This window comes from Mauremys reevesii, linkage group 7, assembly GCF_016161935.1.
Source record: "Mauremys reevesii isolate NIE-2019 linkage group 7, ASM1616193v1, whole genome shotgun sequence".
In the NCBI taxonomy this organism is placed as follows: Eukaryota; Metazoa; Chordata; order Testudines; family Geoemydidae; genus Mauremys; species Mauremys reevesii.
Window position 1 is genome coordinate 74,815,170 of NC_052629.1, and position 144,179 is coordinate 74,959,348.

General features: G+C 48.6%; 1 protein-coding gene across 4 annotated transcripts; it reads right to left on the minus strand.

Moving 5' to 3' along the window:
* Window positions 1-353: 353 nt before the first annotated feature.
* On the minus strand, window positions 354-119,345 carry IP6K1 (inositol hexakisphosphate kinase 1). 4 transcript variants are annotated; one of them, XM_039482319.1, is made up of 7 exons: window positions 119,168-119,345; window positions 33,466-33,545; window positions 22,579-22,922; window positions 9,936-10,146; window positions 9,067-9,251; window positions 8,329-8,504; window positions 354-6,707 (listed from the first exon to the last, which is right to left on the minus strand). In XM_039482319.1, exons 3-7 carry the CDS (start codon window positions 22,799-22,801, stop codon window positions 6,198-6,200), a joined length of 1,305 nt encoding a protein of 434 aa, XP_039338253.1. In that variant the 5' UTR covers window positions 22,802-22,922; window positions 33,466-33,545; window positions 119,168-119,345; the 3' UTR covers window positions 354-6,197. The 4 variants fall into 4 exon arrangements, with proteins under 4 accessions (XP_039338253.1, XP_039338254.1, XP_039338252.1 ...); XM_039482320.1 differs by lacking the exon at window positions 33,466-33,545 and adding an exon at window positions 63,895-64,021; XM_039482318.1 differs by lacking the exon at window positions 33,466-33,545.
* Window positions 119,346-144,179: the final 24,834 nt, after the last annotated feature.

Sequence of the window (144,179 nt, forward strand, 5' to 3'; positions counted from 1 at the left end):
GGGTGTGGAGATCTTTTCCCAGGCAGTGTCTGAGATCGCACAGCAGTTAGAGGAAGCGTAGGCTGATGTGTTCTCATAGCAGTCCCTGGATTCCTCTCTGGTCAATTTTTCCACCATACCCAGTGCAGTGTACTCAGATCAAAGATGGCAAAGCCACACTATCACTACCCCGACTGATTGGCATGTATGTTATACCCCCTTCCCCCACCAATTCAGCTGTGTCTTTTCAGATCATTCCCTATTTGTGGTAAGGAAGTGCCTGGTGGGCACTCCTGCAGCCTAGCTGATACCAGGAGTTCGGGAAATGTTTGGTGGGAGAAGACAACAGCACAGAGAGATTTGCATATCACTGCTAAATTTCTAACAGCTTTTATTTGTATATACATGACTTTAGAGACAGCAGGAGAGGTAACGTTGCAGCGTCTGGAGTACAGGTACTGGTACTTTTCATGCCCATAAGCTTGACTTGGCCCAGTAAAGTGGGGCTGAAAGAGAATTCTAAAAATATGCAGGAAATGCTTGAAGACAATATGATGCTGCATACCTCCCAGACAAGCCAAATGGATGCAGGGCAGGAGAGGGTTAAAGCTCTCTGTTTCAGATGGCCCCTTCCCCTCCCCCAGTAACAAGTCCTCCTACACTTGCCACAGATCCCTCCACACCTGGACCTTTCAAGTACACAAGCATTTTGCTCCTGAGATAAACATGCAATAACAGTACAAATACAAACACCGAAGTCTGAACTTCTGGTTTGGGTGACTCTGTTTTGGGCAGAGTCTAGGAGTGGGAAACAAGGAGATGGGGCCCCATCATAAAAATGAGGAAGTCGCAGGACTGGAGTCTCAACAATTGCCCCTTCAGGAGGCCAGAATGTCATTGCTCTCCACTTTAACATGGAGGTTTGGCCTATAGAGCAAGCAGTACAACCAGGCTAATTGCATCACAATGGAGCAGTGCATGCTGGGGAGCTGCCACATCCACAGACTGCATCCTCCATGTTATCTTGAACATCAGCTTTATGTGATGAGTTAGGTGACATAGCTCTGGGTTGGGCAAACATCCTCGAGCAGCTACTACTCCTCCATTGGCCCCGTAACACAACACACCCAAGAGAAGTAGGCATGCAAGCGGGCCCTGAGTCAGGGTTTGGTCCTCTGTGGGGACAGGGCTGTTTGGCACAAGCCTGAGGTCACACAGGCTAGGGTGCAGGAATGAGCAAGTTACAGCTGATGAGTCCTTCCTGCCCTTCTCCAGCTCTGGGGGAAACTGGCTCCCTGCAGCTTTTGCTCTAGCACAAGAGTTGAGAGAAGCCACTACACGTAAGGGGCCAAATTCACAGAAACTGCACAGAATGTGCTACCCACTTTGGAGCCAGGTGTTCTTTATGCAGATTTCAACATCTCCATAGGAAGGCTTCAAAGCCTTAGATCTGCTAATTCTTATACAGAGATTACACTTACCAGCCCAACTCAAATATCAAAGCTGCTAGCTAGGGAAACCGGTGTCCACTCCCACTGACAGCAAGAAGAGCCACCAATGACAAGATATGGGGCAGGAATAACCGCCAGGCCAGGAAAGGAGGACGACAGCCCAACATCTTCCCCAAGACAGCAGCAACCCATCCAAATCCCCATGGTTTTAGGCAACAAAACAAGCCCCTGCTGCCCTCCCAACCACAGAGTGTTTATCTGAAGAACAGTCTTGTTCTCTTTTGTCCATGTTTGTAAGACCAGGGACCTAGATACAGATAACTTGCACTGATAATAGACCTATACATGCTCTCAATGCTAGCAGATCATACTATTGCTAGAGATTGACTGGCTATGTATTCCAAAAGGCTGAAAGCAGGTCCATCTTTCTACATGAAGGCAACTACAGAGTGTGTATATTCTGCTACAGAAGTTCACGCTGCTGGGCGTGAAATGTTCGCAAATTCTGAATGGAGGCAAACAGGTTATGCTGCTTGACAGGACTGAAGGACTATTTATCTGCACACACCTGAAGTGGATTTGACTGTGTACAATGCATGCAAAATAGTTTTTTAGGAAAGGGCTGAACAAAAAGCACCCCCATAACCTTGGACTCCAACACCAAGCAGCTGCATTTATGGCCTGGTCAGCCAGTCCTCTGCATTTAAACGTAAGGGTGCACTCACTTGGGAAACTCTTAGGTCAGGGTTACATTACATCAACTCACTCCTACCTCCTTGTGGTAACTACAACACTGCTTCCGAGGATAGAGGAGAAGAGCACCTTTTCTTTTGTTCTTCAAAGTCAAACCAATGAAATACTGAATCATTTGGCTTTGGAGAATGTCTGGGGAGTTCCGCAATGAAAAATACAGAACCCATTTTTAAATAGGATCGGCTCTACGAGGATTCTGCTAACTGCATAATTATCTAATGTGAGGATTTGCCTAGACAGAGGTAGTAGCCAGGGGCTGGCACATTGCTCAAGAAGGGGCTATCTAGAGACTCCTGGTTCCTGGTCCCAGAAGGGGAAGGACACTTGCTACAGTGTTAACAGCAAATGCTCTGACCTTGGCCATGCTTGAGGCTATAGTTCCTAAGAGTAACTTTTTGTTTCACCCAAACTAGTAAAGTAACAATCTCTGCAAACCAGCAACAAAGCCCATCCACATAACAGAGAAGGAGCTGAGAACATCCTGTATGAGCCCTGGGCAGAAGCAGACCCCTAGGGGTACATTCCCTTCATTCCCTTCTCTGCAAGGCAGGGCAAGCTGCGAGGTTACCAGGAGCCAATGGATCTGCAAGTCTCACTTTTGGGACCTCACCTTGGAAACATCAAGGAGAGCTGCTTGCAGAGCCAGCATCCAACTCTATGCTGTATCTCCGAGAGCAAGAGGGCGATAAATCCAGCAACGGCTCCATGTTCATCCAGAGCAATTATCTAGAAGTCTTACCGCAAAGAGCAGCTGAGGAAACAACTTTCTTCATGTGTTGCTGACCTGGCCACCTCCCCCTTGAAGCCTTTCTATTGTCACTTCCACTGCCCCATGTTGCTCTGGGTTCAAGGAAGTGCCAAGATGCAGGGGCTGCCCATGCAGCATGCCCACTGGGCTACCTTCGAGTTACTAACTCGCCCTGGATTGACAGCCAGATGTGAAAGTGCCTCACTTCCATCATGTATGCCCTGGGGGAATGTCCCACAGCTGGCAATGCCTATGCACCTCAATTCCAGCTATGCCTGTATTAAGGAGGCGAGGGTGACACGGAGTGTGTTGATGGTGCCTAGGAGGGATTAGCAGGAAAACAGCCATTCCATTTGTGCTCTAAGCCAGATAAGCAACTCGAGCCTCCAGAAGTCCAAGGCACTTGCATTCATCTCCTGCCCAGCCCGAGGCTCATCCGACGCCATGTCCTGCATGTCACTGCACTCCGATGGGATGGGAAGGGTTATTGCTACTGAGCAAGGCTGTGCATTGTGATCATGCTGTGTAGAAATGTAACACTGCAGCACTGGCAAAACGAAACCTTTCATTTCTTTTGGTTATTTATGAAGCACAAACAGAATAAAAACCCCTCCAACAAGCAGAACAATTCCGTTGTCAAGGCTATTTACAAGTTCTGAACATTTTATTGGGATGGTCCAAAGGTACTTGGCAAGGGGAATCACACGGAGTCAAACAGGAAATGCACCATGCTGCTAGTGATCTGTGTATACACCTCTCACTATGACTGAGGAGACTGGTGTAGAGATGGGCGCTCCTGTACAGGCCAGCTACGTTGGTGTGACCCTGGAACCAGGATCTAATACAGGGCTGGTACTGGACCAAAGCCAACATACAAGCCTTGCCACACTCAGCATTAGGACTTCAGTGCAGGATCCAAGGGGAGAAACAAGAGAGAGCTGTGACACATATCCCCGCTTCCCTCAACAATACCCAGAATAGGGGACAATGAGAATGCTGAAAGACCAAGCAACCACATGTGGAGGAGTCCCCTTCCCGGTGTGAAATGCCCCTCCTTAGCGCTACCTGCCATAGCAGGGCCAGTGAGGAAGGCAGGCCACTAGACTAGGATCTGATTGGTCACAATGCCCAAGGACCTCAATGCATTTTTGCCCAGCTAACTTGGACTTCTTTGCTTCAACCACGGAAACAACTGCATTGCCTCCAGCAGCCCATCTTCGGCTGCTGTGTCCTGGCCACTGAGAAAATCCCGTTAGCAGCTGCTTGTGGAGGAAGAACTCATGGACGCGGAGGGAGGAATAACCTAATAAATGTAATAATGCCTTGGCCAAGAGCCCAGCCCCCATCTGCAAGGCTTGAGGGGGGCATGGGCTTTAACCAAGCTCAGCAGAGCAGTCAAGAGACAGTCTTAAGCTTTAGCACAAATTTGAGCATTGTTCCCCTCTTCCCCTCCCCCGCCAACTAGCAGTAACAGGATTGAGACCCCACGGCCCCAAATCCTGCACTCTCTGCAGCAATCGCAGATGGCAATGCCCCTGCACATATGCTCCCCAGGCAAAGTGCAGAGTCAAAGGGCCTAGTGCATCTGCAATGCGCAGGGCCAACCCCCCCCACCCCCAGATGACAGTTTGGGTTAGAAGAGCTAGTCTCAGGGCCATGGAAATGACACATCTAGGTGGAGAATCCCTCTGACACAGAAAACCCTGAGCCACAGGCACCGTGTCCATCCTCAGCTTGGAGACTAGACAGCTTTGCTCAGGCAGTGACCTGATGCTTTCACTTAGCTCTGAGAGGTCAGAGCACCTCTTTTCCCTGCTGTCACTCAAGTCCCCAGCACAGAAATCCACTTGTGGGAGTGAAGACTAGGGCCAGAGCATAGCCAAGCCATGTTCAGCCAGACAGCTGTATCCAACCCTAACACAAGCCAGCAGATATCAGTTCCCTGAGAGTAGGCCAGGTAGGGGGTCACCATGCCAGCCAGGCAGCTGTTTCCACCCACAGAATAGGCACTTCTGTGAATGAGCAACTCCAGCATGGGGCTCAACAGACAACATGATGGGGACAGCCTGAAGCCTTCTGTCAGTTCAGCTAAGACTCTTCTTCCTCATTAACTCAACTAGGATCCTTCCAAGGTAGGGCTGAAACCCCGTCCCCTCAGCCACTTCCCTTTTCCCACCCCAGGGAGTGTGACGGACTGTTCCAGAGTGTGAAATAGGTCAGCCCTGCCCCAGGAGGAGTCAAAGAAGACAACAGTCTCATGCTGCAGTGCCTGGTCTGGATGTGGCTAGGAAGATACTCCCATCCCAGCTGCTGTGCCTATGCTATACAAACACTGAGGCTGGGACTAGCTTGATATACCCTAGTGGAACAGCTAGGGTGTGAATTCACTTGCTGTTAACAATACTGCTGGCCAGTTAGCTGAACTCTCATTGGAACAATGCACTGAGGCAGGGTCAATCTCACAGGAACATTACGCTTATCCCTGGTGGAAGAGAAACTCTTTCAGGCCTGCCTGCCCTTCCAGCCCTGCACAAGTTTCTCTGCCAGCTGCAGGTGGTGGCGAGGGGTGGTAGCAAAGCCTTCCTGACTGACCCCACAGCAGCCTGTGAGGCAAGGCGATTTACCCATTGCAGCAGCTCTGCAATGGGTTTTGTTTGGTCATTTATTCCTGCCCATTTGGGATGATTTGTCACAATGCCCAAACTGGAGAAGATAAATGCGGTATCATAAACTAACTCCCCAATCAATCAATCACAACCCTGGGGCAGGGCTAGCTGTACCAACAGCTGGTACCATAGGAAACAGCATGAGTGTGCTGCACCCATCAGCCCCATAGATACTTCTGGCTCATTTGAATGAATGCCCTTTCCAAATGACAGAAGAGGTTCAAACCAAAGACTCTGCTGGGACTTCTGGGGCGCAGAGGCAGTGCAACCTCCATCTCCACCCTGAAGGGCTGGCTTACTCCTCTCTTCCCTGTGGCCAGGTCCTCCTTCCAGAATGCATACACAATGAAGAGATTGATGCACAACAGCAGCGAGCCTGTCACCCAGTGGGGCCTCTGGGAGCCTCCTCCAGAAGGTAAGGCCAGTGCAGTCAAAACCACACGGGCAGCAGGATGGCAGAGATCTTAACACTCCTCACACAGATCTTCCAGCCCAGGGGACAGTTATAAACAAGGGAGTGAGCGAACCATTGAATACCAAAGTTGTTTGCTTCTTCCTGCTCCCGCCACTAGGGTAGGAATGAACGGGCACAGCCCAGGCCTACTGGTTCTCCTCCCGCATCTGTTCCATTATGTTGATGAGGCTTTCCAGCCCAAATACATAGCCCATGTCGGGTCCATCATGCACAGTGGGGTCATCCCGAAACCCTTTGAATGTGCTGTGTGCAAAGTCAATCATGCGCACATCCACCTTGGGCAGGGCAGAAGGGCTGGGCTCTGTGCTGGTGTCATCCTGCAGGCTCTCTGGGAGAGAGGTGTCCACCCGCTTTAGGCGCATCTCTGCCCTGCGCTCCATGAACATGCCTGCCCTATTGTCCTTCCCGTCATAAATGATGAGGAGGGAGCTGGAGTAGAAGCGGTAGGATGCCTGCCTCTCTAGCACAGCCTTCAGGCTCCGGAGTTTGGCGAGTATGGGCTCAAAGAGGTCCTTGCGCAGCTCTAGGCCATTGTGGAGGTACTGGTAGAGGGCATTGCGGAACCCCTCAATGGAGAGACCACGGCCGTAGTACTTATTTCTGCATAAGTAATGTCCCGTGTCCAGCTGATAGACCTAGAACACCAGAGCTCAAGTTAGCTGGGAAGCATGAATGACATACAGTTACAGTGAAAGACTGGACTGCCCTGTGCCGTGACACTGAGGGGACATCCTGACACTCAACAGCAGGCAGGTCTGTCTAAAACCTTTGTGGTGCTCCTGGAAACCTTACAGGCAAGGTGGGACATTCCCTTCTCACACTGCCTGGGATACTGAAGGTTGCCCAGGCCGGGTTTCCAGGAGCAGAGAGCAGCACATCCGTTAGCACAGCAAAGTGTGTCCAAAGTAGGGGGACGGGGAGAAACTTCACACATGACCACATAGAATGGAGGGATTGCTAAGAGAGGTCTGCCCCTCAGCATGGCATATGACTAACCCGTGGCACACAACTAACCTGTGGCACTCACTGCTGTAGAACCAGATTCCAGAAAAGGACCAGGTCCTCCACTGTAAGCAGCATCTCCCCATCACACTAGCCAGAGGAGGAGTACAACGACACTCAATCCTTATGCTTCAGGGCATACCCAGAAGGGAAGAAAGGAACTCCCCTCTCCCCTAAGTATAGGAAGCCACAAGTGGTCTGTGACTGTATGAGAGATGCTACCGAGACAAGACCCCAGGCACCACTGACCTGGCTGGAATAGGCATCAATTGCTAGGCTCTTCACTAGAGTCATAGACTTTAAGGTCAGAAAGGACCATTATGATCATCTAGTCTGACCTCCTGCACAACGCAGGCCACAGAATCTCACCCACCAACTCCTGTAATAAACCCCTAACCTATGTCTGAGCTACTGAAGTCCTCAAATCATGGTTTAAAGACTTGAAGGTGCAGAGAATCCTCCAGCAGGTGACCCGTGCCCCACTCTGCAGAGGAAGGCAAAAAAACCTCCAGGGCCTCTGCCAATCTGCCCTGGAGGAAAATTCCTTCCCAACCCCAAATTTGGCAATCAGCTAAAACCTAAGCATGTGGGCAAGACTCACCAGTCATCACCCAGGAAAGAATTCTCTGTAGTAACTCAGATCCCATCCCAGCTAACATCCCATCACAGACCATTGGGTATATTTACCGCTAATAGTCAAACATCTAATTTTGGCAATTAATTGGCTATCCCATCATACCACCCCCTCCTTAAACTTATCAAGCTTAGTCTTGAAGCCAGATATCTTTTGCCCTCACTGATCCCCTTGGAAGGCTATTCCAGAACTTCACTCCTCTGATGGTTAGAAACCTTTGTCTAATTTCAGGTCTAAATTTCCTGATGGCCAGTTTATCTCCATTTGTTCTTGTGTCCACATTGTTACTGAGCTTGTTAATTAGGCTTGCTGGATTTTAGCACTTCTCTATGACACTCAGTACATTTGGTTACTGTGCAAAGTAGGCCATGGCCCATTCCACTCCATGAGAAGTTACAGACTCCTTCATTCCAGTGGAACGGAGAGGAAAGTGATGTGCAACAGCATGCGCTCTTTGGAACACATGACTAGTAGCAGGCTGTCAAGGGGCTGGGAAGGAAGAAGTGTCACAGGAACACTGCTCAGCGGAGAGCACTATCCTGCTGTGCTTTCCCCAGGTGGCTGGGGATGTTCGAGGAGGGGTGGGGAAGATGCCCCAGACAATCCCAGGGATACTGTACCTGCATTCCACAAACTCTCACACCCAGCGTGGCTGAGGTACTCTGTTCACACTTCTTCATCTGCCGCGCAGCCTTCTCTTCAGAAGCATCATCTCCATGCTGCCTGGTCCCCATCTTCAGGTCAAGCACACAGGGAAATCGGAAATGGTGCACCACATTCTCCAGCAAAAGGAACTCTAAGAAACATGTCAAGGAGATTTAATCTCTCAGAGCTGCCAACCACCAGGAACCAAGTGAGTTCTCTGGGGACTCCTGGATCTGTAACGCATGCTGAGGAGTGGGCACAAGGGGACAAAAAGGAGTCAGCGACAAAGCAGCCAAGAAGAGGGGAATACGACGAGCCCAGTAGGGAGAAAAGGAAAGAGCCCACAAGGCAGTAGTACTGGGCAGGAAAATATGAGCCCAGCCTCTGTCAGAGGGACCAGAAAGGGAAACATGACTTGGTGACACAGATGGCACCTAGCCAGCAGGCACTGCCAGTGTCCTTGGAAGAAACCTGACTCTCCTCCCAGGTGCCTGGACAGACACTGCTGCAGGGACAGATGGAAGGAGTAATGGAAAAGAGGCCCTAGACTTTGGCCCAGCTGGTTCTGCTTGTGTTGATGGCAAAAGGAACGTGTGCTCTGAGCATGAGCCAAGGGTAAGGTGCCGGCCACTCCTTGCAGAGGTGGGAGGCCTTTGCTGGCACCATTCTGGAAGACGCAGCCAGCTGCCCTGACTCTGCTTTCTGGAGGATACTGTAGAGCTTTCGGTCCTTGGACTCCGATCGCATGCGGCTCAGCTGCTGCTTATGGCAGCGCAGACTCCATGGGTTGTAGCTGATCTTTTCCGAGCTCAGGCCGCTGTTCCCATCCAGCATCTGAAACGGAACATCGGAATGGATGTGCAGCTCCACCTTGGGACTCTTTGTCTCTTGGATGCTGCTGGCACAAAGAAAAGAACACATGCATGCTACGGAGTCCTTCGCTAGACAGCTAACCTGTCACAGACAGGAGTTAGACTACAGCACTGGAACCCAATACCTTCTCCTGGCAAGGGATTATCTCCCCCATCCCCTCTCCTGTTATACGCCCTGACCTCCAACCCAGCAATGCCAGTCTCTGGTCTCAGTGAAAGCTGGCAATTCTTCCTGGGTGAGCCTGCGGCAGAGCCTCCATGCTGGGGGGGCCTATCTGCACAGAGCAGAAGCAGAATCGGTAGAGGGCACAGCCTTCTGAAAGTGGAACCTTCTCTTAAACCACCCCAGCTTGCAAAGGCAGAGAGCTTGCCCCAGGGACCTTCAAGAATGTACCACAGAGGCAGCAAGTCTCCAGAAGCCTCATAGCTCCAGTCTGATCATACTTCAAAGAAGGATGGACCAGGCCAGTCTCTGGGACAAGATGCTGCCTAGAAGTGGGCAGTGTGTGACAGCTAGGTGTGCGCACTGAGAAGTGAGCCAGGAACCACACACCAGCAAGCTCTGCACTACATCACTGCCTGGGGCCAATCAGTGTATGACATGGGGAGTGCAAGGGAGAGCTATTCTGCCAGGAAGCCCCAGAGCTGACCGAGGGATGAGGAAGTGGTGTGCTTGCAGACTGCACTGTTCCCAGCCCCAGTCCTTTTACCTCTCAGGGTTGTCACCGGCCAGGCCGAGTCTCTCCTCCTTGTGCTCACCGACACTGCTGGATCTGTGAAGGCTCCTGCGAGAGTGCTTGCGCCGAGGCTGGTCCCTCTCTGGCATGTCATCCTGCTCCAAAACCTCGCTCTCCACATAGGGATATGCTACCAGGTTAATGTAGCCATCACTGTCTCCCTCAAAGCAGACGGACACCACACCTGACAAAGAGAGGCAGCTTATCTCAATCCAAGCAGTCCCTCAAGGGGTAGCCGCACATGTCTGTGACTGGCAATGCAAGAGCTGTCAGCAGGGAAGAGAAAGCAGACAGTACCAGTACAAACCTAGAACTGCGGAACAGTTCTGCAGGAAGGGATCTGAGATGCTGCAACCTGCATGAGACTCTTGCAAAGGGAGTATCAGACAAACTACCCCACCCAGCCACTAGCCCCGCAGAGGAGGACACGGCAACGGCGGCTGAACGTCCGCAAGCAGGGCAGCATCAACAGTCATCATAGATCATAGAATATCAGGATTGGAAGGGACCTCAGGAGGTCATCTAGTCCAACCCCCTGCTCAAAGCAAGAAAACCCAAACTAAATCATCCCAGCCAGGGCTTTGTCAAGCCAGGCCTTAAAAACCTCTTAAGGCATTGGCCTGGGACCCAGGTGAGCTGGGTTCAAATGTGGGCCCTGACACAGACTTTCAACGTGATGCTGGGTAAGTCATTTAGACCAAAATGTTTGGAGGTGGCCTTGGTTTCTCTGGGCCTCAGGCCCTCTATACAGAGGGTAACAGCTCCTCACCTCTCCCAGGTGCTGGCAGGGTACAGCTGGAAGTGGCTGGGAGGCATTAAGATCCTGCAGTGAGAGGGAGGGCATAGATACAAGAACTACCTGCCTTGTGAGCTGCTGGGGCCACCCTCACCAGTAAGGGGCTCACTGGGGTTCCCACAGCTTTTTGGAGACTCATAAGGGCTGCCCAGGAGTTGAATTGGCTAGTTTGGCTGCTGGCCATAGGGCCTCCGAAGCCTATTCTGGCACCCTGTGCCAGTTTTGGTGGATTAGGACAGAGGAGCTTTCTAAGGTTTGTGGGGAGAGGAGCCACTGGGCTATACCTGGTCACACCAAGCCGATTACTGAGCCGGCATTCCTGGAGATGCGATCTTACTGTGGGTCATGGCACTCCTGCACCTGAGGCAGCCTCCATGCACAGGCCACCACAGTCCCCTGCCACCAAGCTCCAGGGGTGCTTTGGGGGTGTTAATAATGGGGCAGGCCGCAGCTAGAGCTGGGGTTGATGCAACAACTGTCCACAGCAATTGGCAAGGGTGTCTCCTTAAGAGCCATTGTGCACATAAGTTCTCCCTGGTGGTGCTGTGGCTTGAGCAGTCAAGCTCCCAGTGCCCACTGGGGCATTGGACTCCAAGCCCCCTGTCATAAACAGATAGTTAAGGGTTAATGTCTCTTTTACCTGTAAAGGGTTAACAAGCTCAGTGAACCTGACGGACACCAGACCAGCGGGCCAATCAGGGGACAAGAAATTGGGACGTGCCCAGTTCATCTCTACAATAGATTTAACCAAGGGGTACTGGCAAGTACCGCTAGATGAACCCGCCAAAGAAAAGTCAACCTTCATCACCCGTGCAGGGGTGTATGAATTTAATGTGCTTCCCTTCGGGCTCAAAAATGTACCCGCCACCTTCCAAAGGCTGGTAGATGGTCTACTAGCAGGATTGGGAGAATATGCAGTTGCCTACCTCGATGATGTGGCCATTTTTTCTGATTCATGGCCCGAACACCTAGAACACCTGGAAACGGTCTTTGAGCGCATCAGGCAGGCAGGACTAACTATTAAGGCCAAAAAGTGTCAAATAGGCCAAAACAGAGTGACTTACCTAGGGCACCAGGTGGGTCAAGGAACAATAAACCCCCTACAGGCCAAGGTGGAGGCTATCCAAAAGTGGCCTGTCCCAAAGTCAAAGAAACAGGTCCAATCCTTCTTAGGCTTGGCTGGCTATTACAGGCGATTTGTACCACACTACAGCCAAATCGCTGCCCCACTAACTGACCTAACCAAAAAGACCCAGCCGAATGCAGTTAAGTGGACTGATGAGTGTCAGAAAGCCTTTACCCAGCTTAAGGCGACGCTCATGTCTGACCCTGTGCTAAGGGCCCCAGATTTTGACAAACCCTTCCTAGTAACCACCGATGCATCTGAGAGTGGTGTGGGAGTAGTTTTAATGCAGGAAGGACCGGATCAAAAATTCCATCCTGTCGTGTTTCTCAGCAAGAAACTGTCTGAGAGGGAAAGCCACTGGTCCATCAGTGAAAAAGAATGCTACGCCATTGTGTATGCACTGGAAAAGCTATGCCCATACGTTTGGGGACAGTGCTTCCAGCTACAAACTGACCATGCTGCACTAAAATGGCTCCATACTGCCAAGGGAAACAACAAAAAACTGCTTCGATGGAGTTTAGCTCTCCAAGATTTTGATTTTGAAATTCAACACATTTCAGGAGCTTGCAACAAAGTAGCTGATGCACTCGTGAGAGTTTCCCAGAATCAAATGGTTAAACAGTGTTCTTAAAATGTGGAAAATCTTGTAGTTTTACATAATTAGTAGTATATGTAACGGTGCATGTGTTTTATTAATCTGTTTATTTTAAAGTTCTAGGAAGAAATCACCGCCAGTGTGGTTCCCCACTGTCTGTGATTTGGGGGGCGTGTCATAAACAGATAGTTAAGGGTTAACGTCTCTTTTACCTGTAAAGGGTTAACAAGCTCAGTGAACCTGACGGACACCTGACCAGAGGGCCAATCAGGGGACAAGATACTTTCAAACCTCGGTGGGGGGAAGCCTTTGTTTGGGTTCTTTGTTTTGGGGGGGGGGGTGATCTCTCTTGGGATTAAGAGAGGCCAGACGTACATCCAGGCTCTCCAAGCTTCCTGAAATATTCTCTTCTATTCAATATAGTGAGTATTAGAAAAGGCGGATTAGTCTTTTGATTGATTTCTGTATTTGCAAGTGTGTGTTTGCTGGAACAATATTTTACCTCTTTGCTGTACTTGTACTTATGCTAGAGTCCCTCTAATTTTTATAAGATGTATACCCTGTAAGCATTTCCATCCTGATTTTACAGAGATAGGTCTGGGTTCCCCCCGGGAAAGGTTTGGGGGAACAGAGAGAGTGTGCCAAAACACTATATTTTTGGCTGGTGGCAGTGTTACCAGATCTAAGCTAGGATTTAAGCTTAGAAGGATCCATGCAGGTCCCCAACTTTTGGACACTAAAGTTCAAAGTGGGGAACAAACCTATGACACCCCCATACTCAGGAATTAGAAAGTCAGGAGCTGCTCACTTCGGCACGTCTACCTGGGCAGTGACTGTGTGGCAAGCTGGGGTGTAAATCTAGTGCGCTCCAGTGTGCTGCACACTAACTGTCTGGGTGAACCTGCTGCTGTGTATTAAAAGGGCACTCTAATGTAATGCTGCTTCAGCCGGCTCTACAGCAAAGTACACGAGACAGCTGTTAGCACTGTGACGGCTGGGCCCACGCAGCCACTTGGCGCCGTGGCAGGCTGGAGTATGGCAGAGTTACAACCTAGCTTGCTGCACAGTATCACTTGCATGGAAATGCCCCTAGTCTCCCCACATGTCCCAGAGAGTGTGTTAGTGCAACACGGAGAAAACCATTAAACTTATAGACTCTGGAAATACCCAGTTAAGAACTGCCCCCCTCCCAATAGTAACTCCACCCTGCAGGGATGGCAACAGGAAGTGGGAATGCCATTGTACAGCTCCAACTCAGGGCTCCTCTTCAGACTGCCAAGCGGCACCCTGGCTGGAGCCTGTATAGAAGCCCTCATAGGGCAGTAATCGCTGCTGGCTAGGAGAGTTTGCACTCACACCTTGAGCCGTCTCTCCTTGTTTCCAGAGCTGGGTGAAATTTTCCAAAATTTGATTAAAAGGGGGGAAAATGGACACGTTTTTGGATTGCTGTTTGCATTTGTCAACTCTGCCTCGTTACCAAGTGCACAATCACAGAGAAGCCAGCCCAGTGTCCAGCATGTTAGATGAAGATTTCCTCATGGAGGCACGACTGTGAGAAGCAGCACCTGAGCTGGTATGCCCCACGTTTGTAAGTCTGCCTAATTCCCCTTAGCACACTAACACTCTCTGGGGGTACCTGGGCAGACTAAGGCAGCAACTCCCAGCTTTTAAGCATGCCAGCTTGGGGTTCTGGACTCCCACCCCCGAGGGGCATGAGGAGCAGGCAGCCTGTTGTGCAGCAGTCAATTGATGGAGTTACGGTAATAAGTGCGCAGGAAGGAAGGGGACAAGAGAAACCAAAGTCTACACGTGCCATGCAGAGCACGTGTGTCCCAAAGAGCCTGGGCCAGGCAGAGAACCAGAGTGGAGGTGGAAGGAGGAGAAAGGGGCAGTGAGGGAAACTAGGAGTTTTAGCTGGCAGGAGTCCTGCCCTTTGGATTGAGGGAGTAGCTTTGAGTGAGCTGTACTGACATGTGCCAATGGGGATGCTTTTCCTGCTGTAAACCTCCCTTCCCCACAGGTCTCGACTCAAGCTTCCACCTGAGGCTGGAAGAGGTGACCTGTAGTAACCTACCTCTAGGCGAGGAAGGAGCTGGTTTTTATGTTTCCCCTACACACACAAACCAATGAAAATATATTGCCATCCACAGTCGTAGACATTTACAGCTCAGCAACGTAAGAAACAGCTGCTTGAGAGCTTTGCATTTGATGTAAGGCTATTTCCTTTGGATAGGCTGACATCTGATATTGATAGTGCGTGTTCGAATCGTTATAAAGCGTTAATCTTTTGAACTTCAACGTCTACTGTCACTAAATAACGTTAGGTGTAAGGAAGGGGGGGGGGACGGATACTAGATCAACAGGTCATACTGGTAGTACTGTGTCCCTACCAAGTTGGGTGAAAAGGGTGAGAGGAGCCAAACAGCAAAAATTAGGATGTTTATTCACCAATGCGAGAAGCTTAGGTAACAAAATGGAGGAACTGGAGCTCCTGGTCCGGGAATTGAAACCGGATATCGTAGGAATAACTTGAAACATGGTGGAGCAGTAGCCATGACTGGAGTACAGGTATGGAAGGGTATGTGCTGTTTAGGAAAGACCGATGCAAAGGTAAAGGTGGGGGAGTAGCATTGTATGTCAATAATGAGGTGAAATGTAACGAAATAACTAGCAATGCAATGGATAATACGGAGTCTGTTTGGGCAATGGTCACATTGGGGAAGAAAACTACTAGAGCGTCCCCTGGGATAGTGATTGGGGTGTGCTATAGACCGCCGGGATCTAGCCTGGATATGGATAGAGAACTCTTTAATGTTTTTAAGGAGGTAAATACTGTTAAGGAACTGTTTGATCATGGGGGATTTTAACTTCCCGGATATAGATTGGGAAACAAATGCTAGTAATAATAATAGGGCTCAGCTTTTCCTAGACGTGATAGCTGATGAATTCCTTCATCAAGTAGTTGCTGAACCGACGAGGGGGGATGCCATTTTAGATCTGATTTTGGTGAGTAACGAGGACCTTGTTGAGGAAATAGTTGTAGGGGACAACCTTGGCTCGAGTGATCATGAGCTAATTCGTTTCCAAATAAATGGGAGGATAATCAATAGTGCATCTGAGACTAGGGTGTACGATTTCAAAAGGGCTAACTTTACTAAATTAAGACGACTAGTTAGGGAAGTGGATTGGACTAACATATTTAGGGATCTAAAGGCGGAAGATGCCTGGAGTTACTTCAGGTTGAAGTTGCAGGAGCTGTCAGAGGCCTGTATCCCGAGAAAGGGAAAACGGCTCGTAGGTAGCAGTTTTAGACCGAGCTGGATGAGCAAGTGTCTCAGAGGGGTGATTAAGAAAAAACAGAAAGAGTACAAGGACTGGAAAATGGGAGGGATCAGCAAAGAAACCTACCTTATTGAGGTCAGAGGGTGCAGGGAAGCTGTGAGAAAGGCAAAGCGACGAGTGGAGATGGACCTAGCGAAGGGGATTAAAACCAATAGCAAACGGTTTTTTAGCCATATAAATAGGAAGAAAACCAAGAAAGAAGAAGTGGGACCGCTTAAAACTTTAAACGGGGTGGAGATTAAGGATAATCTTGGAATGGCACAATATTTGAACGAATATTTTGCCTCGGTCTTTAATGAGGCTAATGAAGGGCTAAGGAATAGTGATAGAGGGACTGATGGGAATGAAGATATGGGGGTAGACATTACGGTATCTGAGGTAGAAGCCAAACTTGAACAGCTTAATGGAAGTAAATCGGGGGGCCCGGATAATCTTCATCCTAGAATATTAAGGGAATTGGCGAGGGATATTGCTATCCCGTTAGCGATAATCTTTAATAAATCCCTAAATTCGGGGATTGTACCGACTGACTGGAGATTAGCTAATGTAGTTCCTATATTCAAGAAGGGGAAAAAAAGTGACCCGGGGAACTATAGGCCTGTTAGTCTAACATCTGTAGTATGCAAAGTCATGGAAAAAATCTTAAAAGAGAGAGTGGTTCCGGAGCATGAGGCCGATGGCAACTGGGATAGATTACAGCATGGATTTACGAAAGGTAGATCGTGCCAAACCAACCTGATCTCCTTCTTTGAGAAAGTAACAGATTTTTTAGACAAGGGAAATGCGGTGGATCTAATATATCTGGATTTCAGTAAGGCGTTTGATACGGTACCGCATGAAGAATTACTGGTTAAATTGGAAAAGATGGGGATCGAAATGAAAATCCAGAGGTGGATAAGGAGCTGGTTAAAGGGGAGACTGCAGAGGGTAGTATTGAAGGGGGAACTGTCCGGTTGGAGGGGGGTTACCAGTGGAGTTCCTCAAGGCTCGGTTTTGGGTCCGATTTTATTCAATCTATTTATTGCTGACCTGGGAACCAAGAGTAGGAGTGGGCTGATAAAGTTTGCGGATGACACCAAGTTGGGGGGTATTGCCAATTCGGAAGAGGATCGGGATATTCTCCAGGGAGATTTAGATGACCTTATAAATTGGAGTATTAGTAACAGGATGAAATTCAATAGTGAGAAGTGTAAGGTTATGCATTTAGGGATGACTAACAAGAACTTTAGTTATAAGCTGGGGACGCACCAGTTGGAAGTAACGGAGGAGGAGAAGGACCTAGGAGTCCTGGTTGATCGTAGGATGACTATGAGTAGGCAATGTGATGTGGCCGTTAAAAAAGCTAATGTGGTCTTGGGTTGCATTAGGCGAGGTATTTCTAGTAGGGATAAGGAGGTGCTAGTCCCGTTATATAAGGCGTTGGTGAGACCTCATTTGGAGTATTGTGTGCAGTTTTGGTCTCCCATGTTTAAGAAGGATGAATTCAAACTAGAACGGGTACAAAGAAGGGCCACTAGAATGATCCGAGGAATGGAAGGCCTTTCGTATGAAAGGAGACTTGAGGAGCTCGGTTTGTTTTCCTTAACCAAAAGAAGGATAAGAGGAGATATGATCACACTCTTTAAATATATCAGAGGGATAAATACCAGGGAAGGAGAGGAATTATTTCAGCTCAGTGCTAATGTGGACATGAGGACAAACGGATATAAACTGTCAGTCAGGAAATTCAGGCTTGAAATTAGACGAAGGTTTCTAACCATCAGGGGAGTGCAATACTGGAACAGCCTACCGAGGGAAACAGTGGGGGCGAAGGACCTCCATGACTTTAAGATTAAGCTAGATAAGTTTATGGAGGGGATGGTATGATAGGATAATGGGCTTAGTCAATAGGTCAATTAAGTGCCACACTGGTAAATAGTACAATGGGTCAATGGTATGATATAACCTTTTCCAGAGGGTTTGGCTGGAGAGACTTGCCCGCATGCTCGGGGTTCAGCTGACCGCCATATTTGGGGTCGGGAAGGAATTTTCCTCCAGGGAAGATTGGCAATGGCCCTGGAGGTTTTTCGCCTTCCTCCGAAGCATGGGGCAGGGGTCGCTTGCTAAGGAGTGGGTGGATCGGCTTATGTGGCCTGCATCTTGCAGGAGGTCAGACTAGATGATCAAAATGGTCCCTTCTGATCTTGAATTCTATGATTCTATGATTCATCCTAGAATATTAAGGGAATTGGCGAGTGAAATTGCAAGCCCGTTAGCGATGATTTTTAATAAATCTCTAAACTCGGGGGTTGTACCGTTTGACTGGAGATTAGCTAATATAGTTCCTATATTCAAGAAGGGGAAAAAAAGTGACCCGGATAACTACAAGCCTGTTAGTTTAACATCTGTAGTATGCAAAGTCATGGAAAAATTTTTAAAGGAGAGAGTGGTTACGGAGCATGAGGCTGATGGCAACTGGGACAAATTACAGCATGGATTTACGAAGGGTAGATCGTGCCAAACCAACCTGATCTCCTTCTTTGAGAAAGTAACAGATTTTTTAGACAAGGGAAATGCGGTGGATCTAATATATCTTGATTTCAGTAAGGCGTTTGATACGGTACCGCATGAGGAATTACTGGTTAAATTGGAAAAGATGGGGATCGAAATGAAAATCCAGAGGTGGATAAGGAGCTGGTTAAAGGGGAGACTGCAGAGGGTCGTATTGAAGGGGGAACTGTCGGGTTGGAGGGGGGTTACCAGTGGAGTTCCTCAAGGTTCGGTTTTGGGTCCGATTTTATTCAATCTATTTATTGCTGACCTGGGAACCAAGAGCAGGAGTGGGCTGATAAAGTTTGCGGATGACACCAAGTTGGGAGGTATTGCAAATTCGGAAAAGGATTGGGATATCCTCCAGGGAGATTTGGATGACCTTGTAAACTGGGGTATTAGTAACAGGATGAAATTCAATAGTGAGAAGTGTAAGGTTATGCATTTAGGGATGACTAACAAGAACTTTAGTTATAAGCTGGGGACGCACCAGTTGGAAGTAACGGAGGAGGAGAAGGACCTAGGAGTCCTGGTTGATCGTAGGATGACTATGAGTAGGCAATGTGATGTGGCCGTTAAAAAAGCTAATGCGGTCTTGGGATGCATTAGGCGAGGTATTTCTAGTAGGGATAAGGAGGTGCTAGTCCCGTTATATAAGGCGTTGGTAAGACCTCATTTGGAGTATTGTGTGCAGTTTTGGTCTCCCATGTTTAAGAAGGATGAATTCAAACTGGAACGGGTACAAAGAAGGGCCACTAGAATGATCCGAGCAATGGAAAGCCTGTCGTATGAAAGGAGACTTGAGGAGCTCGGTTTGTTTTCCTTAACCAAAAGAAGGATAAGAGGAGATATGATTGCACTCTTTAAATATATCAGAGGGATAAATACCAGGGAAGGAGAGGAATTATTTCAGCTCAGTGCTAATGTGGACACGAGGACAAACGGATATAAATTGTCAGTCAGGAAATTTAGGCTTGAAATTAGACGAAGGTTTCTAACCATCAGAGGAGTGCAATTCTGGAACAGCCTACCAAAGGAAACAGTGGGGGCGACTTTAAGATTAAGCTAGATTAAGTTTATGGAGGGGATGGTATGATAGGATAACTGGCTTAGTCAATAGGTCAATAAAGTGCCACACTGGTAATTAGTACAATGGGTCAATGATAGGATATTGTTAGCCTTTTTCCAGAGGGTCTGGCTGGAGAGTCTTGCCTGCATGCTCGGGGTTCAGCTGACCGCCATATTTGGGGTCGGGAAGGAATTTTCCTCCAGGGTAGATTGGCAGTGGCCCTGGAGGTTTTTCGCCTTCCTCCGAAGCATGGGGCAGGGGTCGCTTGCTTAAGGAGTGGGTGGATCGGCTTATGTGGCCTGCATCTTGCAGGAGGTCAGACTAGATGATCATAATGGTCCCTTCTGATCTTGAATTCTATGATTCTATGATTCCCCCATAATTTCCCACAAATGGGAAAATTTAAACTGATTACAAATTTTAAAAATGCTTAAAAATAAACATCCTCCTCCACTGACATTACATACGTGCAAATCTAACTCTGCCAAGCCTATCCACAGGGAAGAGCAATTCCTCATGTCCCACGGGAGATGGAAGACTTTAAACCAGAGCTAGTTTTAGTTTTTGGTCACTTTGAAAGATTATTGTTGCTCCTGGTCAGTCCGGTGACTCCTAGAAGAGACTATTTGCATTTGGAGGGATAGAAAACTCAGTTCCAAGTGAACGTTTTCACACTGACACATCTGTGAATAGTTTTTCAGTGACAAATGTGGCACATACAGGAGGGGTAAAGATTTCACCAACTCTTTGGGATGACCAGCTAGACATCCATCAAGCTTTAACGTACTATCACGAATCACACACCAGCATACTCTGAACCTGGAGTGCACGGTGAATCTGTAAATCAGACCTAGTCCCTCACATCCAGACTAAGTGTTAGAGTGGTAATGCTGAGGAGCTGAGAAAGGCCAAGAGGAAACGGTCCTTCCTCAAGGGAGTGATCTAACTGCCTTACTCTGGCATAGACACAGCTCAGCCCACCCAAGACAGAGTCGCTTCATGTCTACAGGAAGGCAGGGTACCTGCAAAGCAGGCCAGGCGCACGCCTGAGGGGGTGACAGCTCAACATGCTTTGCTGCCACCGAATGCCCCCATTCCCCTGAATATCCACAAGCAGCAAGTGGGTCAGGAAAACCAGGAATGCACATTTTTAGCACCTGCTTCAGAACATTTGCCTTGGCAGTTTGCTCATATCATTTTCCACACAATGTCTGTTCCCATAGATGCACCCCATAAGAACCTGAGTACTGAAAAGAGCTGATACAGTCAAGCCCACAAAGCAAAGGGACAAGGTCCCTCACCAAAGGCTCTTACGTAAATTAAGCTGTCATGGGATAAAAGGAAAGGTCCTTGCATGGATTGAGAACTGGTTAAAGGACAGGGAACAAAGGGTAGGACTTAATGGTAAATTCTCAGAATGGAGAGGGGTAACTAGTGGTGTTCCCCAAGGGTCAGTCCTAGGACCAATCCTATTCAATTTATTCATAAATGATCTGGAGAAAGGGGTAAACAGTGAGGTGGCAAAGTTTGCAGATGATACTAAACTACTCAAGATAGTTAAGACCAAAGCAGATTGTGAAGAACTTCAAAAAGATCTCACAAAACTAAGTGATTGGGCAACAAAATGGCAAATGAAATTTAATGTGGATAAATGTAAAGTAATGCACATTGGAAAAAATAACCCCAACTATACATTCAACATGATGGGGGGTAATTTAGCTACAACGAGTCAGGAAAAAGATCTTGGAGTTATCGTGGATAGTTCTCTGAAGATGTCCACGCAGTGTGCAGAGGCGGTCAAAAAAGCAAACAGGATGTTAGGAATCATTAAAAAGGGGATAGAGAATAAGACTGAGACTATATTATTGCCCTTATATAAATCCATGGTACGCCCACATCTCGAATACTGTGTACAGATGTGGTCTCCTCACCTCAAAAAAGATATTCTAGCACTAGAAAAGGTTCAGAAAAGAGCAACTAAAATGATTAGGGGTTTAGAGAGGGTCCCATATGAGGAAAGACTAAAGAGGCTAGGACTCTTCAGTTTGGAAAAGAGAAGACTAAGGGGGGACATGATAGAGATATATAAAATCAGGAGTGATGTTGAGAAAGTGGATAAGGAAAAGTTATTTACTTATTCCCATAATACAAGAACTAGGGGTCACCAAATGAAATTAATAGGCAGCAGGTTTAAAACAAATAAAAGGAAGTTCTTCTTCACGCAGCGCACAGTCAACTAGTGGAACTCCTTACCTGAGGAGGTTGTGAAGGCTAGGACTATAACAATGTTTAAAAAGGGACTGGATAAATTCATGGTGGCTAAGTCCATAAATGGCTATTAGCCAGGATGGGTAAGAATGGTGTCCCTAGCCTCTGTTCGTCAGAGGATGGAGATGGATGGCAGGAGAGAAATCACTTGATCATTGCCTGTTAGGTTCACTCCCTCAGGGGCACCTGGCATTGGCCACTGTCGGTAGACAGATACTGGGCTAGATGGACCTTTGGTCTGACCCGGTACGGCCTTTCTTATGTTCTTATGTTCAAAGGCAACCACGTTACTGTTCTATTTGCACTCAATGCTGCATGCCACGGGGAGCAATGCTGCGTGCCACGGGGAGCAATGTTGAGCAGTGTGGGGAGCTTAGGGGAAACTCAGAGGAAGCAGCACTTTCAGTTCTTCTTTTGTCAGCCATTTGGAAGCAGGGTCTTCACCCTGGTGATAGCTCCATATTCATTTCTCCCCAATGAAAGCCAGAACCCAGCACACTCAGCACGCAGCTGCATAAAGAGGCACCCATTGCCTCCATTTAACAACTTTCTTGTTTAATGTGAAGAGTGGGAGGACGAGCCTTCTGAAACAACCCGGGCGGGTTCAAAACAGGACTTTGCCAGCTGATCCACATATGCTGAACATGGCTCAGTCAGGAGCTAATTCAGAACTCTTGTCAGACTGAGGCATGGCACTGAAATCATCCTTTGATCATCAGCCACACGCGCAGCCCTGTACACACACTCTGAGAACACCTCTATCCACCACACAGTTCACATCAAATCACTGGAGAGCAGCAGTAGCGAAGGAAATGACAAACAGAACCTGCCCCCAGCTGCAGGAGCCCCACAGAGTGGGAAACTACATTGTGCAGCAGCACTAGGGCTCACCTTTGTACTCAGGCGTGAACTCCTTCATTTCCGGGGGCAGGGACTCGTAGAAGCGCTGTTCTCGGGAAATGAGGGGCTTGCAAACAGTGTGGTCATCGTAGCGCATCATGCTGCTGTGGCCGCCCACCTGGTGAATGAAAGGCTCCAACAGGACCCCTCGCTCTCCGGCTCGACTGGCATTTTTGCCATACTTGCCCACTTCCATGGTTTGACAAACACACATTGCGTTCGGCACCAGTTGCACGCTCGGGGCATGGGAAGAGCCGCATGGGCTGGGAGGGGGCAGCTTCACGAGGGGCAGACAGCCACGGCTGAGAAATCCCAGGAATTAGTCTTGTTCCAATCTGAAAAACAATGGAGAATCCTATGAGAAAAGAGCTGTTCTCACTCACCTCACTGTCTGGCCTGTCTTTCTAGTAACTTTTACCACACTACTTCCTTACTAGAAAACTTGTTGGACTCTAAGGAGATCTGTCAACCATACCTGTAGCCCTGCCCGCATGGACAGGGATGCACACACTTGCTACTATTGGTGTTTGGATCCAAATGTCCAGCTTCCCACCCCACTTCCACCAGGCGCTCCAACTCTTTAGGGCTAAGCAGGACTTTCCCACAGACATTTGTCAAGTGATGGCTGGAAGAAATCTAGTATTTTGATTCCACTTAGAAAGTTATTTCCATGTGCTAATGGATCTTGCCATTAATAAAGTGATGTCACAACTGCAGTATATGTTATAAAAGAGACACACACCCCTCACCAACCCGCTCCCCCCCCCCACCGTATCTAGCACTAGGAGCAGCACAAATACACTGAAAAGTCCTACAGGAATCCAAATCCTGCTACTTCTGCCACCACATTTCTAGGACCCAACTTTATCTTTGATAAACTGCCACCATCCTAATTAGTCTCCAGTGAGGACTGCTGTAACCTCCTGCCCCTGCCCTTCCGATGGAACACACCGCCATCCAAAACACAACCTCTGGCCCTATCCTCCTGCCCCGATCCCTGCCTACATCACTCCCCATCCACTCTCTCCACTGGCTCCTCCAGCTCCACTAACCTTGGCTTCAGCTTCAAGCACAGCCCCTCCCATTCACCCTGCCTCACCTGACCAGGTGGCCAATGCTGAGCTGTTTGTGTGCCCTGCTCCCCAGCCTCACAGCTTTCTCTGTTCCCATGGATACCATCATTCTCACAGTCACTCAGGCCTGTAACCTCTCTGATTCGGCCTTCCCTCTTGACCCACAAATTCAGGCCATGTCCAAACCCTGCTGTGTAAGAAAAAGCAGCATCTCTGAAACTGGCCTTTCCTCTTCACCAACAGAACTGAACTCTCATTCCAGTCCTTGACGTGTCACACCATAGCCACTGCAGCCCCTCCTCACTGGCCCCCAACACCACACCTTGCTTGCCTCGGGTCCATTCTGAACGCAGCTGCTCAGGTTGCCTTGCTGGCTTGTCACTCTGACCACCTTAGTTTAAGTCCCCCAAATGCTCTGCTCACAACAAAATGGACGGTAGAGACAAGCCCATGGCCATTCCTAACTTAGCTTTGCCATACCTCAGTGATCTAGTAACTGACAGCAACATTAACCCCACCTTGCCAGCATTCTCAACCTCTACCGCCCAGCTGTAAGAGTCTCCCTTACATGCCTCCTGCTGCCCCTTATGCACGGCAGGATCTCCCCAGTAAAGCCCTTCCTCCTTCAAATCCCACCTTAGTGGCTTGGTTCATGAACATTTAGTTTGAGTGCGCCTAGTGTCCATGTGGACCCTTCTGCTACATGCTCCATTGGCTGGAAGTTGAAGCTAGACAAATTCAGACCAGAAATAAGGTGTAAATTTATAATGGTGAGAGTAATTAACCACTGGAAAAGACTGTTACTCACCGTTGTAACGGTTGTTCTTCGAGATGTGTTGCTCCTATCCATTCCAGTTAGATGTGCGCGCCGCGTGTGCACGGCTCTTCGGAAGATTTTTACCCTAGCAACTCCGGCGGCCTGGCTGGGCGCCCCCTGGAGTGGCGCTAGATATATACCCCAGCCGGCCCGTCCGCTCCTCAGTTCCTTCTTGCCGGCTACTCCGACAGTGGGGAAGGAGGGCGGGTCTGGAATGGATAGGAGCAACACATCTCGAAGAACCACCGTTACAACGGTGAGTAACCGTCTTTTCTTCTTCGAGTGATTGCTCCTATGCATTCCAGTTAGGTGATTCCCAAGCCTTACCTAGGCGGTGGGGTCAGAGTGAGACGTGGCAGAGTGTAAGACTGCTGAGCCGAAGGCTGCATCGTCTCTGGATTGTTGCACCAACGCGTAGTGGGAAGCGAAGGTGTGGACAGAAGACCAGGTGGCCGCTCTACAGATGTCCTGGATGGGGACATGGGCCAGGAAGGCGGCAGACGAGGCTTGCGCTCTTGTAGAGTGAGCGGTGAGGCAGCTAGCTGGCACACGAGCAAGCTCGTAACATGTCCGGATACAAGATGTTACCCAGGAGGAAATCCTCTGAGAGGAGACCGGCTTGCCTTTCATGCGATCAGCAACCGCTACGAATAGCTGGGGCGAACACCGGAAGGGCTTCGTCCGCTCTATGTAAAATGCGGGGGCCCTGCGGACGTCCAGGGTGTGAAGCTGTTGTTCACGACTTGAGGCGTGCGGCTTCAGGAAAAAGACCGGGAGGAAAATGTCCTGGTTCAAATGGAAGGCCGACACCACCTTAGGGAGGAAGGCCGGGTGTGGCCGAAGCTGCACCTTGTCTCCATGGAAGATGGTATACGGCGGACCAGCCGTTAGGGCACGAAGCTCGGAAACTCGTCGCGCTGAAGTTATAGCGATGAGAAAAGCCGTTTTCCATGATAAATAAAGCAGGGAACACGTGGCCAAGGGCTCGAAGGGGGCTCCCATGACCTGGCTAGATAACATCGCCGTCGTGTTGTCCGTAAACACCGCCACACAGCGCCCTTGGAGATGGGTGTGGAAAGCTTGACACGCGAGGCGGATCGCCCGCAGCTCCCTGACATTGATATGTAGGGAGAGCTCTCGGGGCGACCAGAGACCCTGGGTGTGTAGGTCGCCGAGGTGTGCCCCCCACCCCAACTCCGAGGCATCCGTGGTCAGGGTGACGGACGGGCGAGGAGGGCGGAATGGGACTCCGGCACACACGACCTCTGGGTCCAGCCACCAGTTAAGTAAAGCGAGGATCGGTTTCGTGACTGTAACTACCATGTCTATGGGGTCGCGGTGCGGCCGGTACACCAACGCAAGCCAAGTTTGAAACGGGCGAAGGTGCAGCCTCGCGTACGTAGTCACGAACGTGCACAACGCCATGTGGCCCAGGAGGCGGAGGCAGGATCGCACCGTTGTTGTGGGAAAGGATTGTAGGTCCCGGACTAAGGAAACCACAGTCTGATGCCGAGGTCGAGGGAGGCAGGCCCTGGCCAAATTGGAATCCAGGACCGCTCCGATGAACTCCACTCTCTGTGATGGAGCTAACGTGGACTTCTCGGCGTTTATCATAAGTCCTAGGCGCTGAAACAGGGCTAGGATCGTGGCCATTTGACTTGCTACCAGTTGGCGGGATGGTCCGCGGACCAGCCAGTCGTCGAGATACGGGTAGACATGTATACGACGATGGCGGAGGGCTGCGGCAACCACTGCCATGCACTTGGTGAAGACTCTCGGCACGGTGGAGAGGCCGAAGGGTAGCACCGCAAACTGGTAGTGCATGCTGTTGACGACGAAACGCAGGTAGCGTCGATGAGGAGGGTAAATTGCGATATGGAAATACGCGTCCTTCATGTCGAGGGCGGCAAACCAGTCTCCCGGATCCAGGGAGGGAATGATGGTCCCCAGGGTTACCATGCGAAACTTGAGCTTGAGCAGGTATCTGTTGAGCTCTCGGAGGTCTAGTATAGGTCGTAGACCTCCTTTCGCTTTGGGGATTAGGAAATATCGGGAATAGAATCCCCGGCCTCGCATGTCGCTCGGCACCTCCTCTATGGCACCCAAACTCAGCAGAGTCTCGACCTCTTGCGAGAGGAATTGCTTGTGAGAGGGGTCCCTGAAGAGGGACGGGGAGGGTGGGTGGCAGGGAGGGGGCAAAATAAACTGAAGGCGGTAACCAGACTCTACCGTGCGCAGTACCCAGTTGTCCGTTGTAATCTGGGACCACGCCGGGAGGAAGTGGGAAAGACGGTTGAAAAATAACAGGGAAGAATCCAGTGAAGAGACTGATGGGCCGTCCTCGGGCGTCCCATCAAAAGGCAGACTTAGGCCCCTGAGGGGCTTTGGAGGGCGCTTGGGACTGATTTCCCCGGTTGCCCGACGGTCTCCGGCGGTTCACCCTGCCTCTGCGCGGATTGTCAGGCCGTGGCCTGGCCTGATTAAACCGGCGGTACGACTGCTGCTGGAAGGACCTCCGCTGGGTAGCTGGCGTGTGCATGCCCAGGGTGCGGATGGCGACTCGGCCATCTTTAAGAGTCTGAATTCTGGAGTCTGTTTTCTCCGAGAAGAGGCCCTTGGTATCGAAGGGCAGGTCCTGTAGAGTGTGCTGGACTTCGGGCGGCAAGGTGGAAGACTGCAGCCAGGAGATTCTTCTCATGGTCACTCCCGATGCCAAAGTTCTGGCTCCGGAATCTGCGGAGTCCAGTGAGGCCTGGAGGGAGGACCAGAAGGCTTTCTTGCCCTCCTCAAGAAGGGCTGAGAATTCCGGTCTGGAGGTTGCTGGTATCAGCTCCGTAAATTTAGAAAGGGACACGAAGGCGTCGTAGGTGTAGCGACCAAGGAGAGCCAGCTGATTGGCAATCCGTAGCTGGAGGCCACCAGCCGAATAGACCTTCCGGCCCAACAGGTCCATCCTCCGCGCGTCCTTGGACTTTGGCGCCGGAGCGGGTTGCCCATGTCTCTCCCGCTCATTCATGGACTGTACTACGAGGGAGTCCGGAGTCGGGTGCGTGTAAAGATACTCGTACCCGCTGGGGGGAACCGAGTATTTCCGTTCCACCCCTCGAGCGGTGGGAGGGATGGACGCCGGCGACTGCCAGATCGTAGTGGCATTCTTTTGGATGGTCCGAATAAAGGGCAGGGCCACCCGCAGCGGGGCCTCAGCTCCAAGCACCCTGGTCACCGGATCCTCGTCTTCAGCGACCTCTTCGACCAGGAGGTCAATGGCCTGTGCCACCCGTCGAAGCAGGTCCTGGTGGGCCCGCAAGTCAATCGGTGGGGGTCCGATGTTGATGCCCCCGTCACCGCCTCATCCGGCGAGGAAGACGAGGATAGGCCCTGGCCCATGGCTTGTAGAAGTGGTTCGTCCATGGGGTGCGAAGCCTCTCCGTCTACGGGATGCTCTGCCGCTACAGGTGGCGGTGGAGCCTCAACCGGCAGTGATGGAGGGGGCCTGCTGACCGTGGCGTCCAGCACCCTGTGGTCGGAGGTCCTGGGTCGCTGAAGGGAGGGGATCCCTTGAGCCTCGTGATAGGCCCAGGGGGTCCAGAAGCCCCACTGCTGCGGACCGTGGTCCTGCCGTTGGGGATCGGCCCGGAGATCACCACCGCTGCCCGCTTGAGAGGCGACTGAAGGTTGGCGGGAAGGCCACGGGGGGGCAGAGGCGCTCAGGGACTGCGCCGTCGATGCCGACGGTCTGTCCCTGGACGGTGCCGGGGATCGGTGCCGGGAGCGAGAGCGGGACCATCGACCGTGCGGGTACCGGGAGGTCGACCGCGATCTCGACTGACGTCGGCGGGAGCGACTTCGTGATGATCGGTACCGGGAGTGGTACCGGGATCCGGACCTTCTTCGGTCCTGACGGTTGGGAGATCGGGACCGGGATCGTCTCCGGGAGTGCGACCGGTACCGCGACGTGGAGCGGTACCGGGACTGCGACCGGCGCCGAGAAGGAGAACGGTACCGGGATGGTGACCGGTGCCGGGATCTAGATTAGCGTGAAGGCGACCGTCTCCTGGATTGGGAGAGTGACCTGGAACACCTTCTATCCCGTCTGTCAGGGGAAGGCGGCCTCATGATGGCCGGTTTGCCCACTGACTGCACAGCCTGCACCGGCGGTGCCGGGGGCCGGAGGCTCGGTGCCTCTGTGAGCTCTATGAGCTCTCTCGCCGTCGAGAAAGTCTCGGGCGTCGACGGGAGAGGCAGCTCGACCACGGTTTGCACCGGGGAGCACGGAGGTACCGGACTCAACAGCCCTGTCGGTGCCGGTGTCGACGGTACTGCGCATGGTTTATGCGCTGTCGTAGCCGGTGCCGAGGGAGCCGGCGCTGGTGGCTGGACGAGCAGTCCCGACGCAGGTGTCTTGGTAGACTTCTGCTGCGGCTTGCGTTTCCCTGATGGTGAGAGGGAACAGTGCCGAGGTGTCGGTGCCGGCTGCTTCTTTTTAAGAGTCTCGGTACCGGACCGGTCGGGAACCGCTGGGGCGCTCCGCGCCGAAGACGATTGCGGAGCTGATGGTGTCGGCACCACAGGGGTAAGCGCCGACTCCATTAAGAGCTGCTTCAATCTAATGTCCCGCTCTTTCTTTGTTCTTGGTTTGAACGATTTGCAAATTGGGCACTTATCTGCTCTCCTAAGCAGCGCAGGCAGGAGTCGTGAGGGTCCCCAATCGGCATGTGCCGCTGGCAAGCCGCACAGGGCTTAAACCCCGGTGCCTTGGGCATAAGCCCGCACCGGTCGGGAAAAGAGGGGTTAAGCCCCCCTAATTCCCCTTAATCTACTTAATAAACTAACTTAACTATTTTAACTAACTATATACACTAAATACAACGAGAACCAGAGATAAGCTAGGGATGTGGAGGTCAAAGGAGCACTCCACTGTTCCAACGGCCGTCACGGGCGGGAAGAAGGAACTGAGGAGCGGACGGGCCGGCTGGGGTATATATCTAGCGCTATAGCGGCGCCACTCCAGGGGGCACCCAGCCGGCCCGCCGGAGTTGCTAGGGTAAAAATCTTCCAAAGAGCCATGCACGCACGGCGCGCACACCTAACTGGAATGCATAGGAGCAATCACTCGAAGAAGAACAATCCCTGACAATTTACAATTCAGGATGGGCTGTTTTTCTAAAAGCTCTGCTGTGGGAATTATTATGGGGCAGCTCTCTGGCCTGTGCTATACAAGGGGTCACACTACATCAGGGGTGGGCAAACTATGGCCTGCAAGCTGTTTTAAGCTGGTCCACGAGCTCCCACTGGGGAGCCTGGTCAGGAGCTGCACTACGTGGCTTGGCCCTGCTCCGGCGCTTCAGCTGGGGTGCCAGGTCGGGGGTCACACCACGGCCCCACGCCGAGGGTGGGTGGGGGGGCCTCTCCATGCCTAGGAGCTGGAGAAGGGACATGCCACTGCTTCCGGGAGCCGCTTAAGATAAGCACTGCTTGGAGCCTGCACCCCTGAGCCTCTCCCCATGCCCCAACCCCCTGCCCCAGCCCTGATGCCCATCCACTCTCCAAACCCCTCGATCCCAGGATGGAGCACACTCCTGCACCCCAAGCCTCTCTTCCCCAGTCCCACCCCAGAGCCCAAACTCCCAGGCGGAACCTGAATCCCTTCCCACACCCCTGCCCCAGCTCTGATCTCCCTCGGTCCCAGACCAGAGCACCCTCCTACACCCCAAACTCCTCATCTCCAGCCCCACCTCAGAGCCTGCACCCCCAGCCAGAGCCCTCACCCTCTCCCGCACCCCAACCCCACTTTTGTGAGCATTCATAGCCCGCCATACAATTTCTATTCCCCAATGTGGCCCTCAGGCCAAAAAGTTTGTCCACCCCTGCACTAGGTGATCACAGTGGTCACTCTTAGCCTTGGAATCTCTGAGATCAGAAGCTTTTTGCAGCAGGGACCTGCTCCTTTAATTTGTGAAGGGTCTAGCACGCCCATGGGTGCTGCAGAACTAAGGAAATCTCATGAAGAGATGCTGATGGGGCAGATTGGCTGGCCTGCCTGCCACTCTCTGTCTTCACTGCACAGTTAAGTTGGACTCTTTCCCAGGTCTTAGCCCAACCCCCCCTCTGTCTCTGCACAAGACCCTTGGAGCTGGGTTCAGAGGTGCTTTATACCCGGGCTAGCAGGCCCAGCTAGTGGGTCAGGTTAGAACCTGGGCTCCAATTCAACTCAGGCTGGAACCGTCCCCTTCATGGTGAGAATGCAGGCAAAAAAAACAAGCCAACCAACCAACCACCTCATTCACATGCTGATAGCCCTCCAATACTTTTCCCACAACTTCCCCCAAAGGACAGACAAGTTCTCCTGCAAATGACACAACTGACTCGGAAAGAATCCTAGAGTGTCTCAGTACAAAGAACTATGGGATATGCCCCCGGAGACACTTAGGTAAGCGCAGACACAGTGAGGGCACAGTAAAGTGGGTAGGTCTTTGCTATAGGGATGCTCCAACCTGAACGAGGCTAAGCAGGGTGCTCAGACCCAGGTGTCAATCACTGTGGAGTGCAGACAGACTCTGTGGTGTTTCTTGGAAGTGAGTCGGGGTTTGACCCACATAAGAAAGGGGAGTAGAATTTTCTAATGTTTCCATCCCCTGCCTTTTCACAAAGAGGAGACCGGCAGAGGTCAGCCACAAATTAGAGCAGAATGAGGCAGGAGTCATTTGGGGGCCTTTTCGTAAAGTCTCAATGGTGCCTGGAGAAGTTTATATTCCCAGCACTCTGCAGTGTGAGGTCCTGTCAGCACCTCTGTACCAGACCAAGCAAGGGGCGCTGGAACTAAGATGTGGCAGCAGCATCCGACTTGACATAATAGCACCCAAATGCCTGGCTATCATCATATACAGGGCTTAACAGCTTTCAGCACCCCCACTATACAAATGGTTTCATCGCCCCTCCAAGGTAGGACTTCGGTTCTGTCACAGTTCTGATGTGGGTTTCTTGTAATCAAGTCACAGACTGCAGTTCTTCCTCAGGAGACTGGATGGAGCACCTTAGCCTCCAGCTTGCTTTCCTACAGCACAGGTGTGTGAAGAGGGAAAGATGTTCCCTGAAGAAGGGCCAGCCAGGACATAATCAACCTTTTCAATAACAGATGTGATTTCCTCAGCACTGCCGGCTCTCGCAATCTGATTGGGACTATCATACCATTTGAAGTTTTAGTGACCCAGCTCTGGGGTTCATGTGATTCCAGAGGAATCTCAGCTGGAGGAGAAAAGGTTTACAAGTGTGCCAAGGATAGCTGAGGGGCTCAGATGCAAACAAAGCCCCCAGCATATCTGTAAAATCCTGATTTTTTAACCTAGCCTCATAATTCTGAGATGCCTGACCCAAGTTTTGGACACATGGGTGTGGTGATACGGTTTTCCTACAAATTTAACATACCAAATCTCCTCTCCTTATTTGTGAGTAATGGGGAAAGGCTGCCAAGCCCTGCTCCATGACCTGTAGAATGCAATGGCATGTCCCTGTTTCCAAATGGGTACAGCACCAAGTTCTGCTTCTAGGTCAGATGGGTCAGAGACATGTCAGGTGCCTGAGGTGGGCATGAGAGTCTAACTTATGTCAAGGAGGCCAAGAATCAACACTGATACTTTGAAGCAGATCCTTTGGCCCAGTCTATTCGCTCAATGCCCCTTGGGTCGTGCAAAGAGAGCAGAAGCCGCCTGGTGTTGGGAGTTTCCAGTGGGTGCAGAGCCAGAGTATTTAGCTCTTATGCTTTCCTATCCTTTGCCCCAGTGTAGCATTGTGTTAGGGTGGGGACAGGACAAAGGCATATTGAGAGTGGGAGGGGCTGTGTCTGGTGCCCTCCAGCTATCCTGAACTGGCAAGTGATCTCTTGGGACCACAGACAGCTAGCACATGAGCCTGGGCCAGGGCAGAGAATCAGGAAGCTTGTAATGGATGGCTGATTTTCCCCCTCTCCTTGGCTGTCTGGGGGGCTGCGTGCAGGAGGCTCCCCAGTCTTCGGCGCAGTTAGTTAAACTCCTCTCCCACTTGCTGAGGTTCCCACAGCCCAGCAGGGAGGTAACAATGAACAACCATAGGTACACTTTCATTGCTCCTGTAATGCAGCAGGAAGCCAGCAGGGGAGCTACTAAACAGCTACAGCAGGGGAAAGGACAACAGCTGCTCCAGTATTCTGGTTCAGAGCAAAGCTGCTCGAGGCAGGGATTGTAACTTGTGCTGCAGAGGGAGGCAGTGCCCGCCACAGTGACTGGAAGCTGATCCAAACCCTTCACTGTAAACATCATAGGGTGCAGCCCTGCACAGTCACATTGAGGGCCACAGGATGGACACCCTGACCTCAGAATCTGGGATGCATCTCCTGGGTCCTGCATGGGGAACAGAAATGAGGTTCTTCCTCAACTTGCCACAAGATCTCTCTGTTGCTGCACATATTTGAAAGGATCCAACGTATCTCTAGGATGGGGATATAACTGCTCTGTTCTTCTAATCCAGGGCTTCTCAAACTTCATTGCACCATGACCCCCTTCTGACAACAAAAATTACTACACAACCCCTGGAGTGGGGACCAATGCCTGAGTCCACCTGGGCCCTGCTACCCTAGGTGGAGGGTCCAAAGCCATAGCCCGAGCCCCACTGCTCCCGGGGGCGGGGGGCAAAGCCCCAAGTAGAAGGCCTGTAACCTGATCCCCACCACACAGGGCTGAAGCCCTCCTGCTTTGGCTCTGGGTCATGGGGCTCGGGTTTCAGTTCCAGACCCCAGCAAGTCTAATACGAGCCCTGGTGACCCCATTAAAACGGGGTCATGACCCACTTTGGGGTTCTGACCCAGAGTTTGAGAACCGCTGTTCTAATTCAATCCACTCCATCGGCAAGCACAACAGCTTAGAAGAAAGCGCAACACAGTGAGCAGGGGTTCCTGGACTTGTTCAGAGGATGGCAACTTTTGAAGAGTGTGTGTGCTGTGGACACCTCACCCACCTTTTTGCCAGCAGGCAGACCTCCTCCACTCCCACTATCGATCAAACACACCCCGCGCCACTTCAGCAGCAATGGCTTCCCTGGAAATTAATATTAGGAAAGGAATACATTTATACTTTCTTTTCATGGGAGTTAACATCTGGAAACAAGCAGCTGCTGCCAGAACCATGTGACCAGCCAGCTCTCCACAGCCCCCAGGCCACAACAATGATCACAGCACCCTTAAAAGTTTGTAATATCCTTATGGTGGAGTGAACTTCATCTTCAGTTCCATCCTGGGCAAAAATCCCTGCCGCCTGTGTTTATGCTACTTGTTAACCAGTAGAGCAGGAGTCTCCAAAGCAATGAATGCAATTAATGGGCACCAACTTCATTCACCATACCTTTAATTCTAAAATCCTAGCAATTAACCAGAATGGTTACAGCACCCACTGGCATTCAGGACTCCTCTCCATTTGATTTTCAGTTCTGCCACTGACTTCCTGTGAAGCCTGGGGCCAAGGCACTCAATTGCTTGGTGCCTCAGTTTCCCTTCTGAAAAACAGGACAATGATACTTCCCTACTTCACTGGTAGGTTATGAGAGTACAATAATTAATGTTCATGAGGAACTCTAACACTACCAAGTCACAAGTACCTAGGCAGACAGATCAATCAGCTCCCCCAAAGCTCAGTCTGGATTATTCCTACAGTGGATTTTCCAGTGCTTTGTGACTTACTCCTAAAGCATCAAGAAATGAGGTTTTCTCAAGGAAGGAGAGAGAGCTCAGATCTAGTCAGCAAACCTTCCTGATAACCTTGTCAGCTAGTAAGCATCCCAGGGCCGGCGCTAGGCACCAGCCCTCCAAGCATGTGCTTGGGGCAGCACTTTCTAAGGGGTGGCACTACCCCACCCCCACCTTTTTTTTTTTTTTTTTTTGCTTGGAGTGGCGAAAAGCCACTCGCCCTATCAGTGCTCGAGCCGGGATCCGCGCCCCCAGCCCAGCGCGGTGGCGCCCTGCACAACCCACTGGGGCGGGAAACACTGCGCCACCCTGGGGAGACTCAGAGCAGCAGCAGGACCCTTCTTCCCTCCCTGCATCCCAGGCCCTGCTTCCCTCCCTCCCTGGCTCCTCACACACTCCGGCAGCCCCTCTCACCGCCGCAGCCTGGGCCCTGGGGAGGGAGAGAAGCGGGGTCCCCTGGAGCCGAGTCTGGTCTGCGGCGGCAAGAGGGGCTCCCAGAGTGTGTGAGGTGGTGAGCGGCCGGCTGGGCTCGTCAGTGCTGAGCAGGCAGCCCTGCAGCCGGAGATCCTCACCTTCCCGCCCGCCGGGGCTGGGCCAGGCTGAAGAGCAGCAGGTCCGGGGGGCTCTCCAGGTCATCGGCCGCCAGCATGTCGGGAGTGAGGGCAGTGAGCACAAACTTATCCATCTCGGCCACCAGCAGTGCCGCAAAGCCCAGGGAGGAAGCCATGTTCTCCATGCCGCCCCGCAGCTGCACCGCCACCGGGAAGTACTCCCGCTCCGTGCCACCCAGCAGCTCCACCCGCATGGGGACGGAGTCGTGGCTGAGCCAGGGCTCGGACGCTGTGTGCTGGTAGCGGAGCCCATGTTTGGGGGTGGGGAGCCCAGTGCTGGGGTGGCAGGGGGAGAGCCCAGTGCTGGGGCAGCGGGGACCCCCGGGCTGGGGTGGGGGGCAGCCAAAAAGTGTTTTGCTTGGAGCAGCAAAAAACCTAGAGTCGGCCCTAAAGCATCCAATCAATTTCTAGTGGCCTAGAAGCTAGTCCGGGGATACAGTGCACACAGAGTAGCAGCACAGGGAAGTTTGTCCTTCTCAATTAGTAAGAAATTATACAAAAGGAGAGACAACATTGCAGGCTCCAGAACACCACATCTCAGGGCCTGTTTACACCTGCAAGTTTCTGCGCAGTAAAGCAGCTTTTTGCGCTCAAACTGCAGACGTGTACACACTGCCAAGCCACTTTGTGCGCAGAAACTCCTCAGTTGCAGCGCTGCAAAAAAGCCACCCCGAGGAGAGTCATAAGGCTATTTGCACAGAGGCTCTATTGCCAGTGACTTCATTGCTCTCTGCAGTGTAACTGGCCCCTGGAGCTGTCCCATAATGCCTCAAGTGACCGCTCTGCTCGTTTTGAACTTGGCTGCCTTGGAGACATGCGCCCCTCCCCTTTCAAAAAGAACAGGAGTACTTGTGGCACCTTAGAGACTAACAAATTTATTGTAGCATGAGCTTTCGTGAGCTACAGCTCACTTATTTGGATGCAAGCTCATGCTGAAATAAATTTGTTAGTCTCTAAGGTGCCACAAGTACTCCTGTTCTTTTTGCGGATACAGACTAACACGGCTGCTGCTCTGAAACCTCCCCTTTCAAAGCACCTTTTCTGACAGCCACTGTATGCTGTGCTGATCTGCTCCGGGACACATGCAAACCATTAATGTGGGGGGGGAGGGGGGAGAGAGAGAGAGAGTGTGTGTGTGTGTGAGAGAGAGAGAGAGATCCCCTCCCCCTGCCTCAGGACTGGTTGCTTCCTGCCACTGTCTGAACTTACAAGACAATGCTGATACACTCTTTCCCACAAAACACACTGTCTCTCTCCCCAGCTCCATATGCATGCACACACAGTTCCTGTCACACACTCTCCCCCGCCCCACTTCAGTTGAAGAGCAGCTGGAAATGTAGCAGGATGCCCATGGAACAATGGGATTGGGAAACCTGCATCATGTGACACTGTGCCTGCCCCATGAGGCATTGCAAACCCTTCCCAAAGCACTCGCAGCTGGTTGCACAGTGGGATAGCTACCACAATGTACTGCTGTCTTTGCCTTTGCAAGAGCTGCTAATTTGGATTCACTCCAGTGTCATAAGGAGCACAGTGTGGACATGCAACTGCAATTTAATTCCAGCATTTTAATAAAAGTGGTATAGTTTGTGGTGCAGAAACTTGCCAGTATAGTCATACCCTCAGTATGATCCTAAAACACTCAAGGTTAAGAGACTTAATCACAAAGAAAAGGTTTTATTCCCAGTGACATGACATAAGAGTCACCCACAAAACTGGGCTAAGAAAGGCTGCTGCATTTGCTCAGTTGTGCTCTCAGAAACAAAGTGAAGGCTGCAGCACTGAAAACCCATTTCAAGTACAGTTAGACAAATTATTTGTAGTGCCTTTGAGGTAGTCTAATGGAAAGCATGTACGGGTAAATGATTATTATTACACATGGACACTACACAGGCACTAAAACTGATCGATGGCTGCGTCAACCAGTTAAACTCTAGTTACTTGAAAGCTTAAGAATTACTCATCCTGGCTCTTGTTAATCAAGGCCACAGAACAGCTGTTTTAGCTAGCCCCTTGTCAAAATCACTGTACTTGCTGTGGTACTGCACAACACAACATACATAATGTCAGTCTATTGCTGAGAATGAATTGGAGAGGGATCTATTCACTCAAGCAGGCTCTTTGGCAGCTGTTCCGTGTTGCTGTGTTTGTTCCTGCTATATGTCAAACCAAGGAATGAGATTCTTATCAAAAGGCAACAGAACATTAAATCAATTTAACAAAAAACATTTCTGAAGCAGGATGGACTGATTTAAATCAGATTTTAATCATGATTTAAATCAGCAAGTAGAAAACCTTAATTTAAATAATAAATTTTAATCATTCTGCATTTGTACTTTTTAGTTAATCTAAAGAAAGGTTGATTCTCATTGGTTGGTAACCACTAAAACAGGTCCATTTGCAACTAATCATAGCCTTTACATGAAATTTAGTGTTTTTTGCTAACCAGGAGGGTACACTAGATCTATACACATTTATTTAAGCAATTATATAGCTTAACTTTTTACTAGATTAATGTTTTGCTTGTGATTGGTGTCAAGCTCTATCTGGATGGAAATTCAAAATCAATATGAAATGCACAAAACCAGCATTTAAAAAATTTAATATAAGTATAAGTAATTAAATATAAGTATACATAAGAAAAAAGTTTGTCAAAACACGTTTTGGATTTAAAACTGATTTATTAAACAAAGGAAGTATTATCTGTAGTTAGTGAATTGAACTGATAGTTTCTGGTCACCATGTCCATCCTTCAGGATTTTGGAACTAGTAGATATCCTTTCACATCTAGTTTTTATTCACGGATTGCAAAAAGAAAACAAGTATCAGAGAGGTAGCCGTGTTAGTCTGGATCTGTAAAAGCAACAAAGAATCCTGTGGCACCTTATAGACTAACAGACGTTCTGCAGCATGAGCTTTCGTGGGTGAATACCCACTTCTTCAGATGCAAGACAAACTTTCCTGCTTTTTCAACTACCAGTTGGTTTCTTAACTTTGAATGAACTAGTAAATGAACTGAACTAATTGAATAAACTGTAATCAAGAAAATACTCTCTACATCCACAGAAGAGGCTACTGCTGTCAAAAGCTAGTTTAGCACTTCAACAAACTCAGATTATGGGCTTGGCTACACTTGAGAGTTGCAGCGCTGGTGGACGCTTTCCAGCGCTGCAACTTAGTAACTGTCCACACCTGCAAGGCACATCCAGCACTGCAACTCCCTGGCTGCAGCACTGGCTGTACACCTGGTCTGCTTGAGGTGTAACGAGTGCAGTGCTGGTGATGCAGCGCTGCTCGTCAGGTGTGGCCACACACCAGCGCTGTTATTGGCCTCCAGGGTATTAAGAGATATCCCAGAATGCTTTTAACTAAATTACTCTCTTTGTTTTGTTATGCAGCCTCTCTTTGTTTTGTTATGAACTCGGGGCTTTGGGAGCTGCTTATCTAAAAAACAAACACAGCTCCTGTTTGCTGTGATCAATCTGTAACTGGACTGTGAACAATCAAATGAGATAACCCCTGTGAATGAGGCAGGCAGGGGGATGAGTGTTTGCTTTTGACAAGAGAAACAGCGGGGGCGGGGAGGAGAAAGGGAGTCCATTGGAGCAGCTGCTTATCTGGTCTGCAGGCTGTTTGCAGTTAAGAGTAAGGGGTCGGGAAAATTTTCTGATTTTGCAAGGCAGGGAGCTGATACACAGTGTCTGCTCCAAAAATCCACTCTCTCTCTCTCCCCCGCTCCCTGTCACACTACACCCCACCCCCCTCTTTTGAAAAGCACGTTGCTGCCACTTGAACACTGGGATAGCTGCCCATAATGTATCACTCCCAACAGCGCTGCACATGTGGCCATACTGCAGCGCTGGTAGCTGTGAGTGTGGCCACACACCAGCGCTTTCCCTACACAGCTGTACGACCAGCGCTGTAACTCCCAGCGCTGCAACTCCCAGCGCTGCAACTCTCAAGTGTAGCCAAGCCCTCAGATTCTAGGCGCTTAACTAGTGACTTCCACCAGTTCAGTGGTTTGACTCTCTTAAAACTTTGCAGAAATCATGTACTGCTTAATATTTTGTTTTGTATTTCATTTAAATGATTTTAAATATATTATAAGTTTAGGCATCAATATAGGTTTACAATTTCAAATTTAATTTAAAAAACCCTATGTAACATTATAGATCACTGTTAAAACCAGGGTCCTATGGTTGCACAAGGTCTTCTACAGAGGAGGTCAAGTGGGGTGTCTATGAAAAGGTTGTAGTTTGCTGGTTATGATTATGCTGTCTGTATGTGTGTATTATTTTTGTAGTTGAAGTTATCAATATTGGCTATGTACTTGTATCTCAATGTGTTTGATTCTAAGTAGCCTCAGAGAAGCATTTGGTCAGCTTCTTGAGAAAGGTCTATTCTCAGTAAGTGCCCAAATGAGAAACACTTAACCGACAATAGACTTTGGGAGACGCCAATGCACATCTGAGCCTTCCTGGGAACGTTCAAACTAATACATAAACAATGGCGTTGGCCTGCAAAAAGCTGAATCATTCATGGACACGTGACTCGCCTGGTGGCTACAAACTCCATCTTGTTGCTGTGACTTAGCACAGAAGAACGAAAGGGTTTCCACCCACAAGAGGAAGAATACAAAAGGCCCTGGAAGCCTCTCCATTTTGTCTTCAGCTGGCTTAAGAGATGGCCTCTCCACCCCAAAGAGATGCCTGAAAGAATCTGGAACAAAGGACAGTAACTACCGGGGTGTGAGTGATTGCTGGACCCAGAGTAGGAAGGAGTCCAGTCTGTGAAAGAAGCTTATTGGAACATCTCTGGGGGTGAGATTTCATCTGTAATCCGTTTCTTAACGTGGTAGGCTTAGACATGCGAGTTTTAAGAACATAAGAAAGGCCGTACCGGGTCAGACCAAAGGTCCACCTAGCCCAGTATCTGTCTACCGACAGTGGCCAATGCCAGGTGCCCCTGAGGGAGTGAACCTAACAGGCAATGATCAAGTGATCTCTCTCCTGCCATCCATCTCCATCCTCTGACGAACAGAGGCTAGGGACACCATTCTTACCCATCCTGGCTAATAGCCATTTATGGACTTAGCCACCATGAATTTATCCAGTCCCCTTTTAAACATTGTTATAGTCCTAGCCTTCACAACCTCCTCAGGTAAGGAGTTCCACAAGTTGACTGTGCGCTGCGTGAAGAAGAACTTCCTTTTATTTGTTTTAAACCTGCTGCCTATTAATTTCATTTGGTGACCCCTAGTTCTTGTATTATGGGAATAAGTAAATAACTTTTCCTTATCCACTTTCTCAACATCACTCATGATTTTATATACCTCTATCATGTCCCCCCTTAGTCTTCTCTTTTCCAAACTGAAGAGTCCTAGCCTCTTTAGTCTTTCCTCATATGGGACCCTCTCTAAACCCCTAATCATTTTAGTTGCTCTTTTCTGAACCTTTTCTAGTGCTAGAATATCTTTTTTGAGGTGAGGAGACCACATCTGTACACAGTATTCGAGATGTGGGCGTACCATGGATTTATATAAGGGCAATAATATATTCTCAGTCTTATTCTCTATCCCCTTTTTAATGATTCCTAACATCCTGTTTGCTTTTTTGACCGCCTCTGCACACGGCGTGGACATCTTCAGAGAACTATCCACGATAACTCCAAGATCTTTTTCCTGACTCGTTGTAGCTAAATTTGCCCCCATCATGTTGTATGTATAGTTGGGGTTATTTTTTCCAATGTGCATTACTTTACATTTATCCACATTAAATTTCATTTGCCATTTTGTTGCCCAATCACTTAGTTTTGTGAGATCTTTTTGAAGTTCTTCACAATCTGCTTTGGTCTTAACTATCTTGAGTAGTTTAGTATCATCTGCAAACTTTGCCACCTCACTGTTTACCCCTTTCTCCAGATCATTTATGAATAAATTGAATAGGATTGGTCCTAGGACTGACCCTTGGGGAACACCACTAGTTAGTCTGAGTTTTGTTTTGTTTTGCTTGGTAACTTACTTTGTTCTGTCTGTTATTACTTGGAACCACTTAAATCCTACTTATAACTTAACCCAGAGTAAGTAAGTAAATCCTGGGGGATCAAACAGCTGTGCATCTCTCTCTATCAATGTTATAGAGGGCAAACAATTTATGAGTTTACCCTGTATAAGCTTTATACAGAGTAAAATGGATTTATTTGGGGTTTGGATCCCATTGGGAGCTGGGTGTCTGGGTGCTAGAGACAGGAGCACTTCTTAAGCTGTTTTCAGTTAAGTCAGCAGCTTTTGTGGGATGTGGTTCAGTCCTGGGTCTGTGTTTGCAGCAGGCTAGTATGTCTGGCTCAACAAGACAGGGTACTGAAGTCCCAAGCTGGCAGGGAAAATGGGCTCAGAGGTAGTCTCAGCACATCAAGTGGCAGTCCCAAGGGTTTTCTTTGACCCAACCCGTCACACTCTATATTTAATTTAAATAAAAATATCTGATTTAAATAAAAAAATCCATTTTTAAAGATTTATTTTTTTAAAACATGTTTTTTATCCAGCTTGTTGGGAAGACATGTCTATTGAATCGGACTTACGGAAAACGGCCAAAGATTATACTATTGTCATTTACAAAGGGATTAAGGACCACATACATGGCTTCCCATTAAATTAACCATTCCTCTAGCTCAGAATTAAAAGTTTTCCAATAAAAAGAGATGGACTGGGAGCAAGTTGCCTCTCCTGTTTTTAAGATTAGGCTCCCGTCTGCCAATATGTCTGAGCTAGATAATTTATCAACTTCAGGTCTCATGGCCCAACACTTGTTTTTAAGCAAGATGGGTGTAAAGGTTTCTAAGGGCACTTATTTCTTTGCTGTTACATATACAAATCTTTCCAAGGGAAGATCAGGATAATCCAAATTAGGTAATAATTGGAGATATGCCAATATCCTAGAACTGGAAGGGACCTTGAAAGGTCATAGAGTCCAACCCCCTGCCTTCACTAGCAGGACCAATTTTTGCCCCAGATCCCTAAGTGGCCCCCTCAAGGATTGAACTTACAACCCTGGGTTTAGCAGGCCAATGCTCAAACCACTGAGCTATCCCTCCCCCCATTAAATAGAGGCAAAGTCACTTTCCTACTGCACTGTACAAACCCATTCCTGACTCTAGCCTTTAAGATCCACCTACACGAAGGGGTGTAAACTGGGGGAAGGAGAGGGCAGCAACCACAGTTCTGTTTGAAAGAAATGGAAGAATCCTTCTAAGAACACCCTAGTGCTTAGGCCTGCCAGTTTCTACAAAGCAAACAGCGGAATCTGATCAGATATGCACATGAATAGAGGTTGCACCACTTGTTTGCCAATGTAGGCCCAGCAGATTTTCCTCCAAGCTTCCTAACAGAGTCCAGGTCTTCCAGTATCAGCCTCAGGTCTTAAACAGAGGTGAGAATGTGCTGTGCACACAAGCTAGACAGCTCAGGGGAGATAAGATCTGGGGAGGTCACGCCGGCAGCTTCCCATATTTGGCTTCTCTTTACATTTTAAAAAAAAAATCTCCATTGGATACAGGTTATTTTTAAACTACTTAAAATATACACACACACACACTTACTTCTGTTTAGCACAGCTCCCAGATCCAAGCTACTCAAGGAGGGTTAGGACAGAATTTTTTTAAACAATCACGACATGCTGCAAGGAATCAAGATAGCCCATCTGGGAAGGACTGCATCACTCAAGATGACCGTGGGACAAAGTCACTGGCAGAATGCTGGCTGTGCTCATATTTACATGGAGTAGACATTAACTCAATCTCAGAAAGGAGACTCTGCTCAAAGACTGTGTACATGGAAGTGACCTACAGCCCACCTTCCACCCTGAACCATACACACATTAGCCTTTTCATCTCTTTCCCCAAAGAAACCTGGTTTAATGACAGGATGGATTTTCCTGTGTTCGAGGGAGAGAAATTATCTCCTTTCCTTTCCCTCTGTGTTGCAGCTACTAGCATTAGTCAGCGTTGCCAAAGGATAGCCTTGGATGGCATTTGTGGTGCTTTTGAATCAGAGTATGAGAGGGACCAAGAAACACATAGCACATGAAAAGTGAGAACAGCAAAAGTACCAATTACAGTTTCTCCAGTACACACAGACTGCAGATACTATACTATGGTGATGGGTACTCTTGAACTATCAGACAGGATCCAACATAACCCACTGTGTCCAGGCAGTGTGTCTCAGAGTGTGGGGGAGTCAGGGCCCTGCACCCCCCACTTCCTGCAATTCACTATGACTCTCAGCCAGCCAGTAAAACAGAAGGTTTATTAGACAACAGGAACACGGTCTAAAACAGAGCTTGTAGATACAGAAAACAGGACCCCTCCCCTCATCTCCCCAGCAAGTTCCAAACTGAAAACCCCTTCCTGCTGCCTCACCCAGCCACACCCCTGACCCCTCCTCCAGCCTTAGTCCAGTTTCCCAGGCAGAAGGTGTCACCTGGCACCAACCCCCTCCTGGGCTCAGGTCACAAAGGGCAGCTGCCATCATTTACATGCTGGCTGTCAAATATCATCCCTGGCTCTTGGGCATGTTTCATCTTAAAAAGAGGACGGGAGAGGATTGATAAATTCAAACAAAAACTACAGTCAAGGAGATTGTATTGTAAGCATGAAAACTCTTACAGTATGTAGATGACAGACCTATACTGGGAGGGGCGGAATGGAGTGGCTGGGGACTCATGAACCACTGCTAATGAAGTGATAGAGCTGAGACAGACACCTGGTATGGATCATGCATCATAGGCTCTATCCACATAAATGGGATGCTGTGTGGACACCGATTTTGGTTTAACAATGGCTTATTTTGGTCTAACCAAAACTTGTTCCTAATAGACTTTGGTTAAACACAAATAAACCTAGTTTAAACCAAAATCAATGTCCACCCAGCCTTTGGCACTGAATTAAGTAAATCAGGTTAAAAAGAAACCCCACACCTTTAGTTACATCTAAAGCCCTCAGAAAGCATGTTAAATGATCTGATCCAGTGAGTAAGAGCAGTTTGCAACAGAGAGAGGGGAAGACAGAAACAAGCAACACACAACTTCCCAGTCTGGGAAATAACAATCTGACCCACAGGAACTGCAGCTCTCTCTCTTTGTGTGATACAGTTCATCATCTCTACTCCAGCAAACCAAATAGCCAGTTCCAAGGAGGCACAGAAAGGAATTCTAGGTTAGACTAAATTCACTCTCAATCCAGATAACCAGGTACTGTTTCCTAACAAGCTAGCAGACTGAGAAGAAAACCTTAGAAAAGGGGAGTCAAGACAGCTGGTAGCTAACAGCACAATTCCCTGTCCCATGCTCACAGAGGAGCTGCTTGGGGATTCCACTTCCCCTCCAAAAACGGGAACACACAGACTAAACTGTCTCCCCTGCACCATGAAAGGATGTGCTGGGGATTCTAGCACCCTGAAAAACTTCAGAGGTTTGCACTGGTATTTTCACTGACTAGTTATTACAAAAGTGCATACATACTCCATCTCTGGCCTCAGCAACTTTTTTTGCCTCTTCCAAATATTCAGACATGGAACTCCCCCCCTTCTCTGGCTAGAAGTAAACACTGATTTATAATAAGCACTCCCACTAGCAAGTGTTCTTAAAGATCTTCGAGGGCAATAGTTTTGAAGTGTCCCCCTATGACTGACAGATTCTGGGGATTTGACAGTCCAGCCACCAGGGTCTCACTTCCCAGATGCAGAATTCTGACGAATTTGGCCTACCTGTTCCCCTTCAGGGGAAAACTCCTGCTGTTTTCTATTCTGACAGAAGCCAACAAAGCTGTCATCAGTAAAACTGGACATCCCTTATGACAGGTTGGAAAGGACACCAGGAGATGCCTAGTGTGGGGGAGGGATAGCTCAGTGGTTTGAGCATTAGCCTGCTAAAACCCAGGGTTGTGAGTTCAATCCTTGAGGGAGCCACTTAGGGATCTGGGGCAAAAATCAGTATTTGGTCCTGCTAGTGAAGGCAGGGGGCTGGACTCGATGACCTTTCAAGGTCCCTTCCAGTTCTAGGAGATAGGTATACCTCCAATTATTATCATTATCTACCAACCTTAATCTGATCCGGCTCTGACTAAGCATCTCTGAAATATGCATTACTTCTAAATCTGTTTCAACCCTTTCCAAGACCCCACTGTATCTGAAGGAAAACAGTTATAGCTGTAGCCATAAAGCAGGAGACACAGCCTATTGTAAACCATACTTGCCTTGAACACAGGCAGACAAGCACTCGGAGAAATAACTGGCATTTCTGCAGTATGAACTGGATGACCAATTCCAGCTACCATGGTAGACCCTCGTCCATGCTCAGTAGAAAATGCCTATATTGGAAATACTCTGAACATGTGTCATCCAGACAGGATTGCCCTGTTCTACAAAGTCTACGGCAACTAACACCTAGCAGCGGTAAAATGCATTCTGTATGGTAAGGCGCTCCGATAGAACTCCTGAATATAGAAGACATAGGAGGACAGTGTCAGAATCTCAGCATTGTTTATTCAGCAAGCACTGCATTTAAGAAGGAAACCTCAGGAGTTCGAGCCAGGCAGTGATGTCCGTCACTAATGCCCCCTAAAGAGATTCCAAGCCTACTAATCTGGTTCTAGTGCTACTTACTAACCATTCTAGTGCTACAGTGAAACCTCGCTATAACTGGGGTCCAAAAAATTGGATCAAGCTAAATGCGGGGTCTGCAGTATAGTGGGGTTTACCATTTCAAGCTGGTCAGTTTCAAGCCAGTCGATTTCTCTTGGGCAGAAAACTACTTTCATTTGCGAACTGCCCATAACAGTAACTGAAAGGGTGCAGCTCCAGCAGCGGGGGCTCTCAGCCATGCAGTGAGAGAGGGAAACACTTGGGGAGAGCAGGGGAGACGTGCAAGGGGCAGAGGAAGAGCGAGGAGCACCTGGGGAGGAGAACGGCTCTTGTCAAAAGGGGAAGCGGGGGTAGGGAGGAAGAGGCAGTGGGGAAGGAACATTCCATTTTGGGTTTTTTTTTCATCCCCCCCCCCTTCGGGGGCATTCCAGCCTCCCCCCCCCCTTTTTTTTGCGCTTCAGCGGCGCTCTGGTGGTTTTTTTCTGTTTTCTCTTTGTTTCCCCCCCCCCTCTTTTGCACTTCCGCGGCGCTCCGACTGCTTTATTTATTTATTTTTTTGTGCTTCAGTGGCGCTCTGGTGTGTTTTTTTTTCCCTTTTCTTTTTTGCGCTTCTGCGGCGCTCCAGCCGCTTTTTGTTTGTTTGTTTTTTGGCCTGGGGCGGCCGGAGCCACCTTACAATCGTGTTATAGCCAAATTCACGTTATTGTGGGCCGCATCATAGCAGGGTTTCCCTGTATTTACTAACTAGTATCTCCACAGAATGATCTGGTTATTAAATACAGTCAAGGGAGAGAAATTCTTAAACTAATGAATTTCTTGTGCCCATGAAGATTAACTGCAAATTAATGCAGAGATGGAGCCCCAGAAGAAGTGCTCTGATCCTGACTCCCATGTGCCAAACCTGGTAAACACAGGGGTGGCACTCAAGATTTAAAAAAGAGTCTGTTCCACCCCCTGCTCCGGAAAGAGACTCTCTGGCACAGACCAGCCAAGTGCAGCAGACTTTCTTCCGCTGTGCACACTTTATATAGCAGGTACGTCAACACCAGCAGAACAGGTAGAGGATATGAACTACGGAGTGTGGAAACTAACATCTTAGTTTCGCCGCACAAGAAAGCCTTAGGAGCAGCAAGGCCAAACTATTTAACCTCAATCCTGTGGCAATGTGAGAGAAATTGTAATTTAAAGATCATTTAAACATGCACCCTAGGATTGGGTGCCATGCTTTGCCCAACCAAGGGCTGTGCTGCTAACTTCCAGGCGCCAGAGGTCTACCCTTAATTCGCATAAGCTAGAGCAAATTGTGGCTATTCTTGTACTTAAATGTGTGGGCACATCTCACTGATACAACACATCCACCATGCAGTGCTCAGATGAATATGGGTGCTGTATAGTGGGACACAGAATCTTCAGGGAATCATCTACAAACTATAGATGAAGGGACCACAATTCACAGAGCTGAGCTCTCTAGATTGCATTTGGTCCATATATCCACCACTCACACAGCTCACCTGTAGGGGGACAGACCTACAGAATTATGAATATGCAGTGTATTTCTATGGCTTTGAAGCATCTTACAAAAATTAACCCACCCTAAGCACTCTGTGGAATATTATCCCCACCTTACTAATGGCTTGACAGGGCTTAAATAATTTATCCAAGGTCACCCAATGAGTCAGTGGCAGAGCCAGGACTACAGTTCCAGAAGTCCCAGCTGAGTCTAAGCCCACTAGACCACTCTCAACCATGTCTTGTTCAGTGAAAAGTTCTCTACTGCACTGGGCGTGATTAGCAAATGAGCCTGGGATCCGTGGCATCTCCAGCTAGCAGAGAGGAAGCTTGAGACATGGGGATAACTACCAGCAACTCTGACACATTCTACAGCCACAAGTGCAAAGTGAAGTAGGAATTAAACAATGCAAGAACTGGGTTCCAAAGTGACAGACTGGATTAAAAGCCCTCCAGTAGGTTTGATACGTACAAAAAGTTCTGGGAAAAGAATGTTACTGCTGGAAATGCCAGACTGAAGAATGACAGAGGTTACCCAGCGTCCCCCCGCAAACGTGCATTCTGCTACTGTTTTGCCTAGTGTCACCCAGGAGTCTGAGGCCGAACCAGGCACAAGCCCCAGCTCTCGCCAGTCCTGCCTCATGCTTTTAACACAAGAGAACATACTTCCCTTTTTTACCACCTGCAGCCTCCTTTGTGTGCCAGATAAGACAGGCTCTTTTAGAACAAGGAGTAGGTGATCAAACTATTAAAAGTCTGAATGTATACATTCAAGTGGTCCAAATTAAGTCTACACAAGTATCCTTAATTCTAGCATCTCCTAACTTCTGACTACTTGACTGAGCACCTAATGTTTTTACCTTTAAAAAAAAGTAATTTCCTGGATTTTTTCAGTTTTAAAAAGCTATCATGTGAAACCACCCTAACCCCACCTGAGATATCAGCAGGCTTTACTCACATGGCCTATACACCTACCTACAGCAAAGATCTCTGCTACATCAGCTAAGGACACTATCCTCTGTGTGAAAAAACACACTTGAGGGGACACAAAAGGACTTGGCCAGTTTGTATTTCTGGTACAAGATAAGATAAGATAATTGCCTGCCTCCTAAAACTGAGATGTGAGGCCTTGCTAAGGGTATGTTTACACTACCCATGTTACAGCATGGCCGTGGCAGCGCAGTGACGTGGGCAGTGTAGACACGTTTTATTGATGGGGGAGAACTCTCCCAGCGATAAAAAAAACAACACCCCAAATGAGTGGTGGTAGCTTTATTGCCGGGACGTGGCTCCCGGTGATAAAGCACTGTCTATGCTGGCGCTTTTCAGTGCTAAAACTTTTGTTGCTCAGGGGTGTTTTTTCACACCCCTGAATGATGCTAAAACTTTTGTCAAAGTGGCAGTGTAGACACAGCCTGACGGTTGGCTACACTGGACAGTTGCAGCGCTGGTGGTGGCTTTGCAGCACTGCAACTTAGTAACTGTCCACACCTGCAAGGCACATCCAGCGCTGCATCTCCCTGGCTGCAGCGCTGGCCGTACACCTGATCTGCCTCAGGTATAATGAGTGCAGCGCTGGTGATGCAGTGCTGGGGAGCAAGTGTAAACAGTGATTAATCTTACTACGCTGTGACTGACCTCCGGAACCTTCCCAAAATGCTTTAAGTACCAGATAACATTCTTTGTTTTGTTGTGATGCCTCTCTTTGTTTCGTTGTGAACTCCGGGCTCCCGGAGCTGCTTATCTAAAAAACAAACACAGCTCCTGTTTGCTGGAGCAGAGGCAGGCAGGGGAATTCCTTTGGAATGTGCACAGCTAGTGTTTGCTTGAGGAGAGAGATAATTTGCTTGAGGAGAGAAGCGGGGGAATGGGAGGGTCCGTTTTGAAACAGCTAATAAGAGAGGGGTGGGGGAAGGGGTCGAAAGTTTTAAAATGATTGAGGGTTGGTGCTGTGTATCTTCCAGTCCTTAGAACTTGCAAGGCAGGGAGCTCACACAGTGTCGGCTCCAAAAATCCACTCTCTCTGTCTCCCTCACGCTCCCTGTCACACTCCGCCCCATCCCGCTCTTTTGAAAAGCACGTTGCAGCCACTTGAACGCTAGGATAGCTGTCCATAATGCACCACTCCCAGCAGCGCTGCAAATGCGACCACACTGCAGCGCTGGTAGCTGTCAGTGTGGCCACACTGCAGCGCTTTCCCTACACAGCTGTACGAAGACAGCTGTAACTCCCAGCGCTGCACACCTGCAAGTGTAGCCATGGCCTAAGTAAAAAAAAGGTAAACTGGTTTATTAACATCAGTCAGGGGAAGGTCTCCTACTGGCTCTCATGCCAGCACACTCTTTACTTAGACAAAGTTGGAGAGGCTGGTGGAAGACTCTCTCTCATATAGAGCTTTAGCTCTGTGCCTACTACTGGGGGACTGTGTGGGGCTGGAGCATGCTCAGCGCAGTTGGCACACTGGAATTCTGTGGAGATGGAACATGCTCATTACAAGAACAATATCCAGAGATTTTAGCAGCCAGCAATCCTCTAATAAGCCTGGGGGGGTGGGGTGTGTGTGTGTGTGTGGGGGGGGGGGGGATATATATATAGATATAGATATTTGAACACAAATCTGACATCAGGAATCATAACACTCAAAAACCCGTAGGAGAACACTTTAACCTGTCTGGTCATTCAATGACAGACCTGTGGGTGGCAATTTTGCAACAGAAAAGCTTCAAAAACAGACTCCAACGAGAAACTAGTGAGCTGGATTAGATATGCAAACTAGATACAATCAATTTAGGCTTAAATAGGGACTGGGAATGGCTGAGCCATTACAAACACTGAATCTATCTCCCCTTGTAAGTATTCTCATACTTCTTATCAAACTATCTGTACTGGGCTATCTTGATTATCACTTCAAAAGTTTTTTTCCCTCTTACTTAATTGGCCTCTCAGAGTTGGTAAGCCAACTCACACCTTTTCATGTTCTCTGTGTGTGTGTGTGTGGATATATATATATCCTCAATATATGTTCCATTCTATGCATCCGAAGAAGTGGGCTGTAGCCCACAAAAGCTTATGCTCAAATACATTTGTTAGTCTCTAAGGTGCCACAAGTACTCCTGTTCTTTTTGCGGATACAGACTAACACAGCTGCTACTCTAAAACCATATATAAGTGTGGATTTTTGGACAAATCTATGTGGATTTTCATGGGGACAGCAAAAAAGCACATCTCTAACCCCAGGACAACCCCCTGCAAAATGCTGAGTTCCCAGCTTCAAACCCTGCAAACACTTTTCAAAGAAATGGTTAGAAAATTTTTAATGTTGGGAAAGTGACCATTTTTCCCTAACCTTAGTCACAAATAGTGTGACCAGATGCTCTGATTTTATTGGGACTGTACTGATATTAAGGGCTGTGTCTTCTATAGGATCCTATTATCACCTCCCCTCCAATCCTGATTTTTCACCCTTGCTATCTGGCCACCCTATTCTCAGAAACTGTTGCACTGTTTTTGCTCAAACTTTCCAAAGTTCTTCACGTTGATGCAGAGACCAAATGTGAAAAATGTCAATTTAAAGTTTGGCAAAGCTATAAATAATGAACTCAGAGGTTTAAATGACATGCAAAAAGCCTTAAAGGTGCAGTTATGGTTGCAGGCACCTTGCAAACAGTGTTTCATCGCTCCCAAATCCCCAACAGTGCACAACCAGGAAGCGTGGTGCTAAAGTTCCCTTCCACGCTCCTTATAAGAACATTAGTGTTGTTTTGGTATTTCTTTTAATGCCAATGCCCTTGGAAGGGGTGTTGAAGGCCATTGGGGGGACAGGCCTTGCTGGGTACAGGGAGCATCCTCCCCTAACAACTGGTCCTCAGTCATGCCCCCCTCATGCTGCAGCTATACACCTCAAGAGGAACTGGATGTGGTTATCAGATTTTATGGTCAGAAGCAATCGTTATGATCACTTTGAGCTCCAGACCACCACAGAACCTCACCCAGTAATGCATGCCTCAAGTCCATAACTTCTGGTTGAACTGTAATATATCTTAATAGTAAACATTCACTCTTGATTTAAAGACTCCAAGTGATGGAAACTCTACCATGTCCCCAGATAAGTTGTTGTAGTGATTCCTTTCAATATTAAGGAACTGCAACTTATTTCTAGTCTCAACTGGTCTTCAACTGCCTACCACTGGATCTTTCTGCCTTTGTCCAATAGGTTAAAGACCCCTCCAATATCAGAAACCTCTTCCCCAGGTAGGTACACATAGGCCATAACCAACCTTCTCATCAATCCACAGAACCCTTCTGGATGGCTAAGAGAAATTTGATCTCCTTCACTCTCATGATAAGTCAGGTTTTCCAGACTTTGACTAATTTCTTAGAGCTATCTTCTAGATTTTATTTAGATCAGTGGTCCCCAAACTTTTGAGGGTTGCAGCTCCCCTCCCCTTGACCATCCTGGAGCTGGGGCCAGGAGCAGGGCCACAGCTGGGAGATGGGGGCGGACAAGGATGGAGGGGCATAGGCTGGGGCCACAGCTGGAGGTGGGTCTGGGGCCAGGAGTGGGACTGAGGCTGGGGCAGAACTGCAGCCAGACTGCAGTAGGGGCCGGCAGCCAGGCCCGCGGCCAGGTGCAGCTCCATTCCCAGCCTTGGCCCCAGACCAGGAACAGAGCCCCAACCAGCATCCAGGGGCTGTCACAGGGCTGGGTGTGGAGCCGCACTGAGGCTAGGGACGGGGCCAGGCACAATGTTCCCTCTAATTTCCATCCATGTGTGGCATAAATTTTGTTACATGCACCGCACTATGTGCGGATGTGCGCAACCAGTAGAAACAAAAAACCTAGATACAATATATATATTTTTAAAGTTACCATAGGGATAATTACTCCAGCCAGGACAAGTTAGGCATTTTAGAACTCACTACTCAAAGAATTAAATTTAAATCGCACATCCCTTAGTCAATAAAGGCGCAGGAATATAGGGTCAGCTGAGAGAGCTTTAAGGAAGGGTAAGGGAGCAGACTAGTGATATACATCTGTGAGCTACAGGAAAGGGAAGTAGCGTCCCCACCCATGGCACCTTTTGCAGGCTGATAAAGTGACAAAGCAGTACTGGGTTGAATTTGGATCAGTACTAGTGTGGATGCAATTCGACGGTATTGACCTCCAGGGGCTATCCCAGAGTGCTCCATTGTGACCGCTCTGGACAGCGCTCTCAACTCAGTTGCACTGGCGAGGTAGACAGGAAAAAGCTCCAGGAATTTTTTAATTTTATTTCCTGTTTGGCCAGCACAGCGAGCTGATCAGCATGGGTGATCATGCAGTCCCAGAATCACAAAAGAGCTCCAGCATGGATCAAATGGGAGGTACTGGATCTGACTGCTGTTTGGGGAGACGAATCCATGCTAACAGAACTCCATTCCAAAAGACGAAATGCCAAAATATTTGAAAAAAATCTCTAAGGGTATGATGGACAGAGGCTACAACAGGGACCCGCAGCAGTGCAGCATGAAAATTAAGGCGCTCAGACAAGCCTGCCAAAGAGCCAAACAGCCGCTCCAGGTCAGAGCCCCAGACATGCCGCTTCTACAATGAGCTGCATGCAATTCTAGGGGAGCCCCCCACCACTACCCCACTCCTGTCCATGGACACCTGCAAGGGGGGAAGTCTCATACAACAGGGATAAGGATTTTGGGGATGAGGAAGATGAGGAGATGGAGGAGGAGGAGGAGGAGAGCACACAGCACGCAAGCGGAGAAACCATTCTCCCCAACAACCAGGAACTGTTTATCACCCAGGAGCTAATACCCTCCCAACCCGGGCTCAGGGACTATGAAGCCGGAGAAGGCACCTCTGGTGAGTGTACCTTTGTAAATATAATGCATGGTTTAAAAGCAAGCTTGTTTAATGATTAATTTGCTCTGAAGACTGCTGTTTGAAACCATTCCCACATGTTATAAAGTTTGAAGAAGCTGAAAGACTGTGGCTTACCATGGCTGCCCGCAAGCCAAATTCTGTTGCCCAGCCCTCTGTGTGTGATCTCTCACACCAAACGGGCAGCCCGTCAATATAAGAGGCAACATGCGACCTTGTACCAAAAGCATGTGTGCTCTGCAATGTTAACAGTTTGGTTCACCGTGAAAGAGTCTACCCATTGTTCTCTAAAATGTGTCCTTTTAAATACTACTCTCCCTGTTTCCCCCTCCTGCAGCTGCAAATGTTTCAACGCTCCCCCCCCATCATCTCCATCCCAGAGGCTAGCGCAGATAAGGCGGCAAAAAACAACGCACTTGTGATGAAATGTTCTCTGAGCTCATGCAGTCCTCCCGCACTGAAAGAGCTCAGCAGAATGCGGGGAGGCAAACAATGTCAAATTCCAGGAAAGCAGAAAATGAACGCAAGGACAGGAAGGACAAGCAAGAGGAAAGGTGGCGGCAGCGTGATGAGAGGAGACAGGATGCAATGCTGAGGCTACTGGGGGATCAAACTGATATGCTCCGGCATCTGGTGGAGCTGCAGGAAATGCAGCAGGAGCACAGACCTCCACTGCAGCCCCTGTGTAACCGCCTGCCCTCTCCCCCAAGTTCCATAGCCTCCTGACCCAGATGCCCAAGAACGCGGGGTGGGTGAGCTCCGGGCACTCAACCACTCCACCCCAGAGGACTGCCCAAGCAACAGAAGGCTGACATTCAATAAGTTTTGAAGTGCAGCGTGGCCTTGTCCTTCCCTCCTACCCTCCTCCCCCACCCGTCCTGGGCTACTTTGGCAGTTATCCCCCTATTTGTGTGATGAATTAAGAATGCATGATTTTGAAACAATGACGACTTTATTATCTCTGCAAGAGGTGATCGAAGGGGGGAGGCAGCTGGCTTACAGGGAAGTAGAGTGAACCAAGGGGGCGGGTTTTCATTAAGGAGAAAAACAGAATTCTCACACCGTAACCTGGCCAGTCATGAAACTGGTTTTCAAAGCTTCTCTGATGCGCAGCGTGCCCCGTTGTGCTCTTCTAATCGCCCTGGTATCTGGCTGCGTGTAATCAGCGGCCAGGCAATTTGCCTCAACCTTCCACCCCACCATAAATGTCTCCCCCTTACTCTCATACAGAGATATTGTGGAGCACACAGCAAGCGGCAATAAGAATTGGAATATTGGTTTCGCTGAGGTCTATCCGAGTCAGTAAACTGCGCCAGTGCACTTTTAAATGTCCAAATGCACATTGTCGGAGAAAAATGATTTCTCACTCTCAGGTTGGGTGCAGCAAGTCAGATACTTTATTCTCTAGCAATTGCATGGAGTGAGAGACTGGACTAGGAAATAGGGTTTCCCCCACCTAGGCAGGTCTCTCTAAAGGTAAACAATTACAGCAAGCATTTATACCTTTGATTACAAACAATAATAAGCAACAGCTGCATTTTGTTTATACATAGGTCATCCTGATATCTTATTTTTCTCACCTCTATTTAGACTATAATCTGCATTCCATACTTATTTAACACAAGGTCGCAACAACTTCTCACACAGTTCTTTCCCACTCACCTCACACAATCCTCGCTTCTACACATCATGTGTTGTTAGGATTACAGCTAGCCTGACTCTTGCTCACAGAGGGGACTGTTTGCATTGAAATCCCCTTCAAATCCCTATCAGTTCTTTCTCTACTTCCACAACATTCTACCACCATTCTGCACTTGCTCAGCCTATAGTTGAACAGCTCCTTACTGAGCCATGGCATTAAGGAGTAGGCTGGGTCCCCAAAGATAACTTTAGGCATTTCAACGTCCCCAACAGTTATTGTCTGGGAAGTCCCTTCCTGCAGCTGCTCAAACAGACCAGAGTTCCTGAAGATGTGAGTGTCATGTACCCTTCCCGGCCATCCCATGTTGATGTTGGTGAAATGTCCCTTGTGATCCACCAGTGCTTGCAGCACCATCGAAAAGTACCCCTTGTGGTTTATGTACTGGCTGCCAAGGCGGTCCAGTCCCAAGATAGGGATATGGGTTCCGTCTACCACCCCACCACAGTTAGTGGATGGCTTTGCTGTAATGGAATTCCCTATGAGCTGCACATTTCTCAGAGTCACTACCCTTGATAGCAGCAGCTCAGTGATTGCTTTGGCTCCTTGGACCACAGCAGCCCCCACAGTAGATTTACCCACTCCAAATTGCCACTTGCTTCTCAACTGTGAGGGCTGCTCTCACCCTGGTATTCTTGTGCTTCAGGGCAGGGGAAAGCAAGTCACAAAGTTCCATGAAAGTGCCCTTGCGCATGCGAAAGTTTCGCAGCCACTGGGAATCATCCCAGACCTGCAACACTATGCAGTCCCACCAGTCTGTGCTTGTTTCCCAGGACCAAAATTGGCATTCCATGGCATGAACTTGCCCCATTACAATCATGATGTCCAAACTGCCAGGGCCAGTGCTTTGAGAGAAGTCTGTGTCCATGTCCTCATCACTATTGTGATCGCGCTGTCGTCACCTCCTCGCCTGCTTTTGCAGGTTCTGGTTCTGCACATACTGCAGGATAATGTGGGAGGTGTTTACAATGCTCACAACAGCAGCAGTGAGCTGAGCGGGCTCCATGCTTCCATGTATGGGGTCTGAAGGAAGAGCAGGAAAGCAGAGTTGCAGCGGAATCGGTCGATGACAATGGATGCCATGAGAATAGATATTTATACTGAATGATGAGAGGACCTGCGAGGTGAATTCATGGCACCAGGAGAGCAGAGTTGCAGTGGAAGTGGTGGAGGATGACAGTCAGCACCGCGCACATTTCCTGAGGACCCGGGAGCCCATGACAGACAACATTGCCTCAACAGCAAATTTCTCCATATCAGCAGAGCAGAGTTGCAGCAGAAGCGGTGTATGACGATGATGATGGTTTGCAGTCCTACTGCATCGTCTGCTGCCAGCAGCACCCAGGACACAACAGCGGCGGTGTCGGTGAACTGAACTGAGCGGGCTGCATGCTTGCTGTGGTATGGCATCTGAAGGAGAGCAGGAAAGCAGAGTTGCAGCTGAAGTGGTGTATGACGACGATGATGGTTTGCAATCCTATTGCACTGTCTGCTGCCAGCAGCACCCAGGAAGCACCCAGGACACAACAGCAGTGGTGTCGTTGAGCTGAGCGAGCTGCATGCTTGCCGTGGTATGGCGTCTGTGCGGGGAAAAAAGGCGCGAAACGATTGTCTGCCGTTGGTTTCATGAAGGGAGGGGCTACTGATGACATGTATCCAAAACCACCTGCAAAAGACAGTTACTCACCGTAGTAACTGTTGTTCTTCGAGATGTGTTGCTCCTATCCATTCCAGTCAGGTGTGCGCGCCGCGCATGCACGGCTCTTCGGAACTTTTTTACCCTAGCAACTGCGGCGGGCCAGCTGGCGCCCCCTGGAGTGGCGCCGCTATGGCGCCTGTTATATACCCCAGCCAGCCCGTCCGCTCCTCAGTTCCTTCTTGCCGGCTACTCCGACAGTGGGGAAGGAGGGCGGGTCTGGAATGGATAGGAGCAACACATCTCGAAGAACAACAGTTACTACGGTGAGTAACCGTCTTTTCTTCTTCGAGTGATTGCTCCTATGCATTCCAGTCAGGTGATTCCCAAGCCTTACCTAGGCGGTGGGGTCTGAGTGAGACGTGGCGGAGTGTAATACCGCGGAGCCGAAGGTTGCATCGTCTCGAGACTGCTGCACCAACACGTAGTGGGAGGCGAAGGTGTGGACCGAAGACCAGGTGGCCGCCGCTCGACAGATGTCCTGGATGGGGACATGGGCCAGGAAGGCGGCTGACGAGGCGTGCGCTCTCGTCGAGTGAGCGGTGAGGCGGCATGGTGGCACGCGAGCAAGCTCGTAGCAGGTCCGGATACATGCTGTGACCCAGGAGGAAATCCGTTGGGAAGAGATCGGTTCGCCTTTCATGCGGTCAGCAACCGCTATGAACAGCTGGGGCGAACGCCGGAAGGGCTTCGTCCGCTCGATGTAAAAAGCGAGGGCCCTGCGGACGTCGAGGGTGTGAAGCTGTTGCTCCCTAGGCGAGGCATGCGGCTTCGGGAAGAAGACCGGGAGGAAGATCTCCTGGTTGAGGTGGAAGGCCGACACCATCTTGGGGAGGAAGGCCGGATGTGGTCGAAGCTGCACTTTGTCTCGATGGAAGATGGTGTACGGTGGACCAACCGTTAGAGCACGGAGCTCAGAGACTCATCTCGCTGATGTAATGGCGACGAGGAAGGCTGTCTTCCAGGAGAGGTAGAGCAGGGAGCACGTGGCCAAGGGCTCGAAGGGGGGACCCATCCGCTTGGCCAGCACGAGGTTCAAATCCCAGGTCGGGGCAGGACGCCGCACCGGCGGGTACAAGCAGTCCAGGCCTTTAAGGAAGCGGGAAACCATCTGGTTGGAAAAGATGGACCGACCCTCCACAGATGGACGAAAGGCGGACACTGCTGCCAGGTGAACCCTCAAGGAGGGGACCGCAAGACCTTGCTCCTTAAGGTACCAGAGGTAGTCCAGGATGGTAGGGACAGGGACTACGAAGGGATTGAGGCCTCGGTGGTCACACCAGAGCGCGAACCGCTTCCATTTCGCCAGATAGGTGGAGCGAGTGGAAGGCTTTCTGCTCTCTAGCAAGACATGCTGAACTGCCGCCGAACAGTCTCTCTCTGCGCGGGTCAACCACACAGGTACCAAGCTGTAAGATGGAGGGACTGCAGGTTCGGATGGCGGAGCCTGCCGAAGTCCTGTGTGATGAGGTCCGGCCACAACGGAAGGGGGATGGGATCCCGAATGGAGAGCTCTAGCAGCAGGGTGTACCAATGCTGCCTCGGCCAGGCCGGAGCTACGAGTATGACGCGGGCTCTGTCCCTCCGCAGCCTCTGTAGCACTCGGTTTACTCGGGAACGCGTAGAGGAGGTGATCCTTCCAGGAATACAGGAAGGCGTCCGACAGGGAGCCCGGCGAGTGACCCCGGAGCGAGCAAAACAGGTAGCACTTCCTGTTCTCCTTGGACGCACACCCACCTCTGGAAGATTGTGTGTACTACATCGGGACGGAGAGACCACTCGTGGGAGAGGAACGACCTGCTGAGATGGTCGGCCAGCGTGTTCTGCACTCCCGGAAGAAAGGACGCTTCCAGGTGAATGGAGTGGGTCACGCAGAAGTCCCACAGGAGCATCGCTTCCTTGCAGAGGAAGGAGGAGCGGGCTCCGCCCTGCTTGTTCACGTAGAACATTGCTGTTGTATTGTCCGTGAACACTGTCACACAGCAGCCTTGTAGGCGGGCGCGGAAGGTGCGACATGCCAAACGGATCGCTCGCAGCTCGCGGACATTGATGTGGAGAGCGAGCTCTTGGGGCGACCAAAGGCCTTGGGTGTGGAGGTCGCCGAGGTGAGCTCCCCAACCGAGCGCTAAGGCATCCGTGGTCAGAATGGCGGATGGGCAAGGAGGGTGGAACGGGACTCCGGCACACACGACCTCCGGGTCGAGCCACCAGCTGAGGGACTCGAGGGTCGGCCTGGTGACCATGACCACCATGTCGATGGTGCGGCCGGTACACCGACGCGAGCCAAGACTGGAACGGGCGGAGGTGGAGCCGCGCGTACGCGGTGATGTACGTGCATGATGCCATGTGGCCCAGGAGACGGAGGCAGGAGCGCACCGTCGTGGTCGGGAAGGTGACGAGGTCCCGGATGATGGAGACCATCGTCTGATGTCGAGATCGCGGTAGGCAGGCTCGGGCCAACAAGGAGTCGAGGACCGCTCCAATGAACTCCACCCGCTGTGACGGAATCAAAGTGGACTTCTCGGCGTTGATGAGAAGACCGAGTCGCTGAAAGAGGGACAGGATTTCTGTCATCTGGCCCATTACCAGTTGTCGAGACTGTCCGCGAACCAGCCAGTCGTCGAGATACGGGTAGACGTGTATCTGACGACGGCGGAGGGCTGCGGCAACCACTGCCATGCATTTGGTAAACACCCTCGGTGCGGTAGCGAGCCCGAATGGCAACACGGCGAACTGGTAGTGGGCATTGTTGACCACAAAATGGAGGTAACGTCGATGAGGATAGATTGTGACATGGAAGTAGGCGTCCTTCATGTCGAGGGCGGCAAACCAGTCTCCCGGATCCAGAGAGGGAATGATGGTCCCCACGGTGACCATGCGAAACTTGGGCTTGAGCAGGTATTTGTTCAGCTCTCGAAGGTCCAGGATAGGACGTAGCCCTCCTTTCGCTTTGGGGATGAGAAAATAACGGGAATAGAATCCCCTGCCCCGCCTGTCTTGAGGCACTGCCTCTATGGCACCCCCGCTCAACAGAGTCTGGACCTCTTGTAGGAGGAATTGCTCGGGAGAGGGGTCCCTGAAGAGGGACAGGGAGGGTGGGTGGGAAGGTGGGGGTGAAACAAATTGAAGGCGGTATCCCGACTGGACTGTTTGAAGCACCCAGTTGTCCGTTGTTATTTGGGACCACGCCGAAAAGAAATAGGAGAGGCGGTTGTGGAAGAGAAGGGTAGGATCCGGTAGGGAGAGTGATGGGCCGTCCTCGTGCGTCCCATCAAAAGGCCTGCTTGGACCCCTGAGGGGCCTTGGAAGAGGCCTGGCCCTGGTTACGCCTGTTGCCGGAAGGACGACGGCGAGTTGGGCCCAGTCGCCTGCTATTGTACGGGCGGTAGCGTTGCTGATGGAAGGACCGGGGGGGTTGCTGCCGGAAGGACCTGCGCTGTGGAGCCGGCGTGTGCATCCCGAGGGTGCGGATGGCAATGCGACCGTCCTTCAGGGTCTGGATCCGGGAATCAGTCTTCTCAGAGAAGAGACCCTGAGTGTCAAAAGTCAGGTCCTGTAACGTATACTGCACCTCCGGCGGCAGGGTGGAGGACTGCAGCCAGGAGATGCGCCGCATCGTCACGCCGGAGGCTAAGGTCCGAGCTCCTGAGTCCGCGGCGTCAAGGGCGGCCGTGATGGAGGACCTGGACGATTTCTTTCCCTCGTCCAACATTGCCGAGAACTCCTGGCGGGAGGCTGTTGGCAGGAACTCTGTAAACTTCACCAGGGACGTCATGATGTCAAAGACGTACCTGGCGAGGAGGACCATCTGGTTAGCTATGCGCATTTTCAGGCCGCCCGCCGAGTAGATTTTGCGGCCTAACAGGTCCATTCGCCACGCGTCCTTCGACTTAGGCGCAGGGGCAGGTTGACCATGCCTCTCCCTGTCGTTGACCGACTGAACGACCAACGAGTCCGGGGTTGGGTGAGTATAGACTATACTATAGAGATACTCGTAGCCCGTGAGGGGGGACTGAATATTTGCGCTTGACCCCACGAGCCCTAGGAGTGACGGACGCCGGTGTCTGCCAGAGTGTGGTGGCGTTCTTTTGTATTGTCCGTATGAACGGTAACGCCACTCGCACTGGAGCCTCCGCTCCGACCACATTTGTGATAGGGTCCTCGTCCTCCTGAACTTCCGCCACGAGAAGATCCATGGCCGTCGCCACGCGGCGAAGCAGGTCTTGGTGAGCCTTCAGGTCTATTGGCGGAGGCTCCTTGGTAGAAGCTCCGGCCACCGCCTCGTTCGGTGAGGACGACGATGACAAGCCCTGGACGATGACCTCAGTCGAAGGACCTGCGGACTGTTCGTCGGCTGGTTCGGGCTGCATGGTCCTCTCGCGGTCAGGCTCGCGTGGTGGTGAAGGGGGCGGTCGGCTAACAGTCGCCTCTGGTACCCTGCGCTCGGAGGCAGGGGCTCTTGGGGGCAACGGCACCCCCTGAGACTCATACTGGGCCCATGGCACCCAGAATCCCCACTGCTGTGCCCCCTGAGGTTGACCGTGTGGGGTAGGCGGTAGGAGTCCATTGCTGTCCGCCGCGGAGGCGACCGACGCAGGGCGGGATGGCCATGGCGGTGCCGAGGCGCTGATGGAATGCGCCGTTGACTGAGGCAGTCCGGCCCCGGACGGTGCCGAGGATCGGTACCGGTCTTCACGGTACCGGGATGGTGACCGAGACCAACGTCTGTCGCGGTGCCGGGAGCTCGACCGGTGCCGGGAGCTCGACTGGGATCCAGATCTGCGGTGCCAGGAGCGGCTGCGCGAGTCGCGGTGCCGGGACGGAGACCTCCGTCGGTGCCGACGCGACGGCGATCGGGATCTGGTGCGACGCCGGGAGTGCGACCGGTACCGTGATGACGAACGGTACCGGGACTGCGACTGACGTCGAGACGGCGACCGGTACCGCGATGGCGAGCGGTGCCGAGATCGCGAGCGACGGGACGGTGACCTGCGGTGGGACCGGGAACGTGACCGGGACCGGGAGCGTCGTCCGTGCCGTCTGTCCGGAGAGGGCGGCCGGGTCATCATGGCCGGCTTTCCTGCCGACACGACAGCCCGCGCCGGCGGAGCCGGGGGCCGGAGGCTCGGTGCCTCTATGAGCTATATAAGCTCGCGCGCCGAGGAGAATGTCTCAGGCGTAGATGGCAGCCGGGGCTCGACCACGGTCAGTGCCGGGGAGCGTGGCGGTGCCGGACTCGACGGCCCTTGCAATGCCGGAGTCAACGGTCCAGTGCACGTCTTGTGCATGGCTACCGTGGAGGCCGCAGGTAGCGCAATCGTCAGCGCTGCTGAGTCCTCCGCGTGGGACTTAGCAATCGCCTTCGCCAGCTTGCGCTTCTTAGAAGGCGAGAGCGAGCGGTGCCGAGTCTTCGGAGCCGCTGGCTGAGGCTGCGGAGCCGCGGTGCCGGAGCGGCTCGGGGCCGCTGGTGCGCTCTGCACCGATGAAGTTCTCGGTGCCGGCGCGGACGGTGCCGGGGGCTGGAGCGACGCCTCCATTAGGAGTTGTTTTAATCGCATGTCCCGCTCCTTAACGAGTTCGCGGCTTAAAGGCGGAACAGAAAGAACACTTATCTGTTTGGTGACCTTCGCCAAGGCAACGGAGGCAGGCGTCTTGCGGGTCCCCGATTGGCATAGGCCTCTGGCACGATGCGCAGGGCTTAAAGCCCGGTGCCTTGGGCATGAGCCCGCACTGGGGGAGGAAAGGGAGGGGATACCCCCCTTAACCTTATCCTAAAACCTAACTAACTTGACTATCTACACTAAGTACTAAACGAACTATATACAGAGAACAGTAGCGAGAGCTAGGGTGGTGGAGGACAGAGAGCACTCCACAGTTCCAACTGGCCGTCACGGGCGGTAAGAAGGAACTGAGGAGCGGACGGGGTATATAACAGGCGCCATAGCGGCGCCACTCTAGGGGCGCCAGCCGGCCCGCCGGAGTTGCTAGGGTAAAAAAGTTCCGAAGAGCCGTGCACGCACGGCGCGCACACCTGACTGGAATGCATAGGAGCAATCAGTCGAAGAAGAACAATGTTTCTGCCCCATCAGGCACTGGGAGCTTAACCCAGAATTCCAATGGGCGGTGGAGACTGCGGGAACTGTGGGATAGCTAGTGTGGACATACACAGTTGACTTCTATAAAATCGAACTAATTTCATAGCGTAGACATACCGTAACTCACTGCTACCAATTCCTTCCAACATGAATCATTTGTATCATCGTAGTGCCCTGAAAGCCCCAATCAGCATTGAGGCCTCCATAGAGGAAGGCCTCTTCCTAATTATTGTACACAGTGCTGTGCGTATCTTTCCTTTGTAATTTGTAGGGAATACAAATTGCATACGGCTGCCCTCAAAACTGTTCCAAGTAAGAAATGGGAAGCAGAGACCTCTGGAGTGATATCCTAATGAAGGTTCTAATGCCAGTGTGCTGCTGATAGTTGATCCATTTTAATCCTGATCGTAATGGCTTATGGATGGAATGTATTTCATTGACAACATTGTACCAGAAAGCACAAGCAGAAGAGCTGCTTGTAAAGGACTTCTCAGACATTTAAAGAGGGACACTGGCATGGCCAGGAGCCCTAAAACATGAAGTTAAAGTTGAGCTGAGAGCATGAAGTGGGCGGAGCAAGGAACTCTCAAATTCTAATCCTTCCTCCTGCTGACTCACTGGGTGGGCTTTGGAGAAGTCACAGCCAGAGTCTGTGAAATGGGAACACATCCTGCTCCTACTACTCTGATCTGTCTGTAGAGACCTCACAATGTTGTGCTTAATGCTTCAACGCTGTTTTACAGATGTGATTGTTTGTAATATATGATATACACAAATACACTACTGGCAGGCAACAGTCACAGGCATCCTAACTCCAAGCAGTCCGTGTGCACACAAGAGCAGGAATGTTGCCTTTTCTGGAAGCAGCCCATGTCCACTATTCCAAACAGGTCATTCTGAATGAAGGGTCAGTGTACGGGAAACCTCATGGTCTTTCAGTTTCTTCTACTCAGGAATAAGGCCAGTCAACAAGTTAAAGGGCTTAATCCAAATGCAAATCTGTCATTTCTGCTTCAGAAGACTTTTGCCATCAGGCAAGTTTAAAGTTCAAGCCTCAACAGCTGTCTGCAGCAAAACTGTGGGCCTCCCTGGTTAAGCAGACAGAGACTCTTCCCTGGGCCAAGGAGGGTGGGGTGGATGCTTCGGCAGTAATGGTTACGGAAGCTTATGCAGCTGCCAGTTATATCTCCATCTCTTCCCCTCCCCTGCTCACAGAGAAAAGAGCCCAGCTCCAGGGACTGATGTTGTTGAGGCAGTGATGCATCCTGATTTTCAAACAAAGGGGCCACACAGTCAACATCCCCTCAGCTACCCAGAAGCGTTGATGCCTCTCTCCACCTCAAAAAGTGAGGGTGTGCAGCAGGCAATCCCATGCTATCACTTCAGGGATGGGTCAAAAGCTTCCTACCACCAGCTTCAGGGAGCAGGAATCCCACTGTGATCCCTCTCCCCTAGTCACCACCAAAATAAATGCCACCCACTAAATATCTACTTTGCATTTAAAATGCTAGAGCGCATGCCCCAGAATGTATGGTCTCCCATCACCACACCAGCCCCCCACTGCAGACCATGCAGGGAGTCACTCACCATTCCTCCAGCCCTTGATTGTTCAGCCCACAGGAGCTCCTACAACTCCTGAACGGCCATGGGAATTGTGAAGAGACAAGACTCAAAGTCAGGATTGGCGCTCTCTCCTCACTCCAGTTGGCAGAATCTGTGTCATCATACATATACAAGACGTTCAGTCCTGCACAGCAGGCCAGCCTTGCTTTGAACAGCATCCCCCCTGGGAAGCTAGCATCTTCCCTTCATCAGGCCACGCAAACACAGAACCCTCTCCTGCTGTGTAGGGCCCTTTTTGTACAACAGTAGAACATAACCAGTGATGACAGAAGCTGAAACAGAGTAAGAAAATGGGTGCCATGGACACTGAAGTGAAAAAGGTTACTATTCACAGAGCACCTGAGGTGTACGTGATGCTCAGTAGACAAAGTCAAGGGGCCCTGCCTTGAAGAGCTTAAAAGCTAAACAAGATATAATCAATGGGAAAGGAAGAAAGCACACAATTACTGACTAGGCTGTTCAGGGCCGTCCTTAGGATTTATGGTGCCCTAGGCGGGATTATTAAACTGGTGCCCCTGTGCCTGTCTTGCTCTTAGCAACACAAACATAAGCTTACACTATTGGAAAACTTGCCACATGCATGTTATTAAAACCAGTTTAACTTAATTAAGCACACTGTAATGCTGATGAACTAGCACTAAAAAGTAGCACTATAGAAAAAATTCTGATTTGACAGAATGATGCAAATAATATATTTTTTTAAATTTGTCAACATTTTATTGGAAATTTATATGAAGAGGTATTGAAACAAGGATTAGTTTTTAATTAAAAGCAATCTTTCTGGCTTTTTTGGCTGCAAAATCAGTAAGAATGTCATTGTATGACAAAGATAAAGTGATGTCTTGTTCGATTGCAAGAATAGCAAGACCAGTCAAGTGTTCCTGACTCATTGTAGAGCAGAAATAGTTTTTAATGAGCATTAGTTTTGAGAAACTCCGTTCTCCTGGTGCTACTATTAGGAATAGTCAGTAGAATACGAGTGGCAATGTACACATTAGGATATATGCCAACAAGTTTTCTGGTATGAATAAACTGTACAATGTCCATCATCGATTTTTCATGTGGCAACAATTTAATTCTTAGTACAGTTCAAGTCCATTTTAATCAAAACGATCACCATGCTACAGGAGGCTCTCTAGGTCAGGGGTCTCCAACACGGTGCCCACGGGCGCCATGGCACCCACAGGGGCCTCTCAATGCACCTGCGTACTGGCTGGAGGACGAGCATCTGCCAAAATGCTGCCAAAATTCAGCGGCATTTCAGTGCCGCTGCCTCTGGATGACACTGCTTGCCGCCGACTGAATTGACACTGCTTGCCACTGAATTTTGGCGGCATTTTGACAGAAGTAGTATAAGGGCCCTACCATCAATCAAACCCTAACCCCGCCCCTTGACCCCTATAGCCCCTCCCACCTGTCACCGGAAGTCCCACCCTATGGGGTATTACTTCCGGGGACAAGATGGCCACATGACCGGAAGCAAAGGGGGTCATGTGACCCCTCTAAGAACTCCTCCCACCACCCTCTACCAATCAGGAGGGGTTTTGTCCCGGAAGGACCACCCCGAGAAGAGATTTTGCCCAATGAGGGTGGCTTCCGGGGCGGGTGACCGGAAGCGAGGGGGGTCATGTGACCCCTCTAAGAACTCCTCCCAAGGCCCACCGCCAATCCGAGTGCAGCACCATTACCCTATAAGTTCCAGCGCCGGACAGAGGAGGCCATTTCTTATCAAGGACACGGGGTATTTAGAAAAGCGCGGAAAGGCTGCTGAGAGGAAACATGGACTCCTTCAACACCCCCGTCAGAAATTCAGACTTTGTTTTAGACCCAAGCACCATACTTATGTGGCGCAGGCGCTACGTCAGTGACAGTTCTGAGGAGGGAGTGACCGAGGGGAGCCCAACTATACATACAACATGATGGGGGCTAATTTAGCTACAACGAGTCAGGAAAAAGATCTTGGAGTTATCGTGGATAGTTCTCTGAAGATGTCCACGCAGTGTGCAGAGGCGGTCAAAAAAGCAAACAGGATGTTAGGAATCATTAAAAAGGGGATAGAGAATAAGACTGAGAATATATTATTGCCCTTATATAAATCCATGGTACGCCCACATCTCGAATACTGTGTACAGATGTGGTCTCCTCACCTCAAAAAAGATATTCTAGCACTAGAAAAGGTTCAGAAAAGAGCAACTAAAATGATTAGGGGTTTAGAGAAGGTCCCATATGAGGAAAGATTAAAGAGGCTAGGACTCTTCAGTTTGGAAAAGAGAAGACTAAGGGGGGACATGATAGAGGTATATAAAATCATGAGTGATGTTGAGAAAGTGGATAAGGAAAAGTTATTTACTTATTCACATAATACAAGAACTAGGGGTCACCAAATGAAATTAATAGGCAGCAGGTTTAAAACAAATAAAAGGAAGTTCTTCTTCACGCAGCGCACAGTCAACTTGTGGAACTCCTTACCTGAGGAGGTTGTGAAGGCTAGGACTATAACAATGTTTAAAAGGGGACTGGATAAATTCATGGTGGCTAAGTCCATAAATGGCTATTAGCCAGGATGGGTAAGAATGGTGTCCCTAGCCTCTGTTCGTCAGAGGATGGAGATGGATGGCAGGAGAGAAATCACTTGATCATTGCCTGTTAGGTTCACTCCCTCAGGGGCACCTGGCATTGGCCACTGTCGGTAGACAGATACTGGGCTAGATGGACCTTTGGTCTGACCCGGTACGGCCTTTCTTATGTTCTTATGTTCTTATGAGCCCGAATGCCCATCCGTTGATGGATACGTCAGAACCCAAACCCGACACCCTCGTGAGGCCCCCCGATGAGCCTGATGGCCTCTCTTTGTCCACCCCCTCAGATTGCCGCTCGGAGGAGTTACCGGTGGACAAGGCAAACGGAAAACACGGCGCTCAGGTAAATGAATGATTAAGAAACGGCGGGGGTGGAGGAGGTAATGAGGCTAGGAATGGGGTTTGTGTAAATTTAAAAATCAACCAAGCGGTTGGTGTACTTATACTGTTTTTTTTTTTTTAATTTTTTAACAGCTCGACGAGGCCTTTCTAGACGCCTTAAAGAACTTGCGTATCAGTAACCCGGTGGGAGTAAATAGATCGAACATTAGCTGTTTTTGCTCATGTCCTTTTCACCGCCAAAAAAAGGACAAAATGGAAGAATGAACCAGCTCAGACTTACCAGGGGGTGATGGCGTCCATTTTACAGGCGTCTGTAAAAACAAAATGGAAGAATGAACCAGCTTAGACTTACCGTGGGGGTGATGGCGGCCATTTTACAACTGTCTGTAAAAACAAAACAAACAAACAAACAAAAAGATTATGTTAAACCAGGCAATTAATAAATTGTATTTAAAATGTGTCAATATGAGTGTGTCCATTTTTATACTTGTGGTAGTAAAAGACGGTACCGGTAGCAGGCATGTCTACGCCGACAGCTCTTTTAAAGAAAATATATTACAATCCCAGGGAAGTTGGGAGCTTTGGCGGAGTGAACCCTTTTTTTCAAGAGGCTAGAAAGCATAGTAAAACTTTAAATAGAAGACAAGTAACAGCTTGGCTTTTAGACCAGGATGCTTACACTTTACACAAACCGGCTCGAATACATTTTAAAAGAAACAAGACCATTGTTTCAGATGTGGATGCACAGTGGCAGGCAGATTTGGTGGATATGCACCGATTCTCCAAACACAACAGCGGTTTTAAGTACATCTTAACAGTGATAGACATTTTATCCAAATATGCCTGGGCCTTAGGCCTAAAAGACAAGACGGGTGGTGAAGTATCCAAGGCCTTTAAAGCTATTTTTAGCGAAGGGCGCGTGCCTCAAAAATTACAAACCGATCGGGGGAAAGAATTTTTAAACAAACCTTTAAGTGGATTGTTAAAGCGGCATGGGGTTCACCATTTTGTTACTAATAATGAAGTTAAAGCAGGGGTTGTGGAGCGATTTAACAGGACTTTAAAAACTAGGATGTGGAGATATTTTACAGCCCATAACACCTTTCGCTACATTGACGTCTTACCTGACTTTATAAAGAGTTACAACCAGAGCTTTCACAGAACTATACGTACCAGACCCCTTGATGTTAACCCTTCAAATTCTTTGAAGGTATGGAAAACGGTTTACGGAGATGTTTTTAAAATAAATCGGGTTGTTGCCCCTTTTAGAAAAGGTGACCACGTGAGACTGTCTAAAACCAAAGGCGCTTTTGAAAAAGGTTATGAACAGATGTTTACCGATGAGATATTCATAGTGGATGAAGCCTTAACCAGGAGCCAAAGACCTGTCTACCGATTAAAAGATTATGAGGGTGAGGCAGTTACTGGATCTTTTTACCCTGAAGAATTACAAAAAGTAAACCCCAAACGAGACAGGATTTACAGGATTGAAAAAATTCTAGCGGAGAAAGGAAAAGGGAGAAAAAAACAGCTACTGGTGAAATGGTTGGGTTGGCCTGATAAGTTTAACAGCTGGGTGGAAGCTTCTCAGCTCTGTGACATTTAGACACGAAACAGAAAAAATTCCTCCTGCAAAAGACAGAGAAAATTAATAATGAGTGATGGCGGGTTTTACATCACTTTGCCCAGCAATGCCAGCTCTGCAGTTTTTCCCCAAAACACCATTTCAAACTTTACAATACGGCTAATTAAGCCCTTGGATCTCCCTGGTGCTTGGGAGGTGGGGTTAGTGGAAATACAGTACCCGCACAGTTGGAATACTGTTAATGAAGACACCCCTTTTGAAATCACCTTTGGAGATACGACGTGGAAGTTTGTCCTACGACGAGGTTATTACTCGACCATACCTGAATTACTGGAGCATATGAACAGCGCCGTGGCTCGTCACCCCGGACCACCTGAGGTGGTCATGAACTACGACCCTGTGAGCAGAAAAGTGAGACTTAAATCTACCAATTTTATTTACGGGTTTTCTAGTGGCGGGGAGCTAGCTAACGTTTTGGGTTTGGGCCCCAAACGCAACGTCCAAAAATTTCCCTTCTCGGCAGACATCACAGGCGGTTTTAACTCCTTGTATCTGTACACGGATATTGTAGAGCACCAGTTTGTGGGGGACTTTTCTGTACCCCTGTTACGCTGCGTCCCGGTCCGAGGAAGGAACAATGAGTTTGTTACCATCACCTACGATAAACCTCATTACGTCCCTGTCAGTAAACACCACATTGACACCATTACCATTGAAATAAAGACAGATCAGAACAGAAGCGTTTCATTTCGCTTTGGCAAGGTGATCGTCAAGCTGCATTTGCGACCGCGGAGAGAGCGAGGTTTCTAAAAAAAAAAAAGCAAAACACTATTATGGCGATCGTAAAAAATTATGGCGACCCTACCATCTACAGGAACTATTACAAAGCCCAGGCTGGATATGCCCTTCCTGGATATCATGGGGCCCCCGTAATGTACGGGGCTGGTGTGGGTGGAATATTTCGTAGCCTTTTTCGAAAAGCTGTACCGCTTTTGAGGAGAGGGCTAGAGATTATTAAACCCCACGTTAAAACTGCCGCTCAAAACATAGCTAAAGACGTGGTAGGTCATGTCTCCCGGGCTGTTCTGGAGAAGGTGGGGAATACAGCTTCACAGGAAGGATCGGGGCTGATGTACATTAAAAGGAGGAAGAGAAAGAGAAATACGTCATACCCGCGACGCACAGGGCCCCCGAAACCCTTTAAAAGAAGGGCTTTGACACGCAGGGCCAGCCATAAACGAAAGTCCAAGAGGAAGCCTGGGCAAAAGAGGAGACGCGGGGTGTCTGCTATAAGAGACATATTTTAATCGATATGGTTTTTGTTCACTGCGGGTCTGAAGAGTGCGCCAAATCCGAACTAGACTTGTTTCAAATAGCCCCTACGCAGACCAGCATTGAAAAAAGCATTTACATTGAGGTGCCACCTCTATCGGCCGTTACGGAGTCTGCCCCCATTGACTTTTTTATAGCCGGGAATGGCATAGATTATATGGATTTAAACAATACGCTGCTTTACCTGTGTTGCAAGATTGTAAAAGGAGACGGAACTGAACTTGCCGCGGACGCCGAAGTGGGTCTGGTGAATTACCCTGTGGCCTCTATTTTCAGCCAGTTGGATGTTACGCTGGGAGACCGCCTTGTAAGCCAAAGCAACAACTGTTATCCTTACAGGGCCTTTATAGAATCAGTGCTCAATTACAGCGATGACACCCTCGCCACGCAATTTTCTGCCGGTCTGTTTTACAAAGACACTGCTGGACAACATGAAAAAACAGAGTTGGATGGAAGGAATCTAGGGTTTGTGAGGCGTGCAAAGCTGACGGCCGAGAGCAAAACGGTAGAGCTGCTGGGCCATCTACACAGTGACCTGTTTTTTCAAGTTGTCCAGCAGCTCTACCGTTTTGCTCTCGGCCGTCAGCTTTGCACGCCTCACAAACCCTAGATTCCTTCCATCCAACTCTGTTTTTTCAGGCCAACCCAACCATTTCACCAGTAGCTGTTTTTTTCTCCCTTTTCCTTTCTCCGCTAGAATTTTTTCAATCCTGTAAATCCTGTCTCGTTTGGGGTTTACTTTTTGTAATTCTTCAGGGTAAAAAGATCCAGTAACTGCCTCACCCTCATAATCTTTTAATCGGTAGACAGGTCTTTGGCTCCTGGTTAAGGCTTCATCCACTATGAATATCTCATCGGTAAACATCTGTTCATAACCTTTTTCAAAAGCGCCTTTGGTTTTAGACAGTCTCACGTGGTCACCTTTTCTAAAAGGGGCAACAACCCGATTTATTTTAAAAACATCTCCGTAAACCGTTTTCCATACCTTCAAAGAATTTGAAGGGTTAACATCAAGGGGTCTGGTACGTATAGTTCTGTGAAAGCTCTGGTTGTAACTCTTTATAAAGTCAGGTAAGACGTCAATGTAGCGAAAGGTGTTATGGGCTGTAAAATATCTCCACATCCTAGTTTTTAAAGTCCTGTTAAATCGCTCCACAACCCCTGCTTTAACTTCATTATTAGTAACAAAATGGTGAACCCCATGCCGCTTTAACAATCCACTTAAAGGTTTGTTTAAAAATTCTTTCCCCCGATCGGTTTGTAATTTTTGAGGCACGCGCCCTTCGCTAAAAATAGCTTTAAAGGCCTTGGATACTTCACCACCCGTCTTGTCTTTTAGGCCTAAGGCCCAGGCATATTTGGATAAAATGTCTATCACTGTTAAGATGTACTTAAAACCGCTGTTGTGTTTGGAGAATCGGTGCATATCCACCAAATCTGCCTGCCACTGTGCATCCACATCTGAAACAATGGTCTTGTTTCTTTTAAAATGTATTCGAGCCGGTTTGTGTAAAGTGTAAGCATCCTGGTCTAAAAGCCAAGCTGTTACTTGTCTTCTATTTAAAGTTTTACTATGCTTTCTAGCCTCTTGAAAAAAAGGGTTCACTCCGCCAAAGCTCCCAACTTCCCTGGGATTGTAATATATTTTCTTTAAAAGAGCTGTCGGCGTAGACATGCCTGCTACCGGTACCGTCTTTTACTACCACAAGTATAAAAATGGACACACTCATATTGACACATTTTAAATACAATTTATTAATTGCCTGGTTTAACATAATCTTTTTGTTTGTTTGTTTGTTTTTGTTTTTACAGACAGTTGTAAAATGGCCGCCATCACCCCCACGGTAAGTCTAAGCTGGTTCATTCTTCCATTTTGTTTTTACAGACGCCTGTAAAATGGACGCCATCACCCCCTGGTAAGTCTGAGCTGGTTCATTCTTCCATTTTGTCCTTTTTTTGGCGGTGAAAAGGACATGAGCAAAAACAGCTAATGTTCGATCTATTTACTCCCACCGGGTTACTGATACGCAAGTTCTTTAAGGCGTCTAGAAAGGCCTCGTCGAGCTGTTAAAAAATTAAAAAAAAAAAACAGTATAAGTACACCAACCGCTTGGTTGATTTTTAAATTTACACAAACCCCATTCCTAGCCTCATTACCTCCTCCACCCCCGCCGTTTCTTAATCATTCATTTACCTGAGCGCCGTGTTTTCCGTTTGCCTTGTCCACCGGTAACTCCTCCGAGCGGCAATCTGAGGGGGTGGACAAAGAGAGGCCATCAGGCTCATCGGGGGGCCTCACGAGGGTGTCGGGTTTGGGTTCTGACGTATCCATCAACGGATGGGCATTCGGGCTCCCCTCGGTCACTCCCTCCTCAGAACTGTCACTGACGTAGCGCCTGCGCCACATAAGTATGGTGCTTGGGTCTAAAACAAAGTCCGAATTTCTGACGGGGGTGTTGAAGGAGTCCATGTTTCCTCTCAGCAGCCTTTCCGCACTTTTCTAAATACCCCGTGTCCTTGATAAGAAATGGCCTCCTCTGTCCGGCGCTGGAACTTATAGGGTAATGGTGCTGCACTCGGATTGGCGGTGGGCCTTGGGAGGAGTTCTTAGAGGGGTCACATGACCCCCCTCGCTTCCGGTCACCCGCCCCGGAAGCCACCCTCATTGGGCAAAATCTCTTCTCGGGGTGGTCCTTCCGGGACAAAACCCCTCCTGATTGGTAAAGGGGGGTGGGAGGAGTTCTTAGAGGGGTCACATGACCCCCTTTGCTTCCGGTCATGTGGCCATCTTGACCCCGGAAGTAATACCCCCATAGGGTGGGACTTCCGGTGACAGGGGCTATAGGGGTCAAGGGGCGGGGTTAGGGGCGGGGTTAGGGTTTGATTGATGGTAGGGCCCTTATACTACTGGCAGATGCTCGTCCGCCACCATGGGCCTTCATCTGGCACCTGCCAGACGAAAAAGGTTGGGGACCACTGCTCTAGGTTCTTGCACTTTGTCATTAGTTGCTCTTGTTTTCCTATTTCGTTGAATTTAGTCCCGCTCAGCTCACTGCCAGCTGAGTGAATGGAACTCCAGGCCGACAGTTAGTTGAGTGGCTCAGCTGGGGTCTCAGCCATCGGTTTGCTCAGCCCGCTGCCAGCCTGGGGTTCCTTGGGGGTCCCCAGGCAAGCAGCGGGTGCTGAGTGGGGCTGGCAGCTGGGACCCCAGGTGGCAATGGGGCAGCAGCAGTGGCGGGCTGAGCCGCTCAGCCCACCGCTGTATGCCATCAAAAATCAGCTCGCATGCCACCTTTGGCACATGTGCCATAGGTTGCCGACCCCTGCTCTGTACACTAGTAAGGAGATGAGCATATTACAGTTGTTGGAGGGCTCTGTTTAGCAGTAACAGGGCTATAGGAAAGTCAGTCAACATTTTTTGTTTCTCTGATGAAAACTGGCCCACTCCCTTCCCCATACCAAACTTGTCACAAATAATTGTCAACAACTTAATTTTCTGTTTTTGGCTAAGATATTGATTTAAAAAAAATTTAAATTGAATTCAGGATTTTTAGCAAGCATTTTTGGCAAACAAATTTGCTCAATGACAATCAAAATGGCAACACAATACTGCTTTCATGCTTGGTTCATCCCCCTCCCCCCGCCTGCTGGTCCAACAGCTGCAGCAGAGGAGGAGATAGGTGGAAAACTGCAGGACCCCAAAATCCACCTATTGAGGTGCAGAGTGGCAACAGCAGCAGCAAACACTCAGGTCCGATCACATGCCAATGGGCACCACTGCCAGCCCAACGGGCCATGGTGAAGTTAGCACAGCATCTGATCTCAAGGACGGGGCACCCATGGAGCCCTGTGCAGCTCCCCACGGATGAGATGAATCGCTGCCAGCCCGGGGGAGAGACACGCTCCCCAGCTAGGGTGACCAGATCCAGATGTCCTGATTTTATAGGGCCAGTCCCGATATTTGGGGCTTTGTCTTATATAGGCACCTAGGGTAACCAGACAGCAAGTGTGAAAAATCAGGACAGGAGGTGGGGGGAATAGGAGCCTATATAAGAAAAAGACCCCAAAATTATAAAAGTAGGACATCTGCTCACCTTACCCCAACCCCCTGTCCTGAATTTTCACACATGCGATCTGGCTATCCCCAGCCCAACCGTGTGTGACATTCCAATCCTAGCTGCCTGTGAGTTACATTCACTGTCATTCCTCAGCAGGTAGGCAGCCAGCCTCCGGCCCCCTCCCCCAGCACCTCCCCCAACCCAGCCCTTACAGCCCTCTCGTCTGGGGAAAGAGTCACACTCACAGAGGAGTTCCTTCCCCCATCCCTTCCCAGAGACTTCCCAGCAGCCAATCCCCTCCCTCAGACTGTGCTGCATTTGGCTCTCTCTAGGACCCAGCAGCCCTGCTCTTACATTCGCCACTGCTTCCCGTCTGTCCGGGTTCCGGCAGAGTGGTGCCCCCAGACCCAGTGGTGCCCTAGGTGGCTGTCTGTTCTGCCTATGGCTAAGGACGGCCCTGAGGCTGTTGTTCAAGCTGAGAGAAAGTCTAATGGTAAACTAACACATAGAAAACATAAAATCTGACCAACCCTTTCAAGTCATAATCACCCTATAACACCCTATAAAACAAAGATCTGATGACTATCATAGAATATCTCTAAATGAAAACTAACAGTAGTGATGATTGTCTTGTTCAGACATTTACATAGAAGAATTTGTAAACTTGTTAAAACATCCTAAATAAATAGTTTGAGAACTGGTGCCTTTTCATTAAGCACTGAGAGTTTCTGCAGGAACCAGGAAGCCTCAACTGCTCTTTTGGTATGGAGGACAATCTATAGGATAACATGCAAGCACACGTGTCTTTGACAGGGATAGACTAAAGTTTGAAAATAGAAAGAATGCCGCAGCCTGAAGGAAGCTCCAAGTTCCACAGATGATTAACTTGGTTCTGGGAAATGCTTGTGTTCATGGAAGAGGAATGTGTTTCCATCTAAAGGCTTTCTAGGAGCTGACGAAGCAAGCTGAAAACCCGTTACCTAAAACGGTAGAGATTCAAGTGCGAAAACAGGAAGTTCCATCATGCTTAGGCTATGTCTACACTGGCAATTGAACAACAAAACTTGTGTCTTTCAGAGGTCTTAACCCCCACCCACGACAAGCGCCAGTGTGAACAGTGTAGCGCTCTCTTGCTGACAACGCAAATGCTGCTCATTGGGGGTGGAAGTTTTTTGTCAGCAGGAGAGCCAACAAACAGTGGCTACACTGCACAACTTTTAGTGGCACAGCTGCAGCGACACATATCGATAAAAGCTGTGTAGTGTAGATATAGCCTTATTCTATTCACTGTTGAGCAACAATAGCCCTGCTGTTCCTTGGAGAACTGATCTATGTATGGCTATTTCATGTTGGCAGATCTACTCTACAGCAACGCTTCTTTTACCTAAGCTAAAGATTCCTGCAGTGCCCAAAATACTGTGGGGTTTGCTCATCAAGTAGGTTACTGCCAGAATGTGCTGAATTTGGGATGCATAAGGGTGACAGCTTGAAAGTGTTGCTTGACTCAATCCATGGAGCCCAGGGGCATATAAGGGGGGCAACTTGAAAGTGCTGCTTCATCCAGCCCAGTGAGTCCAGAGACACATAAGGGGCCAGCTTTAAAGTGCTGATTGACCTGGTCCGCTCAGACTTGCTCTGTTAATGTATGTGTGGGTGTGTTCATCCGGTTCTGGGGCTGGAGAAACCCAGCCCTAGGGAACCTAGGTCCTGCAGGATAGCTCCATTGGGAGGGGACTTGCAGCAGGGAGAAGTAGAGCTCCATATGAAAACACAAGTGACACAAGCAGTACATTGATAGAATTACAGACACATTTCTCCCCTCCCACCCCCAAAAAAGAGTAACCTGAATAAATAAGACTACCCCAAATTAACGGTCAAATCTGGTAACAAATCTGTGGAGATGTGGGCAGCACGTGACCTTAATCACGTGGTAATTGTTGAGCAGTTGCTGTAGAGTAGGGAAACTGTGGCACAGACCTGTGTAAACTTTCTTTCATTTTCTTTTTCAGACCAAGCTCCTTTAGAGCAAGGTCAGTCTCTCAGACTATTCGGTAACCTTCTGTTAAGAATTGTGCTTAGAATACCTGTAGAACTGTGACATAAGGAGTTAAGAGTAGTGCCTTAAAAAGTAAAGGTTTTATAAAGAGCTCTTGGTGGGGATCATTAGTGAAATAAGGAAATAGAAATGGCTGAAAAAGACCTTTTTGCTGCTCACTTGAGACAGGAGAAAACCAACAGGTTAGAGAGATGGGTAATGAAGAAGGGGAAATGCCCTTGGGAAAGGGGGTGTTTTAAGGGTGAGAATCCCCTGACTGAAACTAGTCTGAGCTTTGAACAATATTGCACAATCTTTAAGCCACGTGGTAGGGCAAAGGATGCAGCTGCTGCATGGGCATTATTTTATGCATATCTGGACATGGTTGAAATGGTAAAGAGAGGGCAGGAACTAGAGCTTGAGAAAAAGCAGTTACAACAGCATTTGAATAAATGTGACAGACAGGTGTGAATTGATAGCAGAAAAGCTCAGAATGGTGACTGTACTTAGGGATATACAAGAGGAGAGAGACAAGGCAAGCAGGAATGAAGAACAGTATAGGGAAGAGTTAACACACACAAAAGTGCTGTTAGAAGAAGCAAGAGCTGCAACTCCCTTCTTGGCAGAACAGAACAGGGAAGCATAGGCAGCAGCAGACCATCAGGAGTGTGAGGCAAAGATTAGTAAATTACATGCCCAACGTAGTGCCCATAAGGGGGTGGTAGCAGCTGTAAGGTTAAGAGAGGATTGTGATTTGGAGCACCCTGGGAAAATAAAGATACCCCCTGATGCTGTCCCCAAAAAACCATTTAACCCTGATTGGCCACACAGGCATAATGTTGCCCCTGTTTCCACAAGGGAGGTTAAACACAGTTGCAGGAGCCAATCATCATAGAATCATAGAATATCAGGGTTGGAAGGGACCTCAGGAGGTCATCTAGTCCAACCACCTGGTCAAAGCAGGACCAATTCCCAACTAAATCATCCCAGCCAGGGCTTTGTCAAGCCTGGCCTTAAAAACCTCTAAGGAAGGAGATTCCACCACCTCCCTAGGTAATCCATTCCAGTGCTTCACCACCCTCCTAGTAAGAAAGTTTTTCCTAATATCCAACCTAAACCTCCCCCACTGCAACTTGAGACCATTACTCCGTCTGTCATCTGCTACTACTGAGAACAGTCTAGATCCATCCTCTTTGAAACCTCCTTTTAGGTAGTTAAAAGCAGCTATCAAATCTCCCCTCATTTCTTCTCTTCTGCAGACTAAACAATCCCAGTTCCCTCAGCCTCTCCTCATAAATCATGTGCTCCAGCCCCCTAATAATTTTTGTTGCCCTCCGCTGGACTCTTTCCAATGTTTCCACATCCTTCCTGTAGTGTGCGGCCCAAAACTGGACACAGTACTCCAGATGAGGCCTGACCAATGTCAAATAGAGGGGAATGATCACGTCCCTCGATCTGCTGGCAATGCCCCTACTTATACAGCCCAAAATGCCATTAGCCTTCTTGGCAACAAGGGCACACTGTTGACTCATATCCAGCTTCTTGTCCACTGTAACCCCTAGGTCCCTTTCTGCAGAACTGCTTCCTAGCCATTTGGTCACTCCAGATCATTACTGAAGATATTGAAAAAAACCAGCCCCAGGACCAACCCTTCGGGCACTCCGCTTGAAACCGGTGGCCAACTAGACATGAAGCCATTGATCACTACCCATTGAGCCTGACAATCTAGCCAGCTTTCTATCCACCTTATAGTCCATTCATCCAGCCCAAACTTCTTTAACTTGCCGGCAAGAATACCATGGGAGACCGTATCAAAAGCTCTGCTAAAGTCAAGGAATAACACATCCACTGCTTTCCCCTCATCCACAGACCCAGTTATCTCATCATAGAAGGCAATTAGGTTAGTCAGGCATGACTTGCCCTTGGTGAATCCATGCTGACTGTTCCTGGTCACTTTCCTCTCCTCTAAGTGCTTCAAAATTGATTCCTTGAGGACCTGCTCAATGATTTTTCCAGGGACTGAGGTGAGGCTGACTGGCCTGTAGTTCTCTGGATCCTCCTCCTTCCCTTTTATAAAGATGGGAACTACATTAGCCTTTTTCCAGTCATCCGGGACCTCCTCCATTTGCCATGAGTTTTCAAAGATAATGGCCAATGGCTCTGCAATCACATCCGCCACCTCCTTTAGCACCCTAGGATGCAGTGCCTCCAACCCCATGGACTTGTGCTCGTCCAGTTTTTCTAAATAGTCCCGAACCACTTCTTTCTCCACAGAGGGGTGGTCACCTCCTCCCCATGCCTTGCTGCCCAGTGCAGCAGTCTGGGAGCTGACCTTGTTTGTGAAGACAGAGGCAAAAAAAGCATTGAGTACATTAGCTTTTTCCACATCCTCTGTCAATAGGTTGCCTCTCTCATTCAGTAAGGGGCCCACACTTTCCTTGACCACCTTCTTGTTGCTAACATACCTGAAGAAACCCTTATTGTTACTCTTACAGAGCCACAGAGTCTGCAGTGATCCACTCAAGGTCATTCTTGGCAGCATCATTGGTGCCCAAGTGGAGAAGCAGGAAGGGGTAGCGATCTGAGGGCTTGATGAGTCTCGGCAGTCTCTCCATCACATCGTGAATCCTAGCTCCTGGCAAGCAGCAGACCTCTCTGTTTTCTCGGTCAGGGCAGCAGAGCTCCTCCCACAACAGAGCTGGTCACGGATGTAGTAAGATGGTCTCCTAGTCAAGCCAAGGCTATTGCTGAGAGACTGGGGCCACTGAACTGTGACACAGACGTTGCATGGCTGGCCAGTGTTTGGCAAATGTACCCCTCTGCCAATGGCATGGACTTAACCCAAGTCGCTCAGTTATGTGCCTCTCCTTGTGATGCAGATGCTCTAGACACAGGCATAGGTTCTTGGGAATGGACTGCCACTGGACCCCGGGAATGGATACACCGCACTTTTGATGTTAACCTTATAAGCAGGAAAGGTGAATAGCTTGATTTTCAGAATTGCTCAACACTCATTACATACACTGGTTTCATTGGGAGCTGTGTGAACTAGGCATCTCTGAAAAATCAGGGCATCTCCCTATAGAAACTAGCCCTGCACATACACAAGAACGTTTTGAGCATTGTGGGAGCCTTGAGCTCACCTAAGCAGAAGATTATTCTTAGAAATCTCCTACATCACTGAGTTTAGAGTGCCTATCAAGAACTCAAGACTAAGGAAAGAGTTGATTTTTTTCAAGGGCTCAAGTCATTCTAGGGACTGAGCGATTTCAGGACTGGGATGACTGCCTGTATGTTTACAAACATGCAGTGTTGTTGTAGCTGTGTTGGTCCCAGGATATGAGAGAGATAAGGTGGGTGAGGTAATCTTTTCTTGGACCAACTTCTGTTAAGTGAGAGAGACAGATTTTCAAGGTCCTGAAGAAGAGCTCCAGGTAAGCATCTCTCTCTCTCACCAACAGAAGTTGGTCCAATCAAAGCTATTACCTCACCCATCTTGTGTCTCTGATATCCTGGGACCAGACAAACAGCTACAACACCACTGCAAACATTTATTCTGTGCAATTCCAAGCAGCAACAGAACTGCTAGATTTATATAAAGAGAAGTGAGAAATAGACTTGCAAGAGCCATACTGGGTTACCTGAGGCATGACAAACAGCAGCATGTACATGCAGAGAGGCCAAGAGAGACAATGAGGGCACTGTCATGCAAACAATATTGATTCAGGAACAACATAAGTTCTAATTTACCTTAGTCAAACTACAGGGGAAGTCAGTTCATAAGGCTGGTCTCTTCTGCACAAGTATGCTTCCTGGAAGCAATGTTATGAGGTCCCAGGAATCACAAGGGTTTTACATTACATATTTCTACATCAACTAATGTTAATCCAACTTTAAACAATCTGATTTTGGCAGTGACACTTCCTCCCCACATAATATAAAAGTGGTGTTACACAGAAAAAAGACTAGGTAAAAACAGCACCTTCTTGCTCCACAGACCAGGCTCCTGTGGGTATGTCTACACTGTGTGGTAAAGCCAGGTCTGTAGGGCCTGCAGTTGTGGACTAGGTGTTGCCAAGCCCATGTTTGAGTGTTTATACAGCACTGTAGCCCGGGTCTACAACTGCTGGACCTGGGTGTCTCAGCCACGCAAACACATCCATACTGTGCTGTGCTTGAGCTGTGTCCATACTACAAAATGACTGGGCTTGGACACAAGTCACAGCAGGGTTCAGGCTCTGAATCAGCCCCTTAATAGAGTCCCAAGACCAGGATTCTGAGTTCTTGCTGGCCTGAGTCACATTGATTTGCGTGTGGATGGAAGGTGTGGCAGAGGGGGGTGGTTTAGGCTTAAATCTGAGTCAGAGCCTGGGCTAGGTCTGCAGTGTAGACATAGCCTGTTGTATTAGAGTCAGATTCACTGACTACACATATTTTTGCTGCTTTTTCTGCTGTTAGTCTTGCAGACACAATATAATTAAGAGGATCTGGATTCTGTTTCTTCTTACACAGAGAGTTAACAACTAAGTAGCAACTTCCAGGCCAAACCTTCTGCCCCAATGTCATGTTTACAGCCACTTTTCAGAGTAGCACCAAACTGACATAAATCAGATAAGAGTGAATGGCCTTAACAATAGCTAAAAATAGTGAGCTAACTAACAGTGAGCAGATTTGAGTTTTCTTAAATTGCAGTTACAGCTTCAGAAAAAGTGACTATTTTTAAAGTGGCCTATTACACAGAATAGCTCTGACTGAGAAGAGCCAATTACTTTAGAGATAGAAATAAGTTTGTGCTCCTCATTATCCCTACAAAACCAACATACCTATGGGGAGGAGAGCTAGTATCTCTCCCTGCTCATGCATTGGACTTGTTACCAAAATTTAAACTACATAATTACTATTGATGACACCTGAGCTAGAAAAAAAACCCAGCCTGATGCTCAGGGTGAATCTGAAGTGCTGTTCCCTCCCTCACAACTTACTAGAGGAGGGATCATATAGAGAAGGGCAGTGAGCTGGGGTTGCCGACATTTCTGTGCAAGAGCAGAGTGCAGGCACTCTAGGATAGCTGCTTGGAGAGAGGCTGGGTGGGCGGGCAGGCACTCCCTCTGCCCCCCAGTTTCAGTGATAGCAGCCACTTCTGTCGGGAACCAGTAGTATGGCAATTTCCCCAACCACTCTGCTTTTCTCCTGTGATCTCTTCTGCCACCTCCAGTTACTCTGTTCATTTCTCTCTGTGAGGGAAGGCCAGTCAGAGATGAGGCAGGGACAAGGGGGCAGCCCTTTGAGCTCAGAAGTGCCTTCTTCCATCAAAGGTGCTGCAGGCTGAGTGGCACTGGCAGTCACATGCAGCTAGAACTGATATCCCCCCTTATCCCACCCGAGAGGTCTCATGCTGTCCTCAAAATCCTGTCCCACAGGCTAGGAACCAACCCTGTCTGTGCTCTCCTCTCTCATCTGCTGGAAACCTGACCCTCTCCTCTCTGCTGTGCACTGCGGCACCCCAAAGCCCAGTGCTTGGCCCATCTCTCAGGGCTTCACTGTCTGTTTTCTTTTCCCTCAGTATCCTCTCATTGCTACCTTCATCCTCGGAATTCTCTCTACACGGACAGACCCTGCTCTGTTTCAGCTTGCACTTGGTGCCACTCATGACATGACGGCACTGGGAGGGCTCTCAGCAGCAAGGATCAAGCCTCTGCATGCAAAAGCATGAGCCTCAGCTGCCTGAGATAAAACACCCAGATCTGCCAGCCAAAGCTGTAGAGATGTGTCTACACTGCATTGTCAACCTAGGCTCAGACTCAACTTTGACACCTCCACCCCCAAATTGCCTGAGATCAGCAAGGACCCAGGTCCAAGCCCAAGTCCCTCTGAGACTAAGGTCCAAGCACTGTCATTGTACAGTATGGATGCAGCTCAAGCTGCAGACGTGAATCAGGTCTGTGTAGTGTAGTATGGCTGCACGAGCACAGTTGAGAGACTTGGGTCAAGCAAGTGTAAACCCAGGTTACAATGCAGTGTGGCTTCTCAAGAGCAGATCCCACAGACCCAGGCTTACAGTGCAGCATAGACATACCTAGGAGGCCCATCAACCTCTGTTTTTGGCCCAGCCACCACAAGGGAGAAGAGCGTGCATGGAGTGGGTTACATTACCCCTGTGCCACTCTTCGGCAATTGACGATTGGAACATAGCTCAAGTTCCTGGCAAGTTTCCAATACTGCCATGGTTGGGCAAAATCTGGGCAACCCTGAACCAGATGCAGCTCTAGAAAACAGCTCTAGGTATCTACTCTGTAACAAGCAACCTCAGACTCAATGGAGCAACCTTCACTTGAGGGGAATATCACCCACCAATTTGATTAAAAATACTCTCAAATAAATCTCTAACTGGAAGCCAACAGCATTAATGCCAGAGACCAGGATGATACCTCGCTAAAAACTCCCTGTTGCCAAAGATTAGGTATTAAAATTACAAAATACTTCTCTTGAAGCATAAATTTACAAGTACAGATATTAAAGAACAATGCAACTAAGATTTAGTATGGTCTTACTGGGGGACACAGTCACAGACCCAAACTCCTCACAGTTCTCTGCTAACATTACATACAGGAAGCACTGGCACACCAAAGCTGGGCAAACAAACAATACATTGTGCACTGATGTTTCCTAATGCTTGGCAGGAGCCTTTGATCCTGTTTTGATCAAAGTGAGCTACCCATCTCTCAGCACCAGGCTAGAAGAGAAAGTGCTTAAAGAGCTGCTGCGCTGAATGTATTGTGTCACACTGGTCCGACAGCCAAGCAGACCGTTCCACATATATCAATTCTGCATGGTTCTCTTCTGGCTCACGGCCTCTTACTTGAGTGAGTCTCACACATACAGGGACTTGGCTGGAGTCAGGACACTTACCTGGAAGCATCTCACTCATCCCAGGGCTGATGTACCCCTGAAGGCTCATCTATTGCCTTCCACTCTGCTGAGACAACCTCTCCCTTTGCAAACAGAGGTGACCTCTCAAAGCCTCTGAGTCTTTTCCCCAGTAAGGAGATTAGCACCCTATCTATTGGAAATCTCTGCTCAGTTGTTGCCCCCTGTGTACTACACCAGCTAATATTAGCTTCTACCTCTTCTGCCTTATTGATACAAAGATACTGCTGTGATCCCAAGAACTTAAAGGTCAGTGTTTTTAACTGATAGTGGTCCACATTCAAAGTCTTGATCTTTAATGCAGAAAGGAAGAGCCCGTGGGAACAAATAGTCGCAGGGAAAACCATCAAGAAGTACATAAGCAATGGTCATCCCCCTGTGAGCTGTGATTTGTGACCTTGATACAATCACTGACAATAATTAGCTTGGTCCTACTTGTTTAAACGTCTGGCTAAGTTTATTTACATATGCAGATCCCTTCTGATTGGTTTAAAGGATGAGCAGCAGCCATTTAATCAAAGATCAAACTAACAGAAGTACTGTGTGTGACAAAGTGGGGTTTTATTCATCTTGTTATGTTGCATGTGAGTCTTAGGGTAGGTCTATACTTACCGCACGGGTCGACGCGGAGAGTTCGACTTCTCGGAGTTCGAACTATCGCGTCTAATCAAGGCGCGATAGTTCGAACTCCCCACGCGCTCCAGTCAACTCCGGAACTCCACCACCGCGAACGGCGGTGGCGGAGTCGACCTTGGAGCCGCGGACTTCATTCCCGTGGCATCTGGACTGGTGAGTAGCCCGAACTAAGGTACTTCAACTTCAGCTATGCTATTTGCGTAGCTGAAGTCGCGTACCTTAGTTCGACCCCCCCCCCCCCTTAGTGTAGACCAGGCCTAAGTGTCCTATACTAATATTATGTGTACCTTAGTTTCCCAGTGTACTGCACCAATACTTCGGTGGCGGGAACTGGATGTGTGATTTTTGCTGAGGCCCTCAGGGCAGGTGAGGCTGCCCAGCTGTTTGCACTTATATAACCTGTGACCCAGGAGGGGGATGTGACCAGGTGACACCTTTTGCCCAGGAAGTGAGACAAAGAGAAGGAGGAGGAGCAACAGGGGGGGTGTCGGAGGTTGGATCACTGGAAGCTGGCAGTTTGCGTGTGAGGACTGGAAGAGGGAGAGTCCAGGGTGTCTGGCCCAGGACTCCCAAGATGGACTTGGCTGAAAGTCACTGATTTCTGTGCTAACAAGTTCTGTCCTATGATGTGTTCCTGTTGACTAATAAACCTTCTATTTTACGGGCAGCTTGAGAGTCATGTCTGACTGCAGAGTTAGGGTGCAGGGCCCCCTGGCTTCCCCAGGAGCCCCACCCAGGCGGACTCACTGCGGGAAGCACACTGTGTGGAAGGGGATACTGAAAGCTTGGAGGTCAGACCCAGGAAGGTTGAAGCTGTTTAAGCGTCTTGCCCTGGAGACAGTATGCTCAGAGAGTGGAAGCATGCTCCCTCAGAGTCCTGACTGGCTTCATACGGAGTAGTTCCAGAGCACTGACCCAGTGACTCTGACACTGATCACAACCTACAAGGTCAACAGAAATGCTCAGGGAGGGCTAGAGCAGTGGTTTTCAACCTGTGGTCTGCGGACCCCTGGAGGTCTGCAGACTATATCTCAGATTTCCAAAGGGGTCCGCAGCTTCATTTGAAATTTTTTAGGGGTCCACAAATGAAAAAAAGGTTGAAAACCACTGAGCTAGAGAATCTATTCCACAGTACCAGAACCATCAACAACAGGGTTTTAGCTTCAGAACATTCAGACCAAGGACACAGCTAAAGTTAGAACTGCTGACAGCATTAATATATACCTATTTTAAAAGAAGTCATAAAAGCAAAGGGATGTGAGAAAACTCTGCAGCACCTCAAAGAAAACCCAAGGAGCAAACTGTTCTGAGAATTCCAGCTTGTCTTCACTCTGCATTTTCGGTGTCAGTGGTCTGGCTCAAAAAGACAGCCCAGGACTGAAGGACATTGGGCATATACATAATTTTTACAACTTTCTTGATACTGTGGCGTCTGAAGAGAGAGATTACTTGGCCATTTCAGAAGAGAGGAACGTGGTATTTGTCAGCCATTAAGAAAATTGTTCAGATGACTTAGTGTCTTCTGACAAAACAAAAATGGCTTCTGACAGGTTAATTCTGGCAGATAGTGTAGACACACCTCAGTGAGGAATACCAGCTTTGCACAACTTGGAAAAAGCTAGCTAAGAAATCAAATTGACTGAAAGAATGTTAAATTACCATAGGCATTTAGTGACAGATACCCGCTCATGCGTACCTGAACTATCTAGCCCTACGCATATGCAGATAAAAAAAAGCAAATGTGCATGTGCTTTTAATTTTTAAAAATAATGAAATCAAGATCAAAATACAAGGGATATATTAAAATGCATAAAAGTCAGGAAACTTCATTATGAATCCCACAGCATCTAATTCATACCACACTTATTAGGGCATAAAAGTTACCACTATGCTCAGTCCACACAAGTAACTACTTGTATGCAAGGAGGCTGTGGGAACTATAACTGAATTTGCTCACTTATGTCTTCTAAAGCGCAGACACTTCTTTTGCGTTCACATATTAACTGGTTGTGTTGTAAGCAGAGTGGATTTGACCAAACCAAATTGTTTAAATCACTAGTCAGCAAGACTCAATTTAAACATGGATTTCTACATAAAAGTGCATACTTTGGTTGTTATAACCTTAATACATATTCTTCACAACTCAGAGATAGATGTAGGTTTCATTTTTACACTATACATTTTAAGTGATTTATTTTGAAAACGTTTCAGATTAGTTTTATAGCTATATCAGAAAATGAATGATTGTTTGGTTATTTCATTTACCAAAGGGAGGTGAACTATCTCCAATTCAACAGGTTAATCATTGACATCTGGAGGATTCTCTCGCCATGCTGTATTAGGAGAACACCACCAGACAGATATTTAAATTGTTTTATTTAACTAAAACAACAATGTTATGTATTCTGGATTTTTCTTCAACAGAAAACATAAGAAAACATATGAATTTTGAATGTAGTTAAACATTCAAGTTTTTTAAAATCAGGTTTGTTTTTGTTAAAATTGTTAAACTAAAATAGTTAAACGAAATATTTAAAAAATTGACTATGTCAGCAGGTCAACAGGAGAAACTTAAAATACTGGCTTCTGCAGCTAACTCAGTCGTCTTCACCTTCATTTTCCTGTTTGTTTATAATCTGGAAAAGAAAAACAAGATTTCCTGCTTTTTCGGGTCCCAAACGATTTATTAGTTTGGAATGAATTAGTCCAAAAGGAAAATATTCTTTCTACACCAGCAGAAGATGCTGGTGTTGAAGAGATCATCACTTCAACAGTCTCTGAATCCAAGTGCTTAAGTGACTTCCACCAGATCACAGGTGTGACTGTCAAGAAATATGTTTGCTGATGACGTTTTAAAGAATGTTCACCCTTGGCTCTGAAGTTTATTATAGTTGGCATTATGAAGGGATAATTACTCGATGTCCATGTCATAGCCAACTCTTCTTCAGCAGTTTGACCCTGGTACCGAGTATTGAGAATATTTGCAAGAAAATGAGCTGGATAGTGCTTGTCCCATTCTTTTTTTAATGCTTGTAATTTAACTCTATCATTGCATATTTCTCTCTAAGATCTATCAGTTCCTTCCAAATTTCAACAACATCAGCAATAAAATAGCCATTTTCCTGCATTTTGTTCAAGGCTACAGAGATAGGCTTCAGGGTACTCAGCATTTGTTCAACATTTCTCTTAAGCCCAATGTTGAGAACTTTCGCTGCGACAGTGCCGTCTATTTTTTCATGAGTTTGTTCACAAACTGTCATCAGATTAGGTCAGTTCTTGATATAGTGCTCAAAATAGTCCACTACTGAGTTCCACTGCACATCTTGTGGGAGAGAGTTAGCTTGGTTCCTCCCACTTTTTTCAGAGCAGCTGCTGCAAAATGGTTGTTACGGAAGTATTTTGCAATTTCAACAACATTAGCCTTTATTTCTGGAACACTGAAGTCTTTGGCTAGGAGGTGCATCAAATGAGCACTGCAACCATAAGTGTACCCTTGCTGCCAAGAAGCCTAATGGCATTTTGGGCTGTATAAGTAGGGGCATTGCCAGCAGATCGAGGGACGTGATTATTCCCCTCTATTCAACATTGAGACCTCATCTGGAGTACTGTGTCCAGTTTTGGGCCCCACACTACAAGAAGGATGTGGAAAAATTGGAAAGAGTCCAGCAGAGGGCAACACATGACACATGACTTATGAGGAGAGGCTGAGGGAACTGGGATTGTTTAGTCTGCAGAAGAGTGAGGGGAGATTTGATAGCTGCTTTCAACTACCTAAAAGGGGGTTCCAAAGAGGCTGGATCTAGTGGTAGCAGATGACAGAAGACGGAGTAATGGTATCAAGTTGCAGTGGGGGAGGTTTAGGTTGGATATTAGGAAAAACTCTCTCACTAGGAGGGTGGTGAAGCACTGGAATGGGTTACCTAGGGAGGTGGTGGAATCTCCTTCCTTAGAGGTTAAGGTCAGGCTTGACCAAGCCCTGGCTGGGATGATTTAGTCGGGGACTGGTCCTGCTTTGGGCAGGGGGTTGGACTAGATGATCCCCTGAGGCCCCTTCCAACCCTGATGTTCTATGATTCTATTCTATGTTATTAGCTTGGGACTCTCTTCACACTCTTATAAATAATTTACATTTGAATACATTTGCAGCATTGTCTGTGACCAAGCTGCATACTAGACATTTGAATTCCCGCCCCCCCCCCCCCCAGTTTCTTATAGCTTTTACTGCTACTTCTTGTAATATTCTGCAGCATGTGCATTTCCTGATGTATCAATTGTTTCTGTAAGGAAGACATTTCCCTTCTTCTGTTGTCACACAAGCACAAACAGGATCATTGTGGACATTGCTCCACCCATCAAGACTCAGGTTAACAATTTCACCCTCTAGACATTTGCACACTGCTCAATTTCTCTTTCATACACTTTATCCAGCAATTTGCCTGCAACATCTGCTTTGTTGGGTGAACTGTATTCTGGTCTTAATGACTGAACCATGTAAATGAAGTGTGGGTTCTCAATCATACGGAAAGGAAAGTTTGTTGCATAAACAAACCGGGCATTTTTTTTCATCAATTACCTCTCTTTTTGTAATCTGCTGGTTCTTATGATAAGTTTATCTATGGTTGTTTCTGGATGATGGAGATTTTTTTTCCGTTTTGCTACAGGTGATATACTGTGGCTCTGTGATACACATGATGTGACTGAAACACTATCATTGGCAGATAACTCAAACTATAGAAAATGATGGTGATCTTGAAGGTGGATAGTCTTCAGAATCCTGTATGTTGAGGATGGAGTCTCCTAAACAAAATAAGTCAATGCAGTTATTTAACGTATTCCCATACTGCTCATTTAGTATTACTCATTGCATTCACTGACACTCAGTACTACTTTCAAGGTGAAATTGTAAAAAGAAGATCTGCCTATTTCAGCTATTTATTTTTTAATCACAATTGCATCTAAAATGCTAGTACCATAGAGTAACTATGTTTTTTTGCTCAAACATGAGAATTCAAGAATAGTCCAGAAGGAAAACATGCAGTCCTTAAGAAAGAAGTGTGAGATTAAAAAAAAAAAAAGTTTACCAACCTGAAGGTCCTGAAAGTTCAAACATGTTCCTTTCATCATCTTCAACGCAGCTTCCTCATGAGAAGGAACACTTCTCATAATGTTGTTTCATTCAGGCAAGCAGGCCTTGCATTTTTGTTGTACTGTCTGCATTTTGCATGCATGTCTTACCCACAGGCAGAGGAACTTCATTAAAATATTCCCAAACGGTGTCTCTTTTACAGCCTGCTGCCATTATATGTCTTCCCTTTTAGTGAGAGAATGCGATGGTAGATGTCAAATCAATGAAGGCTACACTCAGAAAGACCTCAAGACTTCTGTAATATGCTGCTCAAATAGTTTCACTTTTGTTTCTACTGCCTGTCCCTCCCTTCTGACATTTATCTCCAGACGACTTCCTTGTCCAGATCTATTCTGCCCCAAACAATCTTTTGTTCATTGTGTGATGTTGCACTCTATATGATTTTATGAAAATATGCTAATGAGTGCAAATATAATGTAACTGCAATATGCTTCATGCAAAAGGTATCTTGTAAGGTATCATTACAAAGCTTATAATCTACTGAGTGTGGTCATCCTATTTGTATAAATGTATCATTCTTGTATCTGAAACTAAAAATTTGAAATATAACTGAGTTCCTATTGTAGTTATGCAAAGTGTGTGCCATTAATGGTGGCTTGGAATCTTGATGGCTCCCATTAACTAGGACAATTGGTTGCACATGGCTATTTACTTGCAAGTCTTCCTGTATACCTGTGTCCTGGCAAATGGGCAATGAAGTCTTACAGTGATATGTGATCATGTCACCTGAACTGGAATCCATCTTTAACCTGGTGCTTCTCCATTTAGAAGGAGAGGTGGGAACCCAGAGAGGGACAAAGGATTCCCCCCTTGTGCAAAAAATATATAAGGGGGTGGAACAGAACAATGGGGACTGCAGTCATGAGAAATCACCTAGTTACCACCTGAGCTGGAACAAGGACTGTACCAGCGGAAAGGATTGGGCCCAGACTAGGAAGGTATCCAGTCTGTGATAGAAGTTTATTAAAACATCTGAGGGTGAGATTTTAATCTGTATTAAGTTTTCTTACTCTATTAGGCTTAGACTTGCGAGTTTTATTTTACTTTGCTTGGTAATTCACTTTGTTCTGTTATTACTCAGAACCACTTAAATCACTTTTTACTTATTAACCCAGAATAAGTATTAATACCAGGGGCGGGGGGGGGGGGGGAGAAATAGCTGTGCATCTCTCTCTATCAGTGTTACAGAGGGCGAACACTTTATGAGTTTATCCTGTATAAGTTTTATACAGGGTAAAAAACAGATTTATTTGGGGTTTAGACCCTCTTGGGAGTTGGGTATCTGAGTGCTGGAGACAGGAGCACTTCTTAAGCTGTTTTCAGTTAAACCTGCAGCTTGTAGGGGACATGGCTCAGACTTGGACCTCTGTTTGCAACAGGTAAGCGTGTCTGACTCAAACAAGGCAAGGTACTGGAATCCCAAGCTGGCAGGGAAAACTGGCTCAGAGGTAGTCCCAGCACATCAGGTGGCAGTCCCAAGGGTGTTTCTGTGACCCAACCCATCACACATTGAACTTTTTGAAACTTTGCACTTTTAGGGAGAGGAAAGGGATTGACACTATACACAAGTTTGCAGAGGGACAATATGGTTGAGGTCTCATATTTCTCACCTCTATATATTTATCTATCTAAAAACATTTTTGCTGTTAACAAGCATGTTATCTCTGGAGAGACAAATCCACAGTTTAAGAACTGCAAAACTAAGCATCTCTGATGGTATCTTCTAGACTGAACACTGAGTCCCATTGGGTAGATAGAAAGATTAACCTAAATAAGTTATACAGAAGACCCTAGAACCCCATAAGATTGGGTCCCTAATCCATGAACTATTGGAACTCATTTACAAAACTTTTCTTAAACATTACATGAATATATTGTCTCATACTATAGAATTAGACTTTATAATCCCTGTTCCATGAGGAGATATCTTTGAGCTATAATGTATCTTAATACCATCTTTAGATAGGTTTTTTCCCCTCAAAAAGCATTTTATCAAAAACCCAAAAAACGTTAATTTTTATCCACCTGGGTTGTAAGACGACGACAACAGAAGAGGTTACATAGAGAGGAAGATATGATGCAACAGTGCCTGTAGAATCTAACAGAACAGTAAGATGACAGGCTAATAAAACCATGGGGTTAGAAGCGTAAGGAATCCACTCTGCTAGTACAATTGTTCCTATAAAATCTGTAAAGATTTTGAAAGACAGAACAATAATCCTTACACATACTTGGCACTTTTCCTACACAGCTCCCAGAGCACTTTAACAGTAAACAGGAGTAAACATGTATACAGGCCAAAAGTTGCCAACATCCATCAGCAGTCTGATTTTCAGAGATGAAAGTATACAGAGTTCAAACAGATTACAGACAACAGGTACCAGTGTTCCATTTAGGCTTTCAAAAAAAAAAAAAAAAAAAAAAAAAAGCAGGTCTGCTGCTCACACAGCAGACAAACTTCCAACAGCTGAATTGCTGTCTGTCTATCTAGTTACTATTTCAACATCCTGCAAAAAAATCGTTAAATCTCTAATGGAAAAGACTAACACCAAGGAGGTTCTACATTGCTTTTTTAGTTTTTGCAAATTCTAGGAATTTGAACTTGGTGAAAGAAACCATACAGAAAGCAGAGATGCAGCAATACATCAGCTGTTTCATTAATAGATTTTCATACATTTGAAGGCCAGGTCAGACCATTATGATCATCTATTCTGACCTCCTACGTAACACAGGCCAGAGAATTTCCCCAAAATTGTTTCTACCAAAACATCCCATTTTAATTAAAAAAATTGTCTCTGGTGGAGTATCCACCATTACCCTTGGTAAATTGTTCCAATGGTTAGTTACCTTCACTGTAAAAAAATTTAGGCCTTATTTCCAGTCTGAGGCTGTGGCTACACTTAGCACTTCAAAGCGCTGCCACGGCAGCGCTTTGAAGCACTAAGTGTAGTCAAAGCGCCAGCGCTGGGAGAGAGGTCTCCCAGCACTGTCCGTACTCCACCTCCCTGTGGGGAATAACGGACAGCGCTGGGAGCCGCGCTCCCAGCGCTGGGGCTTTGACCACACTGGCGCTTTGCAGCGCCGCAATTTGCAGTGCTGGAGAGGGTGTGTTTTCACACCCTGCTGCAGCGCTGCAAATTTGTAAGTGTAGCCAAGCCCTGAATTCCAGCCATCGGATCGTTTTAGACCTTTCTCTGCTAATCAAGTCAACCTTTAACCTTCTCTTTGAACTCCCTGAGTATTACACTATCAGGCATGTTTTCTAATCCTTTAATCATTCTCCTGACTCTTCTCTGAACTATCTCTAATTTATCAACATACTTCTTGAATTGTGGGCACCAGAAATGATCACAGCATTCCAGCAGCGTCACACCAGTGCCAAATCCAGAGGCAAAACACCCTCTCTACTCCTATACAAGATCCCCCTGTGCATGCATTCAGGTTTGCAGTAGCTCTTTTGGCCACAGCACCACACTGGGAATTCATGTTCAGCTGATTATCCACCACCACCCCCAAATCTTTTTCAGAGTCCCTCATCCTGTATGTAAGGCCTATGTTTTGTTCTGAGATTTACACATTTACATTTAGCCACATTAAAATGCATATTGTTTCCTTGCACCCTTGTTACCAAGTGATCCAAACTTCTCTGTATGAGTGATCTATCCTCTTCATTATTTACCACTCCCCCAATTTGGTTATCAGCTGCAACTTTATTAGTGATGATTTTATATTTTCTTCTAGGTCACTGACAACTATGTTAAATAGCATATGGCCACAAACAGATCCCTGCAGGACCCTACTGGAAACAGTCTGATGATGACGACTCTCCATTTATAATTCTTGTTCTTCTTCCATATGGTGACAGTGGAACAGTGAAAACAATGGCGTGACTACAGTTGGATCTTAAGGTCTTTTATCCAATCCACAGCAGAGGGATTAGCCATGTGAACGGCTGCAACACCTCCAAGATGAGCATGTGATTGTCTGTGATTCTTCCAATAGTTTGCATCACACCACAGTCACAGTTTGACTATTCTCCCTCTTTCCATCTATGGAGTAAATGTGCACATCTTCCATATCAGCTGCGAATATGGTTTAGAGCTGTCCATACACACCTGGCACTTGCACAGTTGGGTTGATTAGATTTTTGTTTGGCATGTTGGCAGCTGCCCAGGCTTCAGACATTTTCTGCAAACATCCTTCTCTCCCGTAAGGAGGGCTGTGGCATGAGATCAGAAGAGTTTTCTTGATTTTAGTCAGTGGTGAGGGGGTGTTCTAGATCATGGTGGAGCAGTAGTGTGTTATTTGCCATGATCTTTATGTACTCCCTAACTGTTACAGCATCTTGTTCGACAGTTACTCATGCAATGTTAGCCAATACCGATAGCCATGGGAGTGGCACTGGTGTGAGGATGCAGTTAACTATGCAAAGAGCGCTGTTAATTTCAGTGTCCACTAAAACGGTGTGTGAGCTTCCGCTCCAAACTGGGGCATAGTGTGGAATGGACCAGAGCTAGTGTCGATATTTGGAGCGTGTGGGCATCACTTCCCCAAGATATTCCTGCAAGCTTCTGTATGATGCAAACAAAGGCCAGAGTCAACCTTTTGGTTCGTTCAAGGCGGCGACAGAAACTGAGCATGCAGTCCAGGGTTATCCCCAGGTACCACAGATTATGATTGTGCATCATGACCCACAGAAATTGATGTTTAATGTCTTCTTGGCCTGGGTATTATTCAAATGGAAAGCTCTTTCAAGGCAGAGCAGTTAAGGCCAAGTGCCACAAGTAGGTTTCTAGGTCTTGTTCTAGAACAGGCATTCTCAAACTTCATTGCACTGTGATCCCCTTCTGAGAACAAAAGTAACTACACAACTCCAGGATGGGGGACCGAAGCCTGTGCCCACCCAAGTCCCACTGGCCCTGGTGGGGGGCCAGGGCCAAAGGCAAAGCCTCGGTGGGGAAGGGGTCTAAACTGAAGCTCCAGGAGGCCTGAATCCCTCAGGCTTTGGCTTGGACCCCGAGCCCGACCCACAGTTTGAGAACCGCTGTTCTAGAACATTTTGAGACCTATCAGTTAGTCAGTTTTTAATCCATTTCATGTATGCCGTGTTAGTTTTATATTGTTCTAGTTTTGTTTTTTAATTGAAATTTCATGCGGTTAACGAGTCAAACATCTTACAGAAATCTGTCATGTCAACACTATTACCTTTAGCAACCAAACTCGTAATCTATAAAAAAAAAGATAAGTTAGTTTGACGGGCTCTATTTTATATAAACCCATGTTGATTTGCATAACCCTTTTTAAACTCTTTATTAAATAGACTCCCATATTAGCTGCTTTATTACCTTGCCAGGGATCAATATCAGACTGACAAGCCTATAATTACCCAGGTCAGCCCACTTACCCTTTCTAAAAATTTGCACATTAGCTTTCTTCCAGTCTTCTGGAAGTTCCCCAGTCCTCCAAGACTTACTGCAAATCAGCATTAACAGTCCAGTGAGCTCCTCACCCAGCTCTTTTAAAAATCCTGGATGCAAAGTTATCTGGATCTGCTGATTCAAAAATGTTCAATTTTAATAGCTTCTGTTTAACCACCCCCAGAGATGCAAGTGGAAGGCAAATAATGTTATCATAATCTGACACACACACACCCCGCCTTCCCCAAATGCAGAACAGAAATATTTAACACTTCTGGCTTTTCTGAATTATTAATTCAGCATTTCCACTTAATAGTGGACCAATACGATTGTTATTTTTAAAATGTATTAGGAACAAAAAGAAACCTATCTCATTGTCCTTAACTCTGCTGGACAGATTCCTCATTCCCTTTGCTTTCCTTAACAATTTTCTAACATTCCTAGCATGTAATTGCTCAGGACTTTATTCTGTTTGCACACTATAAATGTGATCATGTCATGATCACCTGTATTTAAGTTACCATTAATTTTTAGTTCTTTCATCAGTTCCTCTATCTGTCAAGACCATGTACAATAGGACATACTATACAGTATTATGGTAGTTGATGTTTAAAGTATATCAGTAAGGACAACACTTAAGACTTTAATCAGTACTTTTGACCCACAGAGATTAGGAATGTTGTGCATTTTGGACATGGTCCACATCAAGGAGCAATACATATAAAAAATTGTTACAAATTCATAAGTGTAAGAGCATCAGATCCCTTCCTTGTGTAGTGCTGATAAAACCAGAAGGATCTATTTCTATGGCAGCTAAAAACAGAGAACTGTCTAGAGAAGCCTAACACTATGATAAAGCAACATTTAAGCCATTCATGCCCAACCAGAATAATTTTATTATTTGTTCTCATCCTCTAAAAATTACAGAGAAAAAGCCAAACTTAACAAGAGGAATTTCTAAAAACAGACCAGTTAGGACTTTCAATTAATATTTGTGAGGAAATGCTGCACGTTATTACTCTTTTACTGGCACCTTAATTCAACGCTCTACTTATTTTGAAAGTGTAAAGCAAATTCTTAGTATTAATGCTAACATGAAGCACTGGCTGTAGCAAGCCAGTGCCAACAATAAAGGAGGGCAGAAGCAAACCTTTCTGACAGCTACCACTCCATATTTAATTTTGCAAACATAAATTTCTTCTGACAAAGGTGGTTCAGACTTCTATGGACCCTGGTCCAGAACTGGTATTTGACAAAGGTTACTGGGTCTTCCCAGAGATCAGACCTTGAAGTCACAGTCAGGATAACTTATTTTTTCCCCTTCTACTGCCATTCCACTTAAGTTCTAACATGACTTTAGCAACTGATGTATCAAAACTACTGAGGGTTCATCTACACAGCAATGTAAACCTGGGCTTGAGCTAAAGCCTAACCTCCCTGGAGTAGGAAGAGAGCTTAAGACATAAGCCCTTGTATCAGAGGCCTGGTATAAGGCAGGACCTGCTCACAGACTCTGGCAAGAACAGGGCTAATATTACAAAAATACACATTCCCACAGTACTCATGCAAACACATCCCGATATCAAGGATGGTACAAAAACATTCCCCAAGGATAACAGGAACACACTGACCCCTCCAAAAAGATAAGGTCAGGATGACAATATGCAACTTGTTTATATCAGGGTATAAAGATGCATCTCAGAGGGAGTATCTTGATCCAGCCTACGAGGGAATGGAAAGTCCTGCCATTCACTGAGCTGTGTCCATTGTCATGGGCATACTTGTCTTACTATCCTTGTAGAGTCTGTCAGGTGCTATTACTGTCCTTTGTCGACAGTAATCCTGGCCTGGTGCCGTCATACCTTAACGGATCTTGTGGTCTTTGGGTGGTTTGCTTGAGGTCTGGTGTGCCAGCTGTCTGCGCAGGTTAAAAGGGACTCGCCAGGGTTGGGAGCTGAGGCTGCCCATGCTGGTAGGAGGCAGCCTGGGATGAGTAGGGGCTGGTGTGGGTGATGACCTGGCACCTCCCTGCCTCCAATAACTGGACTTTGGGTGTCCAGTCAATCTGACTGGACTTTCCAGTCGAAAACCAGGCACCTGGTTACCTTAGTAGGGCTTGAACCTAGAGTCCCAGGACACTATAGGGCTAGAGGATCCATGCCTGTGTTAAGCTGGGACTTAGGTACACATGGCCCTAGCTTGACTTGGGCCTGGAAGTCTTCTGGCTGTATCCCAGAGTTCCTTGGGACAACTTCCTTTGTTGGCACAGAGAGGACTATCTGTAGTGCAGTCTATTTCACTCTATTGCCAAGGTAAGCAGCACCTCCGTTTGCAAAGGACAGCAGCTCAGATCAGGGGTAACCAATTGTCTGCTGAACACTGGTCTGCTGAACACTGGTCTGCACACTATCAGAAAACCTGCAGGGTTTTCAATGGAGACCAAGCAGAAGCAACTTTTTGCAAAGAGAACTGCTTCCTGGTCAAAACAGCAGATGCACGCTGCTCAGGTGCCCCAGTATCCAGCTGCCCTGCAGGGAGGGAGAGCAGCAGAGCTCCCAGTTGAGCACAGCCTGGGGAGGGATGATCCCCAACACCCCAGCCACTTCCATCCTTGCAGGGGAGGCACTTGGTCGCTGCTCCGCCCCCACCCAGGGCAGTCTGTGCAGGGGCCCCTGGGATGTATGCACTGTCAGGGCAGCAAGTGGAAGCCAGTCCCAAAAAAAGCTCCCTTCAGCCTCCTGCGGCAGTGGTTCCAAATCCTCCTTGCTGCTGAGCAGAGCTTGCTAGGAGCAGGGAACAAAGCCAACAGGCAGAAGGTGGCTCCTAGCTGCCAAGATTTTGGGGGTCATCCTTCCCTCACCCCAGCCACACTGAGCCGGGAGCTCTGATACGCCCCCTCCCTGCAGGGCAGCCACTTGGGTCCTGCTCTGCTCTCTAGCCCTTGCTCCTGGGCCCCTCTGCCCTCTTTGGGGCTGCATGTGCAGGGGCGCCCAGGCTGTGTGCACCGTGAGGGCAATGAGGGGGAGCCAGCCCCAAAACTTCCCCACAGCCTCCCAGGGATCCCTTATGTCTACTTCCTGGGGTGCGGCAGGGGCAGAGATAAGGGATCCCGGGGGTGGTGCTGAAGCACACTGCACACCACACCCTGGGGATGCACGTCACTATTCTGCAGCTGGCGGCAGCCAGGCTGGTGTGTGTATGTGCGTGCTTTTCCTTGGAAACCTGCATTTTATGTCAAACTTCAAAACAGACTAAAATAACTAAAAAACCATCCAACCAAAAACACCTTCATTGAATGTTCCATTTTAAAATTAAGAACTCCAGAGTTTAATTTTAATAGTTTGACAGCCCTGGGAGACTGATGTCCTCATTCTCAAAACAGGTGCACGTGGACATTTTCATGCCAATGTGACTTAGCACAATTGTCGGATTAGATGGTAGTTCAGTATAAAGCCATCTCCAACTGCAGTCATTCTACTGGGACAGCTATCAAAGGAGCACGTTATGCAGTGTCTCCCCTCCTTATGGGCACCTGAGTCCCATCAGTAGCACCATCACAGTTAGGAAACAGGGTGGATAATAGAATTTTCCCACAGTGCAAAACATTTGTAGGACTAGAGCAAAGGTTTTCAAACTGTGGGCCGCGCTCTGTGGAGGAACATTCAGAAGGCCAGAGCTTGGGGACGGAGCTTCTGCGCCCGACTGACCTCTTTCTGTCTGGGTTGGGGAGCACAACCAAAAATTTTAACTCAAATGGGGGATCTCAGCTCAAAAAATTTGAAAACCACTGTGCTAGAATGTTGACTCCAGGGGTGGGGGATGGCACTAGTCATTCTGGGATAGGGTTACTTTGATTCAGGTCTGTGCATTGCAATGTGGATGCCAGAGCACTGGGTTTGAACACAGGTCAGAAATTCCTTAACCTAGGGTTAAAATGCAGTGTATCTAGTGCATGTGCAGTGCAGGGTTCCCTGACACAGGTCAGCTGACTCGAGTCCCACTAACCCGAAGCTTACATTGCTGTGTAGAGATATTCTGAGGTGGAGAATAATGTTCACACCATCTGAGACCTACCCTTCCAAGCTGCTTTCAAATACAGTAGGATACAGAAATTTTCAAATTATGTCATAATTGAACCATGGGGGTTGGGGAGAGAACTAAAACCGTAGTCAGAGTGACAAGATTTTAAACTGAAAAGGTGAATCAGAGAATATATTTTATTGGACCAACTTCTTTGGGGGAGAAAGACAAGCTTTCACACTACACAGAGCTCTTCTTTAGGTGTGGGAAACTTAAGTGTCCCAGCTAAATACAAGGTGGAATAGATTGTTTAACGTAAGTAGTTAACGCGTTTCAAGGGACAATTCCAGGAGAAGTGGCCAGTTGACACCCCTTCAGTCACAAGGAAGAAAGGAAGGGAGAGGGAGAAAAGTTGCTGGGGAGGCAGGGGGTTAGCGGGTTGTTGGAATAAGCCATAAATCCAGTGTCTCTATTCAGTTCATGATTTTTAGTATCTAGCAAAGTTATGAATTTAAGCTCTTAGGCTTGTCTTTTGAAAGTGCTGTGCAGGTTTCTAACGTGATCATTCTATATGTGACCTATTAAGTGTTCACCCACAGGTGACAGCGTGTTTTTGCCTGTTATCATTTTCCTATGTGAATTCATTTGAGAGCATAATGATTGCCCCAATAGCAACTATACGGGAGAAACCAGACATTTAGTGCACTGGATGAGGTATCTCACATGTTGTGATAGGCACGTGTAGGACCCATGGATTTTGAAAGGTGTCTTGTGGGGGTGCTGATCATTGTAGCAGTGGAGATATGTCTGCAAGTTTCGCATCTGTTGTTCTGGCGGGGTCTAGTGCCACTATTCATTGGTGTATCCTGGTCTATGGGGAGCTTGCTTCTGATAAGCTTAGAGAGGTTGGGGGGGGGGGTGTTTTGAAGGCCAGAAGAGGGGGGTTCAGGAAAGATTTCTTTCAGGATAGTGCTTCGAGGAGAATCTGAACTCCTGGCTGTAGATAACAGATTTCTTGGTGTGTTGGGGGTGGTTACTGGATCTATGAAAGTAGGTATGGTGATCCATGAGGTTTTTGTATATAGTTTTCTGTAGAGTTCCATTGTTGAAGCTGATTGTGGTGTCCAGGAAGTTGATGCTGATGTGGGAGTGTTCCCGAGAGTTTAATGGATTGGGGGGGGATGTTAATGGGCCACTTCACCTTGAAATATGTTAGCCACTTATGCTAAACAATCCTTTTCACCTTGTATTTAGCTGTGACATTCTAAGGGCACGTCTACACTGGCAAAGTTACAGTGCCACTCGGAGTGCAGAACAGAAACCGCTGTTGTGTGTTCACACTGACAGCTGCCTGCGCAATAGTGTGTTCACATTTGCAGCACTCACAGCAGCATTCTGAGCAGTGCACTCTGGGGCAGCTATCCCACAGAGTACCTCTTTCTCTTTTGCCGCTAAGACTTGTGGGAAGGTGTGTGGGGGGGGGGAAGACGACTGTCGCAGGGCATCCTGGGTCCTGTCCCAATTCCCTGTGATGCATTGCTTCACATCCCAGCAATCCCTGTTCTTCCATCTGCATTTGGCGCCATCTTTCAACGGTTTTTGTACTGCATGCCCTGCCTCTTTCAGGCAGCAGGAATGGATCCCAAACTGCTGACCAGTATGCTGCTCGCTCTCACCAAGATGTCACAAGTGGCAGTGGAGTTATTCCTTAACCTACAAAGGCAAGAGGTGTGAGACATTGATCTCTCCACACGATACGAGATTGCTTGTGGCACTCAGAGTAGCTGATCACAGTGGAACACTGCTTTTAGGCTCAGGAAATAAGCACTGAGAGGTGGGATCATGTCGTGATGCATGTCTGGGACGACGAGCAGCGGCTGCAGAACTTTGGAGCGTGTCCACTTGGCGCTCCAGAACATTTAAAAGCCACTCTGTGGCTTCTTTCTGGTGTGCTGCGATCTCCTTCTCGCTGTCCTGCCACTCCTTCAATTCCTGTTTCTCAGCGGCAGAGTGCATCATATCCTCATGGAGAAAGTCCTCCTTAGTTGTTCTTGGCCACTTTCTAATTCTGCGCAGCCATTCAGTCACCGATAACAAAGAGGGAAACCAGGCTCCCAAGGTCATCTGTGTCAAGTTTAAATACAACATTTTACAGAAGCCGTATTGTTTGTAACACAGACAACACTGATTCAGTGCTTTAAAATACAGCCAGTACTCTCACACCTGTCACTAACTGTCTGACTCCAGGCAAGCACACATGAGCCACAAGACCTCCGAAATGATGAGTAGCCACAGGGGCAGGGTAAATTACTCTTCCCAGACCCTACTGTACACTGGGCACGTGGCTTTGGGGAGAGCCAGTACTGGGGGGGGGGGGGGGCAGCGGCTGATAATCAAACCTGTCCCCACACTTTCCACAGGAGGTGATCATTATGGAAGAGATCTCGCTGCTGAGGGTGAGCAGGAAATCAAGGGAGGGTCTCCTCCAAGTCTGCAGCTTCCGCCCTGGCCCCTATGCAGCTCACCTGTGTGAAGCAATGGCTACCCCACCCCTGCCCCGTGATAGCAAAGTGGCACAGAAAAAGTACCATTAATGGGGCAAGAAACAAAGCAGCTCTGCCAAGGAACCTGCGGCAGCAGATTCTCATGGAGATACTGGGCAGTTTCCTGGAGATCAGAGAGTGATTCCCATGAAGTGAGGGAGTCTATCAACAGCCTGTTCCGCTGCTCAGACTAGGCATGTGATGGGAGACAAGCCTGCTTTCTGCAACCCTCCTGCCCCCAACAACTCGCTTCAGCAATTCCCAAAATCAGATCCACTTACGAGGGGCCTCCTCTCCTGTTTGTGCTTCGCCAAGATCTGACTGCTGTGACTGGTTAGGCGCCTCTGGGCATAGGCGGCAGGTTTGTATAATTTTTGGTGGGGCCCAAAATGGTGGTGCCCCCCCCCCACTCCCGCCCTGTAAGACAATATAAAATGAAGCTACAACGCGTCAGTGCCACAAGATTACAAGGTTGGAGAAGGGGTAGGGGGTTCCAGGGGCCAGTCAAGGGACAAGGAGCAGGGGGGGTTGGATGGGGCAGAGGTTTGGAGGGGCAGTCAGGGGACAGGCAGCAATTGGATAGGCATGGGAGTCTAGGAGGTTTATCAGGGGACAGGTAGGGGTGGGGTCCTGGAGGGAAGTTGGGTGGGGTCTCAGGAGGGGGCAGTGGGGGACAAGGAGAAGGGAGGCTTAGATAGGGGCTGGGGTCCCAAGGGGCAGTTAGGGGCAGTTGTCTCGGGAGTGGGTACCGGGGGACAAGGACCAGTGGTGGTTCGATGGGGGGTGGGGGTCGTGGGGGGCAGTTGGGGCATGGGTCTGGGGAGGGGGCAATCAGCGGCCAGGGGCTGGGATTCAAAGGGCTCTGAGCTGCTGGCAGCAGCTGGGAGCCCTGAGCCCTTTAAATCCCAGCCGCCGCGGCTGGGATTCAAAGGGCTCTGGGCTCTCTGCCCCTGCGGCCAGCCCAGAGCCCTCCGATTCCCAGCCACGGCTGAGATTTGAAGGGCTCTGGGCTCCCCGCGGTTGCAGGCAGCCCAGAGCCCTCTGATTCCCGGCCGCGGCTGGGATTTAAAGGGCTCTGGGCTCCCTGCGGTTGCAGGCAGCCCAGAGCCCTCTGATTCCCGGCCGCGGCTGGAATTTAAAGGGGCGAAACCTAGCTCCAAATATTGGTGGAGCAGAGCCCCTGATTTTGAATATTCCTGGGGCTTTAGTTCCACAAGCCCATATAAGTTGGCGCCCATGCCTCTGGGGTAGAGCTCCTGGGTGCATGCTTCTCTGACCTCCAAGTCATCCTCTGCCACTGGGTCCCCCTCCCCCTCTTCATCCAAGATTTCCTTCTCCTGGCTCAGTCCACTCTCAACTGGCACGGGAGCCAACAAAGATTCCACAGGGGCCTTCACAGTGGAGGTGGGGTCGCCACCGAGTATCGCATTCAGCTCTTTGTAGAGCCAGCAGCTCGTGGGCACAGCACTGGAGTGGCAGTTTGCCTCCTGCACCTTGTGGTAGGTGTTCCACAGCTCAAATACTACAATGTGCCCCTTTCTATCACGTATCATGAAATCTGTCCATATAATTCCTATGGCTGGAGCGCAGCTGGGACTGAACAGCCTCCTCTTCCCAAATGCTGGTGCATGGAGCAGGCCTGGCCACCTAGAAAGATGCGCTAAGACAACTGCATCCATCACCGAGCAAACAGGAAGGGGACTTTCAAATTTGCAAAGGAACATACAGGGTGGGGATGACGGTTGGTCACCTGAGGGCAGGGCAGTAGAGTTCAAACTGATGACAAGAGAGGTGAGAACAGGCATTGTGGGACACCTCCTGGAGACCAATCGCAGTGCTGTAATCGCCACCGTGTCATCACTGGCACCGCAGCGCTGTAGTCCCGGTGCAGAAAGCTGTATGCCTCTCGTTGGGGTGGTTTTTTCAAGCGCTACAACTGTGCAGTTTCAACGCACTAAGTGGCTTGGCAGTGTGTACACCTCGGGAGTTACAGTGTAGAAAACTGCTTTACTGCGCAGAAACCTGCCACTGTAGACAAGACCTAAGCTTCCCAATTCCCAGACCTGAAAAAGAGCTCTGTGTAGCTTGAAAGCTTGTCTTGTCTCACCAATAGAAGTCAGCCCAGTAAAAGATATTACCTCACCCATCTTGTCCCTCTAACGTCCTGTGACTGACATGGTTCTAACACTGTACACAAGATTTTGAACAGTCATATCTCAATCTCCCAGAGCTAGAAGTAAATGCATTACATATCACATGTACTTGTCAGCTGGAATGCAGTGATTTCTAGTCCTGTCAGATTCCAAAATTACTGGACTTTATCACTGGGTCCATCAATCTAGCAGGTCTTTTAAAACTGAGGAGGACAAAACAGAGCAAGATGCAGAGCAGTGCAGTTTCAGTCCCCAATTTTGCTTTCACATATTGTACCACCCCTTAAAAAATCTCCTCCTCTCTATTCCCTTCCTAACATTTGGCTGCACTAGACCGTGTCCACATCAACTAGTGATAATCATGATATTGACTATGCTTTTAGCTACAAAAGCCTTTAGTAACAATGATCATTAGTTCAGGAATAAGCATGACTCCAGCAATTCAATCTCCCTTAAAACTCCACTGCTTCTTGGGGTTCCTCAAAGAATTCATCATTGACCAAGATATCTCCAGGGCTCCAGGGGCAGTGCCTGTGGAGACAAGCAGCATGCAGAGCCATGACCCCGCCTCAGGGACCACAGGGGCAGGTTGGCTCCTTCTGGGAGTGGTATAGGGCTGGGGCAGGCAGGGAGCCTGCCTTAGCCCTGCTGCGCCCCAACTGGGAGCTGCCCGAGGTCACTGCTGGCCAGAAGGAGCCTGCACCCCAGCCCTGAGCCCCTTCCCAGAATCTGCACCCCATACCCCCTACCAAGCCCTGATCCCCCCCCATAGAATCATAGAAGATTAGGGTTGGAAGGGACCTCAGGAGGTCATCTAGTCCAACCCCTTGTTCAAAGCAGGACCAATCCCCAGACAGATTTTTACCCCAGTTCCCTAAATGGCCCCCTCAAGGATTGAACTCACAACCCTGGGTTTAGCAGGCCAATGCTCAAACCACTGAGCTATCCCTCCCCCCATCCCAGAGCTTGCACCCCTCAGCCCCTCCTTCACTCCAAGCCCCTGCCCCAGGATCAGCCTGGAGCCCCCTCCCACACTCCAAACCCCTTGGCCCCAGCCCAGAGCCCACACCCCCCTCTCAAACCGAGTGAGGGAGAGCGAGCGGAGAGAGGGGAGGATGGAGTGGGGTGGGGCTTCAGGGAACAGGCAGGGTTGCACTTAAATTCAAAAAAGTGATCTTGTGTGTAAAAAGGTTGGAGACCACTGCTTTAGAAAAACAGAAAGACCAGGGGCATCATCTTGAGCAACGGAAACTCCTATTTATATACCTATGCTAAGCAAGACAGCCTGTGTGCCACTGTAATTACTTCTAACTGATCTGGAACAGTGCTTGATTCTGCTGCACAATACACTAAATGTAACCCTAAGCATATCCTAAATGAGAAATTGATAATGTGATTTTTTTAATGAAAAAATCTAATATTTTTTATTATTTTGCTCCTGCTGCTGTTTTCATGACCTCACCACAGGACTCTGCATACATGGTTATAAGTGTGGACAACTACCTACCATGTTCAATTCTAGTATCCCTACTAACCAAACTACAGTGCACTCAATGAAGAGTGACCCCAACAGCTATACATTTTCATGAATCAAAAGAAGTTACATTAGTTCAGGCCTGTGCACACACAATATCACAAGAAAAGTTCATCAGCACCCACATAGTAAAGCAATGAGCACATTAGAAACACCCAAGATAAAACGGACTACTAGACAGCTTCCAGTTTAGCTTACACTGGCAAGGGAGTTAATGTGGCCAAAACCCCACAATCTGCTGGTGAAGGGGTGGCTCAGTCCTTTGGAGGTGAGGGCATGTAAATCACCACTAAGGAAGATTCTGTCACCGGTATTTTTTAGTAGAAGTCAGGGAGGGCACAGGCAATAAATAAAAAAAATTGACGGAAACCTGCAACTTGTTCCTGACTTTTATTAAAAACACCCAAGGGTGCGTGGGGGTGTGTGAGACAAACAGAGCACTGCTGGGGCTTGCAGCTGCTCCAGCCCTGCTGGCAGCTCCAGTGGCTGGTGGCCCAAGGCTGGCTGCTGGTCCACTGTTCCGGCAGCCACGTGGCTGACAGCAGCTCCAGCCCTGCCCCAAAAAAAGTCATGGAATTCATGACCTCGTATCCTTAACCATCACCTTCTCCCTCACACAGCCACCTCTTCACTCTCCATCTAGCCATCCTCTGTTCTGCCTCTGGTCTCAGTAAGCTTTAGCCCCTCTCCTGCTAAACTTGAGCATAGGGACTGTGTAAGAGATTGTGTTGCCTAGCTGAGACCTTATAGAGTTCCTATATGATTGTGACATCTCCAAAAAGGCCTAGAGAGCCACTCAGCCAGACTGACATACAAGTTCACATACACACAGGAGACTCTAAATGAAGCCAGGCAGAATGTACTGGAGGTCCTTTCCTCTATGTTGAAAAAGCCACTGGACACAGATGCCTATGCTGGTATGAAACATCCTATTGATAAGCACTGGCTGACAAAGGTTAGGAAGTAGCGCTTTGCAAGTGTTACCCTTCATCCAGTTACTATCATAGGGTGGCAATGTGATGACATTCATGAGGAAAGGAAGGACTGCTTGAAAGCTTGATGGCAGCTTCCTGGGTAGGAATTTCCTTGACATGAACCACCACTTCCAAGCCCTCCCCCCCATTAATCTACAGAGAATGTTGCAAAATGTTCCAGTTCATACCTCTACACGCAACTAGCATGCTGCTCTCATTCCTTTGCAGGAAAAGAGAGGTTTCAGAGTAACAGCCGTATTAGTCTGTATCTGCAAAAAGAACAGGAGTACTTGTGGCATCTTAGAGACTAACAAATTTATTTGAGCATAAGCTTTTGTGGGCTACAGCCCACTTTATCAGATGCACAGAATGGAACATATAGTAAGGAGATATATATACACACACATACAGAGAACATGAAAAGGTGGGAGTTGCCCTACCAACTTTAAGGGGCTAATTAATTAAGATAAGCAGGAGAAAAACAATTTTTTGTAGTGATAATCAAGATGACCCATTTCAGACAGTTCAACAAGGTGTGAGGATACTTAACATGGGGAAAATAGATTGGGAATGGCTGAGCTATTACACATTTTCAATCTCTATTCAAGCCTAAATTGATGGTATCTACTTTGCATATTAATTCAAGTTCAGCAGTTTCTCGTTGGAGTCTGTTTTTGAGGTTTTTCTGTTGCAAAATTGCCATCTTTAAGTCTGTTACTGAGTGACCAGAGAGGTTGAAGTGTTCTCCTACTGGTTTTTGAATGTTATGAGTCCTGATGTCAGATTTGTGTCCATTTATTCTTTTGCGTAGAGACTGTCCGGTTTGGCCAATTTATATGGCAGAGGGGCATTGCTGGCACATGATGGCATATATCACATTGGTAGATGTGCAGGTGAACGAGCCCCTGATGGTGTAGCTGATGTGATTAGGTCCTATGATGATGTCACTTGAATAGATATGTGGACAGAGTTGGCATTGGGCTTTGTTGCAAGGATAGGTTCCCTGGTTAGTGTTTTTGTTCTGTGGTGTGTGGTTGCTGGCGGGTATTTGCTTCAGGTTGGGGGACTGTCTGTAAGCGACGACAGGTCTGTCTCCCAAGATCTGTGAGAGTGAGGGATCATCTTTCAGGATGGGATGTAGATCTTTGATGATACGCTGGAGAGGTTTTAGTTGGGGACTAAAGGTGACATTCTGTTATTTTCTTTGTTCTGGGTACTCTTCTGGTTCTGTCAATCTGTTTCTTCACTTCAGCAGGTGGGTACTGTAGTTTTAAGACTGCTTGATAGAGATCTTGTAGGTGCTTGTCTCTGTCTGAAGGATTGGAGCAAATACGGTTGTATCTTAGAGCTTGGCTATAGACAATGGATCGTGTGGTGTGTCCTGGATGGAAGCTGGAGGCATGTAGGTAAGTATAGCGGTCAGTAAGTTTCCAGTATAGGGTGGTATTTATGTGACCATCGCTTACTAATACAGTAATGTCCAGGAAGTGGACTGCTTGTGTGGATTGGTCTAGGCTGAGGTTGATGGTGGGATGGAAATTGTTGAAATCATGGTGGAATTCCTCAAGGGCTTCTTTTCCATGGGTCCAGATGATGAAGTATCCTCACACCTTGTCAAGCTGTCTGAAATGGGTCATCTTGATAATCACTACAAAAGTTCCACCACCACCCCTGCTGATAATTGCTCATCTTAATTAATTGTCCTACCAACTCTAAGGGCTAACTCCCACCTTTTCATGTTCTCTGTATGTGTATATACACATCTCCTTACTATATGTTCCATTCTATGCATCCGATGAAGTGGGTTGTGATTTCCCAGTGTTTGAAACTCACCATGATAAAGTGCTGATTGCCTACCCTTGGCTTAGGCAACCTATGGCACAGGTGCCAAAGGTAGCACACAAGCTGATTTTCAGTGGCACCCACACTGCCTGGGTCCTGGCCACTGGTCCAGGGGGCTCTGCATTCTAATTTAAACAAAGCTTCTTAAACATTTTGAAACCTTATTAACTTTACATATATAACTAAACTATTGTTGTATTATAGACTTCTAGAAAGAGACCTTCTAAAAACGTTAATGTATTACTAGCACGCAAAACCTTAAAATTAGAGTGACTAAATGAAGACTCAGCATAGCACTTCTGAAAGGCTGCCGACCCCTGGCCTAAGCCAATAGCTCCAAGAGGTGTGAACTCCCCCATCCATATCCATGGAACCCAGTGACAATCTGAGGCTAAGGCCTTGTCTACACTGCAGAGTTTTTTCACAAAAGGCAGCTTTTGACGACAAAACAGTGGAGGTGTACACTGCAATGCCACTTTTGGCAACAAATCTCGCCAGTTGTGTGTGTCCAGGGAGACCGAAGTGTTCTCCTACAGATTTTTGTATACTGCCATTCCTAATATCTGATTTGTGTCCATTTATCCTTCTACATAGGGACTGTCCAGTTTGGTCGATGTAAATATGCCAGCAATGCCCCCTCTGCTATGATGGCATATATTACATTGGTGGACGTGCAGGTGAATGAACCGGTGATGGTGTGGCTGATCTGATTAGGTCCTGTGATGGTGTCGCTGGTGTAGATATGTGGGCAGAACTGGCATTGAGGTTCCTGAGTTAGAGTTACTATGGTGCAGTGTGCAGTTACTGGTGAGAATATGCTTCAGGCTGGCAGGTTGTCTGTGGGCGAGGACTGGCCTGCCACCCAAGGCCTGTGAAAGTGAGGGATCATTGTCCAGGATGGGTTGTAGATCCCTGATGATGCATTGGAGGGGTTTTAGCTGGGGACTGTATGTGATGGCCAGTGGAGTTCTGTTGGTTGGTTTCTTGGGTTTGTCTTGCAGTAGGCGGCTTCTGGGTACACACATGGCTCTGTTGATCTGTTTCCTTATTTTCTCGCGCAGGTATTGTAGTTTTGAGAATGCTTGGTGAAGGAGTTGGACACTATCCTCAGCAGCAACCCCACCTCCACTGCCAAGAGCCCTGTGGATACTTCGGCAGAGCTGGAGCCAGCAGAAAGTGGACCTAACCCAGAGAACAAAGTCATTGAAAAAGAGGGGGGAGGCAGATGGCAATGTGGAGCCCACAGCAATGTTGCCCAGTGGTGTGTCCAGTCAGGAGCTGTTCTCCACTCCGAAGATGTCTAGCAGTCGCACTCTGGCAAGCAAGAAGCAGAAGAGGAGACCCCTGGGTAAATGGTTTTGCTTTGTGAAGTGCAAAGGTGGGCTGAAGGCATAGAAATGTACAAGGCTGGCTGGGTTTGTGTGTGCTGGACATTTCCCCATGCAGCTAAGCAGTATGGCAGAACAGGGTGTTGACGCACACCAGGATTTCACAGGAATCCTCCAAAGAGATCTCTAAGAAACCTTCCTGGAGGAAAGTTCCTTGACAGAGCTGCTTTGTTCCTTCCCCCATTGAAGGAAAGTTTCCCCACACTATTCTGCAATCACTTATGCAGGGACCAAAGAGGCATACAGGCAAGCACCATAGGGATTGGGGAAGAAACTGCAAGTGTGCTCCCCTGCTTACTCTTGGGAGTGAGATATCTAGTACAATGACCCCCGCCGGTGGAAAAGGGTGGGAAAATTTAGAATACTGTCCCTAGTCGATTGCTCCACAACCCTTTCATATTGCTCTTCTCCCCATGTACAATGCCCCCCACCCCAGGGTAAACTCACCATACTTGGGGTGTTCGCCAGCATGTGTGCTTGTCACAGGTCAGTAAGAAAGTGATTAATATGGTACTAGAGGTGTATTTTACTGTACTATTTCAATGTTGTGCATGTATTTAATCATGCTTCTGTGTATCGTTCCTTGTGCTTCTGCAGATGTGGCCTTCAGAGGCACTCCCTACACACCAGCAGGGCATCTCTGCTGGATAAGAAAGTGCACAAGATGGAGCAAGGAAGACATGTTCCAGGATGTGATGCAATGCTCAGATGCAGAAAACAGGAAATGCAGGCAGTGGAGGGAAATCGAAAAGGCAGGACAGACAAGAAAATGAGGCCTACACTAGGGCCGCTACAGAGAGGATGATTAAAGTTATGGAGAAGCAAACTGTCCCTCATAACACTCCAGACTGAGCAGATGCGTGCCCACCCTCTCCTTCAGCACATTCAGAACTCTTTCCCATGACCTCCCCAAACTCCACTCACAAATTCCTTTCCACTATGTGGGACTTCTTCCTGTCCCATCACTCCACCCACCGGACACCTTTTTGAATGATAGCTGGACTTATGCACAGCTCTGAAAGTCAGCCCTCCCCTGGTACTGCCTCTCCCCTCCAGCAATTGTGTGCCTGTGTGGTGTTTTGAATGACAATAACTTTGTTTCCTGCAAATTATGATAGCAGATGGCAGCAACAAATACACAAGCAGTTAAATCACTTGCTTACATTGAATCTAGGCCCCAAAAAATCTCGAGTGCTTCCTTGCAAAACTCAATTTCATTAAGCATTGCAGTCCAGAGCATAGCACAGTGGTCTCCAACCTTTTTCATCTGGGATGTGCCACGGAGGACTATGGCGGCGGACGAGCATCTGCCGAAATTCCGCCAAGCGGTAACGTCAATAGGTGTCGCCACCGCAATGCCAGTGGATGCTCGTCCGCCGGCCAGTACGTGTTGGGGACCCCTGGCATAGCAACATACATTACCGGTTCAAATCTTCAAAGTGTTCCGTCAAAACCTCCCTGATTCAAATTACCCCTGTGGGCAAGGGCCGAGGGATGTGTTGGCCACCGCTTCCTGCAGCCCCCATTGGCCTGGAACAGCAAATCGCAGCCAGTGGGAGCTGCAGTCGGACGAACCTGCAGACGCTGCAAGTAAACAAACAGTCCCAGCCCGCCAGCGGATTTCCCTGACAGGCCTCGTGCCAAAGGTTGCCGATCCCTGCGCTATGCCAACAGAGGAAGATAGCGTGAACATGCAACAATGATTTTATTTCAACGCTTTTGGATCGTTGACAAAACTTTTGGCGAAAAAAAACACAGTGTAGATATGGCCTATGTCTATACTACAGATCTTGTGGCAGCACAGCTGTTACCACTGCAGCTGTGCTGCTATAAGGTCTCCCATGAAGCTGCTCTATGCCAGTGGGAGAGAGCTCTCCCGCCGGCATAATTAAACCACTCCCAAGGAAAGGCAGTAGCTATGTCTGTTGGAGAGTGTTTCCCGATGATGTAGCGCTGTCCACACCGGTGCTTTTGTTGGTGAAACTTACGTTGGTTGTGGGGGAAGGGGGAAAAAGTGTTTTCCACAACTCTGACCGACAAAAGTGCTAGTGTAGACAAACCCTTAGTCTGTGGCTGTTTCGCCTGAGTAAAAGCACAAGAGAGGAGACCCTTCAAAGTTTTACAAGCTGAGCAAGATGCTAAATGTTTTATAATGAAGAACAATTAAGTTCAGCATTTACTGAACCATGAGCTATACAAGTTTCAAGTCAGGCACTAGTACTGCGTTTATTTGCTATCTTCTGCCTTCAGTGCTCCAACCTAACAGTCTGGGCTCTAAAGACAGATGTGCACAGAAGGCAGTGGAGAGGGCGTGAGGGGCAGTGTTCCTTGTTTACAGGGCGTGACAAAGTGGGGATTTTCCCTTATGTTGTATGTGAGCCTATGAGAGTCTTACTGTTTTCCGTGAATGCTGTGTGTGCCTCAGTTTCTCTGTGTATCACACCAGTGTCTAGGTGGTGGGAATAAGGGTGAGTGACTTTTCCAGAGGCTACTCCAGCTGCCTGCACAGATGCTATGGCCACCTCTTTGTAACCTGAGATCCCAGGGGGTGGGGGGATGCAACCAGGTGACTCTTGGCCCGGGAAGCGAGACAGGCGAGGAGCAACAGGTAGGCAGGGGTCAGGCAGGTGGGAGCAAGACAGTAACGGCTGGCCTGGAGGAGGGCCAGAGCCCCGGCCTCCCCTCCCCCCAAGATGGACTTGGCTGAAAGTCACTGATTTCTGTGCTAACAAGTTCTGTTCTACACTGTGTTCCAGTCGACTAATAAAACTTCTGTTTTGCCGACTGGCTGAGAGTCACATCTGACTGCAGAGTTGGGGTGCAAGGCCCTCTGGCTTCCGCAGTGGCCCTGCCTGGGCAGACTCGTTGCAGGAAGCGCACAGTGTGGAAGGGGATGCTGAATGCTCTGAGATCAGACCCAGGAAGGTCGAAGCTGTGTAAGTTTCTTGCCCTGGAGACAGTATGCTCAGAGAGAGTAGGGTCCCCCAGAGTCCTAACTGGCTTCGTATGGAATAGTTCCAGAACAACGCCCCAGTGACTCCGTGACACAGGTCTCCAGCCCTGGTGTCATCTGGGACCCCTACACATGCATCTCACAGTCTTGCCCCCTTATTCACCCTCCCAAGGCCCTTTTAATACTCCAGCCAGAGCTGTATCAAACACTCCTCGCATCACTGTGGTTAGATAGCAAGTGCCCCAAACATGTATCCTGCCATGCCAGTGCACTTTTTCCAACTCAGTGGTTACTCACCTATTTAAGTGGCCCCACACAGCTATGCTTCTCTGAAATAGCACTCCTTCAACTCCCACAGCAACCCAGAACATTTAGGCTGTAGCTTCTCTCCCTGTCATTCCCACAAGATAAATATAGATTGACAGGTATGGCTATTTCCTGCAATATCTTTGGGAGAAATTATTGATTTAAGTTTAAATAGCTAGGGAATACAATGTATTATAAATGCAAAGTTCACATGTTGATGTTAGCTTGTATATAACTTTGCTGGGGGGGAGGGAGAGAACATGGCAATGTTCCTTCTAATTTTTTTCCATCCATGTGTGGAATAAATTTTGTTATGTGCCCCAAGGTAATGTGTGCTTGTGCACCACCAGTAGAAACCATCAACCTAGATATAATATATATATATATTTTTTTTTAAAAAGTTACTATACAGATAATTACTCCAGTCAGGTTAGTCATTTTAGAACTCACTAGTCAAAGAACTCAGTTTAAGTGTAGGAGAGAAATAAAAATTACAGCATGCATAGACCAGTCAAAACACTAAAATAACACACTTTGAAGGAATAAAATTACAGAGAATACATGTGCATTGCAGGAAGTACCAAGAAGTTGTACTACTAGTATCTGTTGGGAGGTGAGTGTATCATAGACACACTGTATGTGTGTGCTGGCTGTTGGGGAAAGCTGTGCACTGTCTCTTTAAGATACTCACTGAAAGCTCCCCTGCTCTGTCCTGAGTCTTGTTGTCTCCTCTCTCCTGCTCTGTGGAGATGGGGTACATAGCAGGGGGGAAGGAGGGGAAGAGAGAGAGAGAGAGAGAGACTGACTGCCTGAGCTGGCTGCTCGGGAAATCTCAGAAACAGCACACTGTCTCATTAAGAAAGGCACTCACCCACCATTTAGACTTCAGCAGCTCTGAGTCCTCCTGAGCCAGGCTGTCCCGTCTGCCCAACGGAGATAGGGTACAGGGGGAGGGGGATATTCTGACATCAACACCCTTCCTCCCCCACCCCCCACACACTCTGCACAGCCAGCAGGAGGGTCCCAGGAGCAGCTGCAGGATGGAGCAATGTGAGGGGAGGGGCACCTCAATACATGCTGCCAGCTGTGAACACTCTCTAATCAGCTGGGCAGCATTTGAATCTCTCCTGCACAGCTACCCAAGCCCACAGCTTACAGGGAACACAGAAACATTGTAAACAAATGCTGGAAGGTATCATGAGCATCAAACAAACAAAAAAACTATCTTAAACAATATGACAGACAAGAAGGCACTTTTGGAAGAAACAAAATTAAGTGGGTTTCCCAGGAAATACCCAGGGGCGAGGAAGGCAGACTCAACCTTTTGAAGCTACAGCCTGAGGAGAGAACCGCTGTCTGGCTAATTACTTATTCAAGGTCTCTGTAGATCAAAGACAGACTGTAAAAGGAAGGACTTAGACTCACGGATGTGATTGTTCTGAGCTAACAGCTGTTATGAATTAGTAACCACAGAAAAACCTCTATTGAGGTTTAAAGAACTGTTTGCCTACCAGAGCCCTTGTTAGACTTGGGGGTGATTACTGACATGTGTTGGTTTGTTTATTGTTTTAACATGTTTTTTGCTGATGCTTTCATCTTAAGAATAAATGTACTTGTTTAGAAAGAGCTGTGGGTAACTTAACTGTGGGTAATTACACTTTTTAGATCCTCTGACAAGAAAGCAAAGCAACCCTGCTTAGGCAGTCTGACATGATATGGAATTCGCAGTGTAACAGGGAACTGTGCAATCTGGAGAGCCAGAAGAGGGAGAGAGACAGGTCTCCCTACAAGAGAGGTGACAGCTGAGGAGCCGGAAGCCTAGAGTGGGTGCTCTTGCTGGACCCAGGAGGGGGAACATAGGTGAAGTTGGCCGGGACTGTGACAGACATTTCTCTAATAAGCCAAGATCCTGATCAGGGCGGATAGGTCTCAGGCTGGGGAACAGACGGTCCTCCTGTTTAAACAGGATAGAAAATAGAAGATTACAACATCTAGTAAGAAAGGACAAACTTTTCTGAGTTCTCATCTCTCTAAGGGCTTGTCTACACTTGAAAGGCTATCATTGGCCTCTCTGCTGAGAGTTTAGTGCCATCTGTGATATAGCCCTCTGAACAGAAACCACTTGCTCCCTCAGTTCACAGAAGTTGAACAGATGTCCAATATTTTCCATCACTATCAACTAAGGTTGAATTTAAACTAGTGGCCTGAAAGTGAAAAGCACAATGTCTCAGCCTAGTCTCACCTTCCTCCAAGTCTTTTTACTAAAAGAGCAAGAGACAATACCAAGGCCCTCACCTAGAATACTGTGCGCAGTTCTGCTTACCACATCACAAAAAAGGACAGCAGAAATAGAAGAGGTTCAGAGGTGGACAATTAATGACCTGGAAAGATTTCTGAATGACAAGAGACTGAAAAGACAGGTTATCTAGTTTAGAGACAACAAATAAGAGGGCCATGAAAGCAGCATATAAAATAACAAAAGGTACAGAAAAGGGAAGATCCTTTCATGGATTGAGAACTGGTTAAAAGACAGGGAACAAAGGGTAGGAATAAATGGTAAATTCTCAGAATGGAGAGGGGTAACTAGTGGTGTTCCCCAAGGGTCAGTCCTAGGACCAATCCTATTCAATTTATTCATAAATGATCTGGAGAAAGGGGTAAACAGTGAGGTGGCAAAGTTTGCAGATGATACTAAACTGCTCAAGATAGTTAAGACCAAAGCAGATTGTGAAGAACTTCAAAAAGATCTCACAAAACTAAGTGACTGGGCAACAAAATGGCAAATGAAATTTAATGTGGATAAATGTAAAGTAATGCACATTGGAAAAAATAACCCCAACTATACATACAACATGATGGGGGCTAATTTAGCTACAACGAGTAAGGAAAAAGATCTTGGAGTCATCATGGACAGTTCTCTGAAGATGTCCACGCAGTGTGCAGAGGCGGTCAAAAAAGCAAACAGGATGTTAGGAATCATTAAAAAGGGGATAGAGAATAAGACTGAGACTATATTATTGCCCTTATATAAATCCATGGTACGCCCACATCTCAAATACTGTGTACAGATGTGATCTCCTCACCTCAAAAAAGATATTCTAGCACTAGAAAAGGTTCAGAAAAGGGCAACTAAAATGATCAGGGGTTTGGTGAGGGTCCCATACGAGGAAAGATTAAAGAGGCTAGGACTCTTCAGCTTGGAAAAGAGGAGACTAAGGGGGGGATATGATAGAGGTATATAAAATAATGAGTGATGTGGAGAAAGTGGATAAGGAAAAGTTATTTACTTATTCCCATAATACAAGAACTAGGGGGTCACCAGATGAAATTAATAGGCAGCAGGTTTAAAACAAATAAAAGGAAGTTCTTCTTCACGCAGCGCACAGTCAACTTGTGGAACTCCTTACCTGAGGAGGTTGTGAAGGCTAGGACTATAACAATATTTAAAAGGGAACTGGATAAATTCATGGTGGCTAAGTTCATAAATGGCTATTAGCGAGGATGGGTACAGAATGGTGTCCCTAGCCCCTGTTCAGCAGAGGATGGAGATGGATAGCAGGAGAAAGATCACTTGATCATTGCCTGTTAGGTTCACTCCCTCTGGGGCACCTGGCATTGGCCACTGTCGGTGGACAGATACTGGGCTAGATGGACCTTTGGTCTGACCTGGTACGGCCATTCTTATGTACATCAGGCGCTTCTCCTCCTCCCTCATAAAAGAAGAATGAAATGGAAAAGCATTAAATGCAAACTTAGAACTGGTAAAACAAAACACTTTACATATACAACTCAATTAGCCCGTAGAAGTCATTGCCACAGGATATTGAGACTAAGATCTTAAGAGGACTCTAAAGGATTGAGCATTTATACAGATAAAATCCAGAGTTACATTAGAAAGGATTAACAAAGACAGCAGTAGTTCAGAAGAAATATAACCCCTCACGCTCCACAATACGCACTCACTTTTAATTTGCAGGCTTTAGGAAGAAACTGTCTGGTCTTAGAGGGACCATGAGTCTGATCTGCTATAGAAAATATATCATTCATCATGATGTTTACTATATAATTAATGTTTTACTCATGATTTGACTCAAAGTACATTTGGAAATTGGAATTAAACTTTAAAAAATGCAAAACAAGTTGGAATTTTTTTTAATTAATTGAAAAAAAACTGCCAGTTTTCCCAATGCTGAAGTCTACACTAGAAGAAGCTATAATCTTAAAAAGGTTAGATGACTGATGAATAGACTGCAAAAACTAAACTAGAGATTACTGCTAAACTGAAACCAAAAGTAATTAAGGAAAAAGCTTTTCTGCAGAACAGAAATTGAAAGTACTGACATTTAGGAAAAAGCACCAGCATTCTCTCCATTATAAAGACTGAAAATGATCTAGACGCTTAATGCAGTGCATCAGATATTGTGCACTATTTACAAAGTGTGACCTCAAAAGTTAAAGATGTTTTCCATCTGATTCTGTATAGAAAAAAGCAGCTTTCAAATCATTAAAGTTTACGAGTGTTCATTGATCCCTCTTTTTTAAATTGTTTAAAGCTTGGCAAGTTCAAATTTAGTTTTAAATGGGTTTAGGGTTAGTTTTTTAACTTAATTTAAAAATTCAATTAAAATCAGATTTTTTAAAAACAATCCACCTTGGGGATTAGTCCTGCTTTGAGCAGGGGGGTTGAGCAGGGGATGATACCCTGAGGTCCCTTCCAACCCTGATATTCTATGATTCTATGATTGGACAGATGCCAGTTAAGTATACTGTGTACAAACAAAACTTACAGAACTTGAGCCAAAGTCAACAACTCTGGTGTTTGTGAATGTAACTAATCAGAAACTATATACAGGTGACCTCAGAAGCACAGCCAGGTCCCATCCACCCAACAGAATCTATGAAAAAGCTGCGCATTTGTGATTAGCTCACTCTGCCTGATTTCAAGAGACATTCCTTCTGCTTGAGGATCTGACTAAAACAATACTGCATTTAGGGTAATATTTTGACAGACTGGGCTTCAACAGACTGCTGTAGAAGCACTTCCAATACAGATCTGAGAAGACCAGAGCTACAAATACGTACACAGAACTTGCATGAACAGACAACCAGGAGCTGAGAATCAACCAGAAGGCAGAAGAGATGCTTGTGTATGCATCACTAGGTCATTCCACTGTACTGCTAATCCTAAAAATCTGAGCAAATGCCTGCTGCTGGTGGATGAATGCTGCTTCAAGTAAGAGGTACACCTGAGTGGCTCCTGGCCCCACTGTCAAGTGGCTCTCTCAACCACAGACTGTTCATTAGCAGGAGAGGCTATCACACAGGAAAGTTGTAAAGAACCAGAGTTAGCTGCTGCAAACAGCAAGCCAAGGACCTCACTGGGGAAAGTACATCTCACACTGTTCAGAAGAGACTCCCAATAGTAACTCTGATCTCTCCCTGCTCTTGCGGCCTTCAACTTTCCCCACCCAGTGTCCTCTTCAATTCATGTGGTCACCACCCCAAGCAGCTGAAAGGTGATGGACCCCAGGGAAGCAGCAGAGGGTGATTTTTCATACTGTTCTAAATACCCCTGCCACCTTTAAACGGGAAGTGAAGCCAGAAGATGTAAACAGGAAACTGTAAGCCAGTGAAGCAAACATACGCAGTGTAAAATTGCCTGCAGCTCATCTAAGTAAACAGCTGCATTGAAGGGCATGGGGAAAGTACGAACCATCATTGTTTGAAGATGCTGGGGGAAAGATTCAGTGCCTAGCATATCTGAAAAACCAAAGAGACCCTGAGTTTTATGTAGTTCAATCTCAGCCTAACATTGCCTCCAGGGACAGTTTGCGTGTTTAGTTTTCCCAAAACACATCATCTTTAACTGCTTGAAGCTCTGAAATGAAAACAAAAAAGATTCAGCTCTGAGCTATCACAATCCAAGAAATATTTTACAGAATTCTAAGGGACAGGGAAGAGAGCTGCAGATTTCCAGGGACATCTATCGCAACCCAAACTACATAGTCATCTTAACAGTGAAACTGCCTAGTGGGTAAAAGAGACTGATTTTAGCACTACTGAGATGTGAGATTTTTTTAAAAGGAGGAATCTGAGCCCTAGCTCTTTGCCATATTAACTGCAATACAGATTCCCCAATCAAGAGCCATTTACTGAACATATACATCTTTACTAATTTAGCAGATGCATATGCACAGCTCATAAAGAGAATCTGCTCTAAGCATATTGGCATATGGGGTTTTTATGACAAACTTGTGATAGACTAACATGGCTATCCCTCTGAAGTTTGTTTCAGCAAAAACAACAAGGAGTGTGTGGGTCACAGAGCATAAGCTTTCATAGGCTAATAAATGTGTTTGTTTTTAAGGTGCCACAAGACTCGTCGTTTTTGTGATAAACTGTCAGCCAACTTCAGGCAAACTAACTTGCCCACACTAAAAAAACAACCAAAACAAAAACTTAAATGAAGGGGCAACATACACAAGATCATACCATCCATGCAAACTGTGCTATATAAGCAAATAAATTGGCGCTTTGGAAGCTACAAAAAGGAGCGTTAAACCCAAGTCAATCGGGATGGAAGAGGAGCAGCTAAGGTGGCAATATGCCATGACATAGGGTAATTGGGAAGGTACCACAGATATACCACACCACATTTACAGAGAGAAACATGGGCAGCAGGCTTAGAGTATTAAGACCCTTGAGGGTTATAAATCCTGTCACTAGTTCAAATCCAGTCCAGGTCAGAATTGAGCAAAAGTCAGTACACCATGTCTCACATGCTCCAGGCTGACTCCTATCTGGTAGTCCACAAATGTTGGTCTCAGTCCAGTTCCCCAGCCCAATGGGCAAACAAGCATATTACATCTCCAGTGACGTCAACCTGGCACCTTTTGTTAGAATTAAAAACTTCCTTTAACCAGAACACCTGTCCCTTTTTTGTTAACATTGCCATTCGATAGACATGCCCTGTCTGTAACAGAGATTCAACTCACAAGTCACTAGACAGGACAGCGTTATAATGATGCTCGCTCCAAGTTAACACCTGTTGGAGAGATCTCACGCCCAGAGTCCTGTAGAATGTCGCGTTAAACAGAAGTTCGCTCTTGTAACGATCGCTGGTTTGTCCCTGACATTTACATGGCAGGAATTATAAAACCGGTAAAGCCTCCCCCCGAATAAACAGTGCTAACAACGAGGGGAACCGTCCTTTCAACATATGGGGAAACACTTTAACAAAACCCCCATTCCCTCCTGGCTACAGCAGTGTGGGGAGGGGAGGGGAGGATGGGCTCAGCCCTGCCGCGCCCCGCGCCTCGCGGCCCAGGTCCGCTCCCAGACCCGCGCTCCCCCACGCGCAGGACTCGCTCCCCTGCCCCAAGTCCCGGCCGGTGCCCGCTCGCCCCTCCCCCACCCGTCCCGGCGCCCCGGGGTGGAGCCCGGCGCCCTGGGGCCGCCCTCACTCACCGGGACGGGCTCTCCCTGCCGCCCGGGGGACGCGGCGCTGGGAACCCCCGGTTCCGGCTCGGTCCCGGCGCCCCCTCACCCGCTCCTGACGGTTCGAATCAACAACAAGATGGCGGCACCCGGGAAGGCGGAGACTCCACCGCCTGCCGTCATAGCAACCGCGCCGGCCGGGTCCGCAATTCCCCGAGATGTGCACCAATCACAGCACGAGCCCGCCCGCCAGGGCGCAGCCAGAACGTTGACAAGCTAACGGAGCTGTCCTTCAAACACTTGAAAGGTCGCTCCGCTGGCTGAGCCGCCCGCGGGTTCCCGACACACGCTAGGCACACGTGACGCGCCCGACCCACGGGGACCACGACCGCCCATTGGCCAACAGAATCGGGAACCAACCAATTACGGCGCGGTATGGGGGCCTGGCACAGAGCGGTTTCCCTGACGCCTCGGTGGCACCTCCTCTTGATCCGCCCTCTGATCCCCGGAATGAGACCCACCTGCCATCAGATGCCTTCCCTCTGACTCCCAAAATGGGACCTGCCCTCTGACCCCCTCCCTCTGACCCCCCTGGGCTCTGGCTTCAGGCCCCTTCCCTCTGATCCCCATTGGACCTGTCCTCTGACCACTTTCCTCTGATCACCCCAATAGGACCTGGCCTTTGACCCCTTCCCTCTGATCTACATGAGACCTGGCCTCTGACTCCCTCCCTCTGACCCTCATGGGACCTGCTCTCTGATTCCCCCAATGAGACCTGCCCTCTGACCCCCCAATGGGCCCTCCCCTCTGACCCTCTGTCACGGAGTAGGGAGTATTAACCTGTTAATGTTCCATGGGAGTTTTACTAGTTTACTGTCTTCTGCTAACATGGGGCATGCCTCCATTTCCCTGGGGTACTGCACCAATACTAGATAGTGATGGGAAATAAGGGTGTGACTTCACTGAGGGATGATACTTGCCCTTCATAACCTGAGTCCAGGAAGGGGTTGGAGCCAGGTGACACCTTCTGCCCAGGAACTGGACAAAGGCTGGAGGAGGGGACGGGGGTGTGACTGTGGGAGGCAGCAGGAAGGGGTTTCAGTTTGGAGCTGGCTGGGGAGATGGGAGAAGCCCAGAACCTCGGTCTGGGCTCCCCATCCTACAGGAGGGACCTGAGTGAGGGGTCCTATTTTCTGTACCTACAAGCAGGGCCGGCTCCAGACCCCAGCGCACCAAGCGCGCGCTTGGGGCGGTGTCCCAGCGGGAGGGCGGCAGGCGGCTCCGGCGGACCTCCCGCAGGCATGCCTGCGGAAGGTCCGCTGGGACCGCGGCTCCGGTAGACCTTCCGCAGACGTGCCTGCGGAGGGGCCGCTGGTCCCGCGGCTCCGGTGGAGCATCCGCAGGCATGCCTGCGGGAGGTCCACCGGCAGTGATTTCCCTACACCCCCCCCTGAATTTTCCCAACACCCCCCCTAGTTTTGTGAGCTAGTTACATACCAATTTAGTGACTGTTTGGAAATCTGAATTTAAACTGAAACATTAATACACACTTTAAAAGCTTATATAGTGTATGATAAAATATGTGTATCTGAAAAAGTATAATAGATTTGAAAAGTATGAACATAGACTAGCTTCCTTGCTTCCTTATACAGCTGTTTTTTTATGATGTCAGTGCATTCATTTCGGTGATGTTGGCCAACCTAATAATTTCAAATGCTGATTTGTAAGCAAAGTCTAAATGAGTTCTCCCTGACAGCTAGTGACGAGCTGGGGGCTAAGACTTCAGGGCTAGATTATATTTACATTCACACCTAATCTACCTAGGTATCCAGCAAACAGAGCTGTGTTGTCCAAGTGATAGATTTTGGCTGGGGTTGGATTACAAACCACTTGAATGTGGGGGGAAAAGGGATGAAATGTTGTTCTTATTGTATGAGTAAAGGGCAGTAGAACTGTGCTTAGCCTGTGATGATTTGAAGGCATCAAGAGAGAGGGTGGGGACCTGTCCCTCTCCACTGTTTAAAGACAGAGCTGACTAGGCTCCATAGATAGTGTTTTGTTCTGTTAAGTGACCACTGCAGTTGAAATCACTGACAATCAGGTCTAAGTGCTTAGTCCTGTTGTGGGGACAGTGTTCCTGTGGGTAGAGTGTTTTTGTGTAAGAGACAGCCCAGACTGCACTAGCAGCGAGGTTCCCGCACTGAGAGCTCAGCTGAAATCACTGAGAGCTGGTGGAACCTCAAGAGACCAACTCATAGAGGTTGTTAGAAAAATAGGCCAATACAAGCCTGTTAGCAAGACTAGGCCCTTAGCATAAGTAAAATCAAGGCCTTAAAACGCAAGCAGAGAGAAAAGCCTGTGTCAGCTATTATCAGTTTATGCTTGGTTTGTACTAGTTCATGCTTATCAGCTAGGCCCACACTTGGCGTAACATATGTGCAGCTGTCTTTTTATGCTTATGGCCAAAAGCAGTTAGCCTAATGGGTCATCTTCTCATGCATGAAGCCAAAAGTAGTTAGTATGATAGTATAGGAGGTCAAAGGAGATATCTTATGTCTTCCTTACAATGATAAATGTATCCGTACAGCTGCACCCTTATCATGATGGATGTATCCGTGACAGTTATGCATATCTTGTTCCTTTTTGATTGATATATGTATTCTATGTACTTCAATATTCCCTATAGATACATTTACAGGACCTATAGGGTCAGCCAAGTAACGCAAATAAGACGTCAACAAAGTTGTTTGTTTCGGGGTATAAAGGTAAGCCCATCCGGCCATGTAAGGTGTGTCTCTCTCGGGCATTAGCCGGGACGAGAACACCCGTTCAGCTGATCGATCAATAAAGCCAATGGTACTTGTCTTCCTGGTCTTCCGTGCCTCCTTGGTGTAATTGGGTAAGCTCCGGGGAGAATCGGGTCCTTTTGGCTAACAAGGTCACAGTGATAGGTGACAGCAGAAGGTGACTGTGCAGGGCCATTGGCAACAGAGCGGTGGAGTGAACGGTGGCACAACGAACAGCCGTGGCCAGAGCACCTGGAAGGTGTATTTTGTCCCCCACCTGGAAGGTGTATTCACGTGAAAGCACCTCTGAACTCTGAGTCTCCACTGACCAAGGACAACACCGGTGAGTGGAGTGGTGGAGGGAAAAGTGAGGGGCATGTTAAATAAACATTTGTTTGTTGGACTATATTTTAGTCAGTTTGCTCCAGAATGCTGGATTTGTGACTGGGAATGGAAACTTATATAAATATGTTTCCCAGTAGGCCAAGATTTTTAAAATGCAGTATTTGCCAAGGTTGTTATCTCACATTGTTGCTATCTTGGAAGGTCATTATGTTGGGGAGTTTCTGTACTAAACATTTTTATTATAATTATTTTTTACATAAGAATGGTCATACTGGGTCAGACCCATGGTCCATCTAGCCCAGTACCCTGTCTTACAACAGTGGTCAAGGCCAGGTGCTTCAGAGGGAATGAATAGAACAGGGAATCATCAAGTGATCCATCCCCTGTTGCCCATTCCCAGCTTCTGGCAAACAGGCTAGGGACACTCAGAGCATGGCGTTGCATCCCTCTCATCCTGGCTAATAGCCACAGATGGACCTGTTCTCCAGGAATTTATCTAGTTCTTTTTAAAATCCTGTTATAGTTTTGGTCTTCACAGCATCCCCTGGCAAAGAGTTCCCTGGGTTGACTTTATATTGTGTGAAGAAATACTTTCTTTTGTTTTTTTAAAATCTGCTGCCTATTAATTTAATTGGGTGACTGCTAGTTCTTGTGTTATGTGAAGAATTAAATAAAATTTCCTTATTCACTTTTTCGCACCAGTCAAGATTTTGTAGACCTCTATCATAACCCCATTAGTCATCTCTTTTCTAAGCTGAAAATTCCCAGTCACTTTAATCTCTCCTCCTGTTTCATACCTCTCATCATTTTAGTTGCCCATCTCTGTACCTTTTCCAATTCCAATATATATATTTTTAGGATGAGTGACCAGATCTACACACACTATTCAAGGTGTGCACGTACCATGGATTTATATAGAGGCAATATGATATTTTCTGTCTTATTATCTATCTCTTTCTTAATGATTCCCAACATTGTTTGCTTTTGTGACTGTTGCTGCACATGGAGTGGATGTTTTCAGAGAACTATCCACAATGACTCCAAGATCTCTTCCTTGAGTGTTAACAGCTAATTCAGATGCCATCATTTTGTATGTATAGTTGAGATTGCTTTCCAATGTGCACTACTTTGCATTTATCAACACTGAATTTAATTTGCTATTTTATTGCCCAGTCACCCAGTTGTGTGAGATCCCCTTTTAGCTCTTCGCAGTCTGCCTGGGACTTAATTATCTTGAATAGTTTTGTATCATCTGCAAATTTTGCCACCTCACTGTTTACCCATTTTTCCAGATGAATATGTTGAATAGGACTGGTCCCAGTACTGACACCTCAAGGATACCACTTTTATCTCTTTCCATTCTGAAAACTGATAATTTATTCCTACCCTTTGTTTCCCATCTTTTAACCAGTTACTGATCCATGAGAGGATATTCCCTCTTACCCCATGATGGCTTACTTTTCAAAAGTCAATTTAAATTAAATACATTTTTTAAAAATTATATATTTTTTTAGAAATCTAGATCTGTTATGTGTTTTGGTGTAACTTGCATTTTCCTCATGTTAAATTTGCATTATCCTAACAAAACATTTACTTTGTTCACTTTCTTCACATCAGTCAAGATTTTATAGACCTTTAGCATATCCCCCCTTAGTCATCTCTTTTCTAAGCTGAATATTACCAGTCATTTTAATTTCTTCTCCTATTTCATACTCCTAATCATTTTAGTTGCCCATCTCTGTACTTTGTGCCTTTCCAGTATGTCTTTTTTGGGATGGGGTAACCAGATCTGCACACAGTATTCAAGGTGTACATGTGCCATGGATTTATATAGAGGCAATATGATATTTTCTGTCTTATTATCTATCACTTTCTTTAAAATGCAAAGGTTTCAGAGTAGCAGCCATGTTAGTCTGTACTGCAAAAAGAACATAAGCTTTCGTGGGCTACATCCGATGAAGTGGACTGTAGCCCACGAAAGCTTATGCTCAAATAAATTTGTTAGTCTCTAAGGTGCCACAAGTGCTCCTGTTCTTTTTAAAAAAGCAAACAGAATGTTGGGAATCACTGACTGCAGCTGCACACTGAGTGGATGTTTTCAGAGAACTATCCACAATGACTGCAAGATCTTTCTTGAGTGTTAACAGCTAATTCAGACTCCTTCATTTTGTATGTATAGTTGAGATTGTTTTCCAATGTACATTACTTTGCATTTATCAACATTAAATTTCATCTGCCATTTTTGTTGCCCAGTCACCCAGTTTCATGAGATCCCTTTGTAATTCTTCGCAGTCTGTCTGGGACTTACCTATCTTGAATAATTTTGTATCATCTGCAAATTTTGGCACCTCACTGTTTACCCATTTTTCCAGATCATTTATGAATATATTGAACAGCACCAGTACCGACCCCTCAGGGATACCACTTTTTATCTCTCTCCATTCTGAAAACTGATAATTTATTCCTACCCTTTGTTTCCCATCTTTTAACCAGTTACTGATCCATGAGAGGACTTTCCTCTTACCCTATGATGGCTTACTTTTCAAAAGTCAATTTAAATTAAATACTTTTTTTTAAAATGTATGTTTTTTTAGAAATCTAGACCTGTTATGTGTTTTGGTGTAACTTGCATTATTCTTATGTTAAATTTGCATAATCCTAACAAAACATTTACTTTATTAATATATTTTTTATATATCTCATTGGTCCTGACACCCCCCCTGTAAATTCGAACACCCCCCCTAATTTCAATTCCTGGGGAAACCACTGTCCACCAGAGCCGCGGGGCCAGCGGACCCTCCACAGGCACCTCTGCAGGAGGTCCACCAGAGCTGCGGGACCGGTGACCGCTAGAGCGCCCCCCGCGGCGTGCCGCCCTGATTGGGGCGGCAGAAATCCTAGAGCCGCCCCTGCCTACAAGCTCTGTTTTAGACTGTGTTCCTGTCCTCTAATAAACCTTCTGTTTTACTGGCTGGCTGAGAGTCACAGTGAACCTCAGGAAGTGGAGGGAGCAGGGCCCTGACTCCCCCACACTCCATGACAACTGGTGGCAGTGGGGTGGGATGTATTGCACCCCGTGGATGGCGCTTCCTGCAGTAAGTGACTGGGGAGCAGTAAAACGAAGGGGGATTAATGAGAACCAGGCATGCTGAAGGCTCAGAGAGGAGCAGTTTCAGGAGGCGGAGGAGATGCTTAACCCCTAGGAGTGTGTGACCCCAAAGGGTGAATGTGACAACAGGGGAACAACCAGCACCAGGACCAACTGACAGCTCGAGGGAACCAATGGAATGTGAATTGTTATTACTGTGGGCATAGAGGCCACATACGGATCCAGTGTCCCAAGTTCAAGGACCCATAGGCACCAGCTCCATGGGTGCTCCAGGGCTGGAGCACCCATGGAAAAAAATTGGTGGGTGCTCAGCACCCACCAGCAGCTCCCCGTGGCACCCGCCCCGCTCCCCAGCTCCAGCTCACCTCCACCTCCCCAACGAGCGTGCCGCCATGTCCTGCTTCTCCCCCGTCCCCCCCCCCAGCGCTTGTGCTGTGAAACAGCTGATTTGCGGGGCAGGGAGGAAGGGGGAGGAGGGGGAACGCGGCACGCTGAGGGAAGAGGCAGGGCTGGGACGGGGATTTGGGGAAGGGATCCAATAGGGGCAGGGAGGGGGCACCAATTCCTCTGTGGGGCTTAATGCTCCGGACTCATTGTTCTCAGTTTACAGGGTGGGCGCAGGGCTGTCCCTGCAGAGCGAGTGCCTTGTTCCCCAGGAAGTGGATGGGAGGAAGGTCAATGGATACTGGGACACGGGCGCTGAAGTGACGCTGGCCCAGCCTGAGGTAGTGGCCCCAGTTCGGGTGGTGCCCAATACCTACCTGATCCTGACGTGCGTGAGCAGGACCTCATTCAAGGTGCCCATGGTGAGGGTACATTTGAAATCGGGGGCCAAGGAGGGCCCCAAGGATGTGGGGGTGCACCATCATTTGCCCACTGAGGTATTGATGGGGGGTGACCTAGAGGATTGGCCAAGCAACCCCCAGAATGCCCTAGTCATGACCCGTAGCCAGAGCCAGCGAGGGGCACTACTCCCTGACATTGGGGAGGGTACCTCACCAGAGGTACAGGACCCCACCCTATTGGGGAGGGAGTGCCCAGGGACAAGGCTCAGAGGGGCTGCAGCTTCAGACCCAGCCAGCAAGAGGGAGCAGGCCCCCATCCCTTCCCCAGCTGCTGAGTTCCAGGCTGAGTTGCAGAAAAATCCCTCCTTGCAGAAGCTAAGGGACCTGACTGTCGTCAGTGTGGCACAGATCATGGGGAAAGGCTAACAGGAGAGGTTCCTGTGGGAGAAGGGATTCCTGTACCGAGAATGGGCTCCTCCGGGGAAGTGGAGTCATGGGGGATCCAGAGGCAGCTGGTGGTCCCCCAGAAGTATCGCCATCAGGAACGGCTCCAGGCACCAGCACGCCAAGCACATGCCTGGGGCGGCAAGTCACGGGGGGCGCTCTGCCGGTCGCCGCGAGGGCGGCAGGCAGGTTGCCTTCAGCGGCATGCCTGCGGAGGATCCACTGGTCCCGCGGCTTTGGCAGACCTCCCGCAGGCGTGCCGCCGAATCCGCGGGACCGGGAACCTCCCACAGGGAAGCTGCCGAAGGCAGCCTGCCTCCCATGCTCGGGGCCGCAAAATACCTAGAGCCACCCCTGATCGCCATAAGTTACTGTACCTGGCCAGGGACGGCAGGTTTGTATAATTTTTGGTGGTGCCCAGAACAGGTCCAAATCCCCCCCCCACACACACACACCTGCCTTGTAAGCTGTGATGAAGTGGGAATTTTCCCTTGTTATGTTGTATGAGTCTTACTGTTATGCATGAGTGCTGTGTGCAGGGCCGGCTTTAGCAAGTGCAGGGCCCGATTTAGCAAGTGCTCCAAGTCTTCGGTGGTACTTCGGATTGCTGCGCTCCGGCCTGGGGGCTTGCTGCGCTCCAGCCTGCGCTCCAGCCCGGGGAGCAGGGCCGCGGGCTTGCTGTGCTCTGGCTGGGCGCGTGGGGCCACGGGCTTGCCACACTCTGGCTGGTGCTCCGGCCTGGGGGAGTGGCACCACGGGACTTGCAGCGCTCGGGCCAGCGCTCCAGCCGGGGAAGTGGGGCCGGAGGGCTTGCTGCACTCTGCTGGGGAAGCGGGTCGCAGGGTTGCTGGGCTCTGGCCAGGGGAGCGGGACCGCGGGGATTGCCACGCTCCGGTCAGGGTATCGGGGCCGCGGGGCTTGCCGTGCTCTGGTGGGAGAAGCGGGGCCACGGGGCTTGCTGCGCTCCAGCCACAGCGCGGGGCCCTTTTAGGCGTGGGGCCCGATTCAGGGGAATCGGGGGAATTGGCCTAAAGCCGGCCCTGGCTGTGTGTGCCTCAGTTTCCCTGTGCGTTGCACCAATGTCTAGGTAGCGGGAATAAGGGTGTTACTTTTGTGGGGGTTGCTCCAGCTGCCTGCTCCAATGCTATGGTGGTCCCTTTGTAACCTGAGACCAGGAGGGGGATGTGACCAGGTGACTCTTGGCTTGGGAAGCAAGACAAAGGCTGGAGGAGGAGCAACGGGCAGGGCAGGGGCCAGGCATCTGGAAGCAAGTCAGTCTCTGCTGGCTTGGGGCTCAGGAGGAGGACCAGAGCCCTGGCTCTGGGCTCCCCTCCATCCAGGATGGAATTGCCTGAAAGTCACTGTTTTTTGTGATACCAAGCTCTGCCCTACGCTGTGTTCCTGTCGACTAATAAACCTTCTGTTTTACTGGCTGGCTGAGAGTCACATCTGACTGTGGAGTTGGGATGCAGGGCCCTCTGACTTCCCCAGGAGCCCTGCCTGGGCAAACTCGCTGTGGGAAGTGCACGGTGTGGAAGGGGATGCTGAATGCTCCGAGGTCAGACCCAGGAAGATCGAAGCTGGGTAAGCCTCTTGCCCTGGAGACAGTATGCTCAGAGAGAGGAAGGGCCCCCAGAGTCCTGGCTGGCTTCATACAGAGTAGTTCCAGTGCATCGCCTCTGTGATAACAGCCAATATATATTTTTAAAAATGTAAAAATGTGAGGGCTCTGGGTTGGGGCTGATGATGAGGGTTTTGGGATGTGGGAGGGGCTCAGGCAGAGGGTTGGGGTGCAGGGGTGAGGTCTGTGGGATAGGGCTGGGGATGTGGGGTTTGGGATGCAGGAGGGGTCCCAGGGCTGGGGCAGAAGCTTAGGGTGTGGGGGGATGAGGCTCTGGCTGGGGCTGGGGATGAGGGGTTTGGGGTGTGGGAGGGGCTCCGGGCTAGGGCAGAGGGTTGGGCTGTGGGGGGGTGAGGGGTCTGGCTGGGGGTGCGGGCTCTGGGGTAGGGTGGAGCAGGGCTGGGGATGAGGAGTTTGGAGTGCAGGCAGGCTGTCCCAGGGCTGGGACCAGAAAGGAGGACTCCCCCCCCAGCCCTCTCCCTACCAGCAGCAGCAAGCTCTGGGGGAGGGACTCCCCTCTCCTCCTGGCAGCACACTCACCTCGCACCACTGCCACTGCACGTGCTCCTAGAGCACCTCTAAGGTCCAGGAAGCCCCTTCGCCTCCCCTGTGGTAGGTGCCCGGAGGGGTGGGGGGGCTGCCATCACATATGCGCCTCCTCCCTTCCTGCCACCCCTCACTGTAGTGGGGGCCGGAGGACACTCAAGGGAGGTGTGCAGGGGCGGCAGGCGGGGTCAGGGGAGAGACCCGGCCCCAAACATTGGTGGAGCCGTCCCCCAGGCCCTGAATATTGCCGGAACCTGGGCACCACGGGCCCATATAACTTGCCGCCATAGGCGCCAACTTTCTCTGGTGCTGGTGGGTGCCCTCGCCCCCCCCTCCTTTCCCTGCCCCTGGCCCCGCCCCCATTCCAATCCCATCCCCAAAGTCCCCGCCCTAACTCTGCCCCCTCCCTGCCCCTATTAGATCCCTTCCCCAAATCCCTGCCCCTTCCCCAGCATGCCGCGTTCCCCGCTCCCTCCCAGCGCTTGCACCGTGAATCAGCTCATTGCTGAGCACCCACTAATTTTTTTCTGTGGGTGCTCCAGCACTGAAACACCCATGAAGTCGGTGCCTATGCTTACCGCCCTGCTCGCCCATGACATCCTGCTCTCAGGATACCAAGGAATCCGACATACTAGGCAGAGGCTGCCACGGAACTTTTACTGGCCTGGAGTCTTCAATACTGTCCAACAGCATTACAGATCCTGTGACCCATCAGAGGGTGGGGAAGGCCCAGGACAAGGGGAAAGCGGTTTTGAGACCTTTGCCCATCATACAGGAGCCTTTTCAGAAGCTAGGTGTGGACATAGTGGGGCCTCGCAGCAAGACAACCTGGTTGGGGAAGTGATACATTCTGGTGGTGGTAGATTTTGCTACCCGTTACCCCAAGGCAGTGGTCTTGTCGTCTATCGAAGCAGGCACCGTGACAGATGCGCTGCTGACCATTTTCAGCTGAGTGGGGTTCCCCAAGGAAATCTTGACAGACCAGGGATCCAACTTCATGTCAGTCCTGCTCCAGTGCTTGTGGGAGAAATGTGGGGTCCAGCACATCTGGGCCTCAGCATATCATCCCCAGTCCAGTGGGCTGGTGGAGGGGTTCAATGGAAGTCTAAAGATGATGCTGAAAACCTTTATGAACCAGCACCCGCAGGACTGGGACTATTATTTACCTCACCTGCTGTTCGTGTACAGGGAAGTGCCCCAGTATTCTACCGGGTTTTCACCCTTTGAACTGTTATACAAAGAAGGATAAGGGGGCCTGTAGTCGTGATGAGAGACGAATGGGAGGGGAAGGACACTCCCAATGGAGAATCAGTGGTGGAGTATGTCTTGACCTTTCAAGAAAGACTTGCTGAGCTCATTGGCTTGACCAAGGAGAATCTGGCCAAAGCCCAGAGGAAGCGCAAGGTCTGGTATGACCACATGGCACGGGCCAGGTGATGGTTCTCAAAACAAACTACAAGTCACCTGGGAAGACCCTTTCAAGGTTGTAAAGCAATTAAATGAGGTAAACCATGTGGTGGAACTGTCTAACTGGGCACACTACCACCAAGTGTACCATGTTAATATGATGAAGCCATATTATGATAGGGGAATGTGGTGTTGGCCGTGTGTAGGAATTGTGAGGAGCAGGGAGATGACCCTTTAGTAGATCTATTCCCTGAGACAGGAGCTGGTTCCTTCCTGGAAACAATTCCCCTCGCTGATCAGCTAACACCTGCCCAGCAAGCTGAGATCAGAGTGGTGCTGCATTTGTACCGCGGTGACAGCTATTTTCCAACCAGCCTAGACTCACTAATCTGACTGTCCACCGAGTGGAGACAGGATCGCATCCTCCTATAAGATGCTCCCACTTCCGAGTCTAAGGGAAAACTGCTCAGGACATGGAAAGAGAGGTCAGTGACATGCTGGCTTTGGGGGTAATCCAGCCATCTTCCAGCCCTTGGGCCTCTCCTGTGATGTTGGTCCCCAAAAAGGAAGGGTCGATCCAGTTCTGTGTAGATTATTGGAAGCTTAATGCCATCACCGTGTCTGATGCCTATTCCATTCCCAGGCCTAACAAGCTCCTAGACAAGCTGGGATGAGCTCACTACCACACCACTATGGATCTTACACAGGGCTACTGGCAAGTGCCACTGGATGCAGATGCCAGGCTGAAATCTGCCTTTATCACCCCTCTAGGGCTCTATTTGTTCCTGGCCCTGCCTTTCAGCCTCAAGGGGACACCTGCTACCTTCCAGTGCTTGGTGGATCAGCTACTGAAGGGGATGGAGAGTTTTGCCATGGTGTACTTTGATGACATCTGTGTCTTTCGCCAGACCTGGGAGGTCCATGTATCCCAGGTAAAACAAGTGCTGGACCAATTCTTGGAGGCTGGGCTGACCATAAAAGCTGAGAAGTGCAAGGTGAGGATGGCCGAAGTATCTTACCTGGGCCACCAGGTGGGGAGCAGCCGCCTAAATCCAGAACCAGCCAAGGTGGAGACGATCAGAGACTGGCCCCCTCCCCAAACCAAAAAGCAGGTCCAGGTCTTTATTGGGATGGCGGGGTATTATTGAAGATTTGTGCCACACTTTAGCTCCATAGCTTCCCCCATTAACTGAGCTAAGCAAGAAGGGAAAGCCAGACAAGGTGGTCTGGACCGAGCAGTGTCAGAAGGCTCTCTGTATGCTGAAGGAGGCTCTGGTCAGTGGCCCAGTTCTGGTAAACCCAGACTTTGACAAGCCCTTTATGATGTTCACAGACACCTCAGACCCGGTCTGGGTGCGGTGTTAATACAGGTTGATGAAAAGGGGGAGAGACATCCCATCGTATACTTGAGCAAGAAGTTGTTACCTCAGGTGCAAAAATATGCGGCCATAGAGAAGGAATGCCTGGCTATGGCATGGGCCTTTAAGAAACTACAGGCATATCTATTTGGGCGACACTTCATTGTGTACACTGACCATACTCCCCAGACCTGGCTACACCAGATGAAAGGAGCCAATGCCAAGCTCCTGAGGTGGAGCCTGCTCCTCCAGGATTACGATATGGAGGTGGTCCATGTGAAGGGGAGTGCCAATGTGATAGCTGATGTGTTGTCCCAGAGAGGGGAGCCTGAACTTCCCCAGGTCACTGGTTAGAGTGACCCTGCTCAGTTCAGTCTCGAAGCGGGGGAGATGTGACAGACTAGAGAGTATTAACCAGGTAATGTTGCATGGGGTTTTTACTAGTTTACTGTCTTCTGCTAACATGGGGCGTGCCTCCGTTTCCCTGGAGTACTGCACCAGTACTAGATGGTGATGGGAAATAAGGGTGTGAGTTCACTGAGGGATGATACCTGATGGCCAGTATGTAAATGATGGCAACTGCCCTTCATAACCTGAGCCCAGGAGGGGGTTGGGGCCAGGTGACACCTTCAGCCTGGGAAACTGGACAAAGGCTGGACGACGGGCCGGGGATGTGGCTGTGGGAGGCAGCAGGAAGGGGTTTCAGTTTGGAGCTGGCTGGGGAGATGGGAGAAGCCCAGAACCTGGGTCTGGGCTCCTACCCCGCAAGAGGGACCTGACTAAGGTGTCCTATTTTCTGTTCCTACAAGCTCTGTTTTAGACTGTGTTTCTGTAGTCTAATAAACCTTCTCTTTTACTGGCTGGCTGAGAGTCACGGTGAATCGCAGGAAGTCTGGGGTGCAGGGCCCTGACTCCCCCACATTCCATGACACCCTCCCAATGGGACCTGGCCTCTGACCCCTTCCTTCTGACCCCCCCCATGGGATATGGCCTCTGCCCCTTCCCTCTGACCCCCCCCATGGGATATGGCCTCTGCCCCTTCCCTCTGACCCCCCTCTGACCTGCCCGCTGACTCCCCCAATGAGACCTGCACTCTGACCCCTTCCCTCTGACCCCTTTCCTCTGACTCCCCATTGGGCCCATCCTCTTCTTCTGACCCACCATGGGACCTGGCCTCTTATCCCACCCAGCTGACTCTGCCTCTCTGCCAGCCAGGTCCCAGTCTTGGCAGTCTTGCCGGTCCCAATCCTTTTTTCAATAAATAAATAAATCAGACCTGCACAACTCGTAAAGCGGCGAGGGCCGCATTCCTCCAAAGAAAACAGCTAAGGGCTGAAACCTCCCAGCCCCGCAGAAACACCCTGCCCCAGGGCCGCCCAGCCCTGCGGAAACAAACCCTCCTTCCCCAGCGCCGCCCCACCAAAACAGCTGTGGGCCAAAAAAGAAGGTTGGGGGTGGGGAGGTGATACTTTATTTTAAATCAACCAGGGGCTCCCAGCTGAAGAGGTGGCTGGGAGCCCTCAGGGGCAAATTAAAGGGCCAGCGGCTGGGGGAACCGGTCAGGGCCAGCTCTAGGATTTTTGCTGCCTCAAGCAAAAAAAAATTTGGCTGCCCCCAGTCCCAGCCCTGGGCTCCCCCCTGTACCCCCCTGCTGCCCCAGTCCTGGGCTCTCCCCCCACCCACACCCCCTGCCACCCCAGCGCTGGGCTTCCCCCTTTCCTCCCCACCAGTGCCCTCCCCCCACCCCACTGCTGCCCCAGCCCTGGGCTCCCCTCCACCAGTGCCCCCCCACACCTCCTGCCACCCCAGCCCTGGGTCACTGGTAACTCGCTCCCAGGGTGGGTCATTCAGCAGGAATTTTGGATGTGCACAAAACACAGACAGGATTGGTTCCCATATGGTTACAGAGCTGCAGTAAAGAGGAACAATTTTCAGCTTGTGTGATTGGAGGATATCTGGATGCATATTATAAGACTGTCCTCCATAAATGAGGAAAAGTTGAGGTGCCTTTATTATTCTTTTTTTCCACTCTTTCTTTCTATGGGGAATTTGCCAATGCAATATCACTGTCTTCCTTTCAAACAAACAAAAAGGCAATGGATGTTGAAAATAGCAATTCCAGTCCTAATAAGCATTTCTTGCTCAATTTTATCCTACTTTTTTTACAGCAAGTTACAGTGGATCAGTATATTTGATTTGGGAGAAATTAAGTAACAGCTGCCCAAACTGAGCTTGAGCACTCCTGAATTTTGAGGTGTTCAAATCTGGAAGGCAGGTGCTGGGTGGGGGAGGGCTGTTTGCTCCGCAGGGGAGCATGGCAGCAACATGTCTGGAGCTGCATGGAGCCAGACACGATATCAGTGGCTTTAGCCAGACCTGGGAAGAACATGTGTCCCAGGTGAAGAGGGTGCTGGGTTGCCTCCACGATGCAGAACTGACCATAAAACTGGGAAGTGGTGGCGATTGCAGAGGTGTCATATCTGGACCACAAGGTGGGGAGTGGCCACCTGAAGGTGGAGCTGGCCAAAGTGGCGGCATTCAAGGATTGGCCTGCTTCCCAGACTAAGAAACAGGTCCAGGCTTTCATTGGGTTGGCCAGAGGTTTGTGCCACACTTTAGTTCCCTTCAGCTGTGTAGAAAGGAAAAGCTGGACAAGGTGGTCTGGATCGAACAGTGTCAGAGGACTTTCTGTGCACTAAAGGGGGCATTCATCCAAATACCTATGCTGGTAAACCCGGATTTTAACAAACTCTTCCTGGTGTTCACCAATGCCTCAGACAGCGGGCTGGGGGCAGTGCTGATGCAAACTGATACTAAGTGGGAGAGACACCCCACTGTGTACGTGAGAAAGAAGCTGCTGACTCGGGAGCAGCACTATTTGGCCATGGAGAAGGTATGCCTGCCCATGGTGTGGACCCTTAAAAAAAACTTCATCCAGATCTATGTGGGCGGCACTTCACTGTGTACACTGACCATTCACCCCTGACATGGCTGCTCCAAATGAAAAGGGCTAATGCCAAGCTCCTGAGATGGAGCCTGCTCCTCTAGGGTTATGACATGGAGGTGGTCCATGTGAGGGGGGTGCCAATGTTATAACCAATGCTTTATCACAGGGCAGGGGCCCTGAACTTCCCCAGATCACTGGCTAAGTGACCCTGCTCAGTTCTGACTTGAAGGGGGAGAGATGTGATGAAGTGGGGGGTTCGCTTGGTTTTTTCAATGGTTTGCATGCCGCGGGCAGGGGGGACTCAGTTTCTCCGGGTGTTACTGGTTTAATGAGGTGATGGGAGAAAGAGTTTATTGTAACAGAGGACCAGTGACAGAACTTGGGACCCCCGCGAATGGCCTGGGGAATGGATACCCCAGTGACTGGTGACCTGGTGACCGGGAGGCCCAGCTCGGGAGTCAGACCAGGTTCTGGCCAGTGGGAGGACAAAGGGCTGTGAAGAGAGGACCCTGGTGACTTGACCTGGAAAATATGGGATGGCTGAGAGGAAAGGAGGCCCAGGCAATCCTGTTTACCTGGATAGAAGACAATGGGCTTGGGGAGGTGCTATAGGATGCCCAGCTGGAAAGCAAGAGGGTCACTGGACTGGAGAGAGAGAGTAGCCAGAACCCACCTGGATGCAGTGGGGACTTAGATCTACTGTGCTGAGGGCTCTGAGAGTTTCCTATGCTGTTTTATGATGGCTGAGAGTCACTCCTGTCTAGAGAACAGGGTTGCATTATTCCTTCTGGGAGTGCAGGCCCCGGGGGTCCAGAGCAAGTGGACTTCCTGAGGGGCCCACGGTGAGAGACAGGTGTGCGAACTCTCAGAGAGGTGTGGCTCCAGGAGGTGGAGGGGCACCTGAGAGAGAGTGAACCCCTGAGAAGGCCTGTCACACTGAAGGGAGTTCCCCCCAGGGACCGTGCAGGGCCAACAGTGGGTACAACCTGTAAGTCCATGACAGACAGTCGCACTATTGTGGGGCCCTTTCCCGGCTCCTGCACTACACTAGGAGACTCGGCTAGAAAAAGTCCTCGTTCCAACTCCCTTCAATGTCCCTGGCCCAGGGATGTCTATATTAAATTAATACCAAATACAATTTATTAAACAGCAAGAAGCAGTAAGAAAAGTAAGGAAAAAATGGGAACAGTTAAAGGAAGCAAGGATTCCGCTGTGACGTTCCCCTGGTGTTATCCGGACCAGTGATCTGCTAGGTCACTCCAATCCTTTACTCTGGGAGCCAGCCTTACCCTGCTCTGCTGTGAGAACCCCCACTCCTGGGCTTAGCTCTTTGGATTGTGCAACCAAATGACAGTAGCCAATATCTCTGGTCCCAAACACAACCCTAGGAACCTTCATCTTGCAGTGTCCAGTTATGCCTGCTGGATACTGCAAGCTTATATGAGTTTGTCAATTTAACAAAGAACTTGATATATACCACGCTTGTTATCCCAAGGAGAGTCTCTGACACGCTTCAAACCAAACACACTGCTTCAGGTAGAATAAACAAACACATTTATTAACTATAAAAGATAGATATTAAGTGATTATAAGTGTAGTGGGGCGGCTGCCCCACTCCTGGAGAACAGAGGTTAAAACAGCCAAGCTAGGCTATTTGGAGTAGCAGCCACAGCTGTGGCCAGCTCAAATAGGACCCAGCTGGCCCTGATAAAGGGCTGTTGTCCAGAAGTTGGAGGAGTCTCTCTCTCCAACCTTGGAGGGAGAAGGACCTGGCTGCCTGGGAGATCAGAGTACAGGGAACAGAGTAGGGCTGGGGAAAGACAAGAGGAGCTGGGGAGCCTGAGAAAGGTTGAGGCCTTGGGAAAAGGCCAAAACAGGTACTACGGTTGCAGAGGCTGTAGCCTAGGCTTAGGCTGAGGCAGCTGGTTCGAACGCCTTGCCAGTGATAAGTGGCCATTACAGACTGCAGTCTGCCCCAGTGAGTGGGGGCTAGATGATGACTGGAGGTAGCCACTGAGGCAAGGTGGGTTTAGAGGGCTGGGAATTCCCCTGAGAGGGGAGACCCAGAGTGTGGGGATACTGCTGGGATAGAACCCCAAGGTAATGTGCATTGGGGTCTGGGAGGGACACAGGGGCCTTAAGGCAGGTGAGACACTGGCCTGCAGAGGGTGATCTGCACTGGCCAAGAGCTAATTCTCAAGATGACCAGCAGGAGGCGCCGCACCAGGGAGTCTCAATCTCACTACACGAAGGGTAGGTCCATACTTACCCGCCGGGTCGACGCGTAGAGTTCGACTTCTTCGAATTCAAACTATCGCGTCTAATCTAATCTAGACGCGATAGTTTGAACTCCGAACATGCTCCCGTCGACTCCGGAACTCCACCACCGCGAACGGCAGTGGCAGAGTCGACGGGGGAGCCGCGGAGTTCTATCCCGCGGCGTCTGGACAGGTAGGAAATTCGAACTAATGTAGTTCGACTTCAGCTACGCTATTCGCGTAGCTGCAGTCTCGTACCTTAGTTCGACCCCCGTAGTGTAGACCAGGCCGAAGTCAAAGCATAACGAATCAGATTTGGTCAAATGAAATAAAAGCAAAATGCATTCTAAGCTGATGATACTTTCAATGCCCTTAAGAACTTAGATGCGTCTCACCATAGGCTGGCTGGTTGCTCTTCAGACATACTCTCCCCTTTTATCAGCACTTCAGTCACTTGGTGGTGATGTCTGTAGATGTAGGTGGATGACAGAGGAAGAGCATGTCAAGCGTTTGTCCCTTTTATCATGTTCTTTCTTCCCTCTTGGCTTTGCTCCCCCTTCAGAGTCAGGTGAGCATTACCTCATTGCAGTCCCAAACTGACCAAAGGAAGGGTGGTGACTCATTTGAGAGTCCAACAGCTCCTTTGTTCTTGCCTCGGCCAGCGTCCTTTGTTCCTATGAGGCTGGGCTGGGATTGTCCCATACATGCCTGATGAGGTGTGAACCACCCCTCTGCTCTTGGAGAGTTTTTGCCTGGTGTTGCTTTAAGCCATGAGGACATATTATCAGCCTCATAACTATATACATTAAATGACAACCTATAACATTACCATAGCAACAATGCTCAGTACATCATGAGCCTTCCGAAGACATCCAACATGAATAATTTCCTTAGATATCACACAATCATTTTACAAGGATGAACATGGGGGTGCTGGGTGTTCCCCCAAGGTACAGAGCATCACAGCTGTCCAGTGGGCATGGGGACAACCAGCCGGCTAAGGGATGCTCCTCTCCCATCCCAGGCCCTGGCTGCTCTGGGGGGTCAGACACTATTCTGGTGGTAGCCATGCACCCTCTGGTGCTAGGTGGCAGGGTCCCCTCTCCCCAGGATTGCCCCCCCATCAGAGTCGTGACCACGCTCCAAGTCCAGCCTGCAAGGCCTCTTGTCTGGCGAGGGCTCCTCACACTGGGCCCACTGGGCCCTCTGTCCAGGGCCCCCTCGCTCTCCCAGCTGCTCACTGTTCACCACACCAGTGTCACTTTTGGCACATCTGGTGTCCGCTCCCCAACTCTGGTCCAGAAGCTCGCCGCTGTAGTTCAGCCCTGGCTCCCTGTCAGCGCAGATGGTCTGTGGTGCCCCAGCTCCAGTTCCCTGCTCCAGGCTGCTCCAGTTGCTAGCTCCTGGCTCTGGGCTGCTCCAGTTGCCGGCTAGGGTTACCAATTTTCTAACTGCACAAAACCAAACACTCGTGCCCCGAGGCCCCTCCCCTGCCCCACTCCTTCTCCGAGGTCCTGCCCCTGCTCTCTTCATCCTCCCTCCCTCTGGTGCTCCCTCTCCTCCAAGGGTTGCGGGTGGGGGTGAGGGCTCTGGCTGGGGGTGCAGACTCGGGGGTGGGGATGGGGAGGAGGGGCAGAGGTGGGGTGGGGGATTGGGCTGTGGGGGGCATGCAGGTGCAGACTCTGAGAGGAAGTTTGGGAGCAGGAGGGGACTCCAGGCTGTGGCAGGGAGTTGAGGTGCGGTAGGGGATGCGGGGTCCCAGCAAACAGTTTTGAGGGGGGGGTTAGCAGCTGGTGTTTTGCTCAAGATACTTGGGGTGGGGATGGCAGCTGCTGTTCGACTATGTACAGTTGCGGGGGGGAGGGTTGGCAGCTAGTGTTTAGCTCTGGATGGTAGGGTGGAGCTGGCGGACAATGATTTGCTCAGGACAGTCGGGGTGGGAGGATTGGTGGCTGGCGTTTGACTCAGGACAGTTTGCTGGGGGCTGGTGGCCTGTGGGTTTCTCTGGACAGTTGGGAGTGAACCCCAAACTGTATGGTTGGGCTGAGGGGTTGGCCGCTGGTGTTTGGCTCAGGTCAGTCATGGGAGTGGCGGTCGGTGTTTGGCGCAGAAGAGTTGGGGTGCGTTGGCAGCTGGTTGTTTGTTCAGGACAGTTGAGTGGAAGGTTCGTTGTGTCATAAACATACAGCTAACGGTAGCATAAAATCCTTCCTACCAACACGGTGCAAGAGAGCACCATGGCGCTTGCTGGAACATCAATCTTGCACCCACGTACTGGCCTGCGAACAAGCATCCGCCGAAATGTCGCTGAAAAGCAGCATCAAGAGACGTCGCTGCTGAAATGCCGCCGAAAAGCAGCAATGTCAAGAGGCGTCGTGGCCAAAATGCCTTTTGATGTTGCCACTTTTCAGCAGCATTTCGGTGGATGCTTGTCCACCGGCCATGGTCCTTGGTGGCTCATTGTCCAGCTCCTACCAGACGAAAAAAGTTTGGGACCTCTGTGTTGGATTATCATTTGTTTTAGCTTGTGAATTTTCCCTGTGCTTAGAGGGAGGTTTATCCCTGTTTTTTTTGTAACTTTAAAATTTTGCCTAGAGGGGAAATCCTCTGTGTTTTGAATCTTTTTGTTACCCTGTAAAGTTAGCTTCCATCCTGATTTTACAGAGGTGATTCTTTTATCTTTTAAAAAAAAAATAAACTTCTTTTAAGAACCTGATTGTTTTTCAGTACTAAAGACCCAGGGGGGTTGATCCGTGCTCACTTTGTAACCAATTGCTTAGGATATTATTCTCAAGCCTCCCCAGGAAAGGGGGTTTAGGGACTTGGGGAGATATTTTGGGGGAGATAGGGCTCCAAGTGGCCCTCCCTGAATGTGTGTTTAAGTCACTTGCTGGTGGCAGGGATACCAAGGGCAAGGAAGGAATTTGTGCCTTGGGGAAGTTTTAAACCTAAGCTGGTAGAAATAAGCTTAGGGGGGGTTTCATGTGGGTCCCCACATCTGTACCCCAGAGTTCAGAGTGGGGAGGGAACTCTGACCGTGCCTGATGATTGGTTCAGGATAGTCGGTGGGTGGTTGGTGGCCTTTGTTTTGCTCAGAACAGTTTGGGGTGGCTGTCAGGAGGCGGTATGCTCAGGACAGTAGGGAGTGGGAGTTGGCAGCTGATGTTTGGGCTAGGACAGTTGGTGAGGCGGGGGGGGAGGGGTTGGTGGCCGGTGTTTGGTTCAGGACAGCTCGTGGGGGCTGACAGATGGTGTTTGGCTCAGAACAGTCCGGGGTCATTGGCGTCTGGTGTTTTGCTAAGGACAGCCAGGGGCATGAGGGTTGGTGGCTGTTGTTTTGCTCAGTACAGTTTGAGGGGCTGTCGGGTGGTGTATTGCTGAGGAGAGTCGGGAGTAGAGGTTGGTGGCTGGTGTTTGGCCAAAGAGGGGCTGGCAGACAGTGTTTGGCTCTGGACAGCCGGTGGGGGCTGGCGGTTGTTGGTTGACTATGGAGAGTCTGGCGGCTGGTGTTTTACTCAGGACTGTCGGGGGCAGGAATTGTCACACAGTGTTTTACTAAGGACAGTTGTAGGGGGCGCTGGTGACTGGTGTTTTGCTGAGGACATTTTTGGGGTGTTTCACCTTATTGAGATGAACGGTGACTATATAGATCATTGTTGAAACTAAGGTCCTATAGTTAGCCCAAATCTTGTGTCTGTATGTGTGTATCATTTTTGTATGTGAAGTTATTTATATGCTCTATGTACTTGTATCTCAATGGGTTTGATTCTAAGTAGCATTTGTGAAGCATTGGGTCAGCTTCTTGAGAAAAGACTATTCTCAGTAATTGCCTAGTCAAGAAACACTTAAGCTGACAATGGACTTTGAAAGACACCAATCCACATCTGAGCTTTCCTGAGAATGTGGTGTTGGCCTATAAAAAAAAACTGTCATGCATGACTTGCCCATGCAACTGCAAAACTCCATCTTGTGGAGGAGATTTTACATAGGAGAGCAGAAGGGGTTTCCCCCTGAGAGAGAGTCTATTTAAGCCCCTGGAAAAACCCTCCATTTTGACTTCAGCTGGCTCAAAAGACAGCTTCTCCACCCCAAAGAGATGCCTGAAAGAAACTGGAACAAAGGACAGTAACTACAAGGGTGTGAGTGGTTACTGGACCCAGACTAGAAGGAGGCTAGTCTGTCAAAGAAGCTTATTGGAACGTCTCTGAGGGTGAGTTTTCCTGCATTCAGCTTTCTGCTGTATTAAGCTTAGACTTGCATGTTTTATTTTATTTTGTTTGGTAATTTACTTTGTTCTCTCTGTCTTTACTTGGAACCACTTAAATCCTACTTTTTATATTTAATAAGATCACTTTGTACTTATTAATTAACCCAGAGTAAGCATTAATACCTGGGGGAGGGGCAAAATGGATTTATTTGAGGTTTGAACCCCATTGGTAGCTGTGTATCTGAGTGCTGGAGACAGGAGCACTTCTTAAGCTGTTTGCAGTTAAGCCTGCAGCTTGTGGGGAACGTGGTTTAGACTTGGATCTGTGTTTGCAGCAGGCAAGAGTGTCTGGCTCAAACAAGGCAAGGTACTGAAGTCCCAAGTTGCCAGGGAAAACAGGCTCAGATGTGTCCCAGCACATTAGGTAGCAGGCCCAAGGGTGTTTCTGTGACAACCCTTCACAGGGACTATTCTCAATAAGTGCCCAATCAAGAAACACTTAAGTGACAAAGAACTTTGATAGACGCCAAGCCGCACGTGAGCTTTCCTGGGAATGTTGAAACTAACATGTAAACAATGGCATCGGCCTGTAAAGAACTGAGTCATGCATGGACATGTAACTTGCCCATGTGACTTCAAACTCCATCTTGCTGTGATCTTGCACAGGAGAACCAAGGGGTTTCCACCCACAAGACATAGCCTTTAAAAGGCTGCTGCATCTCCTCCATTTTGTCTTCAATCCTGCGTATGACCTCTGGCAGGACTTTGCTACAAACTGAAGCTCTGAACAAATGACTGAATGATCCATCCAAGGTGTGGATGTACTCCAGAGACTTGATTTGAACCTGCAGTTTATTCCACCACTGCTACAAGCCTGAACCAAGAACTTTGCCATTACTATATGTAATTGAGTCCATTTAACCAATTCTAGCTTTCATCTATATCTTTTTCCTTTTAGCAATAAACCTTTAGATTTTAGATTCTAAAGGATTGGCAACAGCATGATTTGTGGGTAAGATCTGATTTGTATATTGACCTGGGTCTGAGGGTTGGTCCTTTGGAATTGGGACAACCTTTGTTTCTTTTATTGGGGTATTGGTTTTCATAACCATTCATCCCCATAACGAGTGGCAGTGATGGTGATACTGGGAAACTGGAGTGTCTAAGGGAATTGCTTGTATGACTTATGGATAACCGGTCGGATAAAACCAAAGTTTTCTCTGTTTGGCTGGTTTGGTTCGCCTTGGTGTGTAAAGGAACCCCAGCCTTGGGCTATGACTGCCCTGCTCTGCATTGATTCAGAAGTGTCCCACCGAAGGCAGCATCATTACAGTTGGTGGTTGGTGTTTTCCTCAGGACAGTCGTGGGACTTGGCAGCCAGTGGTTTGCTCAGAACAGTCGTGATGGTGCTGTCAGACATTGTTTTCATCAGGACAGTCGGGACGGGGCTGGTGTTTGGTTCAGGACAATTGTGGGGGCTGGCAGATGGAGTTTGGCACTGGACAACTGGCTCAGAACTGTTGAGGGGGCGTTGTCTTCCCTTTTGGTCTGCGGGAATGGATCCTGAACTTGTGAGGAATATGTTGATGGGTCTCGCCAGTACGTCACAAATTGAAGTCGAGTTACTCCTTAAGCTACAAAGTGACAGTGAGGAGTCCGAAGATGATGTCGACTGGCATAACGCAGACGACACGAAATTGCTTGTGGCATTCATGGACATGCTCACCACAGTGGAACCCCGCTTTTGGGCTCGGGAAACAAGCACTGAGTGGTGGAATCACATCGTCATGCAAGTCTGGGATGACGAGCAGTGGCTGCAGAACTTTCAGGTGAGAAAAGCCACTTTCATGGGACTGTGTGCTGAGCTCGCCCCCACCCTGCGGTGCAAGGAAATGAGATTGAGCGCTGCCCTGCCGGTGGAGAAGTGGGTGGCTATTGCAATCTGGAAGCTGGCAACTCCAGACAGCTACCGATCGGTCGCTAACCAGTTTGGAGTGGGAAAGTCGATGGTTGGAATTGTGTTGATGCAAGTTTGCAGGGCCATTAATTGCATCCTTCTCAGAAGAACTGTGACTCTGGGCAACATGCGTGACATTGTGGCTGGCTTTGCACAAATGGGGAGGGGTGATAAATGGGACGCATATTCCAATTCTGGCATCAGACCACCTAGCCTCTGAATATATAAATCAGAAGGGATATTTCTCTATGGTTCTCCAGGCGCTTGTGGATCACCATGGGCATTTCATGGCCATTAACGCAGGCTTGTCTGGAAAGGTGCATGACGCAAGCATCTTTTGGAACACAGGCCTGTTCAGGAAGCTGCAAGCAGGGACTTTCTTCTCAGACCAGAATATCCCTGTAGGGGAAGCCAAAATGCCCATTGTGATGCCCATAATGTCCATAATGCCGTTGCTCATGAAACCCTACACAGGGAGCCTTGCCAGCAGCAAAGGAATGGTTCAATAGGCTGAGTTGGTGCAGAATGACAGTTGAGTGTGCTTTTGACCATTTAAAGGGCTGCTGGTGCAGTCTGTATGGGAAGCTGGACCTGGCCAATGACAACATCCCCACAGCTATAGCCGCGTGCTGTACCAGGGGTGCTCCAGGCACGGAGTGAGGGTGCTCTACATGCCTTGCCAGTGTGGACGCCTCAGGAGTTAGGGGGCCTGGGGCTGATTTAATGCGCGCTAACTTGCAAGTATAGACAAGGCCTTAATTCAGATGTGTGAATGAGGTATGCATGGATGATGGAATCAACCTCCAGCCCCAGCCTGTCCTGATAAAGTGAAGTGCAAATACCAATGGCTGAAGATGCAGACAACAGCCCTGACAAAGTGAGACGAGTCCACCCTAAAAGAAAGGAACAAAGGTGCAATTGAAACCAGATCAAAGTCAGATCCAAGGCTGAAAGTCACATCTGCAATTGATTGATGATCAGTCACACAAGTACCCAGAGGCAATGTGACACAGCAAGACTCTTGTTCAAACTAAAACCTATAAAAAGAATGGGTGAGATGGAAGATTTTGGGTAACGATCTGCTGACAAGATCGAAGGGCGCCTGACAGAGACCCAGCTCTGCCTCGTGCCTGGCTTTCCTGGCCAGTTAGCCAACATGAGCAGTGAACATAAGCTGTGAACCCAAGCTATGGACTCAAGCTACGTTCCGGACTGGTAATTATACAGCAGCCGCAGAACATTTGATATGTGTTTGTAGGTATTAGCTATTGG

Coding starts and splice junctions, on each gene's coding strand:
- IP6K1 (XM_039482318.1), bottom strand. CDS start 22,801: ATGTGTGTTTGTCAAACCATGGAAGTGGGCAAGTATGGCAAAAATGCC. Junction 9,252..9,935: donor GCCGGTGACAACCCTGAGAG/GTAAAAGGACTG, acceptor TCTTTGTGCCAG/CAGCATCCAAGAGACAAAGA. Junction 6,708..8,328: donor TGAGAGTTTGTGGAATGCAG/GTACAGTATCCC, acceptor CTGGTGTTCTAG/GTCTATCAGCTGGACACGGG.